This window comes from Garra rufa, chromosome 20, assembly GCF_049309525.1.
Source record: "Garra rufa chromosome 20, GarRuf1.0, whole genome shotgun sequence".
NCBI classification, from domain to species: Eukaryota; Metazoa; Chordata; class Actinopteri; order Cypriniformes; family Cyprinidae; genus Garra; species Garra rufa.
This window is the reverse complement of record NC_133380.1, coordinates 26,782,908-26,917,024: the sequence shown is the minus strand read 5'-3', so window position 1 is coordinate 26,917,024 and position 134,117 is coordinate 26,782,908. Positions and strand designations below refer to the sequence as shown.

Below are 134,117 nucleotides of genomic sequence, written 5' to 3'. Positions count from 1 at the left end.
TACAAGTCATTTCCTGTTACCAACAGGTGGCGCTGTGATTATAACAGAATATTGGCTTTCAGATGTTTTCAGGCCAGGACTTTAATCGAACATGTGAAGTTTGAGGCAAATCGGACATTTTATGGCTGAGTTATAACAAGTTTTATATCCATGGCGAGACCTCAAAATTTGTCAAGCCGCCACGGACACGCCCTTCAACGAAAACTCAAGATCTTCACAATTTAACATCACTAATGCCTTTATATTAGACTGACCAATTTTGGTGTTGATGTGTATAAATCTCTAGGAGGAGTTGGTTGTAGAGTACAGCATGTCACTTCCTGTTACCTGCAGGTGGCGCTATGACTATAACTGAATATGGGCATGTAGATGTCATCAGGTCAGGAGTGTTATCACACATGTGAAGTTTGGGGCAGATCGGACATTTTATGCCTGAGTTATAGCAACATCCTTTTTCATGGCGAAACATCGAAATTTGCCAGGCCGCCACGGACACGCCCTCCGATGAAAACTCTAGATCTTCGCAATTTAATGTCACAAAGGGCTTTAGATTAGATTCACCAAATTTGGCGTTGATCCGTATAAATCTCTAGGAGGAGTTCGTTCAAGTATGACGCCTGAAAATGGCAAAAATGACACAAATTTTGCTGAGAAAATTAATAATAACCGACTTCCTGTTGGGTTTCGGATTTTATCCCAAGAGGCTTTTTTGTAGGTATTGGTAAGTTACATGAGTGTACCGATTTTCGTGCATGTATGTGAATCACAGCTGAAAGCGCACACCGCGGAACGTGTAAAGGTGGCGCTATCGAGCCATTTTGCCACACCCATCTCTGAAACCCATATCAGACGTACATTTTCGCCAGGTTTGATGTGTGTGCAAAGTTTCATGAGTTTTCGGGTATGTTTAGGGCCTCAAAAATGCGATTCATTCCGGAGAAGAAGAATAATAATTAAAGCTGCGAGCAGCGATGAACGGGCCCTCGCACCTGGGCTCACCGCCGACCGGTGGCTTCAGGAAATCAGCAAACAGTGGGCAGTATGCTTTTAATACAGTAAATATAGAAAAAATATGTCATAAGTCATTTAAATGTGCCAAACTTGCCGCTGCCAGATGGTGGCGCTATGCCTGTAACTAATTATTGGCATGTAGATGTGTTCAGGCCATCACTATTATCAAACATATGAAGTTTGGTGCAGATTGACCTTGGTATGTTTGAGTTAGTGAAAGATATGATATATCCTGCTGCCAACAAGTGGCGCTATGATAATATCTGAATATTAGTCTTTAGGTGTCTTCAGGCCAGGACTCTTACCAAACCTGTGAATTTTGTGGCAGATCATACATTTTATGGCTAAGTTATAACCACTTCTATGTCTATGCAGAAACATCAAACTTTGTCAGGCCACCACGGATATGCCCTTTACTGAAAACTCAAGATCTTCACAATTTAACATCTCTAAGGCCTCAAGATCAGACTGACCAAATATAATGTTGCTTTAATTAAATGCAATCAATGCAAGGACTTCAGATAAATGCCAACTGTGAACCAATATGCAAAATTTTCCCTATACTCTGATGATGATAAGAACATGATTCATGATGATAACAAAATGTTATTATTGCTTGCTTTACGTCCACCACTTCTGCTTAAATGTCATTGTTACCTATCTGTACAAGTTTTGTGTGGATATTGCTTTGCTGGTGACTCCTGTTACAAGACATCACTCTTAAGCGCTACATAACTAAGAATCAATAAGGAAGACGGTGCCCAGTTGGCACATGCATTCACAGTAATCCTCTGCTAGTTTGGATTTTAAGTTTACAGAATTGAAAGGGTTAGACTTTAAAATCAACACACAGACACATACACACAAAATATAAAATGTTGCCATCCAGTTTCATTTGTTAAAATTAACTATATTAGTTAACATGACCAATAAATAAATAGCATTTATTAATGTTAATTAATATTAAGCTAAAAAAAGTATTCATATAAAGTTAATGTACTTAGTATTAACATGAACATGAACACAGTTCATGGGGGTGTACAGCAATACACAATAAAGTGCTCTATAAACGCTTCATTCTTTCAAAATATCTTTAAAAATCAAGTTGAGTATTTTAATGGGGTGATACATATATATATATATATAACTGATCTTAAAATTATGGTTTTCAGATGTTTTGAAGAGATAACAGTAACGTTTGTTTTGTTGTCAAAGTTTGTCTTAATTTTTTATTATTATTATTTTATATTCAATAAATAACACTATGTAAATATTGTCTATCAATGAAGATAAATTGATCATGCTAAAAAGTTGTATTTTTTTAAATCTTTTGCTATGTGACTGAATAGGACAAGTTCATGGTACAGTTAAGTAAAAAATAAATATAAAACAACAACTGCAAAATACGAACAATGAAAGACTTAGTGACCCTTTATATTTTCTCAAAATATCAGACTCTCAAAGATCAGACATATTTATGTAATTACAGTATGTGCATTTTTTGTTCAAAGATGGTCTGTAGAATGGCTCTCTACTCTGTCACCCTCTCTGCCTCTCACCCCTCCCCCCTGCAATAATGAGCTTCTCTGTGCCTGACTGAACGCACACACATACTGTAGAGACATTCACCAGAGTGACAGCAGGTTTCTGAGTTATTTTTTTAATTTTCTTTAATTCATTGAAGCTTGTATAAAATTTATATTTCCAGCACTTGCTCAGAATGATTAGATCTCTGTGTGTAAAAAGTTTTAAAGAGTTTGGATGCTGCACTTTAAAGATATAAAAAATTAGGGTTATGTTTTTTACTACATCTTTAAAAAATCACCACGTCAACACCGTTCGAGATATCCAAAATCCGCTCGCAATTTAACATCTTCAGAATCTTCTCTTCATGTTAAAAAAGTTTGGTGTGAACAGCTGGTTGTTCTTAGGAGTAGTGTGAATTTGTTTACTACCTGATTTTTCAAAAAATCCACATTCAAATCAAAATAGCCGGCTTCCTGTTGGTCTTAGCTAATGAGTTTGATTTAGAAAGTTGTCCAGATTGATGAGAACAATATAAGTACTGAGTTTGGTGACTGTAGGAAAAACTAACCCCCCAACTTTTGTCAAAAGATGGCGCTATAGAGTGCCTGCTCCACGCCCATTTATGACCTTTTGCCAGTGTCTAACTATCATTAATATTGATGTGTGTGTTGAGTTTCATGAAATTCTAAGCATGTTATCTGCCTTGAAAAGACAGGAATGTAATTTTAAAGTTTGACACGTTGCCATGGCAACAGCATTTGATTTATCATCGACCTCTTTACATATTCTTATCGGCCGTGTTTTGACATGATTTTGATGAAGTTTAAAGAAAATCGATTAAAATTAAGAGGCTGATTTCAAAGCATTTTGAAAATGACACGTTTCCTGCTGCCAGTTGGTGGCGCTATAACTTTGACTCATAATAGTCACATTTATGGAATCGGCATCATACAACGAACAAACTGGTGAAGTTTCATCAGAATCAGGCAATGTGTGCAACAGTTATTAGACACTTCCTGTTTCTCATTTCTCGCCATAACTTTGTCGCCTTGCCACGGCCAAACCGTTCGAGATATCAAAAATCTCCTCGCAATTTAGCGTCCCCAATGTCTTGAGATCATGCTGACCGAGTTTGGTGACAATCCCATGGAATTCCTGGGAGGAGTACGTTAAATTCCAGAGCATGCGCTTTTTAAACAGCCCTAAATATCTCACTTCCTGTTGCGTGGAGCCCATGACATAGAGTACAAAAGTTGTTCAGCTTGATGAGTTCTATATGTGTACCGAGTTTCATATCAATACGCGCAAGTATGTGTGCGCAGTACATCAAGTTTTCAAACTGTGTTCCAGGGGGCGCTGTAGAGGCCCTGAACCACGCCCGGGTCCCAGCCTCTGAGGCGTCCGGACGACGGCAGATTCCGACGTGTGTGCAAATTTTCAAGAGTTTTTGAGTATGTTAAGGCCCCCAAAAGTGCCCCAACGGTTGAAAAAAAAAAAAAAAAAAAAAAAAAAAAAAAAAAATTAAAGCTGCAAGCAGCGATGACCGGGCCCTCGCCGTCTGTGCAGTCGCCATCCCGATAGCATCAGGAAAACGTTGCCCAGTTGGCACATGCATTCACAGTAACCCTTTGGACTAACCCTAAATGTCTCTCCTCCTCTCTGACTCTTTCTCTTACCATCCATCCCCCCTCCTTACACTCAGCCACTTACCACACAAACACACATATAGAGTGCAGAGCAGAGTGAGATCAGATATGTTTTTAAATTTTCTTTCATTCGTGGAGTTTTGTAAAATTATGAAATGAACTGTGTTTGATCAGAATGAATAGTTATTTGTATGAAAAAAGATTCAAAGAGTTAGGATGCTGCACTTTAAATATATAATAAATCATTGAAAATTGAAAATGGAAAATGAAATTCTAAGCACACTATCTGCCTTAAAAACACAGGAAACAAATATTTGAAGGTTTTTTTTATTTTTATTTATTTGCCATGGCAACAGCATTTGATGCATCAGGGACGCCTTTACAGACTCTCGTCGGCCGTGTTTTTACATTATTCTGATAAAGTTTGAAGAAAAACTAGTACAAATATATTGTTCGTTGTTCGTTCGTGTTTGTTAGTTCATTAACCATTGTTAACAAAAGAGACCCTATTTTAAATAGTTACCATGTTTTATGGTCTACAAGCATTTTTAAATATTATTTTAATGATCTATAAGCATCTGTGAAATAATTATAAACAAATATATTAAAAATAAATACATATTAACTTAGTCGATGTATTTGTTTCTCATTCTAATTAAGTGAACTGAGCAGTATAGTGTCATACCTATAAGATTTTTTATTCTATCAGTGAGAGTGTATATATGTATATAAATCATACAATTTTTCCTTAAAAGATTAAAAAAAGATTTTAATGCTCTTTAAGCACCTATAAAAAATAATTATGTAAAAGTACATTGACAGTACAGTATATATCAACTGATTCTATGGATTATTTTCATTCTTATACACTGAGAATGAGCTAAATAGCATTAGAGGTCAAACGATTCCTTATCTTATGAGGACCTCTAGTGTTCATCCCTGGTATTAGAGCTTTAATCTGACAAATTTATGTGACACTTTTAATGTTTTTGGGGCCTCTGAGCATGATAACATTTTGAAACTACACGTATTTCCTAAGAATTTCTTGTTCTTTATATGTAAAAAGTTTTGATGAGTTAGAATAATGCAATTTAAAGATATATGAAAATAACTCTTCATCTTTTTTATTGTTACTTTCATAAATCACCACATCAACACCATTCAAGATATCCCAAAGCCGTTCACAATTTAACATCTTCAGTATCTTGGCATCACGTTGACAAAGTTTGGTGTGCACTGTCTGATTCTGCTATGAATGATATGAATTTATTCACAGCTATATTTTTCCAAAAATCCACATTCAAATCAAAATAGCTGATTTCCTGTTGGTCGTAGCTAATGGGTGTAAATTAGAAAGTTGTCTGGCTTGATGAGACCAATATACCGACCAAGTTTGATGTCTGTAGCTACAACTAACCCTCCAACTTTTGTCAAAAGGTGGCGCTATAGAGTGTCTCCAACAAATCACCACATCAACACCGTTCAAGATATCCCAAAGCCGTTCACAATATAGGGAACATTTTCCCTATATTCTGAGGTTGATGATAACAAAATGTTATTATTGCTTGCTTTACGTCCACCACTTCTGCTTAAATGTCATCGTTACCTATCTGTACAATTTGTGTGTGGATATTGCTTTGCAGGTGACTCCTGGTATAAGACATCACTTTTAAGTGCTACATAACTAAGAAAGAATCAATTAGGAAAACGGTGCCCAGCTGGCACATGCATTCACAGTAACCCTCAGTCAGTTGGATTTAAAGTTTATTAAATTGAAAGGGTTAAACTTTAAAATCAACACACAGACACATACACACAATATATAAAATTACCAAACAGTTTCATTTGTTAACATTAACTATATTAGTTAACATGAACAATAATTAAATAGTATTTATTAATGTTAATTAATATTAAGCTAAAAAAAGTATTCATATATTGTTTAATGGTAAAAAAGTATATTTTAACATTAGTTTATGTACTGTGAATTAACATGAACATGAACACAGTTCATGTGGGTGTACAGCAATACACAAAGTGCTCTATAAACGCTTCTTTCTTTCAAAATATCTTTAAAAATCAAGTTGAGTATTGTAATGGGGCGATATATATATAACTGATCTTAAAATGGTAAAATTTTCAGATGTTTTGAACAGATAACAGCAAAGTTTGTTTTGTTGACAAAGTTCGTCTTGAAACTGTTAATTAAAATGTTATATTCAATAAATAACACTATGAAAATAAATGTCTATCAATGAAGATAAACCGCTCATGCTAAAAAGTTGTATTTTTCTTAATCTTTTGCTATGTGACTGAATAGGACATGTTCATGGTACAGTTCAGTAAAAAATAAATAAAAAAACAACAACTGCAAAATACAAACAATGAAAGACTTAGTGACCCTTTATATTTTCTCAAAATATCAGACTCTCAAAGATCAAACATATTTATGTAACATCAATGTGCTTTTTTTCCTCAAAGATGGTCTTTAGCAAGACAGCATGTTCTACTCTCTCTCCCTCTCTCCCTTTCACCCCTCCCCCTTCAGTCTCTCTTCAGTCACTCAATGGTAGTCACTCAATGGTGACTGAACACAGACCCTCAAGGCAGAGTGACAGCAGGCTTCTGATTTCTTTTTTTAATTTTCTTTAATTCGTAGAAGCTTGAATTAAATTGATATTTACAGCACTTGCTCAGAATGATAAGATCTCTGTGTGAAAAAAGTTTTAAATAGTTAAGATGCTGCACTTTAAAGATATAGAAAATGACGGTTATACATCTTTAAAAAATCACCACGTCAACACCGTTCAAGATATCCCAAAACCGCTCGCAATTTAACATCTTCAGAATCTTCTCTCCATGTTAAAAAAGTTTGGTGTGAACAGCTTGTTCTTCTTAGGAGGAGTATAAATTTGTTTACAGCCTGATTTTTCCAAAAATCCACATTCAAATCAAAATAGCCGGCTTCCTGTTGGTGGTAGCTAATTAGATTAATTTAGAAAGTTGTCCAGATTGATGAAAACAATATATGTACAGAGTTTGGTGACTGTAGGAAAAACTAACCCCCCAACTTTTGTCAAAAGATGGCGCTATAGAGTGCCTGCTCCACGCCCATTTATGATCTTTTGCCAGTGTCTAACTATCATTAATATTGATGTGTGTGTTGAGTTTCATGAAATTCTAAGCATGTTAACTGCCTCGAAAAGACAGGAATCTAATTTTAAAGTTTGAGACGTTGCCATGGCAACAGCATTTGATTTATCATCGACCCCTTTACACATTCTTATCGGCCGTGTTTTGACATGATTTTAATGAAGTTTAAAGAAAATTGAGTAAAATTAAGAGGCTGATTTCAAAGCATTTTGAAAATGACACGCTTCCTGCTGCCAGTTGGTGGCGCTATAACTTTGACTCATAATAGTCACCTTTATGGAATCGGCATCATACAACGAACAATCTGGTGAAGTTTCATCAGAATCAGGCAATGTGTGCAACAGTTATTAGACACTTCCTGTTTCTCATTTCTCGCCATAACTTTGTCGCCTTGCCATGGCCAAACCGTTCGAGATATCAAAAATCCCCTCGCAATTTAGCGTCCCCAATGTCTTGAGATCATGCTGACCGAGTTTGGTGACAATCCAATGGTATTCCTGGGAGGAGTACGTTAAATTCCAGAGCATGCGCTTTTTATACAGCCCTAAATATCTCACTTCCTGTTGCATTGAGAAAATGACATAGAGTACAAAAGTTGTTCAGCTCAATGAGTTCTATATGTGTACCGAGTTTCATATGTGTACGTTCAAGTATGTGTGCTATATGGCCCTCAAAATTCCAGGGGGCGCTGTAGAGTCCCCTTGCCACGCCCCGGTACCAGCCTCTGTGGCGTCCTGATGGCCGCAGATTCCGACATGTGTGCAAATTTTCAAGAGTTTTTGAGTATGTTAAGACCCCCTTAAGTGCCCGGAAGGTTAACAAAAAAAAAAAAAAAAAAAAAAAAAAAATAAGAATCCTTAGAAGAACAATAGGGCCTTCGCCCTTTTGGGCTCGGGCCCTAATTAAAGCTGCAAGCAGCGATGGTAGGGCCCTCGCACTCGGGCTCACCGCCGATCGGTGGCGAATGGTGGGCACTATGCTATTAACACAGAAAATGTAGGAGGAATATGTCAAAGTCATTGATATGTGCCAATCTTCCTTCTGCCAGCTGGTGGCGCTATGCCTATAACTGAATATTGGCATGCAGATGTGTTCAGGCCAGCGCTTTTATCAAACATATGAAGTTTGGTGAAGCTTGAACATGGCATGCTTGAGTGTAAGTCATGACATATCCTGCTGCCAACAGGTGGCGCTATTACAAAATATTGGCTTTTAGATGTCTTCAGGCCAGGACTATTGGCAAACATGTCAAGTTTGGTGCAAATTGTACATTGCATGCTTAAGTTAGTGTAAAACAAGTAATTTGCTGTTGCCAGCTGGTGGCGCTATGACTATAACTGAATATTGGCATGTAAATGTATTCAGTCCAAGACTCTTATCAAACATATTAAATTTGGGGCTGATTGGACATTGCATGCCTGAGTTACAGTAACTTCCTGTTTCATTGCATTAAGAGTATGCTTTAGCACTTAGCTAAATGTTGCTAACATGTTTCTAGCATGTTGCTACCCTATTTAACACTTGTTGATATTTTTAAAATGTTGCTTGGCATCCACAACAGTATTAAACATGTGACTTCCTGTTGCCAGCAGGTGGCACTATCACTATAACTGAATATGGGCATGGGCTTGTGTTCAGACCAGGACTCTTATCAAACATATTAAGCTTGGGTCAGATTGGACATTGTATGCATGAGTTACACTGATTTTTCTTTGTATTAATATCATGCTTTAGCTCTCAGCTAAGTGTTGCTAGCATGTTTTAACATGATTCTAGCATGATGCTAGCCTATTTAAAACTTGCTGACGCTTTTTAATATGTTGCTAGGAGTCCGTAACACCATTAAACGTCACTTCCTGTTGTCAGCAGGTGGCGCTGTGACTATAACTTAATATGGGCATGTATATATCTTCAGGCCAGGAGTCTTATCAAACGTGAAGTTTGGGGCTGATTGGACATTGCATGTCTGAGTTACAGTAACTTCCTGTTTTATGTCTTTAACAACATGCTTTAGCACTAAGTAAGTGTTGCTAGCATGTTTGAGTACGTTTTAAACTAGTTTAGCACTCAATGGCTTTTTTAGTGTGTTGCTAATAGTGTGTCACAGTGTTAAACATGTCACTTCCTGTTGACAGTAGGTGGCGCTATAACTATAACTGAATATTGGCATGTAGATATCTTCAGGCCAGGACTGTTATCAAACATGTGAAGTTTGGGGCTGATTGGACATTGCATGCCTGAGTTACAGTAACTTCCTGTTTCATTGCATTAAGAGTATGCTTTAGCACTTAGCTAAATGTTGCTAACATGTTATAGCATGTTTCTAGCATGTTGCTACCCTGTTTAACAGTTGTTGAATTTTTTTTAAATGTTGCTAGGCATCCACAACAGTATTAAACATGTGGCTTCCTGTTACCAGCTGGTGGCGCTATGACTATAACTGAATACGGGCATGGGCGTATGTTTAGGCCAGGATTCTTATCAAACATGTTAAGTTTGGGGCTGATTAGACATTGTATGCCTGAGTTAGAGTAACTTCCTGTTTCATTGTATTATTAGCATGCTTTAGCATATTAGCTAAGTGTTGCTAGCATGCTTTATTATATTTGTAGCATGTTGAATATTAAGTTTGGGTCAGATTCAACATTATATACATGAGTTACAGCAATTTCCTTTTGTATTTGTATTAATAGCATGCTTTAGCTCTTAGCTAAGTGTTGCTAGCATGTTTTAGCATGTTTGTAGCATGTTGCTAGCCTATTTAAGACTAGTTAACGCTTTTCAATATGTTTCTAGGAGTCCGTAACAGTGTTAAACATGTCATTTCCTGTTGTCAGCAGGTGGCGCTATGACTATAACTAAATATGGGCACTAACGTGTGTTCAGGACCGGACTGTCATCAAACATTTGAAGTTTGAGGCAGATCGGACATCGTATGCCTGAGTTATAGCAACTTCCTTTTTCATGGCGAAACATCAAAGTTTGTCAGGCCGCCACGGACACGCCCTTCGACGAAAACTCTAAAGCTTCGCAATTTAACATCGCAAAGGCCTTATGATGACACTCAGCAAATTTGAAGATGATCGTATAAAAACTGTAGGAGGAGTTCGTTAAAGTACGAGGCCTGAAAATGGCAAAAACTGCACAAAAATCGTACAGGAAATTAAATATAACGGACTTCCTGTTGGGTTTCGGATGTTGCACCAGGAGACTTTTTTGTAGGTATTGGTGTGTTACATGTGTGTACCGAGTTTCGTACATGTACGTGAAACGCAGCTCGAGGCGCACTCCGTTGAAATTTTATAGGTGGCGCTATCGAGCCATTTTGCCACACCCACTTTTGAAAACCATATCAGATGTAAATTTTCGCCAGGTCTGATGCGTGTGCAAAGTTTCGTGAGTTTTCGGGCATGTTTAGGCCCTCAAAAAGACTTTTCATTTTGGAGAAGAAGAAGAATAATAATAAACGGAGCAATTCCAATAGAGTCCTCGCACTGTAGTGCTCGGGCCCTAATTAAAGCTGCAAGCAGCGATGAACGGGCCCTCGCACACGGGCTCACCGCCGACCGGTGGCTTTAGGAACACAGCAAATGGTGGGTAGTATGCTTTTAATACAGTAAAAATAGGAGAAATATGTCAAAGTCACTTAAATGTGCCAAATTTCCTGCTGCCAGCTGGTGGCGCTATGCCTATAACTGATTATTGGCATGTAGATGTGTTCAGGCCACCACTTTCATCAAACATATGAAGTTTGGTGCAGATTGACCTTGGTATGTTTGAGTTAGTGAAAGATATGATATATCCTGCTGCCAACAGGTGGCGCTATGATAATATCTGAATATTGTCCTTTAGGTATCTTCAGGCCAGGACTCTTACCAAACCTGTGAAGTTTGAGGCAGATCGGACATTTTATGGCTGAGTTATAACAACTTCTATGTCCATGGCGAAACATCAAACTTTGTCACGCCACCACAGACACGCCCTTTAACGAAAACTCAAGATCTTCGCAATTTAACATCTCTAAGGCCTCTAGATCAGACTGACCAAATATAATGTTGATATCATTAAATCTCTAGGAGGAGTTTGATACAAGTCATTTCCTGTTGCCAACAGGTGGCGCTGTGATTATAATAGAATATTGGCCTTCAGATTTGTTCAGGCCACGACTCTTATCTAATATGTGAAGTTTGAGGCAAATCGGACATTTTATGGCTGAGTTATAACAAGTTTTATATCCATGGCGAGACCTCGAAATTTGTCAGGCCGCCACGGACACGCCCTTTACCGAAAACTCAAGATCTTCACAATTTAACATCGCTACGGCCTTTATATTAGACTGACCGATTTTGGTGTTGATCTGAATAAATCTCTAGGAGGAGTTGGTTGTAGAGTACAGCATGACACTTCCTGTTGCCTGCAGGTGGCGCTATGACTATAACTGAATATGGGCATGTAGATGTCTTCAGGTCAGGAGTGTTATCACACATGTGAAGTTTGGGACAGATAGGACATTGTATGCCTGAGTTATAGCAACTTCCTTTTTCATGGCGAAACATCGAAATTTGCGAGGCCGCCACGGACACGCCCTCCGATGAAAACTCTAGATCTTCACAATTTAACGTCACAAAGGGCTTTAGACTAGACTCAGCAAATTTGGCGTTGATCTGAATAAATCTGTAGGAGGAGTTCGTTCAAGTACGACACCTGAAAAAGGCAAAAATGACACAAATTTTGTTGAGAATATTAATATTAACCGACTTCCTGTTGGGTTCCGGATTTTGCTCCAAGAGGCTTTTTTGTAGGTTTTGGTGTGTTACATGTGTGTACCGATTTCCGTGCATGTACGTGAATCACAGCTGAAAGCGCACACCGCTGAACGTCTAAAGGTGGCGCTGTCGAGCCATTTTGCCACTCCCACTTCTGAAACCCAAATCAGACGTAAATTTTCGCCAGGTTTGATGTGTGTGCAAAGTTTTGTGAGTTTTCGGGAATGTTTAGGTCCTCTAAAATGCGATTCACTTTGGAGAAGAAGAAGAATAATAATAATAATTAAAGCTGCAAGCAGCGATGGTAGGGCCCTCGCACTCGGGCTCACCGCCGATCGGTGGCGAATGGTGGGCACTATGCTATTAACACAGAAAATGTAGGAGGAATATGTCAAAGTCATTGATATGTGCCAATCTTCCTTCTGCCAGCTGGTGGCGCTATGCCTATAACTGAATATTGGCATGCAGATGTGTTCAGGCCAGTGCTTTTATCAAACATATGAAGTTTGGTGAAGCTTGAACATGGCATGCTTGAGTGTAAGTCATGACATATCCTGCTGCCAACAGGTGGCGCTATTACAAAATATTGGCTTTTAGATGTCTTCAGGCCAGGACTATTGGCAAACATGTCAAGTTTGGTGCAAATTGTACATTGCATGCTTAAGTTAGTGTAAAACAAATAATTTGCTGTTGCCAGCTGGTGGCGCTATGACTATAACTGAATATTGGCATGTAAATGTATTCAGGCCAAGACTCTTATCAAACATATTAAGTTTGGGGCTGATTGGACATTGCATGCCTGAGTTACAGTAACTTCCTGTTTCATTGCATTAAGAGTATGCTTTAGCACTTAGCTAAATGTTGCTAACATGTTTCTAGTAGGCATGTGCCGGTATCAAATTTTCATGCTGCGATTAATTGATTGAGCTTTTATCACGGTATACGGTATTATCACAATATTTTAATTGCTCAGGAGAAATGGATGGAGTGGTGGTGGGGGAGGGAACAACTTGGATTAAAAAAACAACTTGCATTACAATAGGTGTAATTGTGATTGTCAAAACATTTGGTAACTAAACAGAATTTTACACAATTTTCACGATTTAAATTCTTGGGATTTGATTTCAATCTTGATTCAATATTGACTCTTTGGATAAAAATTAGGTAGGCTACAGTAGATAGCCTACATATAAATTTTTCTCAAGAAAAAAAAAATATATCTCACATAATGCTGTTAATTATGTGTAATTATAATTATAATAATGCTGATATTATGTAGGCATATCTTTCGGTAAGTTGTACTGTATCTTTAAATAAAAAGTAACAGATGATCGGTTTACTTGAACTGAAGCGCTACAGCGATCGGTCACGTCACATTTACAAGCACCAAAACGGTATTTATTGTCTGAATTTCGTAATAAAATGGACAGAACCTGAGAGCTGAGAATTTTTTTAATATCAAAAGTAACCTGCTCTGTTCTAGTAGTCTGTCGGTCTCCATGTTCTCTTTGCTCCGTGATTTTTCTCTGTGTGAGAAAATGGATGCGTGGCGCGAGAGTGTGTGAGAAGTGTAAATTGCGTGAGTCTCACGCTGAATGCGTAGAGTTGGCAGCCCTGCTTTTAGAAGGGGGATAAATCGTCGGCAGTGTTCCTCCTTCCGCCATGCTCCTTCTCCATGTGGGGATTGTTTACATTCAGAGTGCGCACGTGTTTCGCGCAGCATATACACCGTGTTTAAGCGGTTGATGGAAAATAAGCTAATGCGCGTTCTATAAATATAAATTCTGATCTATTATTTTTCACGGTATTTTGAAGTGCCCACGATAACAATATCGTGCATATTCATTACCGCGATTTATTGCATTACCGAATACCGGCACATGTCTAGTTTCTAGCATGTTGCTACCCTATTTAACACTTGTTGATATTTTTAAAATGTTGCTTGGCATCCACAACAGTATTAAACATGTGACTTCCTGTTGCCAGCAGGTGGCACTATCACTATAACTGAATATGGGCATGGGCTTGTGTTCAGACCAGGACTCTTATCAAACATATTAAGCTTGGGTCAGATTGGACATTGTATGCATGAGTTACACTTATTTTTCTTTGTATTAATATCATGCTTTAGCTCTCAGCTAAGTGTTGCTAGCATGTTTTAACATGATTCTAGCATGATGCTAGCCTATTTAAAACTTGCTGACGCTTTTTATTATGTTGCTAGGAGTCCGTAACACCATTAAACGTCACTTCCTGTTGTCAGCAGGTGGCGCTGTGACTATAACTGAATATGAGCATGTATATATCTTCAGGCCAGGACTCTTATCAAACGTGAAGTTTGGGGCTGATTGGACATTGCATGTCTGAGTTACAGTAACTTCCTGTTTTATGTCTTTAACAACATGCTTTAGCACTAAGTAAGTGTTGCTAGCATGTTTGAGTACGTTTTAAACTAGTTTAGCACTCAATGGCTTTTTTAGTGTGTTGCTAATAGTGTGTCACAGTGTTAAACATGTCACTTCCTGTTGACAGTAGGTGGCGCTATAACTATAACTGAATATTGGCATGTAGATATCTTCAGGCCAGGACTGTTATCAAACATGTGAAGTTTGGGGCTGATTGGACATTGCATGCCTGAGTTAGAGTAACTTCCTGTTTCATTGCATTAAGAGTATGCTTTAGCACTAAGCTAAATGTTGCTAACATGTTTTAGCATGTTTCTAGCATGTTGCTACCCTGTTTAACAGTTGTTGAATTTTTTTAAAATGTTGCTAGGCATCCACAACAGTATTAAACATGTGGCTTCCTGTTACCAGCTGGTGGCGCTATGACTATAACTGAATACGGGCATTGGCGTGTGTTTAGGCCAGGATTCTTATCAAACATGTTAAGTTTGGGGCTGATTGGACATTGTATGCCTGAGTTAGAGTAACTTCCTGTTTCATTGTATTATTAGCATGCTTTAGCATATTAGCTAAGTGTTGCTAGCATGCTTTATTATTTTTGTAGCATGTTGAATATTAAGTTTGGGTCAGATTCAACATTATATACATGAGTTACAGCAATTTCCTTTTGTATTTGTATTAATAGCATGCTTTAGCTCTTAGCTAAGTGTTGCTAGCATGTTTTAGCATGTTTGTAGCATGTTGCTAGCCTATTTAAGACTTGTTAACGCTTTTCAATATGTTTCTAGGAGTCCGTAACAGTGTTAAACATGTCATTTCCTGTTGTCAGCAGGTGGCGCTATGACTATAACTGAATATGGGCACTGACGTGTGTTCAGGACCGGACTGTCATCAAACATGTGAAGTTTGAGGCAGATCGGACATCGTATGCCTGAGTTATAGCAACTTCCTTTTTCATGGCGAAACATCAAAGTTTGTCCGGCCGCCACGGACACGCCCTTCGACGAAAACTCTAAAGCTTCGCAATTTAACATCGCAAAGGCCTTATGATGACACTCAGCAAATTTGAAGATGATCGGATAAAAACTGTAGGAGGAGTTCGTTAAAGTATGAGGCCTGAAAATGGCAAAAACTGCACAAAAATCGTACAGGAAATTCAATATAACGGACTTCCTGTTGGGTTTCGGATGTTGCACCAGGAGACTTTTTTGTAGGTACAGGTGTGTTACATATGTGTACCGAGTTTCGTACATGTACATGAAACGTAGCTCGAGGGGCACTCCGTTGAAATTTTATAGGTGGCGCTATCGAGCCATTTTGCCACACCCACTTTTGAAAACCATATCAGATGTAAATTTTCGCCAGGTCTGATGCGTGTGCAAAGTTTCGTGAGTTTTCGGGCATGTTTAGGCCCTCAAAAAGACTTTTCACTTTGGAGAAGAAGAAGAAGAAGAAGAAGAAGAAGAATAATAAACGGAGCAATTCCAATAGGGTCCTCGCACTGTAGTGCTCGGGCCCTAATTAAAGCTGCAAGCAGCGATGGTAGGGCCCTCACACTCGGGCTCACCGCCGATCGGTGGCGAATGGTGGGCACTATGCTATTAACACAGAAAATGTAGGAGGAATATGTCAAAGTCATTGATATGTGCCAATCTTCCTTCTGCCAGCTGGTGGCGCTATGCCTATAACTGAATATTGGCATGCAGATGTGTTCAGGCCAGTGCTTTTATCAAACATATGAAGTTTGGTGAAGCTTGAACATGGCATGCTTGAGTGTAAGTCATGACATATCCTTCTGCCAACAGGTGGCGCTATTACAAAATATTGGCTTTTAGATGTCTTCAGGCCAGGACTATTGGCAAACATGTCAAGTTTGGTGCAAATTGTACATTGCATGCTTAAGTTAGTGTAAAACAAGTAATTTGCTGTTGCCAGCTGGTGGCGCTATGACTATAACTGAATATTGGCATGTAAATGTATTCAGGCCAAGACTCTTATCAAACATATTAAGTTTGGGGCTGATTGGACATTGCATGCCTGAGTTACAGTAACTTCCTGTTTCATTGCATTAAGAGTATGCTTTAGCACTTAGCTAAATGTTGCTAACATGTTTCTAGCATGTTGCTACCCTATTTAACACTTGTTGATATTTTAAAAATGTTGCTTGGCATCCACAACAGTATTAAACATGTGACTTCCTGTTGCCAGCAGGTGGCACTATCACTATAACTGAATATGGGCATGGGCTTGTGTTCAGACCAGGACTCTTATCAAACATATTAAGCTTGGGTCAGATTGGACATTGTATGCATGAGTTACACTTATTTTTCTTTGTATTAATATCATGCTTTAGCTCTCAGCTAAGTGTTGCTAGCATGTTTTAACATGATTCTAGCATGATGCTAGCCTATTTAAAACTTGCTGACGCTTTTTATTATGTTGCTAGGAGTCCGTAACACCATTAAACGTCACTTCCTGTTGTCAGCAGGTGGCGATGTGACTATAACTGAATATGGGCATGTATATATCTTCAGGCCAGGACTCTTATCAAACGTGAAGTTTGGGGCTGATTGGACATTGCATGTCTGAGTTACAGTAACTTCCTGTTTTTTGTCTTTAACAACATGCTTTAGCACTAAGTAAGTGTTGCTAGCATGTTTGAGTAAGTTTTAAACTAGTTTAGCACTCAATGGCTTTTTTAGTGTGTTGCTAATAGTGTGTCACAGTGTTAAACATGTCACTTCCTGTTGACAGTAGGTGGCGCTATAACTATAACTGAATATTGGCATGTAGATATCTTCAGGCCAGGACTGTTATCAAACATGTGAAGTTTGGGGCTGATTGGACATTGCATGCCTGAGTTAGAGTAACTTCCTGTTTCATTGCATTAAGAGTATGCTTTAGCACTTAGCTAAATGTTGCTAACATGTTATAGCATGTTTCTAGCATGTTGCTACCCTGTTTAACAGTTGTTGAATTTTTTTAAAATGTTGCTAGGCATCCACAACAGTATTAAACATGTGGCTTCCTGTTACCAGCTGGTGGCGCTATGACTATAACTGAATACGGGCATTGGCGTGTGTTTAGGCCAGGATTCTTATTAAACATGTTAAGTTTGGGGCTGATTGGACATTGTATGCCTGAGTTAGAGTAACTTCCTGTTTCATTGTATTATTAGCATGCTTTAGCATATTAGCTAAGTGTTGCTAGCATGCTTTATTATTTTTGTAGCATGTTGAACATTAAGTTTGGGTCAGATTCAACATTATATACATGAGTTACAGCAATTTCCTTTTGTATTTGTATTAATAGCATGCTTTAGCTCTTAGCTAAGTGTTGCTAGCATGTTTTAGCATGTTTGTAGCATGTTGCTAGCCTATTTAAGACTTGTTAACGCTTTTCAATATGTTTCTAGGAGTCCTTAACAGTGTTAAACATGTCATTTCCTGTTGTCAGCAGGTGGCGCTATGACTATAACTGAATATGGGCACTGACGTGTGTTCAGGACCGGACTGTCATCAAACATGTGAAGTTTGAGGCAGATCGGACATCGTATGCCTGAGTTATAGCAACTTCCTTTTTCATGGCGAAACATCAAAGTTTGTCCGGCCGCCACGGACACGCCCTTCGACGAAAACTCTAAAGCTTCGCAATTTAACATCGCAAAGGCCTTATGATGACACTCAGCAAATTTGAAGATGATCGGATAAAAACTGTAGGAGGAGTTCGTTAAAGTATGAGGCCTGAAAATGGCAAAAACTGCACAAAAATCGTACAGGAAATTCAATATAACGGACTTCCTGTTGGGTTTCGGATGTTGCACCAGGAGACTTTTTTGTAGGTATTGGTGTGTTACATATGTGTACCGAGTTTCGTACATGTACGTGAAACGTAGCTCGAGGGGCACTCCGTTGAAATTTTATAGGTGGCGCTATCGAGCCATTTTGCCACACCCACTTTTGAAAACTATATCAGATGTAAATTTTCGCCAGGTCTGATGCGTGTGCAAAGTTTCGTGAGTTTTCGGGCATGTTTAGGCCCTCAAAAAGACTTTTCACTTTGGAGAAGAAGAAGAAGAAGAAGAAGAATTAAAGCTGCGAGCAGCGATGAACGGGCCCTCGCACACGGGCTCACCGCCGACCGGTGGCTTCAGGAAAACAGCAAACGGTGGGCAGTATGCTTTTAATACAGTAAATGTAGGAGAAATATGTCAAAGTCACTTAAATGTGCCAAACTTGCCGCTGCCAGCTGGTGGCGCTATGCCTATAACTGAATATTGGCATGTAGATGTGTTCAGGCCAGCACTATTATCAAACATATGAAGTTTGGTGCAGATTGACCTTGGTATGTTTGAGTTAGTGAAATATATGATATATCCTGCTGCCAACAGGTGGCGCTATGATAATATCTGAATATTGGTCTTTAGGTGTCTTCAGGCCAGGACTCTTACCAAACCTGTGAATTTTGTGGCAGATCAGACATTTTCAGGCTAAGTTATAACCACTTCTATGTCTATGCAGAAACATCAAACTTTGTCAGGCCACCACGGACATGCCCTTTAATGAAAACTCAAGATCTTCACAATTTAACATCTCTAAGGCCTCAAGATCAGACTGACCAAATATAATGTTGATTTAACTAAATGCAATCAATGCAAGGACTTCAGATAAATGCCAACTGTGAACCAGTATGCTACAAATTCCCTATTTTCTGATGAAGATGATAAGAACATGATTCATGATGATAGCAAAATGTTATTATTGCTTGCTTTACGTCCACCACTTCTGCTTAAATGTCATTGTTACCTATCTGTACAATTTTTGTGTGGATATTGCTTTGCTGGTGACTCCTGTTATAAGACATCACTCTTAAGTGCTACATAACTAAGAATCAATAAGGAAGACGGTGGCCAGTTGGCACATGCATTCACAGTAACCCTCTGCTAGTTTGGATTTTAAGTTTACAGAATTGAAAGGGTTACACTTTAAAATCAACACACAGACACATACACACAAAATATAAAATGTTGCCATCCAGTTTCATTTGTTAAAATTAACTATATTAGTTAACATGACCAATAAATAAATAGCATTTATTAATGTTAATTAATATTAAGCTAAAAAAAGTATTCATATAAAGTTTATGTACTGTGAATTAACATGAACATGAACACAGTTCATGTGGGTGTACAGCAATACACAATAAAGTGCTCTATAAACGCTTCATTCTTTCAAAATATCTTTAAAAATCAAGTTGAGTATTTTAACGGGGTGATACATATATATAACTGATCTTAAAATTATGGTTTTCAGATGTTTTGAAGAGATAACAGTAACGTTTGTTTTGTTGTCAAAGTTTGTCTTAATTTTTTATTATTATGATTTTATATTCAATAAATAACACTATGTAAATATTGTCTATCAATGAAGATAAATTGATCATGCTAAAAAGTTGTATTTTTTTAAATCTTTTGCTATGTGACTGAATAGGACACGTTCATGGTACAGTTAAGTAAAAAATAAATAAAAAACAACAACTGCAAAATACGAACAATGAAAGACTTAGTGACCCTTTATATTTTCTCAAAATATCAGACTCTCAAAGATCAGACATATTTATGTAATTACACTACATACAGTATGTGCATTTTGTTCAAAGATGGTCTGTAGAATGGCTCTCTACTCTGTCACCCTCTCTGCCTCTCCCCCCTCCCCCCTGCAATAATGAGCTTCTCTGTGCCTGACTGAACGCACACACATACTGTAGAGACATTCACCAGAGTGACAGCAGGTTTCTGAGTTATCTTTTTAATTTTCTTTAATTCATTGAAGCTTGTATAAAATTTATATTTCCAGCACTTGCTCAGAATGATTAGATCTCTGTGTGAAAAAAGTTTTAAAGAGTTTGGATGCTGCACTTTAAAGATATAAAAATATTTTTTACTATATCTTTAAAAAATCACCACGTCCACACCGTTCAAGATATCCAAAATCCGCTCGCAATTTAACATCTTCAGAATATTCTCTTCATGTTAAAAAAGTTTGGTGTGAACAGCTGGTTGTTCTTAGAAGTAGTGTGCATTTGTTTACAGCCTGATTTTTCCAAAAATCCACATTCAAATCAAAATAGCCGGCTTCCTGTTGGTCTCAGCTAATGAGTTTGATTTAGAAAGTTGTCCAAATTGATGAGATTAATATATGTACAGAGTTTGGTGACTGTAGGAAAAACTAACCCCCCAACTTTTGTCAAAAGATGGCGCTATAGAGTGCCTGCTCCTCGCCCATTTATGACCTTTTGCCAGTGTCTAACTATCATTAATATTGATGTGTGTGTTGAGTTTCATGAAATTCTAAGCATGTTAACTGCCTCGAAAAGACAGGAATCTAATTTTAAAGTTTGACATGTTGCCATGGCAACAGCATTCGATTTATCATCGACCCCTTTACATATTCTCATCGGCCGTGTTTTGACATGATTTTGATGAAGTTTAAAGAAAATGGCATTCTAATTAAGTGAACTGAGCAGTATAGTGTCATACTTATAAGATTTTTTATTCTATCAGTGAGATTGTATATATGTATATAAATCATATAATTTTTCCTTAAAAGATTAAAAAAAGATTTTAATGCTCTTTAAGCACCTATACAAAATAATTATGTAAAAGTACACTGACAGTACAGTCTATATCAACTGATTCTATGGATTATTTTCATTCTTATACACTGAGAATGAGCTAAATAGCATTAGAGGTCAAACGATTCCTTATCTTATGAGGACCTCTAGTGTTCATCCCTGGTATTAGAGCTTTAATCTGACAAATTTATGTGACACTTTTAATGTTTTTGGGGCCTCTGAGCATGATAACATTTTGAAACTACACGTATTTCCTAAGAATTTCTTGTTCTTTATATGTAAAAAGTTTTGATGAGTTAGAATAATGCAATTTAAAGATATATGAAAATAACTCTTCATCTTTTTTATTGTTACTTTCATAAATCACCACATCAACACCGTTCAAGATGTCCCAAAGCCGTTCACAATTTAACATCTTCAGTATCTTGGCATCATGTTGACAAAGTTTGGTGTGAACTGTCTGATTCTGCTATGAGTGATATGAATTTATTCACAGCTATATTTAAAAACACAGGAAACAAATGTTAAAGTTTGACATGTTGCCATGGCAACAGCATTTGATGTATCAAGGACCCCTTCACAGATTCTCATCGGCCGTGTTTTGATATTATTCTGATGAAGTTTGAAGCAAATTGAGTAAAATTAAGAGGTTGATTTAAAAGCGTTTTGCAAGCAACACACTTCCTGCTGCCAGTTGGTGGCGCTATAACTTTGACTCATAATAGTCACATCTCTGTGATCGGTATCATACGACGAACAAACTGCTTAAGTTTGGTCAAAATCAGATAAAGTGTGTCAAAATTATTAGACATTTCCTGTTTCTCATTTCTCGCCATAATTTGTCGCCCTGCCAAGGCCAAACCGTTCGAGATACCAAAAATCCCCTGGCAATTTTGCATTCCCAATATCTTGAGATCAGGCTGACCGAGTTTGGTGGCCATCGGTGGAAAGGTCTAGGAGGAGTATTTCAAATTCCACAGCTTGATTTTTCCAAAAATCCATATTTAAATAAAAATAGCTGACTTCCTGTTGGTCGTAGCTAATGGGTGTAAATTAGAAAGTTGTCCGGCTTGATGAGTCCAATATATGTACCGAGTTTGGTGACTGTAGGACAAAGTAACCCCCCAACTTTTGTCAAAAGGTGGCGCTATGGAGCGCCTGCTCCACGCCCATTTATGGGCTTTTATCAGTGTTTAACTGTCATTAATACAGATGTGTGTGTTGAGTTTCATGAAATTCTAAGCATTTTAAGTGGCTCAAAAACACAAAAAACTAAAGTTAAAGTTTGACACGTTGCCATGGCAACATGATAAAAGTTATGGATAACGCCCTTCACAGATTCTTATCGGTCGTGTTTTGACATTATTGGGATGAAGTTTGAAGCAAATTGAGTAAAATTAAGAGGCTGAGTTTAAAGCGTTTCAAAAACGTCACGCTTTCTGCTGCCAGTTGGTGGCGCTATAACTTTGACTCATAATAGTCCCATCTCTGTGATCGGCATCAGACGATGAACAAACTGCTGAAGTTTGGTCAAAATCAGACAAAGTATGTCAAAGTTATTAGGCACTTCCTGTTTCTCATTTCTCGCCATAAATTTGTCGCCCCGTCACGGTCAAACCGTTCGAGATATCAAAAATCCCCTGGCAATTTTGCGTCCCCAATGTCTTGAGATCATGCTGACCGAGTTTGGTGGCCATCGGTGGAAAGGCCTAGTAGGAGTATTTCAAATTCCATTGCATGCACTTTTTAGACATCCCTGAATAGCCGACTTCCTGTTTGGCGAAGCACGGACTATGAGTGTGAAATTTGTTCGGCCCGATGAGGTCTATATGTGTATGAATTTTGGTGACTGTAGGTCAACCGTTGTGCGCTCCAGAGCCCTTCAAAAGTCGCAATTTTTAACGCTGTGCCATGCCCCCCCCAGGTGACCCCCCCATGTCAAAGTCTGTCCGGCCCTGATGGCCGCAGGTTCCAATGTGTGTGCAAAGTTTCAAGAGTTTTCGTGTATGTTAAGGCCCCCGAAATCCCCCAAAACATTGAAAAAAAAATAATAATAATAATAATAATAATAATCCTTAGAAAAACAATAGGGCCTTCGCCCTTTTGGGCTCGGGCCCTAATAAACGGAGCAATTCCAATAGGGTCCTCGCACTGTAGTGCTCGGGCCCTAATAATAACCCTTAGAAGAACAATAGGGCCTTCGCCCTTTTGGGCTCGGGCCCTAATAACCCTTAGAAGAACAATAAAAAAAAAAACAAATAAGAATCCTTAGAAGAACAATAGGGCCTTCGCCCTTTTGGGCTCGGGCCCTAATAAAAAAAAAACAAATCTGATCTCATTCTGCTCTGCACTCTATGTGTGTGTTTGTGTGGTAAGTGGCTGAGTGTAAGGAGGGGGGATGGGTGGTAAGAGAATGAGTCAGAGAGGAGGAGAGACAGTTAGGGTTAGTCCAAAGGGTTACTGTGAATGCATTTGCCTACTGGGCACCGTTTTCCTGATGCTATCGGGATGGCGACTGCACAGACGGCGAGGGTCCGGTCATCGCTGCTTGCAGCTTTAATTAGGGCCCGAGCCCAAAAGGGCGAAGGCCCTATTGTTCTTCTAAGAATTCTTTTTTTTTTTTTAACCTTCCGGGCACTTAAGGGGGTCTTAACATACTCAAAAACTTTTGAAAATTTGCACACACGTCGGAATCTGCGGCCATTAGGACGCCACGGAGGCTGGTACCGGGGCATGGCAAGGGGACTCTACAGCGCCCCCTGGAATTTTGAGGGCTATATAGGACACATACTTGAACGTATACATATGAAACTCGGTACACATATAGAACTCATTGAGCTGAGCAACTTTTGTACTCTATGTCATTTTCTCCACGCAACAGGAAGTGAGATATTTAGGGCTGTGTAAAAAGTGCATGCTCTGGAATTTAACGTACTCCTCCCAGGGTTTCGATAGGATTGTCACCAAACTCGGTCAGCATGATCTCAAGACATTGGGGACGCTAAATTGCGAGGGGATTTTTGATATCTCGAACGGTTTGGCCATGGCAAGGCGACAAAGTTATGGCGAGAAATGAGAAACAGGAAGTGTCTAATTACTGTTGCACACATTGCCTGATTCTGATGAAACTTCACCAGATTGTTCGTTGTATGATGCCGATTCCATAAATGTGACTACTATGAGTTAAAGTTATAGCGCCACCAACTGGCAGCAGGAAACGTGTCATTTTCAAAATGCTTTGAAATCAGCCTCTTAATTTTACTTGATTTTCTTTAAACTTAATCAAAATCATGTCAAAACACGGCCGATAAGAATATGTAAAGGGGTCGATGATAAATCAAATGCTGTTGCCATGGCAACATCTCAAACTTTAAAATTAGATTCCTGTCTTTTCGAGGCAGATAACATGCTGAGAATTTCATGAAACTCAACACACACATCAATATTAATGATAGTTAGACACTGGCAAAAGGTCATAAATGGGCGTGGAGCAGGCACTCTATAGCGCCATCTTTTGACAAAAGTTGGGGGGTTAGCTTTTCCTACAGTCACCAAACTCTGTATATATATTGTTCTCATCAATCTGGACAACTTTCTAAATCAAACTCATTAGCTAAGACCAACAGGAAGCTGGCTATTTTGATTTGAATGTGGATTTTTGGAAAAAATCAGGCTGTAAACAAATTCAAACTCCTTCTAAGAACAACAAGGTATTCACACCAAACTTTTTTAACATGAAGAGAAGATTCTGAAGATGTTAAATTGCGAGCGGATTTGGGATATCTTGAACGGTGTTGACGTGGTGATTTTTTAAAGATGTAGTAAAAAACATAACCATAATCTTTTAATATCTTTAAAGTGCAGCATCCAAACTCTTTAAAACTTTTTTTCACACACAGATCTAATCATTCTGAGTATAAATTTTTTCCAAGCTTCCATGAATTAAAGAAAATTTAAAAAAGAAATCAGAAACCTCCTGTCACTCTGCCTAAATCTCTGTGTGTGTGCGTAGTTGAGTCAAAGTCACTTAAGAGAGACTGAAGGGGGGAGGGGTGAAAGGAAGAGAGGGAGTGAAACATGCTGTCTTCTTAAAGACTATCTTTGAGTAAGAAATGCACATATATGTAGTGTAATTACATAAATATGTCTGATCTTTGAGAGTCTAATCTTTGAGAAAATATAAAGGGTCACTAACTCTTTCATTGTTTGTATTTTGCAGTTGTTTTTTTATTTATTTTTTTACTGGACTGTACGATGAACTTGTCCTATTCAGTCACATAGCAAAAGATTAAGAAAAATACAGCTTTTTAGCATGAGTGATTTATCTTCATTGATAGACATTTATTTTCATAGTGTTATTTATTGAATATAAAATTTAAATTAACAATTTTAAGACAAACTTTGCTGTTATCTGTTCAAAACATCTGAAAATTATACCATTTTAAGATGAGTTATATATATATATATATATATATCGCCCCATTACAAAACTCAGCTTGATTTTTAAAGATATTTTGAAAGAAAGAAGCGTTTATAGAGCACTTTATTGTGTATTGCTGTACACCCACATGAACTGTGTTCATGTTCATGTTAATTCACAGTACATAAACTAATGTTAAAATATACTTTTTTACCATTAAACAATATATGAATACTTTTTTTTAGCTTAATATTAATTAACATTAATAAAAACTATTTAATTATTGTTCATGTTAACTAATATAGTTAATGTTAACAAATGAAACTGGTTGGCAATTTTATATATTGTGTCTATGTGTCTGTGTGTTGATTTTAAAGTTTAACCCTTTCAATTCAGTAAACTTTAATTCCAAACTGGCTGAGGGTTACTGTGAATGCATGTGCCAACTGGGCACCGTTTTCCTAATTGATTATTTCTTAGTTATGTAGCGCTTAAAAGTGATGTCTTATAACAGGAGTCACCTGCAAAGCAATATCCACACACAAATTTAACAGATAGGTAACAATGACATTTAAGCAGAAGTGGTGGACGTAAAGCAAGCAATAATAACATTTTGTTATCATCATGAATTACATGTTCTTATCATCATCATCATCAGAATATAGGGAAAATGTTTCCTATATTGTGAACGGCTTTGGGATATCTTGAACGGTGTTGATGTGGTGATTTATGAAAGTAACAATAAAAAAGATGAAGAGTTATTTTCATATATCTTTAAATTGCATTATTCTAACTCATCAAAACTTTTTACATATAAAGAACAAGAAATTCTTAGGAAATACGTGTAGTTTCAAAATGTTATCATGCTCAGAGGCCCCAAAAACATTAAAAGTGTCATATAAATGTGTCAGATTAAAGCTCTAATACCAGGGATGAACACTAGAGATCCTCATAAAATAAGGAATCGTTTGACCTCTTATGCTATTTAGCTCATTCTCAGTGTATAAGAATGACAATAATCCATAGAATCAGTTGATATGTACTGTACTGTCAGTGTACTTTTACACAGTTATTTTGTATAGGTGCTTAAAGAGCATTAAAATCTTTTTTTATATATTTTAAGGAAAAATTATATGATTTAAATACATATATACACTCTCACTGATAGAACAAAAAAGTATGACACTATACTGCTCAGTTCACTTAATTAGAATGAGAAAGTTAATATGTATTTATTTTTAATATATTTGTTTATAATTATTTCACAGATGCTTATAGATCATTAAAATAATATTTAAAAATGGTTGTAGATCATAAAACATGGTAACTATATAAAATAGGGTCTCTTTTGTTAACAATGGTTAATGAACTAACAAACACGAACGAACAACGAATAATATATTTGTACTCGATTTTCTTCAAACTTCATCAGAATAATGCAAAAACACGGCCGATGAGAGTCTGTAAAGGCGTCCCTGATGCATCAAATGCTGTTGCCATGGCAAATAAATAATAAAAAAAATACATTCAAATATTTGTTTCCTGTGTTTTTGAGGCAGATAGTGTGCTTAGAATTTCATTTTCCATTTTCAGTTTTCAATGATTTAATATATATTTAAAGTGCAGCATCCTAACTCTTTGAAACTTTTTTCATACAAATAGCTATTCATTCTGATCAAACAGTTCATTTCATAATTATACAAAACTCCACGAATGAAAGAAAATAAAAAAACATATCTGATCTCACTCTTCTCTGCACTCTATGTGTGTGTTTGTGTGGTAAGTGGCTGAGTGTAAGGAGGGGGGATGGGTGGTAAGAGAAATAGTCAGCGAGGAGGAGAGACAGTTAGGGTTAGTCCAAAGGGTTACTGTGAATGCATGTGCCAACTGGGCACCGTTTTCCTGATGCTATCGGGATGGCGACTGCACAGACGGTGAGGGCCCGGTCATCGCTGCTTGCAGCTTTAATTTTTAGTTTTTTTTTCTTTTTTTTTCTTAAGCAGGCCCGAAGCCCGATATGCGTGCAAGTTATGAAGTGAAAATTGGCCAGAAGCTCGGGCTCAAATGCAGGGCTCTAAGTGACGTCACTGAAGTGAAAATATATACTGTAACTTTCAGCAACATATAAGACAATGTTTTTATCAGAGACAAAAAAGACAGACAGCTGTGAAATAGACAGCTGAATATTTCTTTAGGGAACATAAAAGAGAAAGAACACCACTGCACCTGTACAGCTCTACCTCAGTTACGCTGATAAAAAAACACATCTGTTCGGTTTTGATTATCATGTCTATCACACTGAAATCATGCCTTTTAAACCATATTAGTTTGAACTTCTGATATAGGGTTTTCTGAGCGCACACAACCGCAAAAGCAGCTGTCACACGATGTGTGAGTTTAAGTTAAAAACACACAAGTTACAAAAACAGATGGTTATGTGTGTGAAGGTAAACAGCTTGGAAAGAAATTGCTTGTTTATATTAGATCTGTGAGGAAGAAGTGTAATATACAGTAAATAAATGAATAAATCCACTGCTCTCTTGTCTCCTCTGAGGCTAGGACTATAAATAGTGTTCTGTGCTTGTCTGTCAATCAATCAATCAATCAATCAATCAATCAATCAATCAATCACCTTTAACAATACGGGTTGTGTCAAAGCAACTTTACAGTAATAAATAGGACAATAGTGTCATTAGTGTCAAAGTTCAATGTTGCAACAAAGTCAGATTTGCAAAGCAGATTTGTCTCATCTGATTCCTGTGTCCACAATCTGGGCTGGGTACAGACTGGATCCGGAGACTGCAGTAACCATCTGATCTGAATTCAGACTGGATCTGGTGGCTACAGTGAACTCTGAATAAGAATGAAACAGACTAATATTAGCGTAGATGCCATTCTTCAGTGAAAGAACATGAGGAAGATGCAAGCAGCTATAAATGTGATCATTAAATGTATTGGGATCGGTGACCAACCTGTCAATCTCTCGTCTTGCCGATTCCGAGCCGATCCTTTCTTGTCAGCGGTGCAGACAATGATGTCACAGCCACGCAAACACTCTCAGTCGCGTGTAAACGTTGTTGGTGTGGAATTTTTTTTTGTGAGTGAAGATGACACAAATATCACAGTTTGTAACATTTGTAAGGCCAAAATGCAACGTGGGGGAACAACCACAAAAATGTTCGGAACAACAAGCCTAATGAGACACTTAAAACACAATCTCTCAGCTGAATATGCCCAGTTTGAAAAGGGGAAAGCGGCTAAAGCTAGCGCTCCGAGTCTAAGCCAAAGTTTGCCAAAGTGTCACTTCGGAACATTCATTCACATATTTGTGCTACACCACCGCATTTGAAGCTTGCTTTGAACTAATATATCCATTTGAATTTGAATTTTAATTGTGTTTATTTACTTTAATATAATTACACAATGTGGCGATTAATTAATCTGATTAATCACTAATTAATCATGCACCAAATCTGGCTTGAAAATGACCTCCAAAAGAAAATTGATAGTCATTATTGTGTTAAATGAGAAAAGCATCAAATAGGCATTACAAAAAGTAGCTTTAGAAAGAAATTTGATTTAATTCAACATAGAATTTATCTGAAAAGGCTATAATGGCCTCACGTTTCAAACTTGTACGACTGTCTTTTGCAGAATGAAAGAGGAATTGTCCCTTTAATGTTCTTTTTTATTGATATAGATTATCATTTTATTAAAACAAATAAAACAATAAGAAAACTAAAACTGACAGGTGGTGGTAAATTAATCACAAAATTAATCTAGTGGGGACATAATGACATGTAAAACAGGAACATGAGAGGAATATTCTAAATGCAACTCATGTGAACACCTTAATCAGAATATTGTCTTATTCAGAATAAGGATAATAAATAGATTACGGAAGTCCATGTAAATTCTCCATGTGGGTTTACTCTCAGCTAGGGCTGGGCCGATAAACTATATCATATTGAATCACGATAAAATTTATGTTGATAACGATGATAAACTCTAGGCATTTTTGCTGGATATGGATTTTAAGAGCCAATCACACAGCAGAAATATGGACAACAGCCAATCAGCCTGCAGTGTGCGCGTGCACGTCAAAGTACAAAGTTCATTTCCTACCACACTTTGCAAAGCAAACTTAACACCAGGATGACAAAAATCTAATCTAATCTAATTATTATCTAAAAAAGTTGAAATTGACAAAAAGGTAGCATGCATTCGGTTATACAGTATGGACGTGGTTTGGCTATCTGAAAAGTGACGAGGCACAGATTAAAACGACCCATCACATAAAAAGCAAAAACGCATCACCCAAATGGATTTTTTTTTTCGTTACAAAACTTTCGCTAGCCTAACTACTGCACAGACTGCTGTGAGCTGATACAGTGACAGCCTCGCTGTTCTCTCCAACATTACATAACCATTTAAACTTCGTTACATTCTTAACTTTAATGCAGAATTTTATATATTAGCCGTCAATCACCGCCTGTCACCGACACTGCACTCCGCTTTTTCCCCCTCTTAACCAACCTCTTTTCCAGATTGGCACAAACTGCATTGCTATTAGGGGTGTGTGATATGATGATTTTTGATTGTGGATCATTAAAAGGTATTCTCATTCTGCTTTTGAAGAAGTGTAGTCTACTGTATTTCGTGCTACAGCGCACATTATGTCCAATGCAATTCTGGCGCCTTCTGTCCATACATTTACATCAGATAATAACTCAGCGGCAGAGTTCAACTCATGTAGAGGCGTAATTTACACTGGGACACACTTTTCAAAATCCTAGTTTGTGTCCACCCACTTTAATTTCTTTTTTGCTAAATTAATGTCTTGTGTTGTAGAATGACCGAGAGTTTTGTGTGTTTGTTAAAACTGAAACTGAAAGCAAAACGCGCACGCACATTCAAAAGTAATTTTATTACCCCACGTTTAGAGAGCGAATCCCCAATGCACACAAATTAGGCTACATGACATATCTAGGCTGTTATTAGTATGTGGGCTATGATAGGTTGTGGTGGTAGTTGTCTATAGCTCTGTATCATGCTTGAAATATTCGATCTCTATTTGCACTTTGAATATTTCGAGAGTAGCCTACTTCGATTATGGCTGAATTGTCTGCACTTAATACAATTAAGAAAGAACTGTGTCGTTTATTTTTTGTCATTTATACTGTAGATTGTTTAAAAATGCAGTGGTTGCCTCTAATTTAAATAGCTCAACATTTAATAGAGAAAATAAACATCTTGTTCAATTGCAAATTGCAAAGCACGCAATTGCGTGGGGCCCCGGGACTTTTTCCCAAGGGGGACATTTTTTAATTTTTAAGGCCAAATCTGTAATCTGTTTTTGTTAATAAACTGTACTTTAAAATGTAATTTAATCAACCCTTTAATTTTTGTGGCTTCAGTCATTGTTGGGATACTATTTTAAAGCTGGCAACATCAACAGCTTATATCGAAATATATATTGTTATCCTGTTATCGTAGGAAAAAATTATCGAGATTACATTTTTGCCATATCGCCCAGCCCTACTCTCACCTATGTTCAAGTCGGTTGAAAATCATTTTTTATTAGTTTTCTGAAATTGTTCTGGTTTAACAAGTTTAAGTTCTGAAGAAAACTTCTCCCTTTCTAAATCCTACAAAAATGCAGAATTGAAAAGAGTTTCAGAAATTCTGTCCAAGATGTAGTTCAGTGAAGAAACAAAAAAACATCTGCATCATCATTATTTATGGTTGGTAAATACTAGTTCATATGATACTGAAATGACATCAGATTTCTTGTATTTTTATTTTTTATTATTATTATTTTTTTTTTGCTAACAAATCTCAAAACAATTGTTCAATATGTTATTTTCATTAATTTTTTCTCTGCTCACAGCTTCATAATCCAAGTAACATTTGAGCACTTATATCCTCGTGTAAAGAGTGAAATTACTTCTTGATCTTCTTGTTGTCCTGCAGCTGTGAATCAGTGAAGGATGATGGCATCTGTTAAAGATCTGCTTGAGAAAACACTGATGGACCTGGAAAATGCTGATCTGAAGTGGTTTCAGCGGCACTTACGGGACGATCATGAGTGTGTATCAAAGTCTGAAATGGAGAATGCAGATAGGATAAATACAGTGGATAAGATGGTGGACCGTTTTGGAGCAGAAGAAGCTGTGAAGATCATGGTTGGCATCCTGAAGAAGATTAACCAGAATAATCTGGCTGAACAGCTGGAGAACAAACACAAGCAAGGTAATGTTTATTTTACTGTGACTGTAATGTGATTGTCCATTTGTGTTGTGGTGGACTAGGGCTAAAATACGGCCCTGGACTTTCTGGCACAGAGTGGCCCTCCACACCATAAACCCTCCAGCTCATTATGCACAGGGACATTTTTAACATCAGTAACACTTAGTAACAAAAAAAAAATGCAATACAGAAATAAAATACTTTTAATGAATGACTGGCATACTTCTTTAGAATTTGTCTTTCCTGGTGTATGTGACAAATAGTAAATAATTTAGAATAATTATTTTTATCTCTTTTTGAGGGAAAGTTTAGTATCACTAAAGTTAAATACCTGCCATAATATCAGTCCAAATGATGCAATGCTCTGCTCTAAAACACTAGTGCAGAATGTGGACTGTTTTTATGGTGCTTTTCTGTTGGTCCTTTAGAAATCATTCAGATTTTCTGATGAAGAAACATTTCTGATTATTATCAGTGTTCAAAGCAGTTGTGCTGCATCATATTTTGATGAACAATGTAATACATTACCATTCAGTCTAGAGTAATATTAAAAAATATATAAATTAATTATTTTATTTAACAAGGTTGCATTTGAAGATTTAAGTGACAGGAAAGATATTAATACTTATTACACATTATTTATATTTCAAATAAATGCTGTTCTTTAAATTTGTATTCATCAAATAATTCTAGAAAAATTAAAAGTATCATAGTTTCCACAAAAATATTAAACAAAAACAGTTTTTAGTATTGATAATTGTCAGTTATGTCTGTTTATATCATTGTTTTCTTTCTTTTATCTTACCCCGTCGATCTGTCCATTTAGGCCCCGTTTACACGAAGGGAAGACGCAGATATTTCCCTGCGGTTTGGCCTCTCATTTACATGAAAACCCCGTTTTTATCACACAAAACGATTATTTCTAAAAACTCCGGCCAAAAAAATTTGGAATTTTGAATTAAATTTGAAAACGCCATTTTCACCTTGTAGCGTGGACTGTGAAAACGGAGGCTTTTGAAAACGATGACGCATATTTATAGCCATGTGACGCATATTCTACCAATAGATATCTTTGTTTACAGCAGTAATTGTGGCTGTGCTATTCACTGTCACACCGCTGCTAAAGAGATTTAACTTGTACACTCTTCAAATTACAGTCCTAAAATGATGACAAAAATGTACTCACAGTTGCTGTCCTACAAAACATGACGACAACTGCTTTTCAGATAAAATATAAATGAGCGCGATATAGACGCGTCAGTGGATGATGAGATATTTCCGTAAATTATCCCGCCAGAAGAATTGCGTGAAAAGTTATTGCGTCTGTATAATTTTGGAGGCTTTACAAATGCACAGTAAGGCAAATTTGATGTTTTCCTACGTTTCAGTGTGGATGAGAAACTTGGAAAAAGCTTGGAAACGCTAGTGTGGACGGAGAGCGTTTTAAAATTAAAACTCTGTTTTCGAATGTATCCGGATTAATGTAAACGTAGCCTAAGTTTAGTCCTTGTTAAGAGTTATATGTAGCACCTGTCCTTGTATTCAGTAGTCATCTGTGTCACCTGTGTTTTATTATTAGTCTGTCTTTATAAGTCTGTTTGTATCTTCAGTTGATGTCGGTCTTTAATCGTTACATGTCCTGCGTGTGTGGAAGTAATCTGTGTTCCTGCTTGTGTATCAGAAGATTATATTAAAATAGTGTTTATTGTATTCCTCGTCTGGTTCATCCAGCACGTCAACATTATAACAATAATAAATCAGAACCATTATAATTGATCAGAAATAATAACTGTTAACAATTAAGCAGCAAAACGGTATATTAGAATAATTTCCATTTGACACTGAAGACCGAAGTAATGATGCTGAAAATTCAGCTTTGATCACAGGAATAAATGACATTTTAAAATAGCTTTAACAGACAACCACTTTTTTAAATATAATAATTTATGTTATTATTTTTACTGTATTTATGGTCATAATAATTCAGCCTTCTTTCAAAAAATAAATAATTATTTCAAACATTTGACCGCCAGTTGTATATAAAATAATTGTCACAATTCAGGCAGGAACAGACGAACAACGTCGTAGTGAAACAAACAGTCTTTAATAATCCACAAGGAACACAGGGAGGTAACGTTAATATCCGAAAAGGCAGGAGGGGAAGCACACAGTAAATACACAGTCTGATTAGCAAACACAGGTGCAGACAATGAGGAAGAAACGAAAACACACAGAACTGCGGGGGGAAATGATGGGAGAAACCAACTCAAAAGTCCTGGGGTGTGACAATAATTCATGTAAAATAGCAAATAATCTTTTTATTATATCCTAATATATAAAAATTTTTTAATCACGCCACTTGCAAGAGAAAGTCTTCAGATTTACAATGAGCTGGAGTAAGTTTGAGAATTATATTTTTTCAACATTTTCTTAGGCACGTGAAATTACAGAAGAAAGCCTGGATAGAGATTTACAAACATTCACTTTTATCTTACGCTGCGATAAATATCGTAAATGGCATTAAGAAATTTGAAAAGGCCAGTAGTATTTAGCATCCCTGATAAATGTCTGTCGTTTAACATTTATATCCTAAATAGTTAGCAAATATTGCTGAATTGTCTCATCATGTTTATCCGCTTACATTGCCTTAGCTTGCATTCAAGTGTCTCGCAGCTCAGCTCTGTGAACGTTTAACCCCACCTTCTACACTTTGATTGGCTATTTCAAACATTTTGTCATTGATGAGCGCTTTTGAGCCACTGCACTGAGCTGAGCGAGCTGAATTAATTAGAATGTTTGACTCAAGTGGGCCGCGTGACGAATATAGGCGACATACATATTTACTATAATTCATTCTTATATATATTTACACAGTGGGCCGGCCCACATTAAAGAAAAATGGTCCATTCTCCTTTGGCATTTGCCAGAATTGCCAGATGGCCAATCCCCCCATACCAGTGTGATGTGTGACATAAATGAATCTCTTTGCTGATGTGATTGTGTGATTTATGTTTCTCAGTGAGTATTTCTCTCTCTTTCTCACAGCTCAGGCTACGGGAAGAACAAACGCATCTGTCCCTGTTGGAGCTGATACACATCAAATCTCAAGTAAATAACAATCACTGTCTGTCAATGGAAAGAAGAGAAAATATAACTGCAGCAGCAATTACTGGGCCAGTCACATCATCGGCAGGTTTTATACAAATATAAAGAATAATACAGTGACACCCAGATTACAATAGTATGAAAATGTTAACCAATAGGTGGCACTGTCACCAAATTAATTCAGGCTACGGCTATAGATACAGCATTTTCATTATAAAATGCTCTCGGTCCGCACTAGTGTTTTCCAAACATTTCTCATCCACACTGAATCGTTAAAAAGCGTCTAGGTTACGTATGTAACCCCTGTTCCCTGAGGACAGGGAACGAGATGCTGCGTCCTGGTGGACACTATGGGAACTGCCTTCAGCATGACCGGTTCTGAAACAAGCTATAGAACAACGACAGTGAACTTGACACTGGCCGGCGCCAGCCTGTGACGTCATCAACGGGCGCCTGCTAGTATAAAAGCAGGTGCCTGAGAGCACAACACCATCTTTTTGTCTGACAGAGGTATGTGCAGGGCCCGAGGCATGGCCCCGAGACGCAGCGTCTCGTTCCCTGTCCTCAGGGAACAGGGGTTACATACGTAACCTAGACGTTCCCTTCCGGAGGGAACTCTACGCTGCGTCCTGGTGGACACTATGGGAACGTTTATACCAATGCTGCCATGCCGAGGGATAAGTGATCAAACTGACTGAATGAGGATTCAAGAAGCAACATCACCCCTGCTTCAGCGAGAGTCGCTGGGGCCCAGCCTGACCTGTCACGGCTAGCTCGGCTACCTGCGCACGTAACTCTCAAGCGTGGAGGCCTAGAGGGGGCCTAATACACTTAGCTCCCTAAGTGATGAAGCTCATAAATGCCCTTGCATAATGGGCGGAGTTTTAGAGAATGGAGGTCTCAGCAGAACGAATGTCTGCTCTAGGGACCTGACAACATTCAGTGCTAACAGATATAGGCCTAAATGGCCTGCTATAATCGACACTGGGGGTATTTAGTGAGGCTGAATAGCCTGTGCAACAGAACTACCCGAGTGGAGTTTCTGCTCAGAGGGAATCTCAGAGTGGAGGTCTCATGACCTAACTACACTTGACACTGATGATAGTCTGTGAGGCTGAATAGCCTGTGCAGCAGACCTGTCTAAGTGGAGATTTTCTGAGGAGTGGAGGCTTCAACGAAAGGAAGCCTGGCAACACTCTGTGCCTTCCAGAGAGCAACTCTAAGAATGGAGGTGCCGTGACACCTCTACACTCAAAACCTGGAGGTAGTCAGTGAGGCTGAATAGCCTGTGCAGCAGAACTACCTACATGGAGTTTCTGAGGAGTGACTGCTTCAAAGGAAGCCAAAAAACACTCTGTGTCTTGCAAAGGAAAACTCTAAGAGTGGGGCTCTCGTGACCCATCTACACTTCAACACTGAGGGTAGTCAGTGAGACTGAATAGCCTGTGCAGCAGAACTACCTGAGTGGAGTTTCTGCGGAGTGGCGGCTTTGGTAATAGGAAGCCTGGTACCACTTTGCACCCAGCAGAGGACAACTCTAAGGGTGGAGGTCTGTGACCTATCTACACCCAATACTAGAGGTAGTCCGCGAGGCTGAATAGCCTGTGCAGTCGGACTACCTATTTCTAGTGTAATCTCTGGAGGCAACGAAGGACTCTAAGAGTGGAGGTCTCATGACCTAACTACACTTCTACACTAATGGTAATCAGTGAGGCTGAATAGCCTATGCGACAGTACCTGAGTGGAGTCTAGAGAGTGGAGGCTTCGGAGAAGAAGCCTGACAACACTCTATAGAAGAAAGACTCTGAGAGTGGAGGTCTGATGACCTAACTACACTTCAACACTGATGGTAATCAGCGAGGCTGAATAGCCTATGTGACAGTACCTGAGTGGAGTCTGGTGGCGATATTTTGTGGGCAGAAAAAGACTCTAAGAGTGGAGGTCCCATGACCTAACTACACTTCAACACTACAGGTGATCAGCGAGGCTGACTTGCCTATGCGACAGTACTACCTGAGTGGAGTCTGGAGAGTGGAGGCTTTCAAGAGAGGAAGCCTGACACACTTCCGTGCTTAGCAAAGAAGAACTCTGAGAGTGGAGGTCTCACGACCTATCTACACTTCAACCCTGAAGGTAATCCGCGAGGCTGAATAGCCTGTGCGACAGAATTACCTTTGCTTCCGGCTTTGCTACTGTTCGGACGCTTTTGCTTACTGCTCCGCGCTTTGCTCCCTGCTTTTGAACTTTTCTCAGATTTTTCTAATATCTAACTTCAGCAGATCAGCACAGTGCTCAGACAACACATTTTTGATACAAACATCACGAAAAAAGGATACTTTTTGCCTCCCACTGCGAGCAGTTTACATTCCGGAGACGGGAAAACACAGCTGCCTACTTTCAACAGACAAGAAAGAAAATGCCTCTTCTGGAATCTACTTGCTGCACAAACTGCCACAGACTTTTACAAAGAATTGTGGTTTTAGAAACAAAGTTACTTGCTGGACTTCCAAAACAGGCGGAACACACAGAAGATCATCATCACGGACCCCCTCAGCATACAGCCGGTGAGTCCTGTGAATCTAGTCAATATCGACATTTTATAAGTGTAGAGGAACAAGCCAAAACTGATCGACACACAAATCGATGGCACAAACAGGGAGCGAGACCCAAAGGCACTCGAGACATCAGACTGTCAAGAGTATCTCGTATTGCTGCGGTATCATCCTCTACCCCAGATACAGCTATGAGAAGGCTTGCAAAGGCTGGTGTTTTACCACCCCCTATACAGCTAGAAAACAGATTTGAAACATTAATGAATGTGGGTGAGGAATCCCCAAATGCGACTGAACATGTATCATGTCAGCCAACTGCTAACATTGCTATAAACAGCCGTGCAAGGTCGAGCAGACAGCGGCACTCAGCTCAGAGCGCAGCCGAGCCCAGGACACTCATAGTGGGTGACTCCATTATCAGAAATATCGGTAACACTTTCTATGAAGCCCCTATTTATAACACATTATAACGGTATTTCTAAGGCATTATAATAAATGCATAATGCATTATAAGAAACCTTATAATATGTTATACCATCTCATGAATAATCATAACAACAATTATAATACATTATAATACTTGAGTATTTGAGGTTATAACTTTTAAAATTATGATCATTTATAACACACAATGAACGGCATATTAAATCTTCTTCATTTATAATGGACTATATCATATTACATTTATTTTTTACATTATATTACGTTTTATTTTGATGGTCCCCTAAGTCTATTGACTATAAGCTTAAACTTTCTAACTACATGCCAACTAACACTCCTTAGAGTATTAGTAGGCTTAGGTTATGGTTGGGCTAGGTAGAATGTTCATGTACTTGCAAAGTTACTTATAATATAACATAATAATTTGTCTTTTGGGGAAACATCGAAATTTAGTGTTAGCATATATTCAGCATAATAATAATTACTGCTAGCTGACATGCAGTTGCAAAGTTACTTATCAAAAGCTGTCTGAAGGGTACCATCAAAATCATCCAACTGTTTATATTACACATTTATCTAAACTGATACCTGATCTTAGGGTTCTTTCGGAAATATTATTATAATTACTTATAAGTGGTCTTTGTATGCTAAAGTGACATGAGAAACATGGCAAGATATGAGACTTATAATACGTTATAACTATGAGGAGGTAATCATTCTCTTAAAAGCTATAACCACAAAAAAGTACAAATTATAATACATTAAAACTGTTCTTATGAATACTCATGAGATGATATAACATATTATAAGGTTTTTTATAATGAATTATGCATTCATTATAATGCCTTAAGAATACCCTTATAATGTATTATAAATACGGGCTTCATAGAAAGTGTTACCGAAATATCAGTAGCAGAACTACAACTACATGCTGCTGTCCTCAAGCAACCGTCTCTGATGTGAACAAGGAACTTCAGAACATTCTAATGAAGCACAAGACTGCAAATCGAATCATCATCCATGTGGGAAAGAACGATATTCAGAAAGAGCAGTCAGAGCTCCTAAAGAAGGATTTCGGTGAACTCATTGAAACACTTCGAAGACTTGAAATTCAGTCGTTCATCAGTGGACCACTCCCAGCAAGGGGAACTAACATGTTTTCACGGTTGCTTGGACTAAATACCTGGCTACAAAGAACCTGCAGTCTAAAAGGAGTCAACTTCATTGATAACTTCAATCTTTTCTGGGGCCATAGACAACTGTTCAAACTGGACGGCCTTCACCCAAACAAACTTGGTGCGAGAGTGCTTAAGGACAATATCTATTTTTCACTCCGGCATCCTTCAGTAGAATGTGTGAGTCCACCCAACATGAATGGCACACACACACTTGGACAAAGTGACGACAGGACATCTTATCAGCTTCAGAGTCATCATGTGGCCAACACAACCAACAAGGACACTGACAACGCCACGCAGTCACAACAAGCACTGCTTATGGACACTTTCCTGGCTGAGCCCTGCTCACAGAGCTTGTCACAGACAGACTGTGACGTACTACAACAGCTCCAAGACTCAGCACCGAAAGATGACTTTCTGGTAAACAGTCAGGGAAGCCAGGACAACATATTTCAGCCACCGGAAACACCAGAGCCAGAGCTCCATTCACCAGACACATTATCCCTCTCTCCAGCATCTCCACTTCTAGGCTTCTCACAGAAAATGGAGGAACTGGTATATGCTGGAACCAGACTCTCCCACTCTTTTGCTGCAAGCCCCCAGTTATCATCTAAAAAACGGCAGGCGCCAAAACCACCAAAGCCTGTGGGCCCAGCTCACCCTCCTCCTCCAGTGAGAGCTCTCCGGCCACTGCCACAACGCCAGGGCTCAAACCCTCCTGCATCTGCTGTGAGTGAACCAAAAATAACTGATAACAGCTCTCAGTGATATGTGTCGGGTCCCCGCTACGGTAGCAGAAACAATCAGGAATGTTTACAAAACAAGCGGGAACACAGTGTGCCTGTAGCTTTCCCTATTTCTGTTTTAATATGTGATAGAAAGTCTAAGGCCCTTTCAAACCGTACAGTTCACACATCTAATCTGAGGCTTATTAGGCATCAAACTAAGATTGCTCTAGAGACAAAAAGTGATGCCATCAAGCTAGCACTATTAAATGTTCGCTCACTAAAAAATAAATCACTTCTGATCAATGATTTTATAACCACAAACAACCTGGATTTTATGTTTTTAAATGAAACATGGTTAGAAGACAGCTCTTGTGCAACAGTCCTCAATGAAGTAGCCCCTCCTAACTTTACTTTCATGAATGTCTGCAGAACTGTCAAAAGGGGAGGTGGTGTAGCTGCCCTATTTAAAGATGTCTATGAATGCAAACAAGTGTCATTTGGTCGGTACTTGTCTTTTGAATATCTAGGGATTGTACTGAAAGGTGCTCGCATTCTGTTTATCATTATTTACAGGCCCCCTAAATACTCTCCAGCCTTTGTTGAAGAGTTCACAGAACTGCTATCAATGATTTGTTCAGAGTTTGACTGTTTTGCTATTGCAGGGGATTTTAATGTTTACATAGACAATGCAGAAAGCAAAACTACAAAAGAAATTATAACGGTTTTGAACACGTTTGACCTGATTCAGCATGTGCATGGGCCCACACACAATCGTGGACACACTCTTGATTTACTCATCAGTAAGGGTCAAAACATTTCATCCACTGTTATCAAGGATGTAGCACTATCTGATCACTTCTGTATTTTCTTTGATATATTGATCTCTGCTACCACTGAATCTAGATCAGACTCTGTCAGAAAGAGATGCATTAACGATAACACGAGTGTGCTATTTATGAAGGCTATATCTTCAATGCCAAGCATTTCTGCAGACTCTGTTGATTTTCTCCTGGAGTCCTTTAACTCAAAAGTTAAGAATGTCATTGATGACATTGCACCTATAAAAAACAGAAAGATAATTGGACAGAAATCACAGTGGAGAAAATCAACAGCAGTACAGAGTATGAAAAGACAATGCAGGAAAGCTGAGCGGATGTGGCGGAAGACAAAACTTGAAATTCACTATAGCATCTATAAAGACAGCCTTCATGCTTTCAATGTTGAACTAGGTAAAGCTAGAAAAACATTCTTCTCGAACCTTATAAACAGCAACCTAAACAACACTCGCACTCTTTTTGCTACCGTTGAGAGACTAACAACCCCCCCTAGTCAGATCCCTAGTGAACTGCTCTCTGACAGCAAGTGTGATGAGTTTGCTTCCTTCTTTTCCGAGAAGATCAATAATATCAGAAAGACAATTAGCACACCCTCAAGTTATGCAGAGGTCAGACAGATTCGACCGCAATTTCAAAAAGAAGTCATTATGTCTACTTTTGAAGAAATCGATAGCAACATTTTGGAAGAAACAGTACAGCACCTCAAATCGTCAACCTGCCACCTTGACACACTTCCCACATCTTTTTTTCAAAAGTGTGCTTAACTGTTTAGAAGCAGATCTTTTAAAAGTGGTGAACACCTCACTTCTTTCTGGGACTTTTCCAAACTCCCTGAAAATTGCAGCTGTTAAGCCCCTTCTGAAAAAGAAAAATCTTGATAACACCATATTGAGCAACTATAGACCAATATCAAATCTTCCTTTCATAAGCAAGATTATTGAAAAGGTTGTTTTCAATCAGCTGAATCACTACATAAACTCAAATGGATACCTGGACCATTTCCAATCTGGCTTCAGACAACATCATAGCACAGAGACAGCGCTCATAAAGATAATAAATGATATTCGCCTAAATTCAGATTCTGGCAAAATATCAGTGCTGGTACTACTAGATCTCAGTGCTGCGTTCGACACTGTCGATCATAACATTCTTTTAGATAGACTGGAAAACTGGGTCGGGCTTTCTGGGATGGTTCTAAATTGGTTTAGGTCATACTTAGAAGGGAGAGGCTATTATGTGAGTATAGGAGAACATAAGTCTAAGTGGACGTCCATGACATGCGGAGTCCCACAAGGCTCAATTCTAGCGCCGCTGTTGTTCAGCCTGTATATGCTCCCACTAAGTCAAATAATGAGAAAGAACCAAATATCATATCACAGCTATGCAGATGATACCCAGATTTACCTAGCCTTATCGCCAAATGACTACAGCCCCATTGACTCTCTCTGCCAATGCATTGATGAAATTAACAGTTGGATGTGCCAAAACTTTTTACAGTTAAACAAGGAGAAAACGGAAGTCATTGCATTTGGAAACAAAGATGAAGTTCATAAGGTAAATGCGTACCTTGACACTAGGGGTCAAAAAACAAAAAATCAAGTCAAGAATCTGGGTGTGATTCTGGAGTCAGACCTCAGTTTCAGTAGCCATGTTACAGCAGTAACTAAATCAGCATACTACCATCTCAAAAACATTGCAAGAATTAGATGTTTTGTTTCCCGTCAAGATTTGGAGAAACTTGTTCATGCCTTTATCACCAGCAGGGTGGACTATTGTAATGGTCTCCTCACTGGCCTTCCCAAGAAGATCATTAGACAGCTGCAGCTCATACAGAACGCTGCTGCCAGGATTCTGACTAGAACCAAAAAATCAGAGCATATTACACCAGTCCTCAGGTCCTTACACTGGCTTCCAGTTATGTTTAGGATAGATTTTAAAGTACTTTTACTTGTTTATAAAGCACTCAATGGCCTAGGACCTACATACATTGCAAATATGCTCACTGTATACAAACCTAACAGACAACTCAGATCACTAGGATCGAGTCAGTTAGTAATATCAAGGGTTCACAGAAAACAAGGGGAATCCGCTTTTAGCTATTATGCCGCCCGCAGTTGGAATCAGCTTCCAGAAGAGATCAGATCTGCTAATACATTAGCCACATTTAAATGCAGACTCAAAACTCACCTGTTTAGTTGTGCATTTATTGAATGAGCACTGTGTTACGTCCGAACAGACTGCATTATTTTATGTATAATCATTTTACTGTGCTAATTCATTTTAAAATACTGTGTGATTGCATGGTTGGGCAAGACAGAGTATAGTCTGACTGTCTGATCAGTAATTACTGTTTGATTGCGTAGTAAGGTAAGACAGAGTATAGCCTGACTATCTGTACTGACGTAAGAATACCCTCAGCGAGAGGCTGGGAAGAGCGCTATACAAATTGAAATACTGTGTGATTGCATGATTAGGCAAGACAGAGTATAGTCTGACTGTCTGATCAGTAATTACTGTTTGATTGCGTAGTAAGGTAAGACAGAGTATAGTCTGACTATCTGTACTGACGTAAGATGATTTTTATGCTTTTTATGTGATGTGATGTGATGTTCTATTGTGATTTTAATTCATTTTTATGTACAGCACTTTGAATTACCATTGTGTATGAAATGTGCTATATAAATAAACTTGCCTTGCCTTGCCTTGCCTTGCCTTGCCTACCTACGTGGAGCGCTTCTGGAGAGTGGAGGCCAGAAGAGGCGTCAACACTCAATCCTGCTAGCAGTGCTATCTGGATTGGAGTTGGAAAAACGAAAAAAGTTTTTCGTAAAAAAACAACTCAGAAGATGGGAACTGAGGTTTACCTGCGTGGCCCACACCGTAAAGGACTTAGAAAAGGACCCACCAGCTGGGGGAGACCTTTACCACTGTAAGGTCCACCCACCAGCCGGAATCCAGTAACTGGTCGAAGGCTGAATGCGTGTAAGAGTCTTTCGGTGCTTCTGTAAAAAATCACTTTTATTATTACTAAAACTTTCTTTTCCCAATTTTATTCTGACCTTTTGTATAATTTATCTGACTCCAATTTCTCGTGATTTCATTATTAGTTATAAAACTTTACTGCTGATCCCTCTAGTTGTGATCCAAATTTAGATCATTAATTAATTATAATATTTCCTAGTTTCCGTTCATCGTTCATTAGGAGCCTGGGTCACTTAGAGACCTGTCTGGCCAAAACAGACTCACGACACATCTGGGCTAGTCCAGGTCCGTAGTCAGCGGCTAATCCGTAGATTGCTTACCTTAATGCAGCCATTTCCTCAATAGACTCAAAAAGAATAATTTTTTATGCAATCCCTAAGAAATAGCGTGCTAGGCCAGTTTGGTGATCAGAACTCCCGAGCTTTAATGACGCGCCCCCGGCTTCGTACATTAATCTCTCGGCCTGACTCACCCTAGCACGCGAAGATGCGGAAACACCAGCAGTCACTAACCTACTAAATTAATGATTTCAGACAATATCAAAAATTAATCAAGATTAACATTTATTTTTGCCAGGCAGGAATATTTTCAATTCAAAGTAATTCAAACATTTTACACAACTGATCAGCAGAAAGTGAAAATAAAAATAAAACAAAACAAAACAAAATAAACACTTAAAACAAATAAACTTCAGTCAGCATACCTGGCAATAAAGACACACAGAAGTTGTGCGGGAAGTCTGGTTGCAGTTCTTCCTCGAGTGGTTTGCAACTTCTCTTTAAATACCCAGAACACAGCATCATAAACATTTAGCACCCAAATGTATGTGAAACTTTATCAGGACTTCCTTGGGGGTAGAGACAAATGGTTATCAAAAAGATGTTGATTGAGACGCTTGCTCAGCAGGAGAGCAGTTTTGTGTGGGCCTGCTCTATTGGTGAGGGAGAGAGATACTATTTTCCATTCACACCTGAAGAAGTTATATTGACCTCCTATCTGCATCTGTCACACTCGAGAGGAAGGAAACAAACCATGGGGGGGGAAAGGGGGGATGACCAAATTGGGCCACATATTGTTTTTTCCTTTTCTCGCAGATTTTATCTCAAGATTTTATTGCTTTACTGTATGTTGAAATTCTTGCTTGCTGAAATCCATCCTTACACCACCAATGTGGATTTGAGAAAAATGCATAAAACGCATTTACCACTCATGTGGATTTTAAGGAGTGCTCAAGGACTTGCGTGAGTAAACACCACAGATGTGGTTTTGAATGGGTGCCCAGAGCATAGCGAGAGGATCACCGGATTGCAATCTCTAGGCGGTAGCAAAGCCTGAAAGCGGAGCTTCTGGAGAGGGGAGGCTTCAGCAGAAAGACTCTCTAAAGCGAGAGGAGGCCTACGACGCTCCCCTTAGGGAAACTCTTCAGAGTGGAGGCCTCAAAGTGAACGCTCTAAGCGAGGGGAGGCCTGGCTACACTCGACGCTCAAAGAAGTGGCAAATACTCACAGTAGAGCTAACAATGCAGAATAGCAATTATCTCATAGCTCTGTGTAGTGGAGGCTCCGAGACTGCATCTCTAGAGAGAGAAGCCTGCAACACTAGTTTTTTGGTGAGTGGAAGACAGCACTCCCCCAAAAAAATAGTCAGCGAGGCACCCAAGGGCCTGTCAGCTGCTATAACTGTGAGAGTGAAGGTCTCAGTACTGTGGCTGTGACAGAGAGGAGACCTATTACACTGTGCTTATCAGTGGAGTTGAAAAAACTTAAGGGTTTTGGAACCAACTCGAAGATGGGCACGGAGGATTCCCCTGCGTGGTTCACACCGTATAGGATTTCAGAAAAGGACCCTACCCTCATGGGAGGGAACTTTACCATAAATATGGATTTAATAAAGTGCCTAAGTAGTGCACTTACCACTCAAGTGGTTTTTAAGGAATGCTCAACGACTTGCGTGAGTAATCACCACTAATGTGGGTTTGAGGAGGTGCTCTAAGCATAGCGAGGAAGACACCAATATTATTCCGGGCGATAGCAAGCCCGGAAGCGGAGCTTTCAGCGAGGGGAGGCTTTAATGGTTACAGACTCTCTCGAGCGCAACAAAGCCTGACGACGCTCAGCTGAGGAAGCTCTACCGAGTGGAGGCCTTGGTTTGAACACCCTCTCGAGGAAGGGAGGCCTAACTACACTCAACGCTTGAAGTGACAGGCTCACGAAAAGGGCTGTTAGAACCTCTGTTCTGGGTCACTGTAGCTTTTCAGGTTCTGCATGACCACCTGTCTCAGTGCTTTCAGTTCACTTTGTACCCCTGCCATTGCAGCTGTGGTGCTGTTAACAAATGATGCCAGTCGATAATGCATGATGTCCTGTTGTTTCATGAGGTCTGAAACGCCGAACTGAGGTTATTCATGGACTTCCAGAACCGAGTCCAGTGTGACCTCATCTGATGTTCATCAGGGACGTCAACGTTGTCCACTGATCGTTTGCTCCACAGTACCAGTACCAGTCATCAGCCAGCACTGCACCTTTCTCTGACCAGGGATCTTCACAGAGCGTGAGCAATTCAATGCAGGCAGTGTTCCTAGAGGTGTAACAAACAGTTCTATTATTTCCCTTAGCACATGCTGCGGTGTTCTTCTCACATGAGCCCCTCTCGAACCTTGGACAGTAACTTTGCAGCCACCTTTCTATACCCTGCCCTTGGTTTATTATTTGTTTACAATTTGTAGCACTTATACCTGTCACGCTTTCACCCGATGTCCCATTAAAACAATAAGGAAACATAAAACCTTCTGGTAAAAGCGTTGAAGCGTTGGGTACCATGAGTCCAGCTAGGACAATACACATTATTGCTCTGGAAAACAAAAACAGTTAGTACATGTAATACATTGTCTTATTTCAGGGGTTCACTCTGGTTGCATGAATCCACTGTGGAAAAAGATCAGTTGAAACAGCAGTTCTGATCACCGCTAGTATCTCTGTAGGCCCATCATACAGAGAGTCATTGAGGCCCCCGGTTTTTAGATTCTTTATCAATACTTGATTGCCCACTTCAAAAAGGTGTGAGTTAGCTTTAGGGATCTCAGGGTGTTTCATGTTAACCCTTTCCCAGAACTCAGTAAATTTTTCTATTAGGCCCACAGAGGCATCATTCTTAAGTCTGCTAAGACAATCGGGAGGACCCTTGTCCAATCAGATGTATTCATACTGACCATTGCTTTTCTTATCTTTTGTTAAGATACTTTTGATGTGAAAGGAGTGCCCTTATCGGAATCTATTGATACCGCCGGGATACCATATCTGGGTATGATTTCTTTGGTTAAAAACTGCACGACCACATTGGCGTTTTCTTTGGCACATGGAAAAGCTTTTACCCACTTAGAAAATTTGTCCACAAGCACCAAGAGGTATTTAAAAGGTCCCCTCTTGTGCATGTGTGTGAAATCAACCTGCCATTCAGTAAACGGTTGGTTAGGCCTCGGCAGGTGTTGATGTTTTGTTGGAGGTTTGCTTATATTATTTTTAGCGCAAATTAAACATCTGTCAAGAATGTCATTAACCGTTTGCGGTAATTGGTCGACGCAAAATAAACCTCGCATTGTATCTATGACCCCTCTTCGGCCGCGATGAGTGGTACCATGAAATTCGCAGACGAGAAACGGTAAAACAGTCGACCATCTTTGTCACGCCAGAGGTCATCAGGTCCCTGAGACGCGGAGAAAACTGACCAAAATTGACGGTCAGTTTCGCTGGCTGCTTTCTGGACAGCGACAAGGTCAACATCTGGAATCATTGACGATGTCATTTTTGAGGTTGACACTACAGCTATATTAACATGGGGCTTGGAGGTCCCTCTTGAGCAGCCCTTTTTGCATTTAGGTCAGCCAGTGAATTACCCTTAGCCTCATCTGTGTATAAATTCGAGTGACCCTTTGTTTTTACTATAGCTAACAAGCGAGGTAGACAAGAGGCCTCAATAAGTGTTTCAACAAGATGCTGTTGTTTACTGAAGAAAATAGTTTGCAGTTTCATCAGCAGAAGTCAGCTTCAACACTCTAGATGGAGTGCAGACAGAGACTGAGTGCAGATAGAGACTGACACACACACATATAGAGGCTTTATCTATCTTCAAGGTTGTCTTTGCCAGGCAAGACTCTTTATCAGTGTGTTGGACATACACACTTAGGTCGATCATTTTCTGGTTTTAGGCAGGGAACAGCCTCGAGCAGACGCGTCTCATCAGACTTATTACCCATTTTTGTCATTATTATGAACTTATAATCTACGCCAGTGAAATGGCTGTGACACGACAATTTGATCAACATTTCCACGAAATGCAATGGTTTGTCCACTTCTGGTAACATGCTCAAAATGTCTTTCAAAGTCGAGACGGATGGCGGAGTTATTTCTACGTGGCCCTGTCTTTTTGTTATCCACAAATTAGCTTCATTTATTTTCTCGACGGGCGCTGGTGGGGGCGCGCAGCGAGCTGCGGAAGTAAGCGCGGGTGCAGGATAAGGCGGCGGCGCATATGGCGAGAATGTGGAAACAGATGACAAGTCTGGATAGAGTTTGTTTGTAATTTGAGTCGCTTTGGTCGATTGGGTTTTTTTGCAAATTGGACTCGGCTTCGGCTAACAATAGTTTCTCGTTCTTACCCATCTGCTTTTTTGGCACGATACCCTTAACTGATCTGGGCAATGAAATTCCTTGTTTATCATTCCACACGGTTTGCATTTTTAACCAAACATCATACCCGTCTTTCATATATTTTTGGTCCCATTCAGGGTCACCTTCGCCTTTATATGTCAATCGAAAAGCTTGTGCCATATGATTTGGGTCAAAAGAATGTAGGATACATCCCATTGGCTTCAGTCCAACCCGCTAAATTATTCACCCATAAATTTGTATAAAAATCCCAACTACATCTATTCATCCAATCACTTGGTGTTTCGCCAGGATTCGGTTTAGGATAGGTGGCTCCCATGACAGATATTACAGATAGTATATACAGATATTCACCTCACCACGGGACAGACCGAAACTCGTCACTCACACTATTGCTTTTAATTTCGTTTTCGATTTTGATTTCTATAGCGCTCTTCCCAGCCTCGCTGAGGGTATACCTTACGTCAGTACAGATAGTCAGACTATACTCTGTCTTACCTTACTACGCAGTTAAACAGTAATCACTAATTAGACAGTCAGACTATACTCTGTCTTGCCCAAGTCACGTAATTACAGACACACAGTAATGTCACTAATCAAGTAGTCAAACTATACTTTGTCTTACCTGATCAGAGACATCACGTCGGGGTCACCAGATTGTTAGAACCTCTGTTCTGGGTCACTGTAGCTTTTCAGGTCTGTCGAGTGGATCAGCAACAAGCGCTTGGGATAGACAACAACACACCAAAGTCTAATACAAGTTGGTTTATTGTTATCTGCCAAAGAAGATGGGGCAGTCCCATCTTTTCTACAGCACCCTTACAAACCTTCAAGTAGGCGGGGGTTCACATATCATTTAAGAAAATACTTCTACATATGGGAAGGAAAAATACAGATAGTTCAGAGCAGGTATAAGGAAGTGAACAATCTCTAGGAACAGAGTGCAGCCGCACCAAACTGGTTTCCTGCCCGACAGATGACCCTGAGAAGGCAGACACCACAAAAACAACTATTCGACACAAATGAAAGGACCCACTCACTGGCACGAAAGCAGTCCAGCGATCTGGTTGAAGGTTTACTGCATGTTCGGTCTTTTTACAGCGCTTCAAGATTTAGTTTCAATTTTGATCTGGCTCCATACTAATCTGACTCCAATTTTTAATTGATCATTAAATTTAGACTGTATTTCCAATCAAAAGGTTATCATAAATATAGACTATGAATTAATTTGGGAATTTGATTATTCTAGACATTCCATCTTTTCAATTATCTGTTCATCAGGGACCCAATGTCGCTTTTATGTCTCACGTCGGCCTTTACGTGGATCATACGTCACAAAATCGCCAGTCTGATAATTAATCAGAGGTTGTGGGAGACTAATGCACTCTTGACCAGCCGCCTACTGCTTGCTTCGTACAAAAGTGTAGTTTACTTAGTCTTTCCCATGCTCAACTTGTTAACTTCAGTGATAAGCAGAAATCAGGAGGTCTTCAGAGGATGTGCCTACTGCTTCATCCGTTCCCGCGCCTCCAGTTTGTCTAATCCTGGTCTTATTTTGTGGTAACATCGGCCTCCATGATTTAATAGTTATAATGATTTCAGGACGTATCAGAATAGCAAAATTTAACATTTTATTTGTCAGGTAAAAATGTATCATGCCAATTACACAATTAAACAATGAGAATCCAATTCAGTTTCAATTTAGATACATACATAACCTCAGTAACTCAAAGAAGTATCTAAGAGTGAAAAAGCATTCCTGACTATCAGAGAGGCACACTGCAGCATGGGAGACTTGGAGGTTTAGCTCCAGAGACTCTTGCATACAGTGGGGTTCATTTGGCTACAAAATCCCCCTGTACTGTTTCACCACTTGCCTTATATACCAGACCAACACAAACAAATCTTCTAATCAGTTGTAAAAATACAAAGACCTTTTGGTCTTTCAGGAGTTCTCGCAACCCCAGGCTCGCACCTGGTTGGGGGTTCCCATCTGCCCCTAAAGGGAAAACACACCCAATAGCAGCAAACCCAATTCTATGGAAGTTTTCAATCTTTCTTACAGTATATGTGACTGCTATGAAATTGAGACCATTTTACCAATCACACAGAGACCATTAAAATGATATCAAACATGAAGGAGAAAAACAATATATTCACAAGATATAACATGTGGATGATCTTACTGATTTCCAGCAAAAGCTTTTGGGAAGAAAGGTGAGAGAGTGGGAGAAGAGAGGGGGGTAGGTCAGGGTGGGGTTGTTTGCTTTCTCTTTGAAGATCGATTCTCCTGATTCCAGTAGTTTTATTGCTTTATTGCATGGCAGCTGTTTTGAGTTCCTGTGTTTTAATTCCATGAGGAGATAATTTCACTCCTTACAGACCTTCCCTGGCCCCTTGGGACAAACTCTGAGCAGCTCCTGAGGGGCCAAAATCAGATTATCTCTGAATGAGACTACTGCCAAAGTCTTTGATGGGTAGGCAGTATTAGTTGATAAGTGCAGAAAAAGAGTGGTCATCTGCACTGGCTGTACTGGTAATCAGTCTGTAGAAATTCTTGTCGTATCAGGTTCGCTGAGTCGATCACACCTGAGTTGAAATTGTCCTTCTGTTCTGAAGAAGCATTTGTGTCCAGTGCCATCCTCCCCAGGATGTTTACATGACCTGCTACGAATCCTTTCGTTGCCTTTAGGTAGAAGGTGTAGTTTGCAGGGTCTGTCACATCTCCATAGGTGAAGGAATTATTTAACTGGTGGTGCTCCAATGTATGAGAGGCAGCTAAACAACTTCTGAGTGACCATGCAACACTTTAACACTGATGACTTTGGTGATATTGTGGAATGAAAGAAGGGTTATGAGATAAACAAGAAATTCATGTCAAAAGTGCGAGTGGTAAATAAGGTCTCCATCTCTTAGAGTCAAATATTTAGCAAACAGGTCTCATTTGGTTGCCAAATTGTTTATGTAATGTAATTTTGGATTTAGGTACTTGGTCTGGATGAAATAAGGAAAGTAGCAAAACCAATATAACTAGTATGTTTACCAGTGTTATACATAATCAAAATATGTCCCATAATTAAACATGAAAATACACAATTTCATAATTACAATCATAAAATTTTCTGTTACTTGTTCTACAATAAATTCCTTGATGCAGACCTATGGTTTTTATCAAGTCAGTTCAAGAATGACATTTACAGAAACAAAGATTTCAAATCTGCTGTATAGCTTTTCAATCATTCTTTGTGAATTTGATGTGCAGGATTAAGTCACACTTGATAGGGCAGATTGGTTGGAAATTGTATAATTGATTTATTTTTATAAATTTGTATTGTCATTAGACATATGCTGTAAACTAGTGGGCCCCCTAGTTTGCAACAATGCCAATGACTGGACATAAACATTTTGTCCTAAGAGACCAGTTGGATTGATGAATAGGTCTCATTTGAATTTTCAAGTAGAATTTGAATTCTACTTCTGCATTTAGATTAAATTAATGTGTGACTGCAGCCATGCATGTCCTATACGCATTACAGTACTTACATATAAGTTCATTAGACCATTACATTTGCAAGACTTTAAGATTGCAAAAATGTTTGCTATAATTGAAATGAAATTATAAAAAATAATTTCCTTTGACCTATATGTATGAAGTCAATAATGTGTGATAGATTAAACTGAGTCATTTAGACCTGGATATCCTTTTGAATTATGCCAGGTAAGGATGTAGTGTGGTCATTGTAATAAAGTGTGTTTGTATGTTTATGTTTAGGAGATGGGTGGAGTCTAGTCTATTATAATCTGTGTTGTATAATTTAGTTCCAGTGCTATACTGGGAGGTCATGTAACTACTTGCGGAGTGTTATGAGTGTGAATGACCCCTTGAAGTATCTCTACCCCCATCTCCTTGTTGTGTGTGTAAGTTGGTGTAGGTGGGACCAGACATCCTTGTGGAATTTGTTCCTCAGAACTGGCAGCAGTCAGTCTGAAAGGTAAAAGACAGAGAGGAAAACAGTTTAATCTTGGACCTTTTCACAAATTGTTTGGAAAATGGTGGATCTTACTTTTCCTGTGATGGTCACAGCCACAACTTTGTTACAGGTGGTTGTAATCTAGGATTGCATACCATCCGCACAAAATTTGTTTTTGTTTACAAAGACCTGCATCATTATTGTGATCATACTTTTGTAATGAAAAGGTCAAGATAAACCAAGTGTCAATGGTCAGCTCAAAGAGCTAGTGTTTTAACACAATCTAAGCATAGTGTACCTTCAGCTGTTTTCACAGTCTGCTGTGTTGCATGATTTTTGTCACCCAAATCTGCTGGGAAAATGTCTTTAAATGATACTGTTTACACTAGTCAGATCTGTGATCATGGCATAAGTTTGCCAGTTTTGGTGCTGTACTGTTAGCTTAGTAATTGTGATTTTCTTACACTATTCATACCTTGACCATTTCCATCTCTGTATTCAGTAGAGCTTTGTAAGTCCTTGCCTTATTTTATCCCCTGATTTTAATGTTACACACAACTTTAACCACATGTCAAAGTAAAATGAGCTCTATGATCAGATTCTGAGTTAGCACTCCCTCAGAGGGGTGGGTCAGTTTGCAAACTTGTACCTTCCCTTGTTACTGGGTTGCATGTCAACAGAATCAAATTTAAATTATCTTATGGCCTTGGATGAATTTGGCCTATTCAAGATATTTCAATCAGATCGATCATTTTAGCTGGTAAATCTTAGGTTATGTTAACTTTTCTCATTGAAGATTTTGCATAAATAGAAGATCAAGAAGTTCTTTCTCACTAGTTTGATCATTCTTCCTTTCACTTTTCTTTCTTACCCATTCCTGCTTAAACCACCTTCCCTTGATACCTTTTCCTAGCACTAGTAGTGCTTCCAACTTCTTACATACATGTACATTCTTCCTACATTCTGATCATTTCTCTCATTTTCCCATAACTTTCTTTTCTCTTCTAAACTTATGCTGAATCATCATGAGACTAGAGGCCATGCTTGGCCATTGTAATAAAGTATATTATAAGATTGTTATAATATGAGTTATATTACATTAAAATATTATAAATTAAAATACTTTTATCACTGGTCTCTGGAGGGCCTCCTGAGCAACTTGCTTAGAGTAATTGGTTATCATCTCACTGATCTTTTTAAAGATACATCTTTGATTTGGACCTGTGACCACAGCAGTTCCAGCATGTGCATCATGTGCAAAGCAACAAGCCAAACTGGAACCCAGTTATAGCTTTTGTTGTCATGGACATTGAATGCCCGCAAGCACATACTGAAATCAGGAGTCAAATCATTGCTCAATCTAAACATTTTGGGCAACGCTTTACAACAAGGTTCATTAGTTCCATTAACATGAACCAAGAAAACAATACTTAAACAGCTTTTATTAATCCTAATTCATGCTAATTTCAGCACTCACTAATGCATCATTAAAAACACAGGTTGTGTTTGTTAGCATTAGTTAATGCCCTATGGACCAACATGAGCAAACAATGAACAACGACACAATTCCCAACAATTCCCCTTAACTGTATTCTTGTTGAACACAGACTAAAAGATACCATAAGAAGTGTGTTGTTCATTGCTTATTCAAATTAGCCACTACACTAACCAATATCAATAAATGACTATTGTTGTAAAGTAAAGTGTTGCCAATCTCTGTGACTACAATCTGGGATTGGTCAAATTTTTCTTTTAGTTTTGAGCTGTGCTGTAACTAACTGTATCCTTTTAGGAATCTCTTTGAGTGTGAGAAAGTTTTTGGGGGTTGGGCAAACCAAGAGCAAATGCAGATTACATCTCTGTTGATTAAATCATTGAATGATTAAATCATTGTTCTAGATTCAGAGGTCTATTCATGTTTGTCTGTCTACTTAAAGACAAAGACTGAGACTCATACAAACTTGTAGTAATTTTTGTCAACTCTAAATTAAAACCAAGCTATAAGCTATAGTTATTAGACTGAACTTTAAAATCCGCTGTGCGGAAAGTATTTTCTTTGTTAAGACAATTATAAGATCACACTGCGGCCACATGGCAATTCTATGCTCCTACACATGGATCACTGCAGCTATATTGAAAATAGCAGAGTTTACCAATTAGGAGACAAACAAATTCATTATAGACACACATTCAACTTGAAATTGCTATACAATTCCAGTTATTCTATTTTTAAACAGGACACCTGGTCTAGTATGCATGTAGTATCTACAACCTTTCACCTAAGTGTTTTACACACTTACAGTAAAGCAGTCATGTTTTTAAAGAATAAACTCAACTAGCCTATGTGTACATTTAGTAGCACAAACAACTATGGTGTGTGGTCTATACACACAATGTGTTTAACACAATTACAAACTTGAAAATACAAGCAGGATCATTTTGTCAGATTAGAGTTTCTTTTCAAATCCTCTAAGCTTTAATTTTATTGCCCTGTCCTGCCCAACTTCACTTTCACAAAAGGATTTTAGTGAGAACTTGAACATAACTGTTTGCCTTTCCAATGTTGCTCAGTTAATGTAGCCACTAAACAATGGTGACAGGAGATTGTTCATTTCAGAATTTAGATTCTAATTTACAGCCCTCTGTTGAGTACCAGAATAAATGTGGATGATGTTATTCCATTTTAAAATTTTCTTCTCTTACGAGATTCTGATTTTGGCTCAAGAGACTTCATTCTTTATCTACTCTGCTGCTATCATGTCCCTGTTAATTCATGTGGTTTCGTCTAATTCTTAAACACCACCGGATTTCTACGTCTCCGGTCTAATTTATGAGTATTCCGACTCATTCTACAAATGTGTATATATCGGGTGCGTCTAGGCTTTCCCTCAACACTTCTAAAAAGGTAAATAAGAAATGACTTACCGCAGCAGATGAAGAAAGGGGAAGGAGAAGCTCAAACCTCTTTCCGGAGCACATTCGAATGTTGCGCTGAAAAACCCTCGCCTCATAATGGGAGATCACTAGGGAATGTCACCAACTGAAAGGACCGACTCACTGGCACGAAAGCAGTCCAGCGATCTGGTTGAAGGTTTACTGCATGTTCGGTCTTTTTACAGCGCTTCAAGATTTAGTTTCAATTTTGATCTGGCTCCATACTAATCTGACTCCAATTTTTAATTGATCATTAAATTTAGACTGTATTTCCAATCAAAAGGTTATCATAAATATAGACTATGAATTAATTTGGGAATTTGATTATTCTAGACATTCCATCTTTTCAATTATCTGTTCATCAGGGACCCAATGTCGCTTTTATGTCTCACGTCGGCCTTTACGTGGATCATACGTCACAAAATCGCCAGTCTGATAATTAATCAGAGGTTGTGGGAGACTAATGCACTCTTGACCAGCCGCCTACTGCTTGCTTCGTACAAAAGTGTAGTTTACTTAGTCTTTCCCATGCTCAACTTGTTAACTTCAGTGATAAGCAGAAATCAGGAGGTCTTCAGAGGATGTGCCTACTGCTTCATCCGTTCCCGCGCCTCCAGTTTGTCTAATCCTGGTCTTATTTTGTGGTAACATCGGCCTCCATGATTTAATAGTTATAATGATTTCAGGACGTATCAGAATAGCAAAATTTAACATTTTATTTGTCAGGTAAAAATGTATCATGCCAATTACACAATTAAACAATGAGAATCCAATTCAGTTTCAATTTAGATACATACATAACCTCAGTAACTCAAAGAAGTATCTAAGAGTGAAAAAGCATTCCTGACTATCAGAGAGACACACTGCAGCATGGGAGACTTGGAGGTTTAGCTCCAGAGACTCTTGCATACAGTGGGGTTCATTTGGCTACAAAATCCCCCCGTACTGTTTCACCACTTGCCTTATATACCAGACCAACACAAACATATCTTCTAATCAGTTGTAAAAATACAAAGACCTTTTGGTCTTTCAGGAGTTCTCGCAACCCCAGGCTCGCACCTGGTTGGGGGTTCACATTTGCCCCTAAAGGGAGAACACACCCAATGGCAACAAACCCAATTCTATGGAAGTTTTCAATCTTTCTTACAGTATATGTGACTGCTATGAAATTGAGACCATTTTACCAATCACACAGAGACCATTAAAATGATATCAAACATGAAGGAGAAAAACAATATATTCACAAGATATAACATGTGGATGATCTTACTGATTTCCAGCAAAAGCTTTTGGGAAGAAAGGTGAGAGAGTGGGAGAAGAGAGGGGGGTAGGTCAGGGTGGGGTTGTTTGCTTTCTCTTTGAAGATCGATTCTCCTGATTCCAGTAGTTTTATTGCTTTATTGCATGGCAGCTGTTTTGAGTTCCTGTGTTTTAATTCCATGAGGAGATAATTTCACTCCTTACACAAAGAACCATATCATCACACTCTTAAGTGAAATACCCTGTAAAACATAAGGCAACTACCAAACAGTAAAAGAAATTGCATTAAAAACACATTAATTCTTATAGGGCTCATATACTAAAAAGTAGAGCTGCATTATTGTGTTTCGGCCTGTATTTCTGGAGAGTGGAGGCTTAAACAGAAATACCCCAAACAGAGGGAGCCTGGCGACACTCAAACCAATAAAAGCTCTCATGAAAGGAGGTCTAAAAGAGTGACCTGGCTACATTCAACGCTAAGAAGTATTATCTTTATACGAGTCCACACGTCAGTAGGACTTCACAGAGAGGAGGCTTTTTAAAAGACATCCTTTTAGGGAAAAAAGCCTGCTACACTCAGTTCTGGCAGAGGGGCTTTAGCACAATACCAGAAGATAATTTAGCGAGGCCCAGAATGGGGCCTAACAGCCAAACATGTAAGATTTCTACTTAAAAGCGGGCCTTTTTCTTTTTAAGGAGAGCGGAGGCTTCAGTAAAACATCTCTCTCTCAGAGAGGGAGCCTGATGACGCTCTGTTCACCCTAACACATAAACTCCTAGGAGTGGAGGTCTCACATATGTGTATATGAATATTCACAGGGAAGGGACCTGACTACACTTGTGCAAAAAGAGTAATACTCTTAGCAGGGTTTAAGCAAGCGGAGGCTTCAGCAGAGCGATTTTTTTATTTTAGCTTGAAGCAGCTTTACAACGCTCAAGAGGGTTTATTTTTGCATATTTCCATATGTATATGTATGTTGGATCATGTCTATACCAAGCTTACTCTAGCGGAGGCTTTAAACCTGACAACGCTTAACCCAAAGGGGATTTCTATGAGTGGAGGTCTCTACACACTGTTTTCTTTTTTTTTTTTAAACGAGGGGAGACCTGGCTACACTCGGCACTTGGTGGCAGTAGAACTCAAGAAGAGCTCGAAAACTGCAATAGCAATCACCCAAGCGGAGCTGGTAGACAAAGAAAACATACACATACACATTTGAATACTTTATTAAAGTGTCTTACTGTTCACATACCGGGCAATCAGATTGAGTATCAATCTCATCATCGGCCCAGCCCCAGAGTCTTTGGCGAGGGGGAAAAAGGAGGGGCAGGTAGCCGAACGGACGTGAGGGGAACCGGAGAGGAGACTCTAGGTACCCGACCCAGGCCTGCCGCCATGCCTGCGCTGGATCGTCTCCCTTAGATCCCCTCTCCTATGCCGCGCATCACGCCTCCTCTGGGACCGACTCCTCCCGGGGGGAGGGCCCCGAGTGGCCACACTGGCAACCTGGCCTCATCTCTGGCCCCTGGACCAGGACGGGCCTGGTTTTCCCCGGTGTTCAGGTGGGGGCGTGGACCGGCGAGGAATGCATGATTTAAAAGCCGCCGAGCGCGCCTTCGCCTCTCTGAATTTCTCGACCACCGCCTCGACGGATGTGCCGAACAACTCAGATGGCGAAACCGGCGCATCGAGGAGAAAGCGTTTCTCTTTCTCCCCGATGTCCGCCAGATTCACCCACAGATGTCTCTCTGTGGCCACCATCGCTGACATGGACCTGCCCACCGCAGTCGCTGTCTGTCTGGTGGCCCTCAGAGAGAGGTCTGTGGTGCGGCGCAGCTCAGCCACCTCCTCCGGGGAAAGCCCCAGACCTCGGTCTAGATCTTTCAGCAGATCAGCCTGGTACGCCTGCAACACTGCCACCGTGTGCAGAGCAGCACCAGCCTGACCCGCTGCTGCATATGCCCTGCCGTTCAGCCTTCAGGGTTAATTCGCAAACGTCTGCTCAAAGGGAGGCATCGATGCATATCCGTGCTCCAGCATTCCCTCGACATCAGCATAGTTCACATGCTGATGCCTGTGAATGCGGGCTGAATATGGCCTGTCCCATGCCTTCTGGATCTCTTTATGTAGATCAGGAAGGAATGGGAGGCTCACGGGAGTTGGCTTGTTATGGCCGGGAACAAACCGCTCGTCTAGTCTACCTAGGGCGGCCTCTTCCCCGGCGGGCTTCCACTGAAGGTCTAAACGGGTAGTCGGCGGTCCATAACAGACATCAACTCTTCATATGCGGGGCAGGCAGGCTGCATGGACTCAGAGAGCTCATCTTGTTCCATTTCAGCCTCCTGCTCGCCCTGGCTTGAAGCCAAAAGAGCACTCGCTGCAGGATCGGAAGATGTGAGAGACAGCACATCTTCGGCTAGCAGCGCGTCCTCGTCTCTGGCTGACGGGCGTGAGAGATTAATCCCTCTCTCAAACTCGTCAGCCAGCTTCACCTTCACCATGATCTCCACGATCTCAGCTGCCGCGGGACCAGAGCCGCGTGGGGCGGATGGATGTCCCAATTCCCTCGAGAAAAGGGACAAACGAGAACGGAGTTTCTTCATGGTGAAACTCTGGCAATGAACGCACTCCGCTCCTTCTAGAACAGAGCGCGCGTGCTCTTCACCCAAACACATCACACAGAAGTCGTGTGCGTCATCAGGTGTCAGATTTCTCTGACACGGATCCGCACACTTCCTAAACAGTTTTCCTCTAGGCATCACTGTACTCACTCGCTAGAACAGAGGACTCTGAAGACAAAAAGATGGTGTTGTGCTCTCAGGCACCTGCTTTTATATTAGCAGGCGCCCGTTGATGACGTCACAGGCTGGCGCCGGCCAATGTCAAGTTCACTGTCGTTGTTCTATAGCTTGTTTCAGAACCGGTCATGCTGAAGGCAGTTCCCATAGTGTCCACCAGGACGCAGCATAGAGTTCCCTCCGGTAGTGAACTTTAAATTCTCCTTACAGCGCATGTGTAAAACCTCATAAAACCTCACTGAGCTGATACTGACGAAACAGTCATAGTAAGTTGCAGTTCTTTTGGCATGATAATTTTATTTATGGAAATATCTTAATTTACTAACACATCCAGGTTGCACTTTCAAAAAGCTCTATGTCATCGACAAAAATGCCATCTCAGTGTGGATGGAAGGACAAAATGGAGAGAAAAATGTGTTTTCAAACAAAAACATATTAGTGTGGACAAGGGCTGGGTATCATCAAGACATGATTACAGTCACACAGGCAAAAGTTCATTTAAGCAGGTCAACCCATGTTGTACAGCATCACATCCTGTTTAATGTGCTAGAAAACCATTATGTTAAGGAGTATGAATTGATAATGCACCAGTTATTAGTCATGATGATATGAAAAAATTGTCAAAATTGTTTAATGTTTTATTCCATTTTTTATTATAGAGCTGGAAAATTTCTTGAAAACTCACAAAACCAAAATGAAGAATAAAGCAAAATATATTTTTGAGGGCAACAACGATGACAGTTACACAGATCTGAAGGCTGTTTACACAAAACTGTTCATCACAGAGGGAGATATGAAAGATGTCAATCAGGAACATGAGATTCTGAAGATTGATGATGCTCTAAAGACCCAGAAATCACAGGACAAACCAATCAAATGTGAAGATATATTTAATGAACTGAGGAGAAAGAATGAGGAGAAGATTGTGCTGACCAAGGGAGTCGCTGGCATTGGGAAAACTGTTTCTGTGCACAAATTCATCCTGGACTGGGCAGAAGATAAAAACAGTCTGGATATAGACTGTGTGTTTCTGCTTCCATTCAGAGAGATCAACATGATTAAAGACACAGAGATCAATCTCCATGAGTTTCTGATGAGGTTTTATCCTGAACTAAAGGACATGGAGAAATCAAAGTTATATACAGAATCTAAACTTGCGTTTATATTTGACGGACTTGATGAGAGTCGCCTGCGTCTGGATTTTAAAAGTAGGTCACTGGACACTGTTGAGGAAAGATCATCTGTAGATGTGCTGTTCACGAATCTGGTCAAAGGGACTCTGCTTCCATCAGCTCTTGTCTGGGTGACATCACGACCAGCAGCAGCCAATCAGATTCCTCCTCGATGTGTAGGTTTGTTCACTGAGGTGCGAGGATTCACTGACCAACAGAAGGAGGAGTACTTCAGAAAGAGAATCACAGATAAGACTCTGGCCGACAGAATCGTCAAACACATTAAGACGAATCGTAGTCTCTACATCATGTGCCACATTCCTGTGTTCTGCTGGATCACTGCCACAGTACTTCAGCATATTCTCATTGAAGACAATGCAAAGAACATCAGCACAACACTCACTGAAATGTACATCCACTTCCTGCTGATACAGATGGGCATGAAGAACCAGAAATATGATGAACAAGAAGAACAACAAAATACCAAGCTCCTGGAATCAAATAAAGAAATGATTCTGAAATTAGCCAAGCTAGCATTTGAACAGCTGAAGAAAGAAAACATTGTGTTTTATGAGGAAGATCTGAAGGAATGTGGTATTAATGTGAGTAAAGACACTGAGTTCACAGGAATGATTGCTGAGATCTTTAAGAAGGAAGATGGCCTTTATAAGACAAAGGTTTTCTGCTTTGTGCATCTCAGTGTTCAAGAGTTCCTCGCTGCAGTGCATGTGTTCCTCTGTTACCTGAACAAGAACATGAGAGAGCTTCAGTTTTTCTTTGAAGATTCACAAACTACAGCCAGACGAAAGCTTCAGTTCTTCTTTAGAATTGTCAAATTTCATGACTTAACAAAGATTGCCACTGATAAAGCAATGCAGAGTAAGAGAGGACATCTCGACCTGTTCCTGCGGTTTCTGATGGGAATTTCACTGGAGTCCAGTCAAAAGCTGCTCAAAGGCCTGATCAAACACACTAAAGACACCACAAAGAGCATCAGACAAACAACTGAATACATTAAACAACAACAACAAAATGAGGATATCAGAGATGAAGCTTTAGTCAACCTATTCTACTGCTTACTCGAGCTCAAAGATCATTCATTATTTGAGGAAATCCAGAGATACATCAGTTCAGATGAACATCCAGGAAGAGATCTCTCCTCTTCAATGTGCACACTGCTGACTTATGTACTGCTGATGTCAGAGAAGGTTCTGGATGAGTTCAACCCAAAGAGGATCACGTCTCCTTCAAACTATGAGAGACTCATTCCAGCTGTGAGATGCTGCAGAAAAGCCCTGTGAGTAATGTCTTCTGTCTTCTGTCTGGTTTGACATTCACATTTGCTGAATCACTGTTCAAATATGTGGAGGACTAGTTATGGGATGATTTTACACTCAAATTGATTAATAGATTCACTCACAATAATCCATGTCTCTTAGCCTGGAAAAATCCAGACCCTAATCTATTAAGATTATGGGTCTGGGATCGAGCAATGAAAACTGCTTAACTCGAGGGGCGGCACCGAGCATGCATTTGAAACTCTAACTGCACGCAATTGGATAATGCCACGACCAATCACAACAATACACGCTTAGCTACCAGCAGAGCTAAATGATGTTTCATTAACAAAGTTCGGAAGAAGCGCGTCAGAATCAGATGCTTAGCGTAAACATCACAAGTCAATCAGCGCCATAGGTTTAAATACAGCTGACTCACCTCAGTTCACTCGATGGTTTATCAGTAAACCTCCACCACCCTATCTCATCACTCCGAGTTCTCGCTACTCCTATTGGGGGGTAACGTACTCTGGGTTCGGGCCACTCCCGAGCTCGGAGCCCTTCACCGGACAGCACGCCAAACATGCACTACTATTCTCCGGCTAATTATATGTAAGCGTGAACTAGTGAACTGATAGATTAAACTCTTGCCGTATCCAGTCGGCAAAACAGCAAAAACGTCCTTCTTGCAAAGGAACGATTCGAGTTTTCAGTTTTCTGTTCCTCCTTTTATATGTAAAGCCAAGTCTAACTCGTTCATTGTAGCGGCCAAAGCCGTTTCAAACAACTTGTTGTTCATCTGTAGCGACAGCGATCTTTCAAAGTTTACTATATGATTTGGATGTCGCAGTGCTGTCATCATCAGCTTAGCTCCTCTCTGGCCCGCCTACATCAGATACACCAATTTGATTGGTTCCCACTATTGCTTACGTATTGCAGTAACATGCATCATTGCTTGATGCCAGAGTGTCTTGCAGAGACAATTCAAATTGTGCTCTCGCGAGACCTCTGGATTTCCCGGGTACATGCCTCTTACTAACCACAAAAAAATGCCTTTCAACTGATATCAGTGTAATTCAGGACTAAATGATTGTGCAGCGACTGTTCTGCATTCATATATCATAAATTACTCATGCAAAAAAAGGATTATGTGCATTTGTGGGTCAGATGACATGTGCATTTATTGACGTCTTGTTCGAGTCAATCTTGTTCAGTTCATTTGGATTTTGAGACTTAATTTTCGTAGTTTACAGTATTTTACACACGAACAAGACCCAGTGTGATTCATTAACATGAACATGATTTGGAAAAATCAACAATAAGTCACTACACATTAATGTGCTGCATTTTGTTTAAAACAGAGACGTATTTGTGAATACAGATCTCATAAGGTTCTATCTGACGTTTTTGTCAAATTTGAGTTATTCACATATTCTTGTTCTGTGACAATTTATTTATGTGATGTTTCTTTTGTAAGCTGTGCATTTTTGGGGCCTTTTTTTTTTAGAAAACCAAAAGGGTTGGACCTATAGAAGTCTATGAAACCCAAAAACTTTAAAGCTCAAAATCTCAAAACTGCTCAGAATGCAGATAGAACCTTAGAATTCCAAGGTGACGGTTTTATGAGTGTTACATTGTGTTTTCTTTGTTTGTTTTTGGTTTGGTTATCCTCCTCTGTAATAATACAAACGTTTTATTAAACTTGTTCTAACTTGTCTTAAGACAGAATAGCTTATAGCCTTTTAATTTTGCCAAACAAGAACTTCATGACGGCACCTTTTTTCTGTCATTCAACGGCAGGTTGTCAGTTCTTTATTCCTTGTATTCTGTCCTCGCAACTACGTTGATCTGAAGAACTAGACAGCTAGTTAACAAATAGGCATGAAGCAGTTGATTCTTTCCAGAATGTTTACTTCTGTGCTCGTTTCTTTTTTACTTGTAAAACTGAAATAAAATAAACAAGAAATGAAATTAAAAATTGTGCATTAATTTGTTCGATATACATATACATATGAACGCGTACAATCTGCGTACACATGTGAAGAAAAACTTGCTCCCACCATTATATACAATTACATATATACATTGTCTTAGCACATAACTCTCTTACAAAGAGACTAAAAATAGTCAATAACTTACGAGCATATGTTTCTCCTAGGCAATGACCGTTTGTGGGCTGAACAGAAACCATTGCTGCACGTTGCTTGTTGCCGAACTAAATTAAACACTGCGTATATATGGAAAAGTGATATAGCGGCAATGCTACAAATGGCCTGTAGGTGTCAGCCATACACCATGACCGTGCTATGGGCAGAACACCTTGTATTATTAGGGGCCAAGCACCGAAGGTCCGATGGCACCTATTGAATCCGTTAGATTTCTTCCTATTATTATTATTATTATTCCGCCGCAAGTCTATGGCAGCCCATAGAACCGCTTGCGGGAAAGTTGTATAATTTGGCACACTGATAGAGGGCAGTCTCACCATTAACTATAGCTAGTTTGGAGTCTCTAACTCCAACTCTCCAGCGCCACCACTTGTCCAAACTTTCACTATCTTTTTGCTAATAACTTTTGAGCCATAAGCCATAAAATCAAAATTACAATTTCTCTGAATCCTTGGTTCATGCCGAGTCGAATGAACACCAAATTTAAAAAATCGTAAGGATTAGTTTTTTTTTCTATAATTGACTGTTTGTGAAACCTACTTTTTCGAACTCGTCCTAGACGGTTTGTCTGATTTTCACCAAAATTGGCTCAGATCATCTTCAGACCATGCAGGTAAAAAAAGTTATGGACTTTTGATTGGACAAACTTTTCTCGAATAACGCGCTAATTAATTCCACGAAAAGCGTTTAAAAATGGAAGTGAGGCCATATCTCCGCAACGCTTTGGAATATTGAGACCAAACTCGTGAGTGTTATAACAAGCATGACCTGAGGCTACCTGCAGTGGTTCGTCACAGTGCCACCTAGTGGTCAGGAGATTTGAAAGTTGGATATTTTTGCTTATAACTTCTTAGTGATTTGGCCAAAAATCTCGAAACTCGTCCCCTTTGATTCGGAGGAGCCTACCGAGTCGAACCATATCCAATTTTCCCATGTCAGCCATTTTGGGTGTTGGCCATTTTGAATTTAGCTTTAAAATGCTGTATCTTGAGAACGGATTAACGTATCGTTTCGACAAAAATTACAAAAATGTTCGGCACCATGCCCTGAATGTACATACAAATTTTGGGGCCAGCGCCACCTTGTGGTCAAAAGTTATAACGAAATTTCTAAAAATGCTAATAACTTCTGAAAAAAATGGCTTATTGTAATAAAAGTGATATCAAAATAATCCTTGGGTCAGGCCGAGAACATTGATACCAATTATGCCAAAATTGGCCTAACTTCCTGTTCGCCATTTTGATTAATGTAGAAAACCTACTTTTTCAAACTCCTTCTAGACCGTTAGTCGGATTTTCACCAAGTTTGACTCGGATCATCTTCAGACCATGCTGACAAAAAGTTATGGATTTTGTGTCGATATTCAAAACCATTTTCATTTAACGCATCAACGAATTTGCAGGTAAGATGCCAAAGCGCATCGGAAGCTGTATCTCTGCAAAGCTTTGAGATATTTGCACCAAATTTGGTATGTGGCATTACCACCTCACACTGATTTCACCACATCAATTTGGTAGCAGCGCCACCTATTGGTCAAGAGTAATGAAGCATTCATTAACCATTAGTTTTAAAATGATCAAAAATGCTAAGAACTGTAGATAGCATTAGCCTATTGTAATGAAACTGGTCTCAAAATATTCCTTGGGTCATGCCGACAACATAGATACCAATTATGCCACAGTTGGCCAAACACCCTGTCCGCCATTTTGATTTATGTTGAAAACCTACTTTTTCGAACTAGTCCTAGACCGTTCGTCCGATTTTCACCAAAATCGAGTCATATCATCTTCAGACTGTGCTAACAAAAAGTTATTGATTTCATGTTGATCGATGAAACCGTTTTAGTACAGCACCTCTATAGATTTTAGGCTTGATGTGAAAATGACTCTGAGGCTTTATCTTTGGACAACTTTGACATAATGACACCAAACTCTGTGTGTACCTTTGTCACCTCACACTAAACACACCACATCGATCTGATAACAGCGCCACCTGTTGGTCAAACGTATTAAGCCATTAAATCATATCAGTAGGCGTTCTACATTATTATTCAGTCGTTTTGACTAAAATCATCTTAAAATTGCTTTCTTTTACTTATTGTTGCAGTTGGTCTGCTGTTCCTGCCATCCTTAGCTCCTAATTTTCCCCTTTGAGTGCTTGGCCCCGTAATTGCTGCTTGCAGCTATATTTACTATTATTGTTATTGTTATTATTATTAAAGGGCTGTTGTAGCTTATTTGAGCCATTAGTAATTGCATGTTATATTAAATTAATTATACTTTAGTAAGCTTTTCCTTTTTATTCTGTTTTCTTTTTATTTATTATATAATTTATAAAAAAGAACATTGATGTACTGCGTTAGGCTAACTGAGACTTGTAAAAGCACTTGCATGTTATTGCTCTTTTGTTGATTTTGATAGCTGCCATTGTCTTCTAGCATCTGCTAAATGTAAATATAAATGTAAACCAGTGAGTCTTTTCTAGGATAGCTTATTCCGCGCTCAAGTGGACACATAATGCCTGCTAGCTAAAGGACTGACAATGAATGTCTAGGGGAAAAAATAGCTAGAGCATATTTTATGTACTTATGGGCAACAAAGCCCTCCTTACCTAACCCTAAACTATTAAAAAAAAAAAATATTGTCTATTTTTCTATCTGTTTTTTTTATTATCCAATTAAAAAAAAAAAAACACAAAAACAACAACAACATGGTCTTCACATGAAAAATCATCCTCTGCACGTGAGCAAATATGTGCTTATACTACGATATATTTTAATGAACCACTAGATGTATCTGGGCTATTATATGTTTGGTTGACAGTGTTTTATAGGTTAATGAACAAGCTGCAATGTTTGCAATGCAGTGCGTGAGGCGACGGCAGGGGCGTCGCTGGGAATTCTGGGCCCTGTGCACTGACTCGGCTAAGCCCCCCCCCCCCCCCCCCCTAAAAAAAGGGGGGGGGGACGTAGTACATCGATCGCGTGGGGGGGACAGTATGGTCATGTGACCCAAAGGTGATGTTCATACAGTATAATACATTCTGTTTACAAGAGCATCAAGATTTGAAGCTCATGGCAGACGCCCAAGAGATTCGCGCTGTGATTGGCTAAATGTTACTTCACTCAAATCTAAGTAACAAATCAGAGACCAGGGGCGGAAATATTGGCGCTATGTCAAAAAAAAGTGCGGGGGACAGAATCACCTGTTTCTAAAAGTGAGGGGGACGTGTTGATCCAAAATCCAAAACAGTTACCCACAGTTACGAGTCATCCAAAATAATGGTTGTTTGAAATAAAGATGACAATTAAACCTTTGTAGTTTGTATAGTACTAGACTATTTCTATGAAATACATAGACCTACACTTTATTGGCTGAATAATATTTACCTTTTGAATGTTGAGCGCTATGTTGAATAAATGCTGACGCGGGACAAAATGCCCGATTTCCAACATGTTGAACTGATCAATGCCATTGTACCATTTTAACAGGCTACAGTACTTTTAAACGCATATAGTAATATCAGTTTTATGTATTTTCTGAGAGGGGGTGGGATTTTTGTTGGGAAAGTCGCAGGAGAGACGCACACTTCGATTAGACCGGATAAACACATGCAGCATCTTAAATTGTTAAGAAAATGGTATTCCTAATAAATGTCTCGAATATTTTGATTATGTCCAATGCTTCTCTTTCTTTTTGGAATTATTAGACACATTTCACTATGTCTTTTCAAATGCCTAGGTCTGTTTAATTTACTTAATTATAAAATTTCTAGCACTATTTTAAACGTTTATTCAAGCAATAACATATAAATGATCTCATGTCTATGCTTGTTTAAAACCAGGGATTTAAAAACGAATTCCAAGTAAAAACTGTATTTTTTCTTTACATTTCCAGAGAGCGAAACGAACGAAATTAAACATTACTTAATAAATTCAAGGCACTATAATTTCCTTATTCATTTGATACAACTATTATAGCTATACAATTAATATATATAAAAAATAATATTATTTTGTCATATTCATAATTCCTGAATTTATCTATAAAAACTTCGTTTTGAATTGCATTCATTATGTTTGTATAAGAAAATTCGTTAACCTAGCCTATTAAGTCGATTTAATATTCTTGATAATTTTTAAAAGAAGTTAAAAGTTAAGAAAAAAGGAATAAGCTTGTAGTCTATATATATATAGGCTATAGGCTAATCTTTTTCTAAACTCTTATTACACTGTAGATCGAAATAAAATAATTCTTGATCATATTTAATCGTGTAGAATCACTGACATAATTTAGAGTACTTCAAAAACGAAACTATTTAAATCTGTATAAAGGAAAGACAAAATAAATCACAACAAGAACAATCTGTATTTTTCTTGTAATCAAGAACATTTATTTTGACAAAATTACCTAATTAATGCCAAATGATGTTTGACAGTGAACGAATCTCCACCGCATATAGCCGCATATAATCGCTGGTGTCAGTCGCAAATATTAGACAGGAAGCGGGTCGGGTACAACAATAGTTTCTTTCTTTCTTTTTTTTTCTTTTTTTTTTTTTTTTTGCGGTCCGAGTTGCGTTAGTTGAAAACGTCGGTCGGATTAGGGTTGTTTATACATTGACCCGCGCATCACTGATTTACATTAGTTAACAACATTTATTGTGATCTTAAAATTATATTTAAAGGAAAATAAAATTTCACTCCTCAGGGGCCCTCCCCCCACTTGGGGCCCTGGTAATTTAGTCCCCCTTTTCACCCAACTACGATGCCCCTGGGCGACGGCACGATTTAACAGTAAAATACGCTGTCATTTTTTGGTCATATAGATCATTTGTCTTTTATTTGTGTACACTTACAATATCAACAAAACTTGTGGTATTGAAAAATAACGCTGCACTTTCTGCTGTCTCGGTTTAACTGAAGCGCGGAACAAAAATGAAGAGAAGCTCAGGCTTAACTCGAGGACAGGAGAAAACTATCTATAGAAAGCTTGAAATGTCTACTTCAAAAGAACCAAATACAAACACTATTGTAAGGCCTATGAAAGGTGCATTTCTCTTGAACTGCGGAGATGGCAAATCATCGTCAAATCCATCTTTGCAGCCGACACTGACTCAAAAAAGAGTTTAGTAAGAAGTAAATAAAATGTTCTATAATATTCAAGCTGTTTGACTATAAGTTCAGAATGAGAGTTACACTATATGTTGTGCAGTTCCTGATATAGACTCTAGAGGGCAGTGGGTGATGGAGTAAGTTACGTTAATTTGAGAGTGAGAATGAAAATAAAGGGGTGTTGTTAACAGTCAAGCAGAACGAGTCGGTCGTCTTTGCGTTCCAAAATAATACATGGTGTCAGAGTGAATCGAGAATATGGATGCTGCCGGAGCGCCTGCACCACGAATGGACTGGGAATCACAGAATCTTCCCAACACATGGAGAAAGTTTAAGCAGCACGTGGAACTGATGTTTTCTGGACCATTTTGCCGCAAAGAAGAGGCAGAGAAATGCAGCTACTTGCTTTTATGGGTCGGAGAGAAAGGCAGAGATATCTATAACACATGGAATCTCACCGCGGACGAAGCTAAGTTGCTCAAAACTACTATGATCATTTTGAAGCATATGTGGTACCAAAGGCTAATCCTATCTTTGCAAGATACAAGTTCAACGAGAAAATACAGTCTGCCACGGAAACATTTGATCAATTCGTCACTGAGCTTGGATTGCTCATTAAAGATTGTCTCTAGAGGACATGGTGAGAGATCGTGTCGTTTTTGGCATTTATTCTCCACAAGTTCGAGAGAAATTACTCAACCAGAGTTTGGAGAAAGCAATTGACATTGCCAGATCGCATGAGATTGCGCAAGCCCAAATGAAAAGCATGGCAAGTGGAAGCACGAATGCGGAGCAACAAGTGCACGCAATAAGAGCCGTCAGAACAACACAAAAACAAACAATGTGCAGGCAGAACGACTCAATTCATGCGGATACTGTGGAAAACAACACAAAAGAAGAGAAACATGTCCAGCAAAAGGAAAACAGTGTGCTAAATGTGGCAAGTGGAATCATTTTGCAAAGGTATGCAAGTCCAAATCTAAGTCAGTGCATTTTGTAAGCCGAAAACAGGCAAGCTTAGAGTATGTCTGGATCCACGGGATCTTAATAAGGCTATAAAGCGCCCTCACTATCCTCTGCCCACATTAGAAGACATCACCCCAAAGCTGGCCAGAGCCCGTTACTTCAGCGTAATGGACGCTAGATCTGGCTACTGGGCAGTCAAACTTTCCGAAAAATCTTCGTATCTTACCACCTTCAACACAATCTTCGGCAGATACAGATTTTGTCGCTTACCCTTTGGTATTGTCTCGGCTCAGGATGTTTTTCAACTGAAAATGGACAAGATCTATGAGGGTCTACCGGGAGTCGTTGCTATTGTGGATGACATTTTGGTCTATGGAAAGACCAAGGAGGAACACAAACCGTAATCTCAGGACCATGCTGGAACGCTCTCGAGAAAAGGGAGTGCGCCTTAATCCTAAAAAAAACTGTTTTTGTCCCCGAAGTCAGCTATTTTGGCCACCGCCTTACTCCAGATGGAATCATACCTGATCCTCAAAAAGTGGCAGCCATAAAAGAGATGACACCACCCAAGGACCATGCTGAACTTGAAACTATTCTTGGTATGGTCAATTATCTCGCAAAGTTGGCACCAAGCCTTTCAGATAGTAATGCACCTCTGAGACAACTACTGAGGCAGGACAGTGAGTTCCTATGGGACAAACAACATGATGTGGCATTTCAAAAGATGAAGGATATCATCACTAGGGAACCAGGCCCTGTGCTTGCATTCTTTGACACAAGCAAAGACCTCACACTGCAAGTTGATGCCTCCAAATACGGTTTAGGCGCGGTGTTGTTGCAGGAAGGCAAACCACTTGCATATGCCTCAAAGTCACTCACAGACACAGAAATAAATTACGCCCAGATCGAGAAAGAGCACCTTGCCATTCTCTGGGGGTGCAAAAGATTTCACCAATACGTTTATGGGCGGCACATAACAGTGGAATCTGATCTTAAACCTTTAGAAGCGATCATCAGGAAGCCATTGTCTGCGGCCCCACCAAGACTGCAAAGAATGATTCTGCAGTTGCAGAAGTACAGCTTCACCATCGTGCTTGTTCCTGGCAAGAATATTCCAGTAGCAGACACACTCTCAAGAAAATTGATGCTCTTGCCTGGATGAGAACTTCAGTGAAGGGATGGATGTGCAAGTCCATACTCTACTTAGCGCTCTCCCAGTCAGTGATGCGAAACTCAGCAGTATCCGAAAAGAAACAGAGAGAGATGTGCAGATGTCTACATTAAGGAGAGTAATTAAAGAAGGCTGGCCCAATGAGAGAAAGATATCTCAGGCAGTCCTACAGCCATCCTAGAGTACTGGAACTACAGGGATGAATTATCTGAGATGGACGGCATGGTTTTCAAAGGAGAAAGGATCGTAATTCCTATGCTGCTGAGAGAAGAGATGCTTCAGCGCATTCATTCAGGCAACATGGGAATTGAAAAATCCAAACAGCATGCTAGAGACATTCTCTTTGGGCCTGGCATGTCCAAGCAGATGGTTGAACAGTGTTCCGTTTGCCTTGAGCCTCGTATGTCAAACGCAAAAGAGCCTCTCATTTCACATCCTATCCCAAACCGGCCATGGCAGATGGTAGGTACTGATTTATTCACTTGGAATAATGAAGACTACATAGTGGTGGTAGATTACTACAGCAGATACATTGACTTGGAGAAGCTCAAGAGCACCACAACTTGAATTTGCATCACATGGGATTCCTGAAAAGGTTATCTCAGACAATGGGCCTCAATTCAGCTCAAAAGATTTTGAGAGTTTTGCTCAGGCTTGGGATTTTGTGCATGTCACAAGTAGCCCCCGTTACCCACAAAGTAATGGGCTGAGTGAGAAGGCAGTACAGATTGCAAAATCATTAATGGACAAAGCAAAAGCAGACAGGAAAGATCCATACATCAGCCTGCTGGAGTACCGAAATACCCCAGTGGATGGTTTCAGATCACCGTCCCAGCTGCTGATGAGCAGAAGATTGCGCTCCATTCTTCTCACCACCAACCAACAGCTACAGCCAAGAACTGTTTGTGGAAAATATGTTCATGCTAGACATGAACAAAGGCAACAATACCAAGAAAAGTATTACAACAGGTCAGCAAAGCTGCTCTTACCGATACGGACTGGAGACCATGTCTGAATTCAGGATTCAGGAAGCTGGAAGCCTGCAGTAGTCATCAAGCCTGCTGACACCTTCAGGTCCTACCACGTGTGCACTGCAGAAGGCCAAAGTTTCCGTAGGAATCGTCGTCACCTTTTGCAAGATAAAGCACAGCCTGTCAATTCGGAGTCCAGTATGTTTTCAAGCACTCTAAACACAGTGCCACTGGATCACCCTAAGCAGACAGACACAAATAATGCTGCTACTCCTCACTATGTTACCAGATCAGGACGTGAAGTGAAACCCAGAGTTGTCCTTGATCTATAAATGTAAAGGGTGTAGGTGGATCGCTGCCCTAAAAAAAAAAAAAAAGCCATGCCAATTGTTGCCACCAATGATACAGTTGTGTTTTGTTTAATTTGTATACTGATTGCTGATTGTTGCAGTAATAAGCTAAAAATAAAATAATTGCTGTGTTGCATTGTTTTGTTCTCCATCATAATAATTGGAAATAAAAATCATAATTCTTGTCATTCCTTTAGCCAGCAAGGTTTGTGTGTCCATTTCAGAATAGGCTGAAAAAAAGGTTCTGTCATGAAGTTCTTGTTTGGCTAAATTAAAAGGCTATAAGCTATTTTGTCATAAAACAAGTTAAGTTAAAGCAAGTTTAGTGAAACACTTGTATTATAATTCTCCGGACAGAGAATAGCTTCTACTCAGCTGCGTGTGGATTGAGCAAATCTAAAAAGCCGGAACAAAATCTCAAAATTGAAATGAATCAAATACAATTGACTGAAAAGAGACGTGAATGAATACACTTGTCGCCAGATCCACAAATGCACATTTTAATAGCTACATGCACTATTATGATACAAACTATAACATTTGTGCATGAATCTATTAATCAGTTTGAGTCTAAATTCATCCCACAACTAGGTGTGTCATAACTATAGCTATCAGATATTTTCCCGTCTACACTGTGGGCTTTTAAATAGTGTTCTCTTATGAATTGTCTCTGTTCTCTCAGATATTGAGTGTTCATGCTCAAACCTAGTTTTTGCATCATTGAAGACCAGAAGAGCTTTTGTAATTCAGGTGACAAGTATAGGCTTATCTCCCTAAATGGAAGCAAGCTGATTATAGTCAGCCTTCTCTACACTGTCGACTGAACATACTGAGGTTTGACATTCACATTCACTGAATCACTATGTTCAATTATGTGGATGCATAGGTGCTTCATAACTATCGCTAGCAGATATTTCCCGTCTATATTGTAGTATGATTGTATCAGTGCCACTTTCTCCAAGAACACAAGGCAGACAATGCCTACTCAAAAACCTGATGAGAAAACAGTCAGACATCTTCAACCATCCTGAAAAACTGAAATTTTGTAATTGTCACGGATTAGGCAGGAACACACGAACAACGACGTAATAAAAAGATGTATATTAAATAAATCCAACGGAATACAGGTAGACACAGGAACACAAGGGGAAACATCCATCAAACATCAAAGACCGACAAGAGTACTGGGAAAACACACACCTTAAATAGACAGACTAATTACAGACACAGGTGCAGACAATAAGGGAGAAACCAAAAACACTCAGAACTGCAGGGGAAAATGGGAAAAACCAACAAGAAAGTCCGGGGGTGTGACAGTAATGCAGTTTTCCAGGAATGAGAATTAAACAATACCCAAAACTTCCTTAATGACTTCTTTGAACAGTTTGTTTTAAAGAACTGTTTCATGTTCATTTAAAAACATGTTCTCTTTCCTTGTGGATTTGATTATTACAATACTTTATTTCCACTTCATCAGTAAAATCCTCAGCTTTGAGGATCATATTTTTCTTGGTTCTTTCCTCATTTAAGTGGAACAGATTCAGTGCATTGACAAATTGACAAAGACTGTGGCCAGATCATTGAGTCAGTGAGTTGAACTGGATCAGTTTGATTCATGAATGATTTGCTGCAGTTGAGCACAAATGCAGATGAGTTATGAACTAAACCCGGAGACATTTCTCATGCCTTGGAGTTTCTGTGACATTTATGTTTACCTTAAAGGTTGTATCAGCGATTTCTAGCCTGAAACATAAAGTGTCAAATTCAGCTGAGCTTTCTTCACGATCCGCTCGCTGCCTGCCCCATAAATTGTCTGTGAAAAAACCGCGTCTCTCTGGTCAGCCTAGGGTCCGAGATATGCCAAAAAAAACAATCGACACTACCAACCTTTCCACAGATAAACAAACAGTGTTCCAACCAATCAGCGTCAGGGGTTTGGTGTTGTGGACTTTCGCTCCGCCTCCCTCACATCCCTGCACCAGTAGGAAAGTCCACAACACCAAACCCCTGACGCTGATTGGTTGGAACACTGTTTGTTTATGTGTGGAAAGGTTGGTAGTGCCGATTGTTTTTTTGGCATATCTCGGACCCTAGGCTGACCAGAGAGACGCGGTTTTTTCACAGACAATTTATGGGGCAGGCAGCGAGCGGATCGTAAAGAAAGGTCAGCTGAAATTGACACGTTATATTTTAGGCTAGAAATCGCTGATACAACCTTTAAGTTACTTATGGCATTTTAAGGAATAAATTGGTAACACTTTAAAATAAATATACAGTTATAAAGTATTTACAAATTACTTGCAAATTATTGTCAATCAATAGTTTATAAACTGTTGTTAACAGACATTAAGAGACTATACAGACAGTGAGTTCTTCATTCATTGTCAATGTAAGTAGCAGTTTCTTTATTCTTTAATTACCTCATATATAAAGAGTTAGATAATGCTTTGTAAACAACCGCAAATAGTTCTCACTTTAGATTAAGTCATCGTATATCAAAAATGTCATTAATTAAGTGCTTAAACCCAATCCGCATTGGTCTTAAAATGTACAAATACACGAAGCCTATGCCCAAAGTTAAACAAAACCACTTAAAAAATTAAATGGCATAATGATGTCAAAATGAAATGTATACAAATACTTATTAGTTCACGTTAAAATACATCAGATAGGGATAGTCTTAGAGTTTAGTGGAGACAGAATATACAGTTTAATTTATACATTATTCAATGGTAGGTTCTTATAAAACATGGAAACCCAATGTGTGTATGTGTGCTTAATGTATTTGTTAACATTTTAAAGAACTCTGAATATTAACGCAATTAATGTCCAATAAAGCCTGGTTTATAGCACATAGTTTATGACATATTCATATTTTCTGTGACCTAAGCAGTTAATAAGTTGTCAATAAGTTGTTAATAAGTTGACTCCGTCAAGAAACCTACCATCATAGGAAAAAATTCAGTAAATATTTAGCCAACCAAATCAAAAGAGACAGAGAAAAAATAACAATTGCAACCATTAAGGACTCAGCAGGTAAGCCTACCAACTCTCCACAAGAAATAAATACAATATTTGGAAACTTCTATGCTAAACTTTATTCATCTGATAATAACACAAGACAGGAGGATATTAATTATTTTTTTTTTTTTTTTTAATAATATTCATCTCCCAAAACTTAACACAGAACAAATCAGTTGCACTGGACAAACCAATCATAGAAAAATAACATATCGCCCTGAATCAAATGCCTAATAATAAAGCAGCAGGACACGACAGAGTTCAATAAACACTTCTGGTCCATTTTATGCCCATTATTCATCAGAGCAATAAAAGAAAACTCAAGATTACCAGTAGATATGAACACAGTGACTATTTCACTCATCACCAAACCTAATAAAGATCCAACCCTTCCGTCAAATTACTGTCCAATATCTCTCATCAACGTAGACATCAAAATAATCAGCAAAGCTCTTGCACATAGAATTAAAAAAAAATATGTAATTTATAATCCACCCAGATCAGACAGGTTTCATCCAGATTCAGAAAGATCAGATCAGAAAGATGCATCCAATCACTCCTCACTTCAGTGACAGACATCTCTTAGAGCCAATGGTAGCAGCGCATTCATAAGCCCCGCCCACATGTTGCGCTGGTGTTCTGAAATATTTTCTGTGACACTGGGCTGGGCTAACATGAATATTCATGAGTTTCCTGTTCATGAGTTTCGTCTTAAAGTTGCACTCAAATCTTAGTGCTCCTGATTAAAAAAAAATACAGTTTTCTATAACATAATTTAATTTCAGTTTCGAGCTAATATATATACATATTTATTGTGCACAGACATGTATTAATTACATAAGAAATCCAGATCCATATGTATTGTTAGAATATGCATCATATAGGCTAATCAAGCCCACAACTCTCGTCTTTTTGTCATTTACCCTACTTCGGTTTTACATTTGAGTGCGTTTTAAATGGCTTGATTTGATTTGAGTTGTACAGAATATACTTATGCATTTGATTTGTCATAATAAAGTTTGATTTGTGATCACGTACAACATTCCTTATTATTGCTGGTTCAGCTGTTAAATAAATTAAGATATTTTACTTGCTGATTTTTTACTTTATTCACAGAGGGAACTTAACTAAAATGTAGCATGGGCTATATTAATTTGCACTTTAGTTGGCATTTAATACAATCAAGAAAACAAATGATTATCATCCTCTGCATGTGTATATATATATATATATATATATATATATATATATATATATATATATATGAAGTTACTTTGAAGTAATGTAAGCTTGTACTCTAGAATTGTAGAACATTGTGAAATAAAAGCATGGATTCTGACCTCACCATTAATGAATTCATGAAAAAGAGAAACATCAATAGAATCATTAATTTAATATTAAAGTCTGGTTGAAGTTATGTATGCTGCTACCAACTAAGCTAAAAATAACGAACGACAGAAATATCACAGCAGAAACTTTATTTTTCCACCAAAGATGCATTTTATACCAGTTATCAACAGTTTTACAGACTCTCAAAGTAAAACATCAGCACAAAGCAAAAATTACTTAAATATACCACAGCGTTTTAGTGCTACGTAAAAAAAAAAAAAACTAAGATTAGCCTACGAGATTAATATATCGATAATATAGTCGAAATATTATGAGAATAAAGACGAAATATTACGATAAAAATGTCAAAATATTACAAGAATAAAGTCAAAATATTATTTAATTTAATAAAAATGCGGGGAATAAAAGATTGGACACCACATACATTTTTGCGGAACAGGTGGAGGAATTTTCACAAAGAATTTTGATAAGAATTTTCAAAGATTTTGAAAGATGAGACTTTATATTAGAAATGCTTTATATTACAAACAACAAATGCAATCGAAGACATATTATTTCCCAGCATACTGTCCCCGTGAGTATGACACAAGATATTTCAGCTAATAATCCCACATACACTGCAAAAACATGTTTTTCTTACCATCTTGTTTATATGCTTACCCCAATGGCAGATTATTTCGCTTTTTCTAAGCAAAAACTCACTTAATTTCGACTTGTTCTTTCTAAAAACAAGACCTTTTTTTTTTTTACTAGAATATCCTTCTTGATTTAAAAATTGTTAGATATTTTGGCTGAAAACAAGACAAAAAATCTAAGTAAGTGTGTTAATAAATATAATATATTTTTGATATTAAGCTGTTTTCGAAAGTCAGCAAAACTGGCTCTTCCTCATCCCAGTAAAATGATGCGGCCGCTCGGAGGCATCAATCCGGGCCTTTGCATGCGCAAAATAGGCTATACTCTCAATAGGCCTATATTATAACTTTAATTTCTACGATTTAAATTCTCGAAACATTTCCACTTTATTCTCGTAATATTCCGGCTTTATTATCGTAATATTTTGACTTTATTTTTGTAGTATTTCGACTTTATTCTTGTAATATTTATACTTTTTTCTTGTAGTATTTCGACTTCATTCTCGTAGTACTTTGTCTTTATTCTCGAAATATTAGGCCTACGACCTTAATCTCGTAATCTTAGATTTTTTTTATTTTTTTTAATTTTTTTTTTTATTTTTTTACGTGGCACTAAAACGCTGTCCCATAAATGCCTGTTGGCTCATTAGTTAGAACATGTCCTTAAATTAAATCATATTAAAAGCATAATATCTTTGTCAAGTATTATTTTCAGTGAGTGTATATACAACATATTGAAGCCATTTGATTCATGTCATATTAAATCAAATTTACAGCACACAATCTACAAATGAAATCAACAATCTAAAGGAATAAAAAATTAAAGGAATAAAAAACTTAAATTAGTTCGACGCTGAAATTTAATTAAGCACTAAAAATTTTAGTGGCGCTTTAACATGAAACAGGAAACTAATGAATATTCATGTTAGCTCCGCCCAGTGTCACAGAAAATCTCAGGCACCGAATATTTCAGAACACCGGTGTTATGCCAAATTCTGACCCCCGCCAGATTACTACCGCCAGATTACTACCCCCCTAGTATTGGTAGGTTTAGGGTTACGTGTGGGGGAGGGGTTAGGATTAGGGGTGGGGTTAGGATTAGGCAATCAGGTAGCGATTTCAACGAGAGGGGGTAATAATTTGCCAGGGGTCGAAAATGGGCACAACACCGGCGCTGCTGCTGCTTTCAGTGCAAACACAGAGAGAAAGACGAGATTGTATGAGACTGTTTCTTCAGAAACTCACTGCTTTAAACCTTATTCGGTAACACTTTATAATAACTATCCGTTATAACTAGTTAATAGATCATTAATAAACTGTTAGTTAATGGGTTATAAATGACTTGTCAAATAACAGTTAATAGTTTGTTAATTATTTATAACTATCTGTTATAACTAGTTAATAGATCATTAATAAACTGTTAGTTAATGAGTTATAAATGACTTGTCAAATAACAGTTAATAGTTTGCTAATTATTTATAACTGTGCCTTATAGATAGCCAATAGGTAACTTACAAGCTGTTAGTTAACAAATTATAAATGATTTGTTAACTGTATTTTAATGATTTATAACTATACCTAATAAATTAGTAATAGATCATGAACAAGCTGTTAGTAAATTACTTACTAAAGACTTGTTAAGTATCAGTTAATAGTTTATATATGTTATTGGGACGTTATTCTAAAGTTGCAACTATTCTTCATTTATTAACTGTTAATAAATGAGGAATAGTTGCAACTTTAGAATAACATCCAATTAACATATATAAACTATTAACTGATATTTAACAAGTCTTTAGTAAGTAATTTACTAACAGCTTGTTCATGGTCTATTACTAATTTATTAGGTATAGTTATAAATCATTAAAATACAGTAAACAAGTCATTTATAACTTGTTAACTAACAGTTTGTAAGTTATCTAGTGGCTATCTATAAGGCACAGTTATAAATATATAACAAACTATTAACTGTTATTTAGCAAGTCATTTATAACTCATTAACTAACAGTTTATTAATGATCTATTAACTAGTTATAACGGATAGTTATTATAAAGTGTTACCCATTATTCTAACGAGAAATGTGACTGAGTGCACTTGAAAACGTAACTTAAAGAATCGAGGCATCATCCTGAAGTGTTGTCATCGGAGAAAAAGAGAGAAGAGTGACATGAAAATCAGAGAAGTGTGATTGGAGCAGATCCCAGTGTTGAAGCCTGAGATTAATCTTCTTTGTGACGATATAGAAATCTGTTTTGCTCTGGTGAGTAAATGTTCATATATTTGATCTAATATCATTTTGAAATGATTCGTTACAAAGCTAATTTGAGTAGGCCGTTCGCATACCGCGTGTGTTAAACTAGTTAGCATGTGAGCTAAAGCTATCAGGAGTTAAAATGATAAATGACGAGACAAAGAGTCATTTATGAGAGTCAACATGTTTATTAACAGTCGGAGAGTTGTATTAATGTGTCATTTGAGATAGGGCTGCACCATTATGACTAAAATCATAATTCTCCATTATTCCCTTGAAATTGTAATTGCGATTATTAATTGCGATTAGTTAATGCATTAATATTCACAATGATCAATAGCTACATTTGCTATATAAGTTATTAATCTTTGTTAAAATAACACAACTCTCATTTTAGCTAATTAAATAACGGCTGCAACTTTTGATTTTAACAATTTGTTATTAAATATTGGAATTACCTAAGATTAATAAATGTGCAGAATAATTTTTCATTGGCAGTTTGTTATGTGTATATCCTATTAAGTCTAAATATTGAAGTATTTGGCGCTGTGATGAGTTTCAGAAACTGAAAGCTGTTTTGTTTCCAGGGTTTCCAGGGTAAGGCCTGCATTATGTTAAAGGGGTCCTATTATGCTCCTTTACAAAGTCTTTATTCTGTTTTTGGGGTGTCCTTGAACATGCTCTCATGCTTAGTTGTTTGAAAAACGCATTATTTTTCACATTATTTAGATTATTACAATAGCTTTCTCCCCAGGCTGGCACAAACGGCTCGATTAGTTCCAGGTTCCGCCTTCCGCAAAACCAAATGTATAGTGATTGGTCAGCGGTCCCACTGCGTTGTGATTGGCACACAGTGTAGACCACGTTCCACCCTGCTACGCCCCTTCCCAAAGCAGCAAACTAGATTAAAGTGATTCTTACGTTTTAAATATGGATATTTTTTTTTACAAAAACACATCTGATTGCTAAAGGAGGCTTTTACCGACCACCCCGGGGCCATGTGAGGCACTTTTTTTTTTACTATGGATCAACGTATTTTCAGTCTATGCTGTTCTATGAGTGCCAGAATTGATTTAATATAACTCCGATTGCATTCGTCTGAAAGAAGGAAATCATATACACCTAGGATGCATGAAGGGTGAGTAAATAATACGCTATTGTTGTTTATCCTATCGTCAGCATGCGAGATCGCTGATACATGATATTATCATTATTGTGCTAATGTATTTAATTATTTGCATGCCCGAAACCATAAGGCTAGTGAAGTTATCTACACTGTATGATGAATAAATGGGTTAAATAATTATTCATAACGAATTAATTCATTGTAACCTACCATTTCCACTACCTGACCCGCATTGTCTTTGTTTCACCCATAACCATAAATAAATAAAGATAAGTTACACACAAATTACCACCTGTCAATCACTTTTTCCGCGCGACGCTGGCATGAAGAGTGATCTGTGTCGTTATAATGGCGTCGACAAACTTGGCTGGTAAAAAAGGTGCAAATTCACCTATCTGGCAATACTTTGGCTTTAGACCAAATGAAAGAGGACAGCCACGAGACAAGTCTGAAGTGGTGTGTAGGATCTGCGCTCAAGTTATCCGCGCAAAAGATGCGCAGATGACAAATTTACATGACCATTTGCGTGTTCACCATACCGCGGAATACAGCTCATTGCCAGTGTTATCTCGCACAACTGATCCTCGCAGGAACCAACCAACAGTATCTGAGGTTTTCGCTAAAATTACTAAGTACAAGCGTGAAAGTGAAAGATGGAAGCAGTCTACTGACGCTGTGACCCGCTACCTAGCAAAAGAAATGGTTTCTTTTAATACGGTAGAGAAGAGCGCATTTAAGGCCATGCTACAAACATTTGACAAGCAATATGAGCTGCCAGGTCGGAAATACTTCTCGAAGACCGCAGTCCCAAAGATGCACAACGACATCAGAGCAAATATTTTAGCAGAGCTGGATGATGTGGAATATTTGGCCCTGACAACTGACATGTGGTCCAGCTGCAACATGATGCCTTACATGTCAGTGACTGCACATTATGTCAGCAAAGAGTGGACACTAAAATCGAAATGCCTACAAACAAGCTTCATGCCAGAAAGCCATACAGCCGACAACCTGGAAGAGGCATTGCAGGAGAGTATACACGAATGGAAAATAGAAGAAAATAGAATCTCTTGCATAACTACTGATAATGGGGCAAACATTGTTGCTGCCATCAGACAGTTAAAATGGCCTTGGTTAAGTTTTTTTGGCCACAATCTAAACATTGCTATAAACAACTCACTCAAGAAGCAGCAAGCCAGCACTGATCGGGCTTTCGGGGTTTGCCGGGCAGTCAACACTGCTTTTTCCCACAGCTGGTGGAGGAGACGAGAGCTGAGCAAAGCACAAGAGGAGCTAAAACTCCCTCAGCACTCCTTGATCACGGTAATTTTTAAAACTCTGAGCCGATAAGCCTAACCATAAATGTGCAAGTCCACGTATCATTCGTTCAGTTAATTTATAATTAATCATAAAAAACAGCTTTTACCATAATTTCGTTACAAAAAAAATAAATAAATAATGATTTGACATTGGTATTTTTGATTCTATGCATAAATTAAAAATAAGGAATAAAAAATATGACAAATCAAACTCATTTCGCTATCATTATTTTATTACCATTTTTAATGTGTGCATAGAAATGAATATTAAGTCGTTATTTGTTTTTCGTTTGGGTTTTTTGAACAAGTTTCTTTTCTTTTCTCAAATTTGTGGATTCTTAATTGAAAATTAAAATTTAATTGAAAATTACAAAACTTAAACGAATGATGCACGTATTTTACATGTAACTTGTATTTTAAGCTATTTGATATTGTGTGCTCACCACATTGAAGGCGATGTACCTTTTAAACGATCTTAAAAATTGGATGAAGAGCATATATTTTTTTCTGACAGGACTGCGCAACACGATGGGGCTCCAAACAGCGAATGGTGGAGAGAATTCTGGAGCAGGAGCAAGCCATCAAACGGGTTTTTGCTCAGGATAAAAGCCGCCGCCCGCTCCCGCAGCTTACATGGCAGGACATAAGCGTTCTGGAAGCAGTTAATAGTGGGTTAAAGCCAGTGGCAGAGTTTACAGATATTCTTTCTGGAGAAAACTATGTTACAGTTTCCTCCCTTTTGCCAATGTTAGCCCACCTGGAAAGTGTGCTGGAGAATTCAGAGCAAGATGCGAAACTCACAGCCGACCTGAAGCGTGTCATCTTGGAGCAGATGGAAGGCAAATATAGCAATGATTTCACCCTGAGTATGATGCGCAAAGCAGCCTTGCTTGACCCAAGATACAGAGGGGATCACATGAAACCACCTGAGCTAAGCGCCACAAAAACTGAACTGGTTGCAGAAATGGCGGCAGCAGCTGCAACACGCGCAAGTCCATCATCCGGCCCCGCACGAGAGAGAGAAGAGGCAGAGGAATCAGGTTCTGGTACCGCGACTAAGAAGAAAAAGGGTTCACTGGGCAGCCTTCTTGGCAAAAAAGCAGCTGCAGCTACAGCAGTGCTCACCGCTGATCAAAAGAGTGAAGCTGAGATGTCAATGTACCTGCAGGAAATGGTTATTGACGGAGAAGAAGACCCACTAACTTGGTGGAAATCTAACCAAGGACGGTTTCCTCTTATGGCCAACATCGCTCGTAAATATTTGTGCATATGTGCTACCAGTGCTCCATCTGAACGTGTGTTCAGCACAGCGGGTAATGTTGTTACTCCACTTCGCAGCTTATTAAAGCCAGAAAAGGTGAACATGTTAGTATTTCTGGCCAGAAACCTTCATATTTAAACTTGTTTTTTTTTTTTTTGTTCCAAGCTCTGTTGTGGTAAAACTATGAAAAATGCATATTTGGTGTAGTTAATTTAATATAATTTAATTAAAATTATTTAGATTTTTTTTCTGCTGTTTTTGCATGCCTCATTTTTTTAATATAAACTAGTTCATGTAATTCGTTTAGAGTTCACTGTAATGTTATTATTTCCTCATAATAATAATAAAATTAGTAAAGATGCGGAAATTGAAAGCATGCATTTCATTTGGCTATATAGTGTGATTAAGTGTGTGTTTTTCGCTAGCGGGTTGCTGCGGAGGGGGCGGGGCGGAGGATCGCGATGCCGGCTCAGCATCGTGATGTCTATCGGCCATCGGCGATGGACGATGGCATCGTCTATCGACCCAACCCTAATCAATTCTTACGCCTGTTTCACACATACTCCGTCTGCAGTGTGTATGCGTTGCGTATTTTTTCCGCACCCATGTTAACAGATTAAAGGCCCTTTCACACGGGACGCGGCAGTCGCGAGTGTCTAGTTCATTTTCAATGGGAGGCAAGCGGCAAACCGCGGGTGGTTTCGCTGGCGGCGCGGAGGCGGAGCGCAAGCGGTGCTCGTGCATCCAAAATCATGCCGCTTCCACGGGCATGGCGGTTCGCGGCAGGCGCCGCAAAAGATAAAAAATATTTTATCTTTTTATGAGCGGCAGCGGCAGCCGCGTCGGCTTTAACCAATCAGTGAACAGATTATTAAAAACCAATCATAGAATATTTAACTGAACTTATAACGGATAGTTGAAAATAGAGGAGAAGATTGTTTTAAGTGTGCTGGATTTCCCAGAACTGTATGAATCATCTAAAAACTCATTCTTGGTTGGGGTGAGCACACGAGTTAGTTTGCCAGGTAAAAATACAAAGTGTCCAAACAATACATTATTATGCTTGGTGTTATAATAAACTATGTCTTTCAAAAGTTTGAATAATAATAATGACAATAATTAATGGCAGGTTGACACAAACACAATTTTCCGTTTTATTTAGACTTTTAAGCAACTGTAACTATGGCAACGTCCGCCCCCAGACCGCGTCGCGAACACCGCCTCAACTGCACAAAACGATTCCACTACAAGAGAAGGCGGCAGCCGCGCGGCGATTTCACCGCTTGCCGCGTCCCGTGTGAAAGGGCCTTTGGAGCGTTCACACTGCATGCGGTTGCTGTCCGTCAGTGCGTTCCAGATGCGGTGCGTTTGCAGCAGTGCAGCGATCGTTTCGGCACAGACAGTGGCATACCGCACATCTTAGTAGTGATGGGTCGTTCTTGAACGATTCGTTCATTTTGAACGATTCGTTCATTTTGAACGATTCGTTCATTTTGAACGAATCTTTAATGTGACTCGGGAAGAAAGAATCGTCTCGGGGAGGGATTCGTTCAGTTGTGCATGCGCACTTTGCGCAGAATTCTACAGGTCAGTTCAGATGTTTTGAGTCTTCTGGTTCCTCACTCTTTCGAGTTTCAACGCAGTCTGAGCCGGAAAGAGAAAAGATTAGTTCATCTCTCGAGTCCTCCGAGTCGTTTCGTTCTTTTGTCACGTGTCTGCTCCCTAACGTTAGCCAATGCAGTCTGAGCCGGAAAGAGAAAAGATTAGTTCATTTCTCGAGTCCTTCGAGTCCTTTCGTTCTTTTGTTAAACTGTTCATAAAATCACTTTCAGATCAGAGGTGTCAAGTAACGAATAGGGTTGTGCCGATAGATGATAGTATCGTGTATCGACGATAGGCAGAGATATCACCAAAAGCTGAGGGCTTTGGAGATTTCAAGACGATTTTTTCCCCATGAATGTTTTAAATGTATTATTTTTATTGTTAAATACAAAATATTATCATCATGATTATTATTATTAATAAAAGAATCACAATTAATGTGCCCAGCCCAGCTATAGCCTATATTGTTCACGTTAACAGCATCACACAGCCTAACCGACATCTGCATCATGCGCATTTGAGTTTAAAATGAGAATTCGGCTACTCCGTGAACGTGAACATTGATACTGAACATGTGTTAATACTAATAGCTGATAATAGGCTTCAATAACAAATTGCTACTAGCCTACTGTTTTTATATAATTAAAATTATAAACTATAATAACAGTCCAATATGTCCAAACACACAACAGTCAACAATTTAAATAAGCAGCTTTATTTCAAACAACTTAACAACTTAGGAAGAACGAGTTTAAACGAAATATTGCACTTTGGCCGTTCAGTTTTAGATTTCTTGTTAAAGTGCAATGAAATACTTTTATATCAGCAGACAATGTAGCCTATAGTTATCGTAATAACGTTACTAGCTTAGCCCAGGCCCATAGGGCTAACGTTACACAAATAAATTGTGTATTAACATAGACGGGACAAAACCCCCCCAAAAAATAAATAACAAAATAGGCTTTAATAAATAAAAAAATCAACAAGGCAAGAAGTAGCCTAGAACTAAAATGAAAGTTCAAAATAGTTAGCCTACATTACCACCTTAAATGTTCTCGAATGAACTTAGCCTTAAACAAACAAGGCCAGGAACAATTAGAATAATTTCTTTTATATGCCCAACTTTTAGACATTTATGTCTACAGATTTTTAGCTAGAAAAACAAGCTGGTTTACTTTGTCTGGTTTGAGAAGGTTGCGGTGGGGAGTGACTATGTTGCCCGCTGCACTGAAGACGCGCTCGGATGGAGTGCTGGTAGTGGTAATGCACAGGTATTTTTCAGCCATATTTGCCATTAAAGGAAACCGGCTTCCGTTTTTTTCCCACCATTCCAGTGGTTTGTCATCGCCATCAATAACTTCCTCTTGCAAGTATGATGTGATCTCCGTTTTTGCTCGCTGGTCTGCAGTGATTGTGCACATAGACTGCTTCACCCTGCCCAGAAGACACCCGAGTGTTTTGGTTCTCTTTGCCGGCTGTATCTCAGGTGCTGCACCAGCTCCTTCTTTCTCTACTTCCTCCTCTTCCTCCTCCTCCGCTCTGATGCGTACAGGTGGCTTGATTTTATCATTCCAGAATGCCGCCATCTCAGCCTCCAGCTGACTTTTGACTACATCAAGTTGTTCGGACTCAATATGGTCTCCCTTATAGCGTGGGTCAAGTAGGGTAGCTTTGCGCATCAGCTGAAGTGTGTTGTCGTCATATTTCGATTCAAGTTTCTCTAACATCCCCTTTTTAATTTCTGACGTCATCTTTACATCAGCCTTCTCCTCCTTTAGGAAATCCGTCATCAGATGCAGCATCGGCAGCAAAGATGAGACCGTCACGTAATTTTCAGCTGATAAAATATCAGTAAATTCTGCGACAGGCTTTAACCCAACTTTAACGGCCTCTAGTACGGCAATGTCCTGCCAAGTTACGTTTGGGAGTGTGCGTCGGCTCTTGTCATCCGCAAAAACCCGCTTGATTGCAGGGAGCTGCTCCAGGATTTTTACAACCATGGCATAGGTTGAACCCCAACGAGTTGCACAATCCTACAATGATAATAATATTGTAATTATTTAACAACAACAATAATAATAATAATAATTTTTTTTTAAAATAAATATATATATATATATATATATATATATATATATATATATAAAAATCGAACAAAAATTTTAATAAAGTTTTAATTATTTTCTGTAGTCTATAGGATTAGACGATGCTATATTAAGCTATTTCTAGTGAAACATTAAACCAATAGATTAAGATTTGTTCATTGACTTACCGTTACCAACATAGTTTGAGGTAGATTGAGTTGTTCCTGCGCTTTGCGGAGCTCTCGTCGTCTCTGCCAGCTGTGAGAAAATGCTCCATTAATTGAACGACAGATGCCAAAATGCACGATCAGTTCTTGCCTTTTCCTTTTGCAGTGAATAATTCACTGCCACATTCAGGTTATGGCCAAAACAGTTTAGCCATGGCCATTTGAGCCCTCGTATGGCCGCAACAATGTTCGCCCCGTTGTCAGTAGTGATGCAGGAAATTTTACTTTCCGCTATTTCCCAATCTTGCACGACCTCTTTCAGCACCTCAGCCAGTACATCTGCCGTGTGGTTCTCCGCCACGAATGTTGTTTCGAGACATTTAGCATTTAGTTTCCAATCCTCTGAAATATAATGGACTGTAACAGACATGTAGGGGGTCATATTTATGCTTGACCACATGTCTGTGGTCAAAGCGACAAAGTCAACCACTTTCAAATCTTTAGCGATGATCTCCCTCGTTTTATTATACAGATCAGGGATAGCAGTTTTGGTGAAGTATTTGCGCCCCGGCAGCTCGTACTGTTTGTCAAATGTATGAAGTAGTTCTTTGAAACTTTCCTTTTCGACGGTATGATAGGAAACCATCTCCTTTGCGATATACTTAGAAACAGCTGCCGTGCACCGGACCCACCTTTCACTGTTTCGTTTGTACTTGGTGCTTTTTGCAAAAAGTCCGACGATGGATGGCTGACATGGATCTTTGTTGACCGTCACCGCAGCTTCTTTTGGTGCTAGTTTAGCAGCTTCAGCGGGGTGGTGAGTACGCAAATGTGCGAACAGGTTTGAGGTTTTAGATTCTCTTACAAACACAACTTTCGTGCAAATTCTGCAGATTGCTTGAGTTATGTCCTCGGGTTCACCTTTCGCATTTGATTTAAAACCAAAAAATTGCCAAATAGGCGACGTGACGTTTTTCTTGTTAACCAACTCCATCTTTGCCTGCAGAATTATGGACAAGGACTGAAATTTATGCTGCGTCATTTCCCGAGATAAAAAAAGTAATTTTAAATTAAACTGCATAAATAAATTGGTAAAATACGCGGAAAAGTAAATTAATAACCCAAGTTTATAAATTGTTAAAAACGTTTAGAATTTTTTACATTTATGAGCAAATTAGTGAACTATTGCACTGCCCTGCCCCCGCACGATAATATCGTGGATCGATGATCTCACAGGCTGACGATATGGCGATCTGAAAAATTAAGCATATCGCCCAACACTATTAACGCAGTTCAAATACTTCGTTACCTTACTTAAGTAGAAATTTTGGGTATCTATACTTTACTGGAGTAATTATTTTTCAGACGACTTTTTACTTCTACTCCTTACATTTTTACGCAATTATATGTACTTTCTACTCCTTACATTTTAAAAATAGACTCGTTACTTCTATTTCTTTTCGGCTTGTTTTCATTCATGTCATCGTTAAAAAAAACCTATCCAGATAAATCGCGCCATCCACACAGAGTGAATTTGGTTTTGGTTGGATGAGAAGTATAAACATATACCATTTCCGACACCCTATTGGTTTGTACGCGATCCATCACACCTGCACGTGACATGACACAAATCACGTCACACTCCTGGCCATCGGGGAGAACCGTGACATTAGTGGGCCGATAGTGGGCCGATCGCCGAAGAGAGGCAGACCTCCCGCATATTATGCGCTATTTTAAATGACATTCGAAACTGCAAATAGCCCAAAAGTGTGAAGTGGCGGAATCAGTCACCCGCACAGCGCGATGCAAAGTGATAAATGGTGCAAGTTGAAGTTGCTTGACGCATTCAGATTTAACACAGGATGGTCTTAGGCAGTTGTTTGATATGAGAACATTAAAGTTTCTGTATCTGCTGGGCTGCTGAAAACAACTGCATGATGAGGTAAAGTGATAAACGTCAATACATAATTACTGTCATTTTTTTAATTAAAAATTTCATAGTTTATTATTATTAATTATAAAAAAAAAATAACCATTGTAATTTTATTCTTGTGACGACATCTTACTCATACTAGTCAGTTAATATCTGGATTTTAAGCAATAATTTCTTTCTTTTTAAATATTAAGTTGTAATTCATTTTAATTGGAGTAAAATATTAATTCAGTCAGTAAGAGCCTGATTAAAGATAAATATCAGTGCCTTATATAAATGAGGTGTTTACTACACATATTAAAGTTATTAAATGGACAGTTCACCCAAAAATAAAAATTGTCATTATTTACTCAACATCATGTAATTTCAATCCTGTATGAACGTCTTTCTTCTGTGGAACATAAAGGAAGATACTCTGAGAAATTCAAAAATTGTGTCTATAGAGTAGAAATCAAGGGCAAACAAATATGTTTGTTTACATTCTACAAAATATTTTTTGTGTTCTACAAAAGTAAGTAATTTTTACAGAATTTATTAGCAATAAAAGTCCCGCATTCTAGCTCAAAATCAATGCTTTACTGCATGCATTTCTATGTGACAAAAATGCATTATTAATTTGATAAATATTAATAAAAGTTGCATTTGAATTCAGTATCTAACATTTTTTGATTCTGTCCTGTTTTATTCATTCATTTATTTAATTTAATTAAAGGCCCGGGGGAACTTGTGGGCTGGATGGGCTGGATTGGTCCATGGCCAAATTTTAACGCCAGTCCAGCCCTGCACTCCAGCAAGGATATAGCCAGTGTTCGGGTCAATACTCAAGTTATTATTTCTCTACTACTTGCTTATTTATCAAACGGGTGATTTCTCTTCATACTCTGCAAATGAAGCTATAGTAGGTAGTTTGATAGAAAGTCGTTTGAATAAATAAACGTTTGCGATTGACAATGCGATTGACAATGTTGCGATAACAATACTTATAGGCAGCAACTAATCATCATATCTTCCGCTCCAAGAAACACATGTTAATGCTCAGTAGTACACATTTATGGTTCTTTAATGCATTTGCATTGTAATAAAATTTATTTTCAATGGGCAAATATGCAGCTAAAACAGGTAGCCTAGTGCATTCCAAATTTTTCACCATTAACATTTTAATATAACATAGTCACTATGGCCTTTAGAAATGTTTTTTGGGGAGGTGGGGTAGTGCACAATATGCCCCTGTGGCGCGGCCTAAGCTTTTGTCCTCAATGCCATTTTTTCCCTTACTTTTACTTTTTTACTTTAAGTAGTTTTGAAACCAGTACTTTTATACTTTTACTTGAGTAAAAAGCTTGAGTTGATACTTCAACTTCTACAAAAGTCTTTTTAAATCTTAGTATCTATACTTCTACTTGAGTAATGAATGTGAATACTTTTGACACCACTGTTTCAGATATAGGGTATTTGTGTTTTTTTTTTTTTTTTTGGTGTGTTTTAAAGTGTATTCTATTATTCATTATACAACACATTGATGTATAGTATGTATAAAATGCAATATTTTAATCTGTAAAATAATAGTATAATCTGAAGGGTCAACACAACGGACCTATATCATGGACTACAGAACTGCAGTGTTACATAGGCAAGGCAAGGCAAGGCAAGGCAAGTTTATTTATATAGCACATTTCATACACAATGGTAATTCAAAGTGCTGTACATAAGAGGAATAGCATAAAATCATAGTCATAAAAATTTAAAATAATAATCACACAAACAGAAGAACATTTTAATTGATTTTAAAATTGATTTAAATTAATTAAAAACAATAGGAGTGGTTAACAATAACAACAATAAAAACAGAAAAATTGATTTTAAAATTAATTTGCACAGTAAAATGATTATACATAAAATAATGGAATCTGTTCGGACGTAGCAGAGTGCTCATTCAATAAATGCACAACTAAACAGGTGAGTTTTGAGTCTGCATTTAAATGTGACTAATGTATTTACACATCTGATCTCTTCTGGAAGCTGATTCTAACTGCGGGCGGCATAATAGCTAAAAGCGGATTCCCCTTGTTTTGTGTGAACTCTTGATATTACTAACTGACTCGATCCTAGTGATCTGAGTTGTCTGTTAGGTTTGTATAAAGTGAGCATATTTGCAACATAGCCTAAGATTCATGAAGCATTTTTGACTCACTCTATTTTTAGTGCATAATAAATTACCTGCAGTATTTACAAGTTGTCATTTAATTGTAAAGTCACTTAACAATGGTATGTAATAACTTTTAACTAAATAACTTTTATACTTGATAATTTAATTATGCAGTTATTTAAATCAGATTGTCAGTGTATTGTTTGTAACGTGATGTTTCAGACATTATAAACACTGTATACACACTCTTGAATTGTTTTTTTTTATACAATGTAAAATAAAAAAAGTAAATTAAAATATACTAAAGCCATAGAGGACATTGAAATTGCACAACAAGCTAGACTTTTAAAAAAAAAAAAAAAAAGCTTTAAAATAAATTAACAATTTTGTGCCAAAAGAGATCAAAAGATCCTAAATAACATTAACGTATTAACATCAAAATCACAATATAACAAACAAAATATTGCACAATTAGCAAGTTTAGGAAATAAATAAATAAAAAAAAACTTAAAATAAATAACACACTGTGGCTATATTTTCAGAACTTGCTTTAAGGCATGTTTGCATTCAAAAAAACAAGCTCCCGGACCTTGGATGGGCTAAGTCTGTTTCTTCTCTCAGAGATAATCTGCCCAGTTTTTGAAAAAATTCTTTCAGATGGCACAGATGTGGCCACAATGCAAAGTCTTGCCTTCATGACCTCTGAAAGGGTTTTGTATACAGGAGAACATCTCTTCCACCAGGCCAGGGGGTCTGATGTGCGGGGTAAGAGTGACTCTGCAAGGTAGGCCCGCATTTCCATCATAGAATCTGGGTCCAGTTGCATAAACTTAGTCTCTATGTTAGTGTCTTAAGAACTCGTTTGACCAGCTAGCAGATAACTAAGGGGTAATCAGTCTTATATTTTGGATCCAACTTAGACTAATCTAAGTTTATATGTAACCAAATTTTAAAAAATTTGACCAGTCTTAAAGAAAAAAAATGAATGACTAACTTTTAAGTCTGTCTAAACCTTTTATGCAACTGGCTCCTGATGTTTTGGAAGAGGCTGCCGAAGGTCTCAAGCTTGCTACCCTCTCATCGAAATCCTCCCAAAACATGGCCCCTGCACTAGCATTTGCAGCAGTTTCTGAAGTATCCTCCTCCTCATGTTGAACTGGGTTAATAGCTGCTGCAGTTGCTGTAACCCTTTTCACTGTGTCTTCTGCTGCCTGGTGACTGACAAAAGCTGAACCTTGGGTCCAGGCAAGTAGCACCAGCAAGCTTCTCAAGGTGTTCTACTCTGCCAAACCTTTTAGTCATTTCTGACATCAGAGAATCCACAAGCTTTTTGACAGGGTCAAACTTTGAAGGATTTCTTTGAAATCGGGCAACAATCCTCTGAAGACCTCTTGTCATCAAAATGACTTTGGAGACAGTCACAAACCTATAAAGATTAAAAATGATTTATAAATTAATTATAACAAAATCAGTGCTGCACATAATGCTCTGTTAAAATTGAGGTTACAGAGAAGCATGGATCATTAAGAGACAGGGGTTAAAATGGTGGTCTTAAAATGAATAATAATATTTTTAAAAAATGTTGAATTATTTACTTTTCTGCACTCACTTCAGTGGTGACCTCCTCAAATGGTTTAATAATTTCCTAAATTTCTCTGGAAGTTTCCCACTCTTCTGGTAACAAGGTTGGCAGAGATGGATTAATTAGTGCCAGTGTGGAGATTATTGGATCTTTTACTTCAGTAAATCTTTTCAACATGTAATATGTTGAATTCCACCTTGTAGCCACATCCTGTTTTAACCGCAATGGCTCTTGACCCATCTGTTTTTGTGTGGCCCGGAGTTTCTCTGAAGCAACTGTACTTCTGTGAAAGTATTCCACAATTGCCTTGACCTTCTGCACTATATGTTGTACCTCCTTTAGTGCAGCTTTGACAATTAGGTTCAACATATGTGCAAAACAAGATATGTGGTCCCAGTGAAGATGATCTCTCACGGCTGAAACAATTTTGCTGGCATTGTCTGAGACACAGGCTACAATTTTGTCACCCAACCCCCATTCATCTGTGACCCTTGTCAGCTCCCTTGCCAGGTGAGCAGCAGTGTGTCTGTCACTGAAATGAAAGCAGTCCAGAAGATACGAGGTCATCTGAAAGTCCTCAATGAAATGACATGTCACACTCATGTAGCTGGTTGTTGTAATAGACGTCCAGCAGTCTGTTGTGAGACAGACAGCAGAGACATTCCTGATTTTTTTTTTTTTCATAATGTCACTTCTTAACTTGTCATACAGCCTAGGCATTACAATCTTTGATAATGTTTTTCTGCTAGGTAGACTCTATGATGGGTCGAGAAGATGCGAATATTCCTTAAAGCCCTTATCCTCCACGATAGAAAATGGCTGAAAGTCACAAGCGATCATTCTCACCAGAGCTTCATCAAGCTTGTTCTGTCTTAAAGGATCCATTGGCCTTGTAACAAAACTGCTCATTGTAGTTTGTTGTTGCGGTCTTCGTGGACTAACTGCTCCTTGGATGGTGGTGGATGCTGCTGGTGTACTGGATGCTGTAGATGATGTCGAAGGTCCAGCAAAAGTCCTGGTGGTAGATACAGCTCCAGCTGCTGCAGGATGAGATGTTTTAAGGTGCCTCCTCAAATTAGAAGTGCTTCCTCCTTTTGTTGAAATTTTTTTCTTGCAGATCATGCATTTTGCTTCAGTGGCTGAAGTTTCTCCAAAATGCCTCCAAATGTCACTCCTTTTTCTGGTGCTCATTAGCCGCGTTTCCACTGTCGGGCCAAAAGTGGGCGTGCTAGTGCGTGCCAGAGCCAGTCGCGTTTCCACTGTCACTTCAGGGGCCTGATCGTGCCTCGTCGGTGCTTCCTCAGGGCCAATGGCCCGGGTTTTTCGGCCCGATGAAAACCTTGGGCCAAAGCGGGCCAGTCGGGGCTTGAGGCGTGGTCAAAGTGAAAGGCGGAGTGTGTCTGCGGTAAGATGCGCATTTCGCTGTATTACTAATACAGGGCTCTTCTATGTATTTGGGCCGAGGACAATATACAACGCCAGTTTGACGGCGTCTGCAGAAACAAAGACGTGATAAAATACATCGTTGCTGGACTCGCAAACTAAATATCCAGCGCACCACAGTGCAAGTTCGAGACAAGTTGAAGAAATTGCGGGCGCAGTACAAAGCCATAAAAACGCACAATGGACAAAGCGGTGCCCAGAGAAGACACTTACATTAGGCAGATATTATATGGAAATGCAGTATTGATGGGCACATTACTTAAATGGTTATCTGATGGGGCACCTTTTGTGTCCTGTGAAAACATTTAAATGCATGTCTGATTAGTATCTACTCGTATTTAAATTTGGAAAAATGCAAATAAGATCCTATAAAAATGAGATCTGATGTATAAGTTTTTTTACATCGTCCAAAAAACCCACAGAAACTCACCAACAGACCTTGATAAATTGTTAACATACACTGTACCTGTATTTGTACCTAAATAAAAGCATACAAAATTATACTAGAAGTACAACTGTGTAGTTATTTTTTGCAGTAGTGTGTAGATAATATGCAACATTTAGTTTAATGTAATACCAAGTTAGACGAAAGATTTGTGTGTAGGTTATAAAAACAAAGCTTCTTTTCAAGTGATTTATTAATGTAATATATTACAAATATTGCTGCTGCATAAACAACTGTTGCAGAGCACTTCTTGCATCAGAACAGACATCACCAACATTACAAGACGTTTCTGTATTCGCTGTATCCGGCTTCCACGTCGCTTTATTGTTCTTTTTCGCCTTGCAGCTAATATAAGCTTTCGCCGTAAACGCTGCTGAGCCTCCGTCTTCGCATCTTGGTTTCGCTGCCTCATCTTCAACCAAGAAAACACCGAAAGGAGCAAACAGCCGCTTCGGCTTTCTTCCTTCGATAATCACACTACGGTGACTAATGGCGCTTTTCCACTACACAGTACCGGCTCGACTCTGCTCGACTCGACTCGGCTCTGTTTGGTTTTCCACTGTGTAAAAGTTGTACCTGTACCTCCACAATAGTACCTGGTTGTCATAGCGACGCTGCAAGAAACTGCCGTGATGTAATCTTCTACGCGACACACACCCGCTGTCTGCACCTCCTCGTTTGACCACGGCGTATTCTTCCGAGTTGCCACAATATGTAATGGATTGGATATGTCACGCAATCTCTGGCCAAATTTTAAAAAATGGCGGGGTTATTCTGGATACTATTGCTGGCGCGTGCAATGCTGACGCAGTGAATAGTGACGATTCTCTCTGACCAATCAGCAGTCTGCTGTGTTTTCACGTCACATTTTAGTATCGCCTTAGCTCGCCTCAGCTCGCTTGGAACCTCGCCGGAGGTGGTACGAAAAAAAGTACCTGGAAGCCGGTACAGGTACAACTTTTACACAGTGGAAAACCAAACAGAGCCGAGTCGAGCTGGTACTGTGTAGTGGAAAAGCGCCATTACTTTCAATCTCCCCGCTGAAAGGGGAGGGGTTTCGTGACGTTTGATTCAAGGAGGTGTAAAGGTTTGCGCAGCGAGGCTACTGGCTCGATAGTGGAAACGCAGCTTACTTTTGGTCTTGGTGCTTGCGACTCGAGGCCATTGGCCCCGCCCGGCACGCTCTTAGCACTGGCTCGCATTGGCCCAACAGTGGGAAAGTGGCTATTCTTCTCCTGAGGTGCTAAAATCTGACTGACCTAGGCTCCTCACCTACTGTAAAATACACGGGGGATGGGTGTGGAATGGTTCCCTTGGTGACAACCTTGATGGACAGTTGTCCTTCAGCTGAACCATTGGTTTAACCCTTGTGTGATCCAAGCACATTATAATTCTAAATAAATCACTTTAATTCTCCAATTTTATTTCAATTACAACTTGACAATTTGTTGTTATCATAACCTTAATATTTCTACCCAACATTTATTTTCCAAAATGTTGTTTTCTTTTACTTTGACATTATGTTCTTTTTGAAAAAACTTTTATATGCAAATATTAAACTAAAATGTCAGTTCTGCCTAAGAAAAACAATTATTACACAAGCAATTTGAAAATTGGAATAAAAACAAACAAACAAGATATAAGTAGCTACTTTGTATTTGTAGGCTTGGATTATTTTATTATACAGTTCATTGTTCTGTAGACAGTAAAAGGACAAATAAAAAAATATAGAAGGGATTTGTTTATTTATGAACTACATCACAGATACTCAAAAACCAGAAACAATCACAGCGACAGAAATGGGCACACCTTTTTTTCTTTACTTATTAGGCCTATTCATCTGTACATTAGTATTACTAACTAAGATACTGATGCGGGATAAGGTCACGTGACAAAAGAACGAGAGGACTCGGAGGACTCGAGAGATGAACTAATCTTTTCTCTTTCCGGCTCAGGCTGCATTGGTTAACGTTAAGGAGCGGTAATGTGTTGAACTGACAACGAGACTTAAACCCGACGACTTGTCTAATGCCCACATAGCAAACAGTCTTGGCCCAAATGTGGCCTCAAGCTGGCACTGCTGGCCTCATGTCGGCAATGGCATGTTCCCTTTCAGCCAGAGCTGGGCCATGTGTGGCAATGATGGCACAACATGGATCACGGCAAACAGTATGAGGGCCGATTGTTGGTTGGAGGAGTGTGGCCCAGATCAGTCCAGTCATCATGTGGCCCATATCAGGCTTGTGACATGACAGCATATTATCAGGGTTCGAAATTAACACCCGCCAACCCGCCAAATGCGGGTTAAAAATCATTTTGGCGGGTATTGATGAAAACTTACCAGCCAGTTTGGCCGGTGATGCTTGAGCCAATCATGCAAATCATGTCAGAGACGCTCTGGGTCGTTTGTCCCCTGGACAAACCATTATTGTTCAGTGCGAGTGCCGCATGCTGTAATATGAGCAGTCATTATTCCGTCGTCTCCCGGGTGCTGATAGCGCTCGTGTGCAGGTGATACCTGAACAGCACACATTGCTATCTGGATTTAAACTAAACTCATTTAAGCTTTGCCAGTTTCAACATTTAAGAGCCATAAGACGCAAACCCGCGCGCGCAGTGAGAAGTGAGAAGATCTGTGTGTGCGCTCATCCGAAGCGCGCAAACCCGCGCCTCAGAACGCGCGCAAATATTACTCCCGCAGAAATGTTATTTCGTCCTGCTCCCGACCGCGACATTTATGTTTTGCCCCACTCCCGCCCGCAAAAACCTGCATAAAAGTAACCTATACCCCCGCGGGAAAACAGGTGTCTACTTCATCTCTTGGCTGCATGAAACAAACCCTCGATCGCGCTAATGTAAAGGTACGATCAGAGTAATTGTAACGAACTCGCGCGTAATGTATGACTCTTGTATATCGGAGTCTAGGCACGCATAATGGTGCGTTCACACCGCACACTTTGTCTGCGTCAGTCAACGCTCCTAACGCATCTAGTTTGACGCATGTACGTTGAAGATTGCAACGCTTGCTTTTTGGTGCGTTCACACCTCACACGTCCGGCAACGCATGTACGTTGAGCAAAAAAGATCACGTGGTTGGGGCGGTGTGAACGCAGCATAAGTCCGCTATTGATTCACAAACTATTCATGCTTTCGGGGCTCTGATCCATAGTACTTTTGCGTGAAATTTTAAAGTATTTTCGTAGTTGTCAAAATGATTGTCCTGTGAGTGTTTTATAATGAATGCTTAAATGCTTAAAAAATACTCTGAAGTTGTAAAGAATCTCTGAATTAAAGAATTCAGGACATTTAAATCTGTATATATGTTAAAAAGTTAGAACTGAGCAGAGGGTTTTCTTTTAAATTCAAAAGTATAGTTTTAATTTAAAGTTTGTTTGTTTGTTTGAGGTTTTTTATAACATGCATTAGAAGAATAAAAAGGCAAAACAAATGTTTTGGTTAATAAAAAAAAGTTTAAAAATAAACACCTTTAGAGGAAATGTCAGGCATAGGGGGACCTTTGAATAATTGACCCGAGAAGGAGGTGGGCCCCGGCATAGTTTCTGTACCTAAAAACTAATGTTTAACCTACTTAAAAAAAAAAAAAAAAAAGAAAAATCAGTTTATTTTATTGCATCTTTACTCTATTGTATTTATTTGTGCTGTTGCTTCTAGTTAGATAGATTATTCGTATTTCTTTACTTTTAATTTTTTTAAACCGTTGCACCCCTAATTTTCACCATGTAAAAATTTGTCTAATGGAAATTCTGAAAGTTACCAGCCACTTTGGCTGGTGATCAAAAAAGTTAATTTCGAACCCTGCATATTATGTGACCCATATAAACAAGATAAACAAAATATTGCTTGGTAATGGTTAAATGATCACAGAATATTCAGTGAAATGTAGGATTATTTAAATGTCTTTGAAATGGCAAGTCAAAACAGGATGAAACATTATCATTTAATAAGCATATCAGTACATCAGTCAACTGCATTAAACTGAACTTAATCATAATTTAATTATATTTTATCTTATTCTCAGTACAAATAATCTTAAAATCCTTATATAGAGAGAGAGTTTACAATGGGGCACATGATTTTATGAATATGCTGTCATGCACAAGCATTAAATAAAATGATTATAAAGGTATTTTATTTTTATTCAAATCCTAGATATCCATGTGATGCTTTGTGTGAGAAACGGATCCAAATTTAAACCATTCATCTGCGATATGTATCTCCCAGAGCCGTTGTTCTCTCCTTCCTCTGTAGCTATAGTAAAATTTGCCGTTAAGAAGTTTTACTACAAGTTTTACAGCAGCGATATCAAACGCTCATTTGCTCTCGCTAGTTTCATCATAGATTGCGACATGCCGTGTCTCTGGTGATGCGTGTTTTGAATGAGAAACGCGCGCATTTACGGAGTATTCGGGATAGTATTTTCAGCGTTTAACAACCGAAATTATGCCCTGCTCCTCACACTAAACTATATTCCGCCAGAGAGGACTGCGACATATCGTCATTTGGACACGTTACTGTGGTACTGCTCTTTGACATTTCTGCAATAAATACTTGTGAATAATGCTACGTGTGTCTGTTACGTTTCTCTAGTAGACTGTATACTTTATACACTCTGGTTAATTTGTTATTTATAAATAAGTAACATTTTTTTAATGCAATACATTTTTTTTTATTGCAAAGTTAAATGATTTGTGAATTTAAAGGCTGATTCTATTCAGTTTAATGTACTTTATTGGCAAAGTTTGTGTGTACATTAAAACATAAAATTGAAAATGAATAATGGTGATTATAGTAATACACAATGCAGTGATATCAAATATTAAGATTCTGTATTGGGTCTGGGTTTTATAAGGCTCAGGTGTGGCCCAGATTTGGGGATTCTGGTATACTTAAGGCTGAGGATTGGTATCAATAATACAACCTGTTTTGGCCCAGCTCAGGGCCAGTTAAGGGTGATTAACTGGCTGAGATTTAGGCCGGTTATGGCCCATGTGTGGCCCTTGTCTTTTATCCAGTTTTGGACCACTTCAGGGCCGTCATTCTTTGCGGTACTTGGGCCGAGGGAAATGTAGTTGTGTGGCCCGGAGCTGGACCAGAAAACATTTGCTATGTGGGTGCTTGTCAGATCAGAGGTGAGGTGAGCTAGACTAAAGACCCAAGTAGGCTAAGTAATATATAACTATTTTATTGTTCTTATAGCATTATAGTATTGTCTTGTTTGTAGTGTGATTCACGTTTGTGTATATAGATGTGTTAGGGAAGTATCACATATCATTTTATGGCATTCTCAATAATTAGAAGAGCTAAACTGGACAGTCTTTCTTGTAACATTGTGCTCCGGAGAAATGTCTTGATCATTTCAATTTCGAGAACGAACGATACATTGTATGGAAAAAGTCTGTTGACAAATCATCAGTGAACCGCTGACAGGTTATTGTCAGAGAAGCACAGCAGCGGACCACAGCACAAAAACATATACATATATTTCACTTAAATCATTAACATTAACATCGATTCATTTTGACACAATCCAAAGTTCGTGTAAAGGAAAACGAGGTAGAAAGCTGTTTTCTTTATTTCTTTTCTTTCCTTTTTTGCCGAAGCTTACAGTGATGAATGATAGGCTATATTGGCTTCTATCAGCTGCAACATTGGTATGAAAAAACAATGCAGTGATCGCACTAGCGCCTCACGCGCTCACACATTTTTGCTATAACATTGCAGCTTGTTCATTATCAAAATAAAATACATTTTAAGAAAAATATAAAGGTTACCATTTTTAATTTAAATAGTCCGTTTAGCGTGACCAGCGCCCCGCTGTGCTGTTATAGGCTTTGTGAAGGATACTTTTGTGGATAATTTGTTGTGGAGAGATAGGAATAAAATAGCCTAGTTGTGTTTATAATGTTTGTAAGCATTTTGATTTAGGCTACCGGTATTTTAGCCTACATTAGCTATTTCTGAATGTAATTAAATGCGACGTATGTTTTCTCCTCTCAAAACGCAATTTTACACAAGTAGCGTGGTTTACCTATATAGCAAACATTTTAAATATATTGAAAAAGATATTTTAATATCTTTAAAGCGTTTAAAGTTTTTTTATTTTGTTTAAAACATTTGGCTAAAATCTAGAAAAGATGATGCTGTATTGGCTATGACTAAGTGCAAGGTAGGTTACCAGATCAAGACTCTCTTCGTTTTTTGAGTAGCCTAAAGAAAACGCTGAACGGTAATAATACAGAGAAACGCATAAACAGAAACGGAAAGATACAGATTCCGCTCAGAATTAACCACTTTTTTTATTTTATTTTAAGCCCTGCTTAAATCATACAGAGCCCCTGCACATGACATGCAGGGGGGGGGGGGGGGGGAATCGTCCGCACGAATTCGTATTTTCTCATGTTACTAAATTATGCATGACATTAAAATTTAGAGGTCGACCGATATTGGTTTTTACCGATACCGATAGCTAGGTTGGACCACACTGGCCGATACCGATTAATTAACCCATAGTTTTTGAAAATGGATACTGAACAGCATTAAAAATAGTGATCTACTATTTTTTTTTAATACTAAACCATACTTTGTAAATGAATAAAAATATTATTTATTATATATTGATAAAGTTATTTCATAGTTCATTAATGTTAACAAAATATCAGTAAATGTTGAAATTAACACCCTCTAACAAGGAACAACACTTCTATTCTACAGCTTTCATTAATCTTAGTTGATGTTACAAATGGACTCATTGTCATCTTTACATTTTAACAATATGTAAAATTGCAGGTTCTATGCTTTTTGTTTATATTTGCCATCTTAAAATTACGATTCAATTTAATTACGATTTTCAATATTAACTAAATATAACCATGCATCACATTCTCAGTTTTCAATGCACATGGCACCATTTTCATATACATTTTATATAAAATTTATTTTGAGCAAAATTTACTTTATTTTTTTTTATTAAATAAGCAGGTTACTTTTTTTTTAAACATTTACTTATTTAAAATAAGCGTTCTTTAAGTGTCGGCAAGTTTAAGGAAAATAGTTATTGTTTTTCCTTTTTCGTTTGATTATTACTGATGAGATCACAGACAGTCGCTACTTTAACCGGCTGCATTCAAACGAATGCACAGATTTATTTCGATGTATCAGATGTTTTGTCCTGCTCTGAAAACATAACTGACTGTGTGTGTACATCGAAAGTATTCGAAAATCCATGTGCATTTAACCTCATCTGCAAACAAGCTTTTTAAGACGAACAGACACAAAGAGAAAGTGAAAGTCTGTCAGTGCGCGAGTTTAGTGCATCTAATAGTACTGCATTACAAACAGCAGAAATGAAGGCATATCTAAAGTAAAACACTGCGATTGAAAACTCACACTGTCAATCAATGCACACATAGCTCACAATGCAAATTCTGTGCAATGAAGCCTGCCGCGTTTCTGGCGCGCCCACGTGCCATGTGCGGGAAAAACACAAGTTCAACCGGATAGAAGTGCAGCGCTGCGTTGCGCGGACAACTTGCAGGTATCTCTCTCTCTCTCTCACACACACACACAAGACGCGTCGCGTGTAGTTCAAGCAGAAATCTAAAACAGTTTATTTAATCACCAAACAGGCAAATGTTTACCTCCAGAAAGATTAAAAAAACCAGCAAAGGTTAGTCTAGACAGATTAAACGGAAAGAGAAATTGCGATCTATATCGTTAATTGCAGCCATTTCAGAAACAATTTTCTGTTTTACATTTATGTTTAAATATTATTTGTTTGTGTTTTGTTTCAGTTTAATATATTAATTACGAAAGAAGTTTGTGTTATTTGTAAATGTCGGACGTGGTATGAATTGGACGAAAATACGCCGGGAGAATTGGAGAGGGTCAGACACAATTTTTGACCACTTCATACGTTTTTATTAGTGGAAAATCCCTCCTTAAACGAATTTTGTTTTGTATAATTTTTTTCTTAATTTTTAATAATCAGTTATTAAAATTAAATAAGAACAGGAAAATGGCATTGTGAAATAAAGTGCGTAACAAGATGCAAGCCTATGCTTTAAGGGCCTGAAGAAAAGGCTAAAACATAAATTATAGTTCTATATGAAGCATACAGACATTAGCGCTACAGAAATACAAATATTTTGCTGAAATGCACAATACTCAATCTTCTAGCCCAGGGTCAAGTCTTTATGAACATTAACAATGATTTTGGACAGATATGATGTAATGTAAAACTATGACGCGCTGTGACTCGGCAGGATTCTGTCGGCTGAATGAACACAGTTTGCTTTCTCATGTCACGTCTTTAAATCTACAACTTAAATACTATTTATACGACTATAAATCAATTCAAATATATGGTAACAATTCTGACATTAAACATTGGTCTGTGGCTTAACCTCTACTCTAAAGCCCCAGTCAGATTACACGATTTTAGCCCGATTTTGCCACGATTTTCTTTGTGTAGGGTGTCGTGGAGAATCTTATACGACAATGGGCGTCGGGACACAAGATTCGAACGTTTCGTATCGTGTAGTGTGACCAGGGGCGTAGAAACCGGGGGGGACGGGGGCACATGTCCCCCGCACTTTTTTTGACCTAGCACCAATATTTCCACCATTGTTCTCTGATTTGTTACTTAGATTTGAGTGAACTAACATTTAGCCAATCACAGCGCAAATCTCTTGGGTGTCCTCAAATTGCCACTTTGGTGCTTTAAAATGCCCATTGTTCTTCTATTTAGAATTTATTATACTGTATGAACATCACCATACTGTCCCCCCCACTTTTAAATTGGCTGCTACACCCCTGAGTGTGACATAGTCCAGTACATGTCTGCGATGCTCCACGACGTCTACACAGAAAGACTAGCATGTTTAATATTTTTCCGGCCCTCCACGACGAGTTCCGTCACATGGGTGACATTGACCAATTGTCACGTGAGAACAAGGAAGGGTCTGGGTCCAGGTGCAGGGAAAGGATATTTATTAATTAAACAAATAAACAAACAAAGCAAAAGGCCAACACGGCACAAAACTAAACATAAACTGAAACACAAAATGAACAAAGCATGAAACAAGATCAAAAGGCCAGGGATCCAGAGACACAGATACAAACCAGACAAAAGACAATGCAGACATGAATGCGGAGTGAGTAGTGGGATCTCTTATAGTCCAGATAGTGATTGTGAACAGGTGTGCGTGTAATCAGTGATAACGAGAAGGACAGGTGAATGCTATCAGAAGTGTAGTGTAGGGAATGGAAAACAGTGACCCCAAGTGGCTGAGGGAGGCCCCACAGCCCAGATCATGACACTACCCCCTCCCCACGGAACGGCTCCCAGACGTTCCACAAGTCTGGAGGGTGGAGGAACAAGGGAAGGCAAATCAGGGGGAGGGACGGCGGGCCAGGCCCGTGCAGCGCAGTCACCGCCACGTCAGGAACAGCGAGAGCGGTCACCGCAGCATCAGGAACATCGCCAGCAGTCACCGCCGCATCAGGAATAGCGAGAGCGGTCACCGCCGCATCAGGAATAGCGGGAGCGGTCACCGCCGCATCAGGAACATTGGCAGCGGTCGCCGCCGCATCAGGAACAGCGAGAGCGATCACCGCCGCATCAGGAACAGCGAGAGCGGTCACCACCGCATCAGGAACAGCGAGAGCGGTCACAGCCGCATCAGGAACATCGCCAGCGGTCACCGCCGCATCAGGAATAGCGAGAGCGGTCACCGCCGCATCAGGAATAGCGAGAGCGGTCACCGCCGCATCAGGAACATTGGCAGCGGTCGCCGCCGCATCAGGAACAGCGAGAGCGGTCACAGCCGCATCAGGAACATCGCCAGCGGTCACTGCCGCATCAGGAATAGCGAGAGCGGTCACCACCGCATCAGGAACAGCGAGAGCGGTCACAGCCGCATCAGGAACATCGCCAGCGGTCACCGCCGCATCAGGAATAGAGAGAGCGGTCACCACCGCATCAGGAATAGCGAGAGCGGTCACCACCGCATCAGGAACAGCGAGAGCGGTCACAGCCGCATCAGAAACATCGCCAGCGGTCACAGCCGCATCAGGAATAGCGAGAGCGGTCACCACCGCATCAGGAACAGCGAGAGCGGTCACCGCCGCATCAGGAATAGCGAGAGCGGTCACCACCGCATCAGGAACAGCGAGAGCGGTCACAGCCGCATCAGGAACATCGCCAGCGGTCACCGCCGCATCAGGAATAGCGAGAGCGGTCACCACCGCATCAGGAACAGCGAGAGCGGTCACAGCCGCATCAGGAACAGCGAGAGCGGTCACCACCGCATCAGGAACAGCGAGAGCGGTCACAGCCGCATCAGGAACAGCGAGAGCGGTCACCGCCGCATCAGGAACAGCGAGAGCGGTCACCACCGCATCAGGAACAGCGAGAGCGGTCACAGCCGCATCAGGAACAGCGAGAGCGGTCACCGCCGCATCAGGAACAGCGAGAGCGGTCACAGCCGCATCAGGAATAGCGAGAGCGGTCACCACCGCATCAGGAACAGCGAGAGCGGTCACAGCCGCATCAGGAACAGCGAGAGCGGTCACCGCCGCATCAGGAACAGCGAGAGCGGTCACCACCGCATCAGGAACAGCGAGAGCGGTCACAGCCGCATCAGGAACATCGCCAGCGGTCACCGCCGCATCAGGAATAGCGAGAGCGGTCACCACCGCATCAGGAACAGTGAGAGCGGTCATAGCCGCATCAGGAACAGTGAGAGCGGTCACCGCCGCATCAGGAACAGCGAGAGCGGTCACCACCGCATCAGGAACAGCGAGAGCGGTCACAGCCGCATCAGGAACAGCGAGAGCGATCACCACCGCATCAGGAACAGCGAGAGCGGTAACAGCTGCATCAGGAATAGCGAGAGCGGTCACCACCGCATCAGGAACAGCGAGAGCGGTCACAGCCGCATCAGGAACAGCGAGAGCGGTCACCGCCGCATCAGGAACAGCGAGAGCGGTCACCACCGCATCAGGAACAGCGAGAGCGGTTACAGCCGCATCAGGAACATCGCCAGCGGTCACCGCCGCATCAGGAATAGCGAGAGCGGTCACCACCGCATCAGGAACAGCGAGAGCGGTCACAGCCGCATCAGGAACATCGCCAGCGGTCACCGCCGCATCAGGAATAGCGAGAGTGGTCACCACCGCATCAGGAACAGCGAGAGCGGTCACCGCTGCATCAGGAACAGCGAGAGCGGTCACCGCCGCATCAGGAATAGCGAGAGCGGTCACCGCCGCATCAGGCACGGAGATAGCGGACGTCGTTGCCTTCCCGCGGAAGAGCGTCTCCGCCCCCGCCGCAAAGCAGGGACTCCTCCGCGCAGCCTCAGCACTATAGGCGTCCATCCGCGCCAGACAGGCGTAGAGGAAGTCGAAACGAACAGCCGACGCCTCCTCAAAAGCCATCCCCGCCGTGTCAGGAACAGAGTGGGTGGTCGCCGCCCCCAAACATGCGTCAGCCGCCTCTTCAAAAATCCTCCCCGCTGGACCCATCACGGATGTCTGCATTCTGTCACGTGAGAACAAGGAAGGGTCTGGGTCCAGGTGCAGGGAAAGGATATTTATTAATTAAACAAATAAACAAACAAAGCAAAAGGCCAACACGGCACAAAACTAAACATAAACTGAAACACAAAATGAACAAAGCATGAAACAAGATCAAAAGGCCAGGGATCCAGAGACACAGATACAAACCAGACAAAAGACAATGCAGACATGAATGCGGAGTGAGTAGTGGGATCTCTTATAGTCCAGATAGTGATTGTGAACAGGTGTGCGTGTAATCAGTGATAACGAGAAGGACAGGTGAATGCTATCAGAAGTGTAGTGTAGGGAATGGAAAACAGTGACCCCAAGTGGCTGAGGGAGGCCCCACAGCCCAGATCATGACACCAATAGGAGCACAGAACCTCTTCCGTACACAGCTTTTAAACATGGCGAAACGAAAGAGAGATGACTTTGCTACTAGGTGGACCTATGAATTGGAAGAAAGCTTTGTGGAGCTATGGCAACAGTATGCTTGCCTTTTTGATTTGTTTAACGGTCGTTTTTTGTCTGGCTAAACAACGATATTTTACCTCAAGTTCTCTTTGCAGGATTGACAGCCCATATTGTCCTCTTCGAGCAAGCCAGGAACGTGCCCACTGTCGAGTTTTCTTTCTTTTCTTGCGCTTTTCAGAGATCAACACAGCCAGTACAAAAAACGCCGCTTCTGGATCCATTGCCGCTGTTGTTTACGGAAGTAGGGTGCGACTTGTCGTAGACGTCACGCAATGATTGGTCGCAAAGCGACGTGTAGTGTGACATGTTTGGTACCCACGACACAACAAGATTTTAACCTGTCAAAATCGCATAGTCTGACACGGTGACTGTCGGAACCGACAAAAAAATCGTGTAGTCTGACCGGGGCTTAAGACAGCGGAGCATGAGTGCTTCAGCAAAGAACACAACTCGGAAAAACTATCGGCAAGGGTTTTTGCCGATAACGATAGTTCGGCCAATCAACTATCGGTGCCGATTAATCGGCAAAACTGATAGATCGGTCGACCTCTATTAAAATCTATTAAATAGTGACCAGGATTTAGTTCAATCAAATCAACAACCAAATTATTTTATCGTGCACTCAAATTACTTAATACAAGGGAACGAGTTACTAGGCCTAAGTTGTGCATATGATTTAGTAAAATGAGGGAGCGAAATATACTATTGTGCGCACGCTTTAAATTTTTCCCCTTGGGCTCCGTAAGCCACATTAAGCGTAGCCTAAACTTATCCTCTTTGAGTACGACTCGTTTGTTTTAGAAGTATAGTGTTAAAGTAAAATGTGAAAAAATGTTTTTTCCCCGGTTGTTATTATAGAACATTAAACTCGCTCCACTGCACTACCTTTGCGCTCACGTCTCGCGTCTATTTCAGCGTATCGAAGCACTGGGCTGCAGGGGTGTCCGGTACGCCACTGGGCACAGAGTCTATTTTTGCTGTGCTGCATTGCATTGCATGCGCTGAATTAAAGTGACAGTGCATTGTTCGCTGTAAAAATTAACATGGATTGACACGGAAATGTACCATAAATGCATATAAATGCAGTCTACTGTGTTTCACAGTCAACACGTGGCTTTTTTTGGCTAGGTTTAAAATAGTGCAGTTTTAAATAAACAAGGCAACATAATAGATGCACTTGTCCAGGTAGAAAAGTTCTTTAAAATATGGTTTTTAATAAAGATTTAATGCGAAAGAAAGTCACAGTGAGCCGACTGTTTCTGTCTGTGGTAAGTTTTAATTTAAAATATTTGTGATAGCCCAATTTCAATATGAAAAGGAAGCTATAGCCTACCTATGCTGTGTTTAAATGTGTTACAACTTGCTTGAGCAACTTAATATACAAATCTAGAAGTCAAGTGCATTAAATAATAGCCTACGTCGTTTATAATACGTTGAGTTTAAACGTGAATATGTCTAGTATTATTGTATTCATGTACTGTGATAAAAAAAGAGTATCCCAATGCTGAAAAAGCACGTTTGGATTTGAAAATCAAATAACGGATAAATGGTGTGTTTGTGGTAAACACCCGCGGATCAGGAACGGACTGAAACGCGTCCTGTGTGAAAGCAAAACGAGTCCGTGCTGCCTCTGCACCGCATACGTAACGCACACGGACTGCATACGGAGTATGTGTGAAACAGGCGTTAATGCGCGTGCTTCACCTAAGAGGATATGAATATTCCCCTCTCGTCCTGAAGGTGTCACCATCAGCTGCCATGAGTCAGATAAGCTGCACCAGCTTGATATGTGATACATTAATCAGGTTACTTGTCCGGTCGGGTTAGTAAAATTCTCTTTCACTTGCCTTTTCACAAAATCCACTTTTCCTGGAAAAGAGTTAATGTCGAGCCCTGCATTGTTTTTTGAACTGGAACTGATCGAACAAGTGTTCAACTCTCAGAACTGAGTCGTTTGATTCACAAACTTTGATCAACTGAGTCTTTTGATTGTTCTTGCAGTTTTTACCTTCTGTGGTTGAATATACTGTTGAGTTTTGAAAGAAAACGTGTTATCTACATCTATTTTTTGAAGTTTAAGTTAAAGTGAACATCCAGTTTTAAATCTTTTTGCTTAATTGGGTCACTGAATGTAAAGATTTACTGAAGAGTTTATTGTGAATTGATCTTTAAGAAACAGACACATCATTGTTTTTTTTGGAGGATTTATTTTATTTTGTCACATTGTGTGAAACCTCATCAAACAGAATTGAATCTCCTGAACTGTTGATTTCTTGATCCTATAAGAGACAACTGAATAGTTTGTGACTACTGATGAAATCTGTTGACTGCTATTGATTGAAACAAACAAAAAACAAACTACAAAGAAAAAGAAAGAAACTCAATCAATATGTTCTTTTATAAATCAGATTCAATTGTGTTGTCTATTCACTCTCCAGTAGCATCATATCCTCTCTCCAGTAGATGCTCCTGGCTTCTGATCGCTGCAACATTATCAAGCTGCAGACTCGGAGCCTGCTGCATCGACAGTCCCGCACCCAGAGTCCCGCATTCTCAGACCCCTCGTTTTTTCGAGACAGCGCCTCCTGCTGTTCGGAAGATCGTATAACACCCTTATCCAAATGCCATTGAAAACATTAGAATGCAATATTACGGTCTCTTTTTATTTAAAGTTATCCAAATAAATATTTGCGTTCCCTGCTTAATGCATGTGCCAAAAAAATAAATAAAAAAAATCATTGTCTTCTCAAACTAACTAATTACCCAGTATTTATTTTTTGGGCATGGGTGTAATTGAAAGGAAATTACTGATGCAACCGATACAAATACAAATTGAACTATCATCTGAAAAATATTATGTGACATTATATTGCTACAATGTTTTAGTTTGTTTTTGTACAATGTTTCAAATTCCATTTTTTTCTTTCAGCTCAACATATAATGGTCTAATTAACATTATACCATGCTAACATTACTGATATTTTGAATGTGAAGCAAAACTCAAATAATAGACAAAACACCAATAATGAACAATTCTGCACTTTATTTAACGATCACCTTAATCACTGTCATCTTGCTGTAAACAGGACAAAGCAAAGAAAAAAGGAAGAAAGAATTGTGTTAGTGACTTTATTTTCGTCTTCAATTGCATTAAAAAAACTCCTCATTTATAAGTTGCTTTGGATAAAAGTGTCTGCTAAATGAATAAATGTAAAATGTAATGTAAATGCATACGGTAAAATAATTACTTTCTGGGAGGCAAATGTTGCTTCTTTTCTCATTCTTTTTGCAATCACCCGGTCAAATTCCTCAACTTCACTAAAATAAAAGATGAATACCATTGTCAAAAATATTGTGTAATAATAATATTTTTTTTGCAAATGCAAATTACAAGCATACTTAGGGTGATAAGTAGGGCCACGAAGGAACACCTCCTCAGCCTCCTGCCAGGATAATGCCTGCAGCTCACATAGGCCATGAATGATGGCCTGTCCATATAAATAAATACATTAATTAATTAATGTATAAAACATTTCATATATAGCAATAATTTCAGTCAAAACTAATTAAAACAAGGAACCCCCAAAAAGGCCAAATGACACATTTTAACTCACATGTTAATACCATAGACAAATTTGATTATTAGGCAACTGTATGAGTTGTAAATGGCTGGCAACAACTTCATATCACAGTAAAATTAATATTGATCCATTTTAATACTTATGTTTTAAGAATTAATTTAAGTAAATTATATAAAGTAAAAGAATTACTCTGGCATTAATTAATTCAATTTATAGTTTTAGGAGAAAAGTTCTGATAATTAAAAAAAGGTAAATCTGATTAAATAATTAATGATGACATTCTTTGATATTAACACACTTAATGTATTTAATTGGTCTACTTTAATGTCAACTAAATTTAATAAAATTTTTTACAATGGCTTGTCTACAAAAAGTTCAAGGTAAAAGGCTACCGTTAGCTATCAAAATATTTTCGGGGAAAAAAAGCGAAAAAACATACATTAATGGCTCTAATTTTGTTACAAACTATCATTGCAAATATTAAATAGACTGTTCATATGTTGGTGTATCGATGAGCTATAACGTAGTTTGATTAAAAAAGAAATCATTGGATAAAATTGACGATACTCACCGTGTTTCGGTTCTTCATGTGTTTATCCGATCCAATTTGAAAGGTGGCGCTGTCTCGAAAAACGAGGGGTCTGAGAATGCGGGACTCTGGGTGCGGGACTGTAGATGCAGCAGGCTCCGAGTCTGCAGCGTCATACTACTCGATCGTTGGCCATATTGAACTCTAAGCTGCTGTGACGCGCCAAAAAGCATTAAACACTACACACGCAGACTATACGATTTAATCCATTATTCATCACTACAACAGAAAGACACCCTCATAGTCACTTTAGATGCAGAAAAAGCTTTCGACAGAGTCAACTGGAGCTATTCTCCACATTACAAAATCTGGCTTTGGGGACAGGGCTCTACAGTATTTCACTCACATTTGCGACTGAAAATTACTGCGTGCGACTATTAAAAAATATTCAGGAGCGTGAGTGTGACCGACCCCATCAGCTTATTTGTGTTTGCCCTCAGCGGAGCTTCAAAGATTTCTACGTGTTTTTTCAGCGTTGAGTAATGAATTACAGACACATCTCACCAATCCTCTCATAGACAAAGTGTAGAGAGAGTGTAAATAAGAGATTGATTGTGCAGTGGAGAGAGCTTTGTTGATTTTATTACGTTAATTATAATATTTGTGATATCACGAACTAGCAACTACTGCTAGCAATCCAACTCCAATACATGTATAGATGGACTCACTCCACTCAGTCAGACATCATTTGAGATAGATATAGAACAATCACTGTGTGAAAACTTATCAGACATCCCATTTCTCAGTCCATTAAACATCACTCATGCTTCAAAGCCTTGACAATAGCTTCAGTTCTGACGGCCTGGTGGAAATATCATCAAATCACAAACTCCAATCAGACTCCATCTAACTTCACCCCACTCTGGAATAAGTCAAGTCAAGTCAAGTCACCTTTATTTATATAGCGCTTTTAACAATACAGATTGTAACAAAGCACTGCACAGTATTTAAACAGCACAATAGTGTGTAGGTAACGCATTATTGTAAACAATCAATTTGAAGTTCAAGGCAGTTCAGCAATGAATTCAGTGATATCTTCGTTAGTTCAGTTTAGTATTATATGATATCGCTGGAAAGTTTCCCCAACTGAGCAAGCCAGAGGCGACAGCGGCAAGGAACCAAAACTCCACAGGTTACAGAATGGAGAAAAAACCTTGGGAGAACCAGGCTCAGTCGGGGACCAGTTCTCCTCTGGCCAGATAAAACCAGCAGTTTTAGCTAATGTCCGATTGAAGAGAAACTCATCAGGTTCCTGTGGAGTCGCGCCGATGGTCATCTAAGTTGGCGATGTCATTATTGATGATCCTTCTCTGGAGCTCATCTGGTGACCCCATCATCGGCGGTCCTCTGAGGGGTTGGCATCATCTCTTGTTAGGTATTCTGAATCCGGACTGAATCTTGTATAATTCCTAGTTACCATGGGATGGGAATCCCGTGGCAGAAACAGAGAAACAAATAGAGAAATAATTAGCGTAGCTGCTGTTCCAACCAAGCAAAAATTATGTGCTTTGCCCAAGCTGAAGAAAGTTGATGTGTATTTGATCAGATGTAACTGAAGTACAAAGTTATGAGATACATTATGTGAATGCTTGGCTAAAGAGATGAGTCTTTAATCTAGATTTAAACATAGAGAATGTGTCTGAACCCCGAACGTTATCAGGAAGGCTATTCCAGAGTTTGGCAGCCAAATTTGAGAAAGCTCTCCCTCCTTTAGTGGACTTTGCTATCCTAGGTACTACTAAAAGTCCAGAGTTTTGCGACCTTAGGGAGCGTGAGGGATTGTAGCGCGGTAGGAGACTAGTTAGGTATGCAGGAGCTAAACCATTAAGGGCCTTATAGGTAAGAAGTAGTATTTTGTAAGTGATACGGAACCTAATAGGTAGCCAGTGTAGAGACTGTAAAATTGGGGAAATATGATCATATTTTCTTGATCTGGTAAGGACTCTAGCAGCTGCATTTTGGACTACTTGAAGCTTATTTATTGAAGAAGCAGGACAACCACCTAGTAGTGCATTACAATAGTCCAGTCGAGACGTCATGAATGCATGAACTAACTTTTCTGCATCAGAAACAGGTAACATGTTCCGTAGCTTAGCAATGTTTCTAAGATGGAAGAATGCTGTTTTTGTAACATAGGAAATATGATTTTCAAAAGACAGGTTGCTGTCTAATATAACACCCAGATTTTTGACTGTAGAGGAAATAACAGTACATCCATCTAGTTGCAAATTGTAGTTTAAGAGATTCTGTGTACTGTTTTTTGGTCCAAAAAGTAATATCTCAGTTTTATCTGAATTTAACAGTAGAAAGTTATTGGTCATCCAGTCTTTCACATTTTTAACACACTCTGTTAACTTTGCTAACTTAGAAGTTTCATCTGGTCTTGTTGAAATATACAGTTGAGTATCATCAGCATAACAATGGAAACTAATCCCATATTTCCTAATAATATTACCAAGGGGTAACATGTAAATTGAAAATAGTAGAGGACCTAGCACAGATCCTTGTGGCACTCCGTACTTTACTGGTGTTAGCTGCGATGACTCCCCATTTAAATAAACAAAGTGATAGCGATCGGACAGGTATGATCTGAACCACCTTAAAGCCTGCCCTTGAATACCTGTATAGTTTTGTAATCGATCTATGAGTATTTCATGATCTATAGTGTCGAACGCAGCACTAAGATCAAGTAAAACTAGCAATGAGACGCAGCCTTGATCTGCCGCAAGTAGCAAGTCGTTTGTGATTTTTACAAGTGCAGTTTCTGTGCTATGATGGGGCCTGAAACATGACTGAAATTCTTCAAAGAGATTATTATTTTGCAAGAAGGAGCACAATTGAGCAGACACAACTTTTTCTAGAATTTTAGACATAAAGGGAAGATTAGAAATGGGTCTGTAATTTGCCAGTTCACTAGGGTCTAGCTGTGGTTTCTTAATTAGAGGTTTAATAACCGCTAGTTTGAATGGTTTTGGGACATAATCTAAAGATAATGATGAGTTGACAATATTGAGAAGCTGTACTTCTGCTACAGGTAACAACTCTTTTAGTAATTTAGTGGGTACAGGATCTAATAGGCATGTTATTGGTTTAGATGTGATAAGTTTATTTAATTCTTTCTGTTCTATAGTTGTAAAGCACTGGAGTTTTTCTTTGGGTGTAATGACTAATGTTGAGGTATCAGTTGCTGTAGTATCTATATTAGTTATTGTATTTCTAATGTTGTCTATTTTATCAGTAAAGAAATTCATAAAGTCATTACTATTAAACTGTGCAGGAATATTCAGGTCAGGAGGTGTTTGGTTATTTGTTAATCTAGCCACTGTGCTAAATAAAAACCTTGGATTGTTTTTTTTTTTTTTTTTCTATGAGTTGGTGGATGTACTCGGCTCTAGCAGCTTTTAAATGTCTATAGCTGGACATACTGTTTTTCCATGCAATTTTAAAAACTTCTAAGTTAGTTTTTCTCCATTTACGCGTTTCTTTTTTGAGAGAATGGGTATTACTGTTGTACCATGGCGCAGTACGTTTTTCTCTAACCTTTTTTAGCTTGATTGGGGCAACGGCTGCTAGTGTATTAGAGAAGATAGTGCCCATGTTACTAGTCATTTTGTCTAGTTCATTTGTATTTATGGGTGCACAGAGCAGTTGAGATAAATCAGGCAGGTTATTTGTGAACCTATCTTTGGTAGCAGGAACAATAGTTCTGCCCAGACGATAACGCGGAGCTATATAGTTAACATCAGTGATACGCAGCATGCACGATACGAGGTAATGATCAGTAATATCATCGCTTTGAGGTACGATATCAATATCAGTAAGATCAAGTCCGTGCGATATAATTAGATCTAGTGTATGATTAAAACGATAAGTGGGCCCAGTGACGTTTTGTTTGACTCCAAAAGAGTTTATCAGGTCAGTAAACGCAAGTCCTAACGCATCATTTGTATCATCAACATGAATGTTAAAATCTCCAACAATTAATGCTTTATCAAAATTAACCAATAGGTCTGAGAGGAAATCTGCAAATTCTTTTAGGAGATAGGAGAGATTTATTTTGCATATCTGACAGAGTAACATTAAGGAGAAGTACTTCAAATGAATTAAACCTGTACCCTGTTTTCTGAGTAACATTGAAAATATCACTATAAATTGTTGCAACACCACCGCCACGACCAATCTGACAGGGCTCATGCTTATAACAGTAGTTTGGTGGAGTAGACTCATTCAGACCAAAATAATCGTTTGGTTTTAGCCAAGTTTCAGTCAAACAGAGTACATCAAAATTATTATCTGTGATTATTTCATTTACAATAAGTGCTTTGGGTGCAAGTGATCTAATATTTAGGAGCCCAAGCTTTAAAAATTGTTTATGTTCATTTACTGTGCATTTTCCTGGTTAATCACGATTAGGTTTTTTCTAGATCCTGTATTAAATGTTTGTTTTGACTTCACTATTCGAGGAACAGACACAGTCTCTATAGGTTGGACAGCACCAATACTATCGTTTAAATGTGCATAACAAAAGCCATCATCGGTGTAGTGATTACTGTTATTGTCCTCTAGATGGCAGTAGTGCTAAACGAGATATAAGAGTAACAGGTTAGAGCACGGGGTAGAAGAGAGCCTATGCCGTGTTTAGAGAAATGGTTTTTGAGTGTTGATGAATAAAGAGGCTACACGCCAGTTCATAAATTTAATTCCAAGAGTGTTTATTCAACAAACACCACATGGTACCAGGAGTATACTGTCGTTTGATACAACAGAGATGGATGCTGATAAACCACCGGGATTTTTGAAACTCACTGGGAATGTAGATAGCAGCTGGCGGACATTTAAGCAGCAGTTCATACTTTACATGCAAGCAGTTGGCCTTGATGGTGAGCAAGATTCACGGAAAATAGCGTTGCTCCTGACAGTAGCTGGACCTCAAGCAATTGAAGTATACAATACTTTCACGTTCGTGGACGCTGCGGATGGAAGGAAATATGACGAGGTTATGAAGAAATTTGATGAGCACTGCTCACCAAAGAAAAATGAAACATATGAGAGGTATGTGTTTCGCTCACGTACTCAGTCACAGGGTGAAAGTTTTGACTATTTTTTTGACTGATTTGAAACTAAAGGCAAAAACATGCAACTTCGGAATCTTGACTGAATCAATGATCAGAGATCAAATTGTCTTTGGAATTTTTGACAAGAAAATAAGAGAAAGATTGCTCAGAGAAACTGAGTTAACATTAGATGGTGCTGTCAAGATTTGCCATGCGAGCGAATTTGCTTTGATGCATTCTAAAACTTTCAGTGAAAAGGAAAGTACCTCTGTTGTTGACGGTCCAGTAGTTGGCGCTGTTACTCACAAAACGAAAAGATGGAGTCAAAAGCCCACTTCGAAATCAAGCACAGATTCCTTCAGCTGTAAAAGATGTGGTTCAAAGCATCAACCTAAACAATGCCCAGCATTCGGAAAGCAATGTGCAAAATGCAAAGGCATGAATCATTTTGCTAAGCAATGTTTTTCAAAGAAAAAAGCAAAGCAGTCAACAAATGTTCATGTTGTGGAAGAGATGGAATTGTCAGACACTTTCTTTGTGGGCATGATCAGTAGTGATGCAGAAACAGTACAGCAAGAGTGTGAAACAAAAGAAAGAAATGATTCTGATATGAACTGTGTGTCTAAGGACAAATGGATCGTGTCGCTGCAGGTCAATGGAACAATTGTGCCGTTTAAACTTGATACAGGAGCGAAGGCCAATCTCATAAGCACAAGTGACATAAAGGAAATGAAAATCAAGCCCCAAATAAAAAGAAACAATGTGTCGCTCAAAACCTACAATGGACAGGACATAAAGACACAAGGTGTGTGCAGACTCAAAGTATGTGTCAAGAACAGAACTCATCACCTGCTCTTTGTTGTTGTTGTCCCAGATGATCATCAGTCTCTCCTTGGTGACAAAGCCTGCGAGGATTTAGGACTGGCGAAAAGAGTGTACTGCATCGATAGCCATGATGTTACAGCAACAATACAGGACACTGCAAATGACATTGTTTGCAAATTTGATGATGTTTTCAAAGGACTGGGAGCTCTACCATTCATTTACAAAATTCAGCTCAAAGAAGGTGCTCACCCTGTAGTTCACGCTCCAAGAAGGGTTTCTGCGCCACTGAAGGAGAAATTAAAAAAGGAACTTGACAGAATGACAGCTCTAGGAGTAATCAAGAAAGTGGAGGAACCTACAGACTGGGTAAACTCAATGGTTTGTGTTAAAAAGAAAAAACGGTGATCTGAGAGTATGCATGGATCCTCAAGACCTGAACGCAAACATAAAAAGGGAGCATTACCAGATTCCAAAGCATGAGGAGATCACAAGAGAAATGACTGGTGCACAGTACTTCAGCAAGTTGGATGCTTCACAGGGTTTCTGGCAAATAAAGCTTCATGAAGACAGTACCAAATACTGTACATTCAATACACCATTTGGACGTTATTCATTCTTACGTCTACCCTTTGGCATAATCTCAGCCTCAGAAATCTTTCATCGTGCCATGGAGCATGTCATAGAAGGACTGGAGGGAGTACGTGCATATGTCGATGACATAGTGGTTTGGGGATCATCAGTGCAGGAACACAATCAGAGACTTTTTCAGCTACTTCAAAGAATTCGGAAACACGGCCTCAAGTTGAACAGAGCTAAATGTCTGTTTGGTGTCACTGAAATGACTTTTTTAGGTGACAAGTTGTCTGGACGTGGTGTGGAACCTGACAAAAGCAAAATTCAGGCAATTCTGGATATGCCGAGTCCAGTGGACAAAACAGGTGTACTGAGGATAATGGGAATGGTAAACTTCATTGGTAAATTCATTCCAAATCTCTCCGCAAAAACTGCGAGCCTCAGAGAACTGTTGAATCATAAAGCTGAGTTCAAGTGGACATGTAAGCATGAGCAAGAATGGAGAATGCTCAAGTCAACACTGACAATGGAACCAGTTCTCACCTACTTTGATTCTTCTAAAAGTATCAAAATCTCCACAGATGCATCAAAGGATGGATTAGGTGCAGTTTTACTCCAAGAAGATCCTGAAGGCTGGAAACCCATAGCTTATGCCTCCAGGACTATGACGCAATCTGAGTGCAGATATGCTCAGATCGAAAAGGAATGCCTTGGACTCGTTTTTGGATTTGAGAAATTTCACGACTATGTCTATGGCTTACCATCATTCACAGCAGAAACGGATCATAAGCCTTTAATAGCAATCAAAAAGAAAAATCTGAATGAGATGTCTCCACGCATTCAACGTCTAATGATGAGACTCCAACGGTATGACTTTGAATTAGTCTACATTCCAGGCAAATACATAGTCATAGCTGATGCTCTATCTCGTGCACCATTAACATGCAAATTCTCAGATGTGAGTTCCACGGAGAATGATGTGAAGATGCATGTGAATCTAGTTGTTGAATCTCTTCCAGTCTCTGATCAGAAGCTCAAGCAAATAGCTGAGGAGACAGCAAAAGATCCAGTTCTCCAAGTTGTAATTGACAATATGAACAATGACTGGGTCAAAAGCTCTTGTTCACAATTCTACAATGTTAGATCTGAGCTCAGTTTGGCAGATGGTGTTCTTCTGAGACGAGATAGAATAGTCGTTCCACAAGTGCTGAGAGAAGAGATGCTTTCCAGGATACACGAAGGACATCTTGGAATGGAGAAGTGCAAAAGGTGATCCAGAGATTCAGTCTATTGGCCTGGAATAAATTCGGACATTGAGAAAATGGTCAGTAGCTGTGAAGTGTGTCTAAAACATCAGAACAGGCAAGCAAGAGAACCTATGATCAAAACAGACCTACCTCAGTATCCCTGGCAGAAGGTGGGTACCGATTTGTTTCATTTCCATGGAAAAGAGTACTTGCTGGTAGTGGATTACTTTTCTAGTTTTCCAGAAATAGCCCTGCTGTCTAACTCCTCAAGTGCATGTGTGATTCAGCATATGAAGTCGATTTTTGCCAGACATGGCATCCCGCTGGTAGTTGTAAGTGACAATGGCCCATGCTACCATTCAAGAGAATTTCAGGATTTTGCTGCTCACTATGATTTCAAACATGTGACTTCAAGTCCTCATCATGCTCAGTCTAACGGGAAAGCAGAAAAAGGAGTGCATATTGTGAAGCAATTGCTCAAGAAAGCATCGGAAGGCAAGTCAGATCCGTATCTAGCTCTTCTGAGCTATCGGGCAACACCTCTTGAGCATGGTGCATCTCCAGCAGAGCTCTTAATGAGTCGCAAGATAAGAACGACGCTTCCCTTCAGAATTAACACGAAACAAGACAAGATGAGCAGTGCAACTGTAAGGCTCAAACAGAAAGCTCTTCAAAAGAGACAGAAGACAAACTATGATAAACAGACAAAAATGCTATAAGTGTTATCAAAGAATGACATTGTGAGAGTGGAAGATGCAAATTACTGGGACAAGAAAGCTGTTGTTTTGGAGGAAGTAAATCCAAGATCATATGTTGTCAAAACAGAGAATGGACAAATTCTAAGGAGAAATCGCAGAAGTCTCCTGAAGATGCGAGAAACAAACAAAACACTGGCTGACAAGAAAGGAGAAGAACTTCTGATCTCACCTGAAGAACAAGCACCACCAAGCACGCTGTGTTCGTCCTCATCTTCAATTCCCCTGGATAATGGTCAGTCTGCAGAAACCAATGACTCCCCAATGCTAAGAAGATCATCGCGTATCATAAAGAAACCTGATCGACTTAAAGGAGAACTCCGCTGTGATATTGACCTAAAGTGTATTGAATCATGATACCGAGTGTAAACGTACCTTGCATATCTCATCTCGTCTTGTCCACTGCTGTCCGAAATCTGGGGTCAGTTAGCCGATGCTCACAACAGCTTGTCAATGAGATCAATGGGGCATCGAAGCAGTCATGTAAATAAATCACTGTTTTACGCCATTTACGAGGCACAAAGTAGCGCCACACTTCATCGGTAGACTTCCAAGGGCCCCGACATTTAAAACGTGACATTGAAAACTCATAAAAAGCACCGGTAGTTTATTTACGAGAAGATTTATACAGACAGTAACGGCAAGAAGTTTAGCGGCCGTCGCCATCTTGAATGTAGTCACGTTAAGTCGAGTGACGAGCAGGAAGGAACGTATCAGGTTTTCAACTTATCAGGTTGTAGTTTCCTTCCTGCATCCCTAATTACAAAGGTTTAATTGGCATCTTTATTTCAAACGACCTGACCAACCACGACCCAAATATCATTAAAAATATTTTTGAATGAACCGTAAAAGTGGGTGACCGCTCATTTAAGATCAACCTGCGCATCACTGGCACGCTGCACGTATTGAAGTCAAAAAGCAGCACGGATGTCTTTATATGAAAGTATCTGAAGGGAACCGACTGTGCGCAGAAACGTGTTGTTGGCATTTTCATTTCATGTCTGATAAAACTGCGTTAATGCTGCTTTGTGTTCAGCTGTCACTAGGCAAACCGTAATATTTCAGCGCTACTAAAGCGCCCCCTCGTGACAGATTGAATTTGCACGTCCAAATTTTCAGCTGTTTTTAGTCAGATTATTGCAAATCTCGACCAATGTTTTTATGCAGCAAACACAGAGTTGTAAATGTGAAAGAAGTTAATGTGCTTTCTAAAAAGTCTAAACAATTAAAACAGTTATATTTATGTTTTAAATAAATATAATACATTATATACTTGATTTATTCCTTTTAATGGTATAAAGGCTGAAATGCCATTGTTTAAGTTTTTTTTTATTTTAGAAAAACCTGTATCTGAACTGTAAATCATGTAATTTTATGGTTAAATATGGCTTAATATGTTACCGTACATCGTCCAACCCCACTCGTACTGTTCATTTTACTTGTGCAGCTCTTAAAAAGGGTCATAAATTGGCTCAAATTGATATGTAAAAATTCTGCAGATACACTGTAAATAGTGAAATATAATTAATTCCTTGATATTTGTTGATATTTGTGTATAATTATAAAATTATAAACAGTGAAATATAATTAATTCCTTGATATTTGTTGAAATTTGTGTATAATTATTTATAATTAGTTGGCCTAGTGGCATAATTTTTATTATGATTTCTTTCCCCCTTTTCTGTTCCGGCCAGAGCAATGTGTTTTTGTTGTTGCTCACTCTTTATTTTATTTTATAATTTTTGTTTCTTTATCTGAAAACTGCTGAAGCCGTTTTTGTTTGTTGTTTTAATTTATATGAATAATCAGCCTGTTCTAGTTTAAATGGGTATTATTGTTAATAAGCAGAGTCTGAGAGTTTTATTCATTTGATAGTTTATTTCACATTTCTTGTTTGTAAAGGCTAAATACAAATAAAAAGTTAACCTTATTTTTTGTATTGTTTTTATTAAACATTTTTTATATAATTTTAATAGGAGGAGCTTTGAGGTATTATAGACTACAGGCAAATTCAGTTTGCAGACATTTGTAGGTACAGACATCCATTGTGTGTGTCCTCTGCAGTTTTTTCCTGAGGCTTTTTAATATTGTCCATATCGATATCGAAATTATATTGTATCGACCAAAATTAAGAAATATATCGTGATATAAATTTTTGCCATATTAACCAGCCCTATTTTTCCGGCTAAATGAGTCAGTGCGCATGCGCAGTACTGAGCGCACGTCTCAGAGCGCCTATTGTTTCTATAGCAACTGGGACTTCCAATGGCAGCTGCCATAATGAACGTTGCGTTTTTCCCTATTCAAAACTACACGAGTGACATGTCTTGGGTATTCTATAGTCTTTGGTTTTATAGATTTTTAAGAACATTCAAATTATTTATTTCATTTAAATAACATGCTTGCAGTATTTTTATACTAAATTTTGTTAATCATTATAATTCAGTGCTTCAGATTCCTTTTTAACTGTAACACATAAATCTAAAACATGCAAGACCACCCGCTTGCCACTGGTTTACCGACAGAGGACCAGCCGCGGCAAACCGCTGGTGATGTGCCACCCAAAAAACCTCAGCACACCGACAGTGTTTTCAGATTGGCTCGCCGATGGGGTGTGACGGTGGTCCGACCGTGTTAAGACACTGAATTTGTGGCGGACCGCCAGGTCATTGTTTGCTGGCAATATTACAGTAATATATTACTATAAATATTATTGATATTTCTGTTACCATCATCACAAAATCTTATTGTTATCATCACTATCTTTAGTATTATTATTGTTGGCACTTCTGTTATTTCTATTTGTTGTTATTTATATTTTTTTCTAAACATGCTTATACTACTTATACCATTACTATTATTCAGATTGTCATTTTTACTTATTTTCATTTATTATTTCATTGCTGTTTTTTTGTCTGTTTTTGAATAAGTTGTCAACAAAATATTGCCTTACTTTTTACATATGAGTTAAACATGTTAATTGCCAATCAATGACTATGTTTACATGTGCAGGAATAATGCGATTATTTCCAATAATCAGAGTAAGGCCTTAATCGCATTATGATGTTTACATGTCAAGAGCAAAGCTCTTCCCTCTGGTTTACATGGAATTTCCATTATTCCTATTATTCGCTAAGAATTGTGGTTATTTGTAATTCACAAGCACAAAATCGGTGCATATGTTAATACGATTATGCTTGCTGCGATTTTGAGCTTAATCGCGTTAATATACTTGAAGGATTGCATTTACATGAGGTATAGTTTAATCGCAATATTGCATAAATCTCAATATAACCGCATTAAGAGGGTCCATGTAAATGCACTCATTGATGAACTCACTATTTGTATACAGCTTATTAATGCTTTAACAATTCAGCTGTGTCTATTAAGACTGTTTCAGACGCTCCACTGACACTTACGATGAGAAACAGGTGTTAAAGACATTCAGATCTGCATTCATGCTGCTGCTGATCCAGACTGTCTGTTTGACCACATAATCATCATTAATTCTGTTACAGACATTTACGTAACAAGTACTGGGATAAAAGTTTATAGTTTGGGTAGGGCTGGGCGATTTGGCCTAAAATCAAAATCTCGATTAATTGGATATTTTAACCCGATTACGATTAATGAACGATTATTATTATTATTATTATTATTATTATTATTATTATTATTGTTATTATTAAATTATATTTATATGATATTTATTTTTTTGCCCTCATAGTTCACTGACAAGTTTTGTACAGTAAATATGCGCACATATTACAAGTGAGAGATTTTTGAATGAAGGGTGCATTACTTGGTTTTAAAATAATTGAAGGAAACACACACTATCTACTATCTATGATTATTTATTGAACATCAGTGTTGAACAACTGAAATTAAAGCACACATTGCTTAAAACGAAAAGTCACATTTTTCTTAAAGTAGTGAAAATAAATAACTTACACTTTTGGAAACAAAATAAATTATTTTCAATGTTTTTCATATTAAAAGTAGAAAATAAGCACTATCTCTTCTAAATAAAATTACTCTTGTATATTCTGTAAATACTTTTTACTGTATAAATACAATAATAAGCTCTCCATCGACATGTCGGCGGAATAATGTAACGTAACAGAGCGGGGTCACGTGACTCCACACACCGTACTGTTTTTAAAGGGAAAGTAATTGAAATAATTGACCTGGAAAATTTTTATCGATTATAGGTTCTGAATGTCGATTTCGATTATTTTTCGATTATTTTTCGATTAATCACCCAGCCCTAAGGGTATAAACACTCATTGTCTACAGTAGCGATCAAAACTAAAGTCCAAAACCTAAAGTTTTCTGCATACTGCATACAATTCATTAAAATAGAAGTTTAATTTCATAAAGTACAAGTTGATATCAAAATATCTACATTTTTTTGCAGTTTGTGTTTTTCAGTTAAACAAAATACTGTTTTCTCTATATATTTCAGTGAGGATTTCTTTTAAAAAAGTGTGTCGTCACACCCCTATAAACTACATAACCTATCTGATAAATTCACAGTAATATGGCTGTTTGTTTTGTTCTCTTCACAGGCTGTGTGGGTGTCATCTCACTGCTCAGTCCTGTGAGAGTTTGTCTTCAGCTCTACAGTCCTCAAACTGCCCCCTGAGAGAGCTGGACCTGAGTAACAATGACCTGCAGGATTCTGGAGTGAAGCTTCTTTCTGAAGGACTGAAGAGTCCAAACTGTCAGCTGGAGATACTGAGGTAACTGGTTTTCCATAAAATAATTAACAAAATGCTACCACAATAAATGGCCATTGATTTTTGTCAAGAATCTGCTGTCAATGCAATGCCAGAACAAGAGACAACATTCCCAGATAGCATCCGGATGTGGGCCACCTTTAGCAAAAATGTGTCACAATCGACAAAGACTAATCAGGGTGTAAACCAAATGTGGTCCACATGTTTCAGCAAATGTGGCCCAGGTGTATTAACATGTTTCTGGGCCCCATATTTCATAAAACAGATGAGGGCTACTTCTGGTTGGATGTAGCACTAGATAATTGAAATATACTTTTGAAATTGTAAATAAGGCCTAAAAAATTTTAATACAATTTGGCTACTTTTAGTAGGATGCAACACAGTTAACTGATGCAGGCTGATCTGGATGTGAGTCTTAAGAAGGCTACATAACCAGCAATTTAATTTTGAAACATGCTTTTAATGGCATTTTTTTTATGTGTACAGTGTAGCAAAAAAACAAAAACATAAGTGCAGTATAATAATAGCTCTTACAGCTAGAGCCACTGCCCCTCTGTCCTCATCGACTGAGGTGCCCCTCTCACCAACCCCCATCACCAGCTCACCTTAGGTTAGGGATTTACAGTTTAATTTATACATTATTTATTCTATGGCAGGTTCTAATACAACATGGAAACCCAATGTGTGTATGTGTGCTTAATGTATTTGTTAACATTTTAAGGAACACTGAATATTAATGCAATTAATGTCCAATAAATCCTGAATGGCAACAATTCAGCTGTGTGCATTCATGCTGCTGCTGATCCAGAAAGAGCAACACAAACAATCTGTTTGACCATAGCCTGGGTTTCCCCATCCTGCCTTGCGCAGCGCGATTTTATTCACGCTTCTAGTCTAGTCTGGAAACCATGGACCTAATTTTCACCTAAGATAGGGAACCAATCACAGAACGGGGAGGGAGCAGCAAGACGATGACGCCTTCTATGCGACTCACTGAAGCAGTTTGTTACTATGGATCCAGCATGGCAGCAGCCGTGAAGTTATCTTTCGTGTCTACACCGGACGCGAGCGGCGTGACCCGACGCAACAAATGACATTAGAACCTATTACAGATCTGGCCATTTAAAATGCGCGAGGGAAGTAAAGTGGTCTCGCGTGACGCCGGTGTATTCTGAAGGATCCTAGAAAATACATTTACACAGGAAAGACATGATCAGTAGGGGGCAGTCATGTAATGCACTGAACTGAAGCGGCAGCAAACATCGCTGCAAGCTAATCGTTTGTACGGTGACCTGGAGGGAACACCTTCGGTTCACTTATGTTTGTCGTGGTCATATTATGTCGTTGCCACAAGATATTAATTCGTGGGAACATCATATTAACTCGTCGTGGCCACGAGATCATTTTGTCGAGGTAAGGACATCCTTATGTTTAATGCATAAACAAACCTGCGTGACCATAACCCCGGATTATCAGAGATAGGTTTATTAATATTTTATTTTGAGTTAAGAAATGATTATATTAATTGTTATAGAAATGAATGCAATATTAAGTTATTATATTAACAATAGGCAATGCTGTATATGCGAATGCTGTCTGTTCGCAATGTAGACAGCATTCAAAAGTTTATCATGAATAAATATTACATAACGTACTTCTAATTAAATAGCCCTGCAAGAAACATTTTATGCATCCCACAGCCCTATCCATTAATTGATCCTCTTTTGTAATAATTGTATTATTCGTTCATATTCGTTCTTTTTCCCTTAATTTCGATCTCTTAACATTCTGATCTAAATGATAAATGCTGACATGCCATTAAAGCTTTGATTATGCTATATATATATATATATATATATACACACACATTTTATTTCATCTAATCAATAGATAACCATAGTGTTTCATTGACTAGTGAATCATTCACGTTCCATTTGTAAATCGTATGGTCACACATGGGCATAAATACAATCATAAAGTCAAACATTTATTGGCATAATTGTCGTTTACAATATTTGCAAAATATATGGCAAATATCATATATACTGAAAGTTATTTAGGTCAAGTGATTCACAATAAACAAAACAAAAAATATATAGCTCTAAATCACTTATTATTTATTATTATTATTATTATTATTATTATTAGGCTATTATTATTTTAATAACTGGTTAGGGCTATTTATTTTTAACACCTGACAATTATGCCAGTAAAGTTTTGACTTTTTGATTGTATTTATGCCCGTGTGTGACGATAAATGAGCATGTTTTCATTTACAAATGAAACTATGTGAATGATTCTGTTACGGAAGCAGACCAGAAGACTGAGGTAAGTGATAATATAAACAAGTTTATTTACAGCAGAGCAGGATGATGATGATAGCGTGCAAAACCGGGTAAGTGAACAGTCCTGGATGAGTTTCTTGATGTGTAGATGGATACGTGAAGACAGTATATCTTTTCCTTTCCAGGAACGACGGGAGGAGGACCGGTGAAGGTGGAGACACTCACACACACACTGCTGGAGATCCGTAAACAGACTTATGGCTGACACACCGCTGACTGGAGACTGAGACGTGACTTCGACTGGAATGGATGAAAACACAGGTAAGTATCAGAAGGTAAGGTTGACGGTAAGTATAGCAGGGATTTGAGACCACAAGAGTGAAGCTCAATGAGTCCGCTTCGTGCAAACGAGCCCGGACAATGATGACTGTGTGTGTGGTGCTCTTATGGTGAGTTGCTGATTGAGTGCAGGTGCGTGGTGATCAGAACTCAGGTGATTGTGATCGGGGTGTGATTGTGTGTGCAGAACCTGACCAATCCGTAACATTACCCCCCTCCCCAGGGCCCGCTCCTGAGGGCCGAGGCCTCCGAAGTCGTGGTGGTCTACCTCGTCCTCGAGGGGCTGGACACTCCGGATGGTTACGGTGGAATTCCTCCATGAGGGCCGGATCAAGAATGTCGACTCTGGGTACCCACGACCTCTCCTCTGGTCCGTAGCCTTCCCAGTCAACGAGATACTCCAAGTTGCCACCACGACGTCGGGACAGAAGAATTTCACGGACCGAGTAGATAGATCCCTCTTCCAGAACCAAGGGGGGAGGGGGTTCCTCTTCTTGGTCAGGTTCTGTGGAGGGAATGACAGGTGGGTGAAAAGGTTTAAGCAAGGATACTTGAAATGTGGGGTGGATACGGTACTGTGGAGGTAGTTGGAGCCTGTAGGTGACGGGGTTGACCTGTTCCACGATGGTGAAGGGGCCAACAAACCTGGGACTCAATTTCTTCGAGGGCAGGCGCAGACGGATATCTCTTGTGGAGAGCCAGACTTTCTGCCCAGGAGTATATGTGGGACCTGGAATCCTCTTCTTGTCAGCGGAGGTCTTTGTTCTGCGCACTGCCCTTTGTAGATGGTGGTGAGCCTCGTCCCAGACTCTCTCGCTCTCCCGGAACCAGTAATCCACTGCAGGCACCTGTGATGGTTCGCCATTCCAGGGGAAGAGAGGTGGTTGGAAGCCTAGCACACACTGGAATGGCGTGAGTCCTGTGGTGGGTTGCCGCAGTGAATTTTGGGCATATTCGGCCCATCCCAGGAACTGGTTCCAGGAGTCCTGGTGACCATGACAGAATGTCCGGAGGAACCGCCCCACCTCCTGGATTTTCCTCTCCGTCTGCCTGTTGGTCTCAGGGTGGTATCCAGAGGAGAGGCTGACGGTCACACCTAGGAGTTTCAGAAAAGACTTCCATACCCTGGAGATAAACTGCGGTCCGCGATCTGAGACGATGTCTTCTGGGATGCCATAATACCGGAAGACTTTATTGAAGAGAAGTTCTGCAGATTCCAGAGCTGTGGGAAGACCTTTCAAGGTATTAGACGGCAGAACTTTGAGAATCTATCGACAATGACAAAGATGCAGGTGTTACCGTCAGATGGAGGAAGATCGGTCATGAAGTCAACTCCCAGGTGTGACCAGGGGCGGTTCGGCACAGGCAAGGGATGGAGTTTCCCGGCAGGCAGATGACGTGGACTTTTGGACATCGCACACTCCTTACAGCCTTGAACATACCTCCGTACATCCCTTGCCATGTGCGGCCACCAGAAGCGTTCCGTCAGCAGGGAGAGAGTGTTGTTGGCCCCTGGATGTCCAGTGCCCAGGGAGGTATGTGTAGAATGGATTAGATCTACCCGTTGGGTCCTAGGGATGTACTGACGACCTGGTGGACAGCCCGGCGGAGATCTGGGTTCCGGAGTGGCGACAGCCGGAGGGTTGGTCCATTCTATGGGTTGGACGATGAGGTCTTTTGGGAGTATGGTTGAGGGTGCTTCAGGTGAGTCGTGGGAATCATGGATACGTGACAGAGCATCTGCTTGGACATTCTTGGATCCTGGCCGGTAGGTTATAGTGAAATCAAAACGAGAAAAGAACAGGGACCATCTTGCCTGACGGGGACAGAGCCTCTTGGCATCTCGCAGGTACTGCAGGTTTTTGTGATCTGTTATGACTTGAAACTGATGGTTGGCACCCTCCAACCAATGTCGCCACTCCTCCAGAGCGAGCTTAATAGCGAGGAGCTCGCGGTTGCCGATGTCATAATTCCTCTCCGCTGGGCTGAGCTTCCGGGAATAATAGGCACAGGGATGAAGCAATGGAGGAGTACCGTGGTGCTGCGACAGGATACCTCCCACGCCGGTAGTAGAGGTGTCCACCTCCACCACGAAAGGGAGATCAGGGTCAGGATGGATCAGGAGTGGTGCTTGAGTGAAAGCGTCCTTGAGGTTTTGGAAGGCTGCGGCCGAGTCTGGAGTCCAAAGTAGGGTACGTGGTTTTCCCTTGAGCAGACTGGTAAGTGGAGATGTGATAAGGCTGTAGTTCTTTATGAATCGACGGTAGAAATTGGCAAAACCTAGGAATCTTTGGAGCTCTTTGATGGTAGTGGGTTCTGGCCAGGACACTACTGCAGCCACCTTCCTCTCATCCACGCGAACCCCCTCCTGATCTATGATGTATCCGAGGAAGTGAACTGATGACAAATGGAATGAACATTTTTCCGCCTTGAGGTACAGATTGTGATCTCGTAGTCGTTGAAGGACCTCCGCAACGTGGAGGCGATGTTCGGCCTCACTCCGGGAGTAGATCAGAATATCATCAATATAGACGACGACGAAGTGGTGAAGGAACTCCCGGAGTATCTCGTGGATGAAGTTTTGAAATACGGAGGGGGCGTTGACCAATCCATAGGGCATGACCAAGTACTCGTAGTGGCCAGTAGGGGTCACGAAGGCCGTCTTCCATTCGTCCCCCTCACGTATTCTCACGAGGTTGTACGCGCTGCGGAGGTCCAACTTCGTGAACACTTTGGCAGTGCGTAGTTGTTCGAGGGCCGCAGGGACGAGAGGAAGGGGGTAGCGGAACTTGACTGTGCCTTGGTTGAGTACTCGGTAATCAATGCATGGCCGCAGCCCTCCATCCTTCTTTGAGACGAAGAAGAAACTGGATGCTGCGGGTGAAGTTGATGGCCGAATATATCCCTGATCGAGAGCTTCCTTTATGTACTCCTCCATTGCCTTGGTCTCCGGAAGCGACAACGGGTAGATCTTACCTCTGGGCATTGGAGCATCCGGAACAAGGTCAATGGCGCAGTCCCATGGCCGATGTGGCGGTAGCTGAGAAGCTCTCTTGGGGCAAAAGATGTCCTGGAAAGCAGAGTAGACTGAGGGAATCTTGACTGTTTCTCAACAGGACTTTCGATCGAGGTGACGTTGACAGATAACCTTTTAGGGTTGGGACGTGGAAGATCTGGAAAGCAGCGGTCCGTGCATCCCTTTCCCCACTTGGTGATCTCTCCAGTGCCCCAAGAGAGGATGGGATCATGAGCTACCAGCCACGGGCGCCCCAGAATGATGTCCATAGTAGCTCCCTCCAGAACCAGAAACTGAATCTCCTCACGGTGTAGAACTCCGACTTGAAGGATGATAGGTTCACACTTTCGGTGAATACGTGTCCGTGAGTTGATCCTGTTGGTTATGGGTTGAATCTGGTAGATGGTAGTTGAAGCTTGGGTCTGCAGCTGGAGCTGGCGACAGAGGGTGTCCGAGATAAAGTTCCCCGCTGACCCGGAGTCGATGAGGGCTGCGACTGTAACACAAGAGACGTGGGTGGTTAACTAAACATCGGTAGTCAGTGGATGCATATTATCCAGATCTGAACGGATAACACTCACCAAGGATGACGCTGGACGTAGAGGACAATTGATACGGATGTGTCCCGCAGCCCCACAGTACATGCAAAGACCCCAGGTCAGCCTTCTCTGTCGCTCAGCTGCAGAGATCTTTCCTGATTCCAGGATCATTGGTTCTGGTTCTGGAGGGCTGGCGGTTGTTATGGGTCGGAGGAGTGCAGACTGATCGTTATATGATTTCAACCGGTCAGAACAACGAAGTGACTGCTGAATGAATTTCTCCAATCCTATCGAATCATCTAACGCAGCTAGTTGCATCCGGAGATTGGGCTCCAGGCCGAGCCGGTAAGTGGTCAGTAGAGACCGCTCATTCCATCCGCTGGCAGTGGCTAGAGTGCGAAAACGTAGGGAGTAATCTTGAGTCGTCATACTTCCCTGATTCAGATGATACAGTTGCTCTCCTGCGGATACTTCTGTATCTGAACGTCCGAAAACTTCCTTGAAATGAGCGATGAAGGCCTGGAGCGATTGCGTTGCCGGCCCAGCCTGCTGATATAAAGTATCAGCCCACTTGAGAGCTGGTCCAGTAAGCAGAGACGTGATGAAGGCAATCCTTGAAGAATCTGTGGGATAGAGAGCAGGTTGCATTGTGAATACAAGTGAACACTGTAACAGAAATCCGCTGCACTCCTCCGCCCCGCCAGAGTAGGGCGCTGGTCGGGCCATGGGACTGGAATGAACGGGGACCGAAGAAGTGCTGGGTGCCGGTGGTGCTGTGTGACGAACTGGAGTTGGCATGGTGGCATGACTGGCCAACAAAACTTTCCGGAGTGAGTCCACCAGCTCTTGAAACGGATCCAACGTGCTCATGCTGTTCGCTGTCTTGGTCCGGGCTAACTGTTACGGAAGCAGACCAGAAGACTGAGGGAAGTGATAATATAAACAAGTTTATTTACAGCAGAGCAGGATGATGATGATAGCGTGCAAAACCGGGTAAGTGAACAGTCCTGGATGAGTTTCTTGATGTGTAGATGGATACGTGAAGACAGTATATCTTTTCCTTTCCAGGAACGACGGGAGGAGGACTGGTGAAGGTGGAGACACTCACACACACACTGCTGGAGATCCGTAAACAGACTTATGGCTGACACACCGCTGACTGGAGACTGAGACGTGACTTCGACTGGAATGGATGAAAACACAGGTAAGTATCAGAAGGTAAGGTTGACGGTAAGTATAGCTGGGATTTGAGACCACAAGAGTGAAGCTCAATGAGTCCGCTTCGTGCAAACGAGCCCAGACAATGATGACTGTGTGTGTGGTGCTCTTATGGTGAGTTGCTGATTGAGTGCAGGTGCGTGGTGATCAGAACTCAGGTGATTGTGATCGGGGTGTGATTGTGTGTGCAGAACCTGACCAATCCGTAACAGATTCATTCCTCAGTAAAACAGTATTTATATAGTCTAGTCTATTAATTAGACGAAACAAAATAAAATATATGTTCAATTCAACCTTTAAGCTACATTCCAGTAAACATCAGTCATATAGCATGTCAAGCATTTACAGTATCATTTACATGAACGTTAAGTAAAGATAGCCAAATTAAGGGGGAAACGAATATAAACGAAAATAAAAATATATACAATAATAATAGGCTAATAATGATATTGGTAGTAGTAATAATAATGATATAGATAATAATATTAATACAAATACGGAAAAAAGACTATTAGTTAATAGAAGGAATGTAGGCCTATTTTACTGTGTGACGATAAATTGTTTCCAAATGAAACTACGTGAATGATTCACTCTTCAATTATTTGTCTATTAATTAGACTAAATAAAATACAATATATGTTAAATTTAACCTTTAAACTTCATTTCAGTAAAGACCCCAGTCATAGAACCTTTACAGTATCATTTACATTCAGAATGTTATGTAACGAGATCAAAATGAATGAAAAAATAACGAATATAAACGAATAATACAAATATTACGGGAAAAAGGAATGTTAATGGACAAGACTGTGGGATGCATGAAATGTTTCTTGCAGGGCTATTTAATTTGAAGTACATGTAATATTTATTCATGATACACTTGTGAAAGCTGTCTACATTGCGCACAGACAGCATTAGCATATCGCCTATATAATTATTTAATATTGTATTTATTTCTATAACAATTAATATAATAATTTCTTAACTCAAAATAAAATATCTCTGATAATCCTGGGTTACTATGGTCATGCAGGTTTGTTCATGCATTAAACTCGTGGCCACGAGAAATGCATGTTGAGAAAAATATATTTCACGAAAATAATATAAAGATTACAAAACAAAGAAAACAAATGGAATGAGAGATAAGCTTTAAAATTCACGTAAAAGCCAAAGATTAAGCGGCATCCTTCATGTTTTCTTTATTCAGCAAATACTTTACAGTTTTGAATTATGTTCAGCTTCTGTTTTTATGACCATAAATGACAGGTTTTTTTTTTTTTTTTTTGTTTTTTTTAGAAAAACGTCCGAACACCAGTCTCAAAAGTAGAAGCGAAAGTCTTGTTTCCACCAGCGCGGCATTTTTTTCTTCACCGTAATTGATGGATGTCTAAAACAAAAAATAAGGAGAAGCCTAAAACATATAAATACATACATTTCTTAAAATAATAACATCTGAACTTTGTACACAACAATACGGCAACGACTTAACAACAGGACACATTATTTTATTTTAAAGTAGCTTGAACACCAATGGATTTCAGATGCCGGGATATTTATTGAGTAGAACTTCCAGCAGACCTCATCACCCTGATGTCTTGGGAATGCAGCTTGCTATATATATATATATATATATATATATATATATATGTATGTATATGTTTCTCTATTTCTCACGAATATGACAAAATATTATTATTTTATATATATATAGGCCTACATATATATAGCCTATAAAATAATATTATTTTGTCATATTCATGATTCCTGATTTTATATATAAAAATTTTGTTTTGACGTGCATTCATTATGTAAGGGATAATGTACAGGCAGCCGGTAGTTATCGCAGAAATAAGCCCGACAGTGTGATCAGGATCAGGATCTTGTATCACACTGAAGGGGCTTATTTTGCGATAACTACAGGCTGCCTGTACATTATGCCGCTTATTACACGGCTACTTGCCACATAAGGAAAAAAACTGGACATGAATATGAATTTGAAACCTTTTATTGGCATATTTGTTTTAAATTAACACTTTTATCCTTCCACGAAACGATATAGTACCACGTGACTAACATTCAAACTATGTACGTTAGTAAGACAATTTAAATAGATTAATGTCAAAATTTTCCATTGTTAATTGTGGTTGTCCAGTGTTTGTCACAAGATGGCAGAGGGATTTTAAACATACAAGTAGTACCGGCTATGCGTTATTACTTTGGAGCGGTGATTATTTGAAAAGAACGAACCTGCAAATGTCTCAACTGACCAATCAGAATCAAGCATTCCAAAGAGCCGTGTAATACGTTTGTATAAGAAAAGTCACCTAAGTTGACTTTTATTACACTGTAGATCGAAATAAAATAATTATTGATCATATTTATCATCGGAGAATCACTGACATAATTTAGAGTAGCCTACTTTTGTCACAAGGAGGAGTCAGAGACGTGCGGATCCATTTGCAAGGCTTTATTAGAATAGTCAACAAGCAGGA

At 39.3% G+C, this 134,117-nt stretch overlaps 1 protein-coding gene across 1 annotated transcript; it reads left to right on the top strand.

The window, feature by feature from the left end:
- Positions 1–31,554: 31,554 nt before the first annotated feature.
- LOC141293494 (protein NLRC3-like) lies at positions 31,555–124,235 on the top strand. The gene is made up of 4 exons (XM_073825528.1): positions 31,555–31,813; positions 34,856–34,918; positions 59,920–61,729; positions 124,058–124,235. The coding sequence occupies exons 1-4, from the start codon at positions 31,555–31,557 to the stop codon at positions 124,233–124,235; spliced, it is 2,310 nt and encodes a 769-aa protein (XP_073681629.1).
- Positions 124,236–134,117: the final 9,882 nt, after the last annotated feature.

What these genes read in the sequence shown, in the direction of transcription:
- LOC141293494 (XM_073825528.1), top strand. Translation starts at nt 31,555, where the DNA reads ATGGCATCTGTTAAAGATCTGCTTGAGAAAACACTGATGGACCTGGAA. An exon ending in GGAGAACAAACACAAGCAAG is followed by an intron (nt 31,814 to 34,855) that starts GTAATGTTTATT and finishes TCTTTCTCACAG; the next exon opens with CTCAGGCTACGGGAAGAACA. An exon ending in TGATACACATCAAATCTCAA is followed by an intron (nt 34,919 to 59,919) that starts GTAAATAACAAT and finishes TTTTTATTATAG; the next exon opens with AGCTGGAAAATTTCTTGAAA.